Source organism: Melanaphis sacchari, unplaced genomic scaffold (genome assembly GCF_002803265.2).
Source record: "Melanaphis sacchari strain LSU unplaced genomic scaffold, SCAv2.0 Contig271_pilon_pilon, whole genome shotgun sequence".
NCBI classification, from domain to species: Eukaryota; Metazoa; Arthropoda; class Insecta; order Hemiptera; family Aphididae; genus Melanaphis; species Melanaphis sacchari.
The window spans coordinates 36,903-165,608 of NW_020271144.1; the positions used below are offsets into that span (position 1 = coordinate 36,903).

The 128,706-nt window shown below is 27.4% G+C and overlaps 2 protein-coding genes, 1 long non-coding RNA gene, 1 other non-coding gene and 1 pseudogene across 12 annotated transcripts; 4 read left to right on the forward strand and 1 right to left on the reverse strand.

Annotated features, from left to right (window-relative positions):
- Positions 1-8,711: 8,711 nt before the first annotated feature.
- Positions 8,712-17,308, reverse strand: LOC112595375 (probable pyruvate dehydrogenase E1 component subunit alpha, mitochondrial). The gene is made up of 7 exons (XM_025340537.1): positions 17,104-17,308; positions 14,145-14,204; positions 12,425-12,598; positions 12,125-12,343; positions 11,574-11,822; positions 9,163-9,411; positions 8,712-9,065 (listed from the first exon to the last, which is right to left on the reverse strand). Exons 1-7 carry the CDS (start codon positions 17,152-17,154, stop codon positions 8,877-8,879), a joined length of 1,191 nt encoding a protein of 396 aa, XP_025196322.1. The 5' UTR covers positions 17,155-17,308; the 3' UTR covers positions 8,712-8,876.
- Positions 17,309-20,327: 3,019 nt separating this feature from the next.
- Positions 20,328-22,802, forward strand: LOC112595373 (protein FAM8A1-like). The gene is made up of 4 exons (XM_025340535.1): positions 20,328-20,676; positions 20,742-20,862; positions 22,146-22,269; positions 22,388-22,802. The coding sequence occupies exons 1-4, from the start codon at positions 20,421-20,423 to the stop codon at positions 22,724-22,726; spliced, it is 840 nt and encodes a 279-aa protein (XP_025196320.1). The 5' UTR covers positions 20,328-20,420; the 3' UTR covers positions 22,727-22,802.
- A 13,845-nt stretch (positions 22,803-36,647) lies between these two features.
- Positions 36,648-40,923, forward strand: LOC112595376 (annotated as a pseudogene).
- Positions 40,924-41,933: 1,010 nt separating this feature from the next.
- LOC112595378 lies at positions 41,934-103,338 on the forward strand. 9 transcript variants are annotated; one of them, XR_003114709.1, is made up of 9 exons: positions 41,934-42,312; positions 42,380-42,533; positions 49,759-49,906; positions 49,972-50,391; positions 55,652-55,794; positions 81,688-81,870; positions 83,003-83,077; positions 102,714-102,819; positions 102,883-103,338. It is a non-coding gene; the product is annotated as an uncharacterized LOC112595378 (long non-coding RNA). The 9 variants fall into 9 exon arrangements; XR_003114710.1 differs by having other exon boundaries at positions 41,935-42,312; positions 49,995-50,391; positions 81,688-81,892; XR_003114708.1 differs by having other exon boundaries at positions 41,935-42,312; positions 49,995-50,391.
- Positions 53,399-53,471, forward strand: Trnat-ugu. Its single transcript has one exon. It is a non-coding gene; the product is annotated as a tRNA-Thr (tRNA).
- Positions 103,339-128,706: the final 25,368 nt, after the last annotated feature.

The following is a 128,706-nucleotide window of genomic DNA, read 5'->3' on the forward strand; positions in this document are numbered from 1 at the left end:
ATTTATTAATTACATAATTTTTATACTTTATTATTTATTAATACAAATTACAAGGGTAACCACTCGTATTTAAATGTCAAGTTTAAATACCCAGTAATGTATGGATTAAATTAAAATAAATTTTATAAAACGACGTAGTCACTAAGTAAGGCTAAAAAAAAAATCAAATGAAAAATAAGTATAACTGACTATTTTTATTATTATATTTGACATTCCACATAGTTAAATTTGTTTATCTATTAAATTGTTTAGTTTTAAATTAAAATGTAAAGTATATTTTTAAAAAATAGACATTATAATTTTAAAATTTGCTGAAATTTAACTATTCAGTATTAAGTGATGTTAATTATTTTTGGAGAACATAATTATAATAATAGTAATATTTATTAAATAATAATTTAGAGAACAAACACTTCTTTATTTTTACAGACACACATTACATAGAAACAATTCAATCCAAGTGAATTCAAACACTTGAGAATCTAAAATGTATTACAGTTAAAGGTATGACAGTGTATGAAAAAATAAGTGTTAAAGTTCAAAATTATAGGAGATCGATGTGACGATTGTGTGTATATACAATTTATAACAAATTGTAGATATCTAAGGAATTACGCATAAATTATTTTTTTTTTTTAATTATCAATAAATTTCATAACATTTTCTCTCAGCCAATAGTTTGGTTTTAATGTTGATAATTTCTAATTATTCAAGGTCACGCAAATCCCGTGAATAATAAATAATTTTATTATGGCTAGGTTTTTCTAAGTAATGTTAACCTATAAAAGTTTTTGAGTTTATATACAATGTGCTATGTACAACTTATGGAATAAGCAATAATATGATACTATTATATAATAGTATTTAGGTGTACTGAAAAAATCAAATAAAAAAATAATTTACTTATGACTAGATCAAAATGTTAATGTTTATTATATAATTGGTAAACAAGATGTCTAAATGCCTTTAGAGTGTGACCGTTTAACAACAAAAAATATTTGACCAAATATGTAATATCTTAATAAAGCTAATAAAGGAAAACAATGGCACAATGGTACCTATTTTTTTAGTAAAATAGTATTTAAATATGATAATGATTCGTAAGTAGGTAATAAATAATAATTATTAAAATGAAAACAAAATAAAACTACGTCACTACGTGTGTGTATTACCTTGAGCATTAATTATTATATGTAATAATTATCATCGAAAAGAACCTAAATGTCATGTAAGTAATTGGGAAATAAAATAAAATGATTTAAAGTAAATCATAAATAAAAAAATAATTCTTATTGAATTTTTATATTAATTTATTATGATTATTTATAAAATAAATATTTCGGTTATTTAAATAATAATTGTTTGAATTATAAATTCAAAAGTTCAAAAGTAATAAATACTAATTATGCTAATAAAATGTATATTATTCGATAATAAAATTATTATTTGAAGTTAATTTCTCGTCATGCATTTGTGTTTCATAATGTATCACACTGCCACAAATAAATTCTATTTAATATAATAGTATGTCTAAGACTTAAATGCTTTAAATAATATACTTACAGTTTATAATAAGTTAGGGTGGTTATACAGTATACCTTGATATCCTGTTTAAAATTAAATTATCTTCCTGTCCCGACAAACTTTGAACAATACTCTTTTTGTCCCGTTCTCAGTCTATGGTCGCGTTTTAATTCCGTCGTCTTCATACTATTATAATTAGAGACATGTGCGTAAAAGAAAAATCTCTATACAAAATAAAACAAATATTTTTTACCACTTTATGTTGCATAATTGTTGAAACTAAAATATATAGCTATAATACTTATAAAAATTAACAAGTATGGATTGACGATGAACAGTAATTGTCAGCAATAATAGTGTATAATGTTATGAACCCTTACAACAAGGGTGATTTTTATTATATTTAACAGGCGAATATTTTTTCAAAAATATTATTAAAAATAATTATAATTTTAGGAGATTTTTTTTTTTTTAGAATGGAGCCAAAATTGTTTGTTCTGTTTTTTTATACATAAATATGGTAATTCCATATTAAGTGTAAAATTATATTTATCTATATTTTTTAGCAAATATGCGAAAAATGTATACAAAACTATTATATATATATTTTTTTTCGTAATCTGAACTAACTGAATATTTTGGTTATAAAACATTAAATTACAATTACAGATTAACTAATAATTTATTTATCTTCTTAAGGTTTTAGTACAATGTTATGTTATTATATTTTTTTCTGTTGTAGAAACAATTTTTCTTCTTAGATGTTGACAATTCGTATTCAAGGTTTTGATGGACTTACGAAAAACACATTTATTACATATATACTTCACATTTTTTATTTATTATTAAATATTATGAAATATATCGGCAATAATTTTAAAAATGTGTACAAAAACTAAAAATTACAACCTAAAATCTAAAGGTTTCAAAAAATAAATAAATCTTGTTTGAATTATCTATTTTTAATAAATCGTGATATTTTTAAACATTTATTCTGAATTAAATTGTTTTAAATTATTATTAATAACTATATGTCTATATTATTATATTAATCGTTTAATTAACAATGGTTATCATTATTCAGTAATCACTAATTACTATATTTGTAGTGTATACGTGGAAAAAAATATGTAGGTTAATCGATCAATGCTTAAAAATATAATTAGCGTTTATGAATTTGTGTGATGATTTTAATAATTTTAACTAGGTTAGGTTTATACAATTTACAAGCTTTTAGTAAAAACAAAATAATTAATAGATATTTGGTTAAATTTATTTAAAAAAAGGTTTAATTACACCAACATATCACTTAATTTCATAGACAATTATGACTTATGAGTTAAATTGCCAGTTCTTCTGATGAAAAATATCACCAATTACCTACTAAAATTTGATTTTCTGGAGTCAATTTAAATTTATCGCTCAATCCATTTATATTTGTCTAATACAATATTATTGTTAATAATATTTTTATTATTTTTATCATTCATGTATAATATGATTCAACTAGTTGTATATAAAAAGGTAATTGCCAATTTACTATTATTAGTAGGTATATGGACATATAGTTATGCTTATGAGTTATGACTCATGATATCAATCTAAACACAATGAAATTCTTTGACTTGAAAATACATCATAGTTTATAGATATTCGTACTAAGTAATGAATTGTCTACACGGTACACTTGCGACTTTTATTCTTTTATTATTATTGTTAAAATTAAAAACAGTAAACACTAAGCAGTATAGGTAGTAGATTGTTGTGTAATACGCTATAGGTACACGCGTACAGCTGATATGTACGAGAATACTGTATAGCTTATAATTCCTATAAGAGAAATAATTAAAATTGTTAACATCTATGTTAGTTTTATTATGTCGATAGGAGTTTACCTTTTATATCATACAAAAAATTTAAATTTTAAAAAAAATACGTTCAATTTCTAGACCATAAATATTAGCCATTGGATTCTGAAATTCCTGATTTAGCAGACTTTGTAAAATAAAGTAACTAATTTATATTATTATTATTATTATTATTACCTATCTATTACTATAGTTATGATAATTATATTAACTGTTCAATAATTTAAAAATTTAGAAAATTATTATAAATGAATATAAACATAAAAATATAATATAATATTAAATAAAGGTAAGGTAGAAAAAACACGAAGGAGAATTAATTAATATGTCATCATTGGCCAGCTTCGTCATTTGATATGGGAGTGGTTAAGCAAATATTTGGAGTGACAAAGGAGAATAAAAATAAAACGAACATTATATTTTATTATGAAGGGAATTAAAAGCAGGAACTCTACCGCTCGACTCAGATAACATGCCGGCAAGTGCATTTAGATATTATTTATTGATCTCACTTACCTTTTGTCAACAAGATGGTAGTAGAACCAAAGCAATATGCAGGAAAAATATTTCTACACTAAGCACACTTAATAAAATATTAAAACAGTTTGATTCCTGACTGTCATAACACTCATAACTCATAAAGAATTAACAGTATAATACCAATTAAAATATTGGATAAGTGGATAACTATTAAGTAAAAAGTAAACAAATCAAAAATAACCTATTTTATTTTATGATTTCATATGGCAATAACAAAGTAACAATAATCAATAAAAAAAAAGATAAATTTCTCTTCTACTTACATCACTTACACCAAAAAACATTAAAGGAAAAGTTAAAATAATGTTTCTTGTTAAATTGATCGTCAGCTCTATCTAAAAAAGGACTAACGCTCAATTTATTATTAATATTTAATATATTTTTATTAATAACATGAAAAAACACTTAAAATTTTGTTTTCTTTTATCATATAGGTACCTATTATACTAACATAATATATTAAAAAATATTTTACAATATGTGCTAGCGATAAAATTAAGTATACATATACTACCTTGTCAAGAAATTTGAATGAAAAAATTCAAAAAATCATTTATTAAACATTAATGGAATTTATTAATAGCGATGAATGATTGTTATGTACGCCTAGGATTTAAGATACTATGAACGGATTATGGATAGGTTTCAAAATAAAATTAAAAATATATACAAGTACACAATGTAATATCTACAACACCGACTTATAAATACTAATTTATTAGTATCTATTCTTTATTCATAAAAATGAATAACAATAAAAATAATTGTTGCGTGTTCTTGTAGAAAATGTGGCGAGAGAATAATATTACGGTACGTATTAATTTACAAAAGATGCCTTCTTAATTGTGTTTGTCGGCTATGTATTTTACATTTTTATTCCGTCTAGATAAATATAAAATAGATATCAAATTTAGATTTTGTAAATAATCTATTTTATACTTTTATATTGTACATCGGTCATTGATAACTATTATAGTTAGAGTATGAGAGGTGATGTATTACATTTTTTGATCAATATTATACGGGGAACTTAAGTCCCACCAAAAATAAACTAGTCTAATTTTCTTCTATATCAGTCACCATTGATAAAGTAAAATATTTAATTTGTGCTACTATAGTATACTTAATTTATATTTAATTAGAAACAAAAAAAATAAGAGATAGCTACGTACCTGCATTGTTAGAACTTAAGGATTAAGTGTGGTATTTTGTCATGTTAGTAAGTTTATGATACCTACAGATTACTTAAACAAATTCCCTTCGAGAATTTATACTAAATCCTCACAAAAATTACCAATATTTATAATTATATTGTCATGGGTTTATAATAGTTACTACACTTACTGATACAAAGATTAGTGTAAACGTAGTATACACTATTTTATACTCAAATAATTCCCATCTAATATTTGGAGATGTATAAAATTCGGTTTGCTAGTTATATTGCCATATACCGCATAGTTATAGTACTTACAATTTATATTCGTGTATAATAATAATAATTCTTTATTATTGTTCAAAATGAGTACAAAACATAAAATCAATTTAAAAAAAATTATAAAATCATAAGATAACTCATCTATCTTAAAAAACCGAAGACTGTAATATAAGGTATAGGAATTCATTTATTTAACAAAATAAAATAGTTAACTAAAAATCAAAAAAAAATAAAATAAAAAATAAAAATAGTATTAAATCATAGTAAATTTAATTTAGAATACGACAATAGTAAACAATTCGATGAATGTAATTAAAATTAGAAGATTTGGTATAAGTACCTACTTAAAAACTGAACATTTGTCGCAAAATAGACTTGCATAGTTTAATACGTATATTTATACAATTTTTAAATCAAAAAACTTTTGCAATTTAGGTATATTTAGGCTAATATTACGTTTATAGTTTATACCAAGTATAATAATTATGAGTTAGTTAAAATTTGCCTTAATTAACATTAAAGATACATTCTAAAATGTTAATCAAATATATAAACCATTTAGTCTATTTAGATATCTGACATTTAAAATAGTGTATACGTCAACATAATATTAATAATGTTTATCTAAAATATATCTATATATTAAATTAATAATTATTAAAATAAATTAATTTAAACCAATATTTTAATTTTATCTTGGCAGCATTACACCAATAATTATAATAACTGATTGTACTAAAGTTCTAAGCATATAGACATATAGGTATTTCGTAAACTATTGATATTCACGATGTTTTTTATTAACTTGAATCATAAAATACATTTTTAATTCAATTAGAAACATTATTTATTTATTTGTTACTCCCTTCTTCGATTAGAGTCAAAAATAATATTTAAATATTTAATTAAATTGATATTTTCTATTTTATTGTATAAACAGTAAACAATAAATTGTTAGTTATAATACTACGATTATTTGAATACTTTTAATGTAGTTTGTACAAGTTACAACATTATTGTAATTATTATAAATTAAAAAATAAATATATTTAGGTACTTTGGTCTTTTAGTTTTTAATTTATCAAACCATATTTTTAGTTAATCAAATACAAGTATAACTTATTCCAATAATACTAAACTATTTACTCACCTAGGTACGTACATTAATATATTTATTATAAATTGTATAATATCTTATGTTCATGGTTATTCCAATTTTCGACGAACGTAGTCTTCGATTTTAGTCTACAAAAAGTGCTCCGTCACTGTAAAAAGTACATAATGTAGTTGTACATATAACTTCAACAACAATAAATTTTTTTAAGTATCTACTTACTATACGCTATAAATATAGCTCACATTAAATTATTTACATTAGACGAATAAAATTGTATTGGCAAGTATTATTATAGTCTATCTGTGTAGTGATTATTTTATGTTTTGTCTTAAAGTCACCCAAAAACGGCCATCTACTAATATTTTATAAGCAAACCAATGGGTAACTATATTATATTTTTTTGTTTTGTTAATTGCAAGCTTTTCGATGACACGTATGAACTTTATTTGTTAATATTAGGTTGGAAAAGAATACGAAAACAATTAAATATCAAGTAGATAGTTAATAGTAGACAGACAGTAAAGACTTATTTTATTTTACTAGTTAAATAACAAAATAGGTACCTATTTGCAAACTCTTTACATACCGATACTGTCATACTAAGTGAATTACAAAAATAATTATTTCGGTACTCAGCACTTATACCGGTATCGCTATATAGGTAATTATTTACGAGTGTTGAGTATGTAATAAAGGAAAAACGTAAATGTATTTACTATGATACACTTTTCTTTTCTTTATATAAATATATATATATAAGAAATTTATAATTTATATACACAAAATAATACAATAAGTAAATAAATTAAAAAAATAAATTAAAAATTTGTACTAGACTTGAAAACGTGTGAAAAGGGGTAGCATCTATCAACACTACTTTTAAATGATATATTTGAAAAAAATAAACTTAAAGTAAACAATTAAATTTAATAACATATTATTATTTATTATCAATTTAAATGTATAAATGTATAATAATTATGTTATAGATTATAATTTATATAATAATTATAATTTAAATTGTTGATATTATTTATTATTATTAATTAAAAATATAATAAATCTTAATTACTCATTAATCGTTAAATTTTTAATAAATTAAAATATAATTACTTCCCAAAGGCAAAATTTTAGTTTGTTTATTATTTAAATTTTAATAAGAAATATTACTACTAACATTTTTACCTTAGTTGAACTCAAAGTGTCAAATATTAAAACGAGAACGTGTACCTTTAAATAATTACATTGAATTAAATAATCTTCGGTTCATCAATTCTTTACAGATTCTTTAGGAACTAATGAAACCAATTAATCCTTAAATGAAATAAACCAGAATTAATAAACAGATTAACAAAAATACAGGTTATTGTTTTCATGTATACGTCTTTGTAAATCAAATTAATATTTCCAACAATAATACAATGTTATATGTATATTTGATACAACTGCACAAAATAAAAATACATACCAACAAATAATAATAAGGACAGTGGTAAACTCTCCCGAGTCGTATCGGGAGAATTTACTGTCTAAAGAGTTTACAGTTCATTAAAATCGAGAGAGTTTACAATCGCTTAACAATAATGTTATCTTATCTTATTTTATCTAAAAAAATAATGCATTTTCATTGTTCATAATATAATATATTTGAATAATTAATCAACATTCCATCAGCCTCATACTAGGTAATTACAAAAAGATAATTATTTAGGATATCACTTATACGAGTACAGTCATATAGATACAGACGATACACACATTTTCATAATATAAACTTTAAAATTCATCATGACCTAATATATAATTTAGCAGTTCAAGTGTACAACACCAATTTACAATAATATATACTCAACAGAGTTGGACCAAAAGCATTAATTTTAACATAATTATAAATATGTAGGTACATATCTGTTTTTAAGATATTTCCAAATTCCAATATTATCTATATTAGATATTTAGATTTAATTTTCGTGATTTAATTTATTTATTATTATTATTAGTCATTAGTGGCATATTATTACGCTAGTATTTATAATCAATGATATTAATTATTACTTGTTATGTACAATACCATTACAATTTTCATTATATAATATGAATTCAACCATTATGATTAAAACATTATAAATAATAATGTGAATTATTTATTTTATTATACTTTTTTTGAACTGAAATAAACAAATAATTGGCACATAAAAAATAGTAGAGAGTCTAAGAACTAATATCATTTAATAAAAAATATTTCATAAATCAAAAAATTAACAATTATAATAACCGTATTTTGCATTCAAAAAACAAATACCCTGCTTTAAGTGGTCCGACTCCATCACATCAAAATGTATAACCTTTACAAATTGTATTTACCCTGACATCATGTATTCTAATAATCTTATTTAATATTGAAAGCTGGTCCAATTCTAACATGTTTTATCTTTTGCCAGGGTACTACCCCTCGTTGTTCGTTTTCAAGTGGTTTGGCATATATGTCACTGGCCAACTCATCTAGTGATATTTCTGCATCTTCTTTTGATTTCACAACCGCTTGATCAATTTCTATTTTTATTTCACTATCAATTTTCTAAATAAAATATAAGAATTTACAATACCATACACTAATAAGTACCTATATCCATATACATAGAAATATAGAATGTATTAAAGTCTAAAATAATTACCTTGAGATCTTCAACGGTTGCAAGGTTGGTAGAGAGAATTTTTTCTTTAAACGATGTAATCGGGTCTCTAGTCATCCTTACAGCTTGAATTTCAGCTCGAGTTCTATATGAGGTGCCAGGATCAGACATTGAATGACCAGAATATCTATAAGTAACTGTTTCTAAAAGTATGGGACCATTTCCATTAACACAATGATCCACCGCAAACTTTGATGCTTCTCTAACAGCCAGTACGTCCATGCCGTCTACCTAAATTTTAACAAAAATGAAATAGGTACAGACAGAGATAGTGACTTGGTGTTAGACTGCAGTTGTTTCCGTATAAAAATTCTCACCACTTTATAATAATATACTCAATGCTTACTCAGTGGCGAGGTAGGTACGCACAAACCTACTAAGTATTAAATGCTAGTTTTCGACAATTTTTTGACTATTATCTGTTAAAATAGAGTATCTGTTTAAATCGGTATTATCACTTTTTTGAACATCATGTACAGAGGTACAAAATAATATATTATTTTATTGTTTTGTACTGAGTTATTGGGACCAAAATTTAAATTAATAGGTATATATAAACTTAGGTATGAATTAATACAAACAATAATTTTTGTTTTGTAAGTGATGATAAATAGTAATTGTCAATGATAAGCATGCGATAGCGATAGGTTGGTGTCCTACTGGCACGTATTGCACAGTGTATAAAATTGTAAACCTTGAAAACTATAACAAAAGTGACTATTTAGTAGGTATTTGCTTTATAGAACAAGCAAAATTTAAGCGTTATTTAAATGAAAATGCACAAATTTATCTCAAAAAATGTAATATTGTTGTTCAAAATCCAAAAATAAACATAAATAAGTAGGTATGTTTAAAAAACAAAATAATACATAAATATGCATCATAAAATTACAAATTCGTCTTTATTCCTGATAGGTATCTATCCGATATACATTTATTTGTTTTTATAGATTCATTTTTACGAGTATATAAAATAAATATGCAAATACTAGAAGTTCTCTGCCCTTGTCATTATGTAGGTAGTTATTTTAACGTATGCACTAATAATCATATTATATTACGAAGACTATAAAAACTAAGTTTCTAGCAGCTTATAGAGAATTAATTTAAAATGTCAAAAACTGGATTACAAACTTTCAAAACTCGTTTTAATTATAAACTTTATTGTACTATAACTTTTATACCTCATAATAAACAACAGTCAACAACAGTGAACAAATAATATTAAGATTTAAGAACCTGAAAGGACATTCCTGTTAAGGATTAACCAAAATTAAAGATAATATTTTATTATTTTCACTATTTTTAATCGTAGATATTATAGATAATGAACGGGTCTTAACGACAATTGTAGCGTTATCTTTCGCTGTTATTTTCAATATTTTAACAAATTTACTTTCCACGCTATCGCCTACTTTCGCCGCTAGATTACTCTGCTATTTACAATATTTTTTCTTTATTTTAAAATTACATGTTCATGATATTTTTAATAATACTGAGTTGCAAAATTATAAAATATCTCACTAAATCGAATTTAACTATCTAAGATGCGTATCTTGTTGTGATCGTATCTAACGTCATAACTACCTAACTTTCTAAGTATTCTATTTACTTATTAGTTATTTATGAAGTATTAATTCAAATTTTTGAAAAAGTAGATATAATATTTTAGGTACTTATAGATACATTTAAAAAAATATTTTTTTTTTTTTTGATTTCTGAGTGTGTGTTGTTAAAATTTATTGAAAAATATATAACCATTAGCTATGTATGTTAAGTTACAAAGTACCTAATTACTAATAATATTGATAGTTATTTGTTTTAAAAATGTTCTAAACGAGCAATTAAACCATGCAAGCATCATTATCAGAGTCTAACGATGAGTAATTAATTTTAAGTTTAGATAATACACCAGTAATTCAATCATCTTTAGAATCAATGTTTTTAAATAAATATTATTTACTAATTTCTAAGATATTATTGGTAAAAATTATTTGGACATATATAAGCATGCGAATAATGAGGATTCCATGATTGTAGAAATTATCTGATTGCAGCACATATTGCTTACATTTTTAAATGGTAGGTAGCTAAAATTATAGTAGTAACTAGTAAATACATACCTGCCAGCTACCATGTAAAACATAATTAGGTGCTAGGTAAGTACTAGAAATAAAGAATAAATCGAAGTTCACATTCTTCTTTTAAATAATAAAGTTGAGTACCTACTTGAGTGTAAAATAAACGTGGGAAATTTAAAATAATTATTTGAATGTCGAATTCTTATCTTTTATCAATCATTATCAAATATTCGAGAAAAAATATTTAACTTGAATCTCTTAATGTATACGAACACTAGCTACTAGGGTTGGTTGATCACATTATATTTTTACCCAAATGCCGGGTATATAATCGCCCCGGGTGTAGTAAGATGTGTTTGAAGCTGACCGTTCCGAACTCGTTCCCATTGCATACCCGTTATTCTCACAGACAAATACGCAGGGCAAGTTCCATAATTTAGCCATATTGTATGCTTCGAACACTTGACCTTGATTTGAAGCGCCATCTCCGTACAAAGCAAAGCATACTCCTCCAGTGCCCAAGTATTTTGCAGCCAATGCAACGCCCGCTCCTAAAGGAACCTAAACAAGAATAAAAAGATTAAAATAATAAATATCAAACATCAAATTGGTACCTTTCTATTAAATTTTATTTTTTTATTTTTTATTATTTAAGATAATATAGGTTATAATTTCCTATAGGGACCTATATGATGATAATTAATGGATAAAACTACGATATCCCGATATCCTATCTAGAATAGTCGAAATGTAATAATATTATAAAATATGTATTGGTAATAGGTTTTTAATAGAAGATTTAATTTTATGAGATGAGTTCTTAACTATATTATAGAAAAATGAAAATCAATAGGTACACGAACCTGAGCTCCAACGATACCGTTTCCGCCGTAAAAGTTTTTACCATACATATGCATGGAACCACCTTTACCACGAACTACCCCACCGACTCGACCAGTAAGTTCACTCAACACCTCCACCGGTGTTGCACCCATCAAGTATGTCCAGCCGTGAACACGGTACGCTGATATTATTGAGTCCTGTTCGCGGAATGCCGATTTCATACCCACTGCGCAAGCTTCCTATTTTAATATCAAATTAAATATATCAAAAACTTTGCTAATAAAATCAATATAAGTAAGTTAAACAGTATGAATACTAACCTGTCCAGAGTATAAGTGACAAAATCCTCTGACGATTTTTTCCTTGTACAAGTTACCGGCTGCCGTTTCTATACGTCTGATATACTGCATCTGTTTGTAGTAATTTATAGCGTCTTCTTTACTTACAGTTACTGTTGTACTGGGTCCAGACTCTAATTTATGAAGTTTGAACGCCTATACATCAAAAAGTATTACTAAGTATCTATCATCTTAATATTATATCAATAAAGTAATTGAGCACATTTTGTTTAGAGGAAATTACTTAAATCTATTTTGTAATAATTTTTTTTCTAAAATATTCATAACAATCGTACATCATAATTACTTATTTGAAAATCTAAATTATGATTTTAGACTTGAAGCGTAGTATTAAGTCTTTATTATTTTATTTTAAAGTTAACCTTTTTATCTACTGATATCATTCAACACGGGTTTCATAAATCGCAGTTGTTCGTAGAAATAATAATGAACATAAAACAATGATTATTAAGAATCGCATAATATATAAAATATATAAAGTATGATTTACCAATATTTTCAAATACTTATTTTTTTCCTACTTAAAGAATATCCTGTGGTATTAACTTCTATTTTTCAAATAAGGATCGCCTTTTATCTATAAATTATCAATTGGAAAATTTATTTTTTAAACATTTTTATTTAAATAATTCATAATTAGGACAATAAGTTTTAAGGACAATTAAGTATTGGTTATTAAATTTTAAGTACCTTGTACCAGTTATACCTACTTAGGATAATAGTCTATAATAAAAGGTTAAGAATATAAGGGTTTTATAATTATGTCATTACTTATTTGAAAATTATAGTAATTATTATCATCAATTTATTAAAATATTTTGAGTAAAATAAAAAATTAAAAACTAGACTAAATATTACATCTATTTTATACTTTATGTAAAATCATTATCAAAAAGTATTTTACTATTTTTTACAAAAAGTTAATTAACTCAAAAACTACTTGCCATATTTTCGATTTAAATAAATCAAAATTTTCAAAAAAAATCTTCCAATTAACAATAAATTATAATAAAAAAGATTGAATCTTACTTGAAAAAATGATTTTGTATCACCATAGAATAGTTCTAAAATTTTAAAAAAATTGAGTTTTTAAATATATGGTCTTCAAAATTAATGAACTACCCTTTGTTTTTTAATTAAAAGAACACAATATCGGTACTTTTTGGTACCAACAATTTACTAAGTTATACTAGTTATATGAAAAAATATAGGAGAACATTTACATGTTGAGAGAAACATCGCTGATGTTTTTATTTTTTAGTTAAATTAATTTAAAATTTAAACATTAAATAGTATACCTTAAAATCTATAATATTCATTTTTAAATTTAAAATTATCTTAGGTGTGGTCGTGAATTAATGTTTAATGTTTAATGTACCTATTGAGTGATGAGCACTAAGAATGTTTAAAAATCACTTCGTTGCATACAATTATACCACTTGACTAAATTGGATCAGTATAAATTAGATAGGTAGGTACTTATTATTTTAAATATTTCTCTGTGAAATTTCTTTTCTATCCGAAAGTGTTAACAAGAAAGTAGAATTTATTATTAACTGCATCAGTATAACTGTAGTAAAATTAGAAAGCAATATATTATATACATTAACTAACTCACTCAGAACCTAAAATGTATAACGTTTTTACATAGATTTCTAATAGTATTTAAAATGTTACAAACTTTTATATCAAACGTGGCATCAGTTGCAAGGCTTCTGCATTGCCATGTCGACGTTAACTTCTGTAAAAACAAAAAAAAAACAAAAAAAAATATACAATCATTCACACATTTAAATTAAACTGAAAATATTTTGTTCAATATTTTGAAAAATAGCTATTTATAAGGTTATTCAATATTCTATAGCTATATTTATTATGTATGTAGTTAATTATATTTTAGTTAAAAATCACAACATGATATTTTTATATGGTATTAAGAAAAAATAAACCATGCAGTGTAATGTTTGAATATTTCTAAGATTATTAAATAGTAAAATATAAATTTATAAGAAATCTATTATTAGATACTAAAGCATTTACAATATAAAATAATTTACAGCTATTTAACATAATTATTTTAATAATATGTAAACTTATTAAAAACTTGCATTAATATAAGTTTATTATCTTTTTCAATAACGTTTTTATTTATATGGTAAATTTTTGTTTGAAAGTTAACATAAATTAATTCTATCTCATTATATTCAGTAGATAACTAATTATAATTTTTTTTTGTTTATCTGTAAAGTACGTACAAATAATAATCTATTCTTAATTTTTATCAAGAGATACTAATGAAGTCCTTAAACAATTGTACAACACAACAATTCAAAAATATTAATTGTTGTTTAAACATTGTTAAACGTTTATGTAGTTTTCACCCAGTGCAGTACAGATACAACATACATATATTACCTACTGCATATTCTACATTATTACGTAAGTGCGCAATAAATATTTGAATTTTCAGAACTTTTATTAATTCAAAACTAGGTAATAATAGTTATCGATCAGATCAGCAATTACTTAATGTGTATTTAAATTGCTGCTTATAACGCAGGTATATATCATAGTAGATGGCAAATGCCTATTGACATAATAATCAAATGTTTGGCTTTGAGCCCGCGCGTATACGAAAATAAACGCTGCGCGCTACACCGGCGTCTGTTATTCAACGTGCGATTCTATTGACCCCTAATAGGCTCATTTTCGTTACGTTCAAAATTTATGCTTATGGTGCGGTTAGTTCACAAATTTTCTAGCTTATTTAGTTCAATTACCCATACATTTGTTTTATACATATTTTAATGCGTATCAGGTTCACTCATCAAGTAACAAATTATGAAGTTCTACTGCATATCATATACGTATAATATATTAAATTGTACTATAAATAAATATTAGAGGTTGAAATTTTGTTTTTATATCATAATTTGGCAGTAAAATTAATCTACACATTTTTAAAACAATTCTCTCAAGGTCACAACCACCTAATAAGTTCCATGAAGTATATACCTATGACCTATCTCACGAACCATATAGTATAACATGTATGTCTATAATATAAAACATAGATGTACTTTGGACGAGACAGATATGCAGAAAATGATGCATCTTAACTTTTTTGAATCTATATTCAAGGGCTGATATCGATCATCTTGTATAATCAAATAAAACAATCATGGAAAAAATCATATATAGGTAATGGTTTTGGGAGAAATCCCCAAATTTATAAATTTTTCTACACGAAAATAAAAAATTAATAATTATCATGCATAATATCTAAGAAAAAAAAATTTCTAATATTCACTAATGGAAAAGACAACAGATAATAATACAAATTTTTATTTCAATTAAGATACAAAACGTTGTCTTAATGCAATAAAAATAAAAATTATAGTATCAAAATATTTGTTATTATTTATCATACTTATACATTTTAGTTTAAGGAGAGGAATAAGTTTTAAAACTGACCGCTTGTAAAATAAAATTGATCACTATTAGTAATTTAAAATATTTATTTATCAAGTCTTAATAAGTTTTCATAATCTCTATTTTTATACCCATTTTTTTTTTTAAATTTAATTAATAATAAGTAATAAATACTACAGGTTACTATTGTATACAAAATAATATAGATTCAATATGTTTTGATAAATTCCATACACACCCAAATGACGATGATTGTTTACTTTTGTGTACCTTAACTTAGAAGTTAAAAATAATCAAATGTTTATAGAGCTTACTAAAAAAATATAAATACATATAAATCGTAAAATGAATACATTTTAACCATATAATAAATAGAAATAAGTCAAAATTATGTATGCAATAAAAGATATCATACACATTTAATATGACTTATGAGAAAATACGTACTTATCCTTGTTCAAGATATAGGTACATTTATGAAATTTTTAAAAATTCAACAATATTAGCAATATTTTAGTAATATTTGATATAAGCTTTAAAAGTTTTTATTTTGAATTATTTTAGAATAATTAATAATATTAATTTAACTACAGCAAGGTAGTTCATTAATACCAAATAAAATACTGAATTATTATGGTTATTAATTAATAATAAAATTATGATTTATTGTAATAAAAACAAACCACAATCTATACAGGTATTTCAAAAAAAATATTTTTCATTTGGTAAGAGGCTCCAGAAGCGAGGCAAAGTTATAGTAAAGTTTTGTGTAGTCTTAATAATTCTAGCCCCCCTCCTCTTAAAAATAAGATGATAATGTGGTGGTGGTGCAGCCCCAACTGAATCCGATTCCTCCGCACGTCCATAGATACGATTCGCAGTAAACGATCTATAGCTATAGGGGTATGTATAAAATGTGATATTACAGAGGGTAAAAACGGATTGACGTCACTGTCGAAAATCGATACAATAACACCCTTGCAGAGTATTTACACATATGATGATGTACACACACGAATATAGATAGGTATAGATAACCTACTTATTTTTTAACGAATATTTTACACTTGCACGCGTTATATTATGACATATGATGATAGGTACATCTTTTGAAATTGTATACTCAAACCGAATTGAACAAATACATTCGAGTAGTATTAAAATTAGATTTTTAACCGCGTTTGGAACGATATTATGCTAAATTTTACCTGCAAGGTGTTGCGGATAGCGGGCACCTTTGTAGTAGTGAGGGTTATCATTTTGCGTGCAGCGCCGGTGGATTGATATGAAAGTCAAGTCAGAAAGTGGTGTAGTAAAGTCCTATAGCGTCCGTAGACCTAGCCGGCTGCGAGGGCGAGGTGGTGGAACGATGCGCGGCCAGGGCGTTACGGACACTAATGCAACAACGCTCGCGCGACACATTTCTACACTCACTATTATTATTATTATTATTGTTGTTGTTACGTATTTCTGTCGTGGCGTTTGGTACGCTCAAAGCGCCCGTTTTCGAAACGATGTTAAGGCAGATCTAAACGGCGGTGATAATGTCGTCAGATGGCGCTGCCGGTCGCTGAACTTTTCGATTCGAAAATTCATTTTAAATTTTTAGATAGACGTATCTCATATTATTTTATTTAGCCGTTTAAACAATTAAAACTCGGGTACTTACGTCGTCCTACAGTGGGATTATGATATATAGTGGAATCTCGATAACTCGAATCGGTTGGGGGCGAAAAAAAATTCGAGTTATCGAAAATTCAACTTACAGAGGTTACACATATGATATGTTATAAAGTAGGGGCCAAGACATTCTTTCGAGTTATCGAAAATTTGACTTATAGAAGTTCGAGTTATCGAGGTTCCACTGTAGTTATATTATAATATAACTTATACACATACAATATCGCAGATTTCGATGGACATAGACTGCGCGATTCCTCTATGATTATTATTAAGAATATTGAAGGTAGGTACTTGGTGCTCAAGTGTCCAGACATATTTGCTTAGCAGTGAAAGCTCATCTACATGATTATCATTTCAAAACAAATAGGTATTGGTAATTGGTATAAATTATTTTCTTTCAAGAGCGTTAATCTCAGCAGAAACCAATTTATATTAACTTGTTTATCTTTGTTCTTTCCCGAAACTGTTTTAAATACAAATCAGTATTATTATTATTTTTAGAAGACATAAAATAATAAACAGAAATGAGTTAACATTTTAAAAATGAGGAGTAATAACTAATAAAATAAATTGACAGTTTATTAATAAGGGTTAAGAAATAACAAAAAACAAAACATATCAAAAAATTGATTAAATAAAAGTAATAATAGTAAGAAAAACAATGTAGATATCTAAATTGTTTGTAGTTTTATCATTACATAATACCTATGTTGTTTTTTTTTTATTATTATGTATAACATTCCATGGTCTGTTTGTATAATTAATTTTTCTTTAAATACCTACGTGACTTGATCTACTGTTATTTATAAATCAGATCTATTATTCATTATATTACTTAGATAATATATTCATTTTTAGACTATAATATTGATTACAACTTTTGTTATTAGTTTATGTATATATTATTTTGTTATTATATATTTCATAAAAGTACCTATGTAAGTTAATACTTACAACTAAATTAATAAGTAAATAGGTAATTTTAAGTAGGTATTTAGAAAACGTATTGTACTTATACATAAAATATTACCTTGGACTTTGGAGTCAATATTCAATCGTCGACTTATTTATTTGGTCAGCTCACTAAGAAAATAAAAGTCGATCACTCAACGACCGTCTCCGAATTCTTTATTCAATCTTAACTTCAAAAAATATAAAACTGCCTACTAAATTACTGACAGTAGCGTATTGAGCCAAATTTCTGCACCGGGGCAATATAAAATTTGCCACCCTAAAATTTTTTTAAATAAAATATGATTTTCACCTCTCTTTTTAACGCTTTCACAAACACATCAGAAATATATATTAATACGTTCTTCTGTAACAGTAAGTATTAACATATTAAAAAATAATTACCTATGCACAATTAATTTGTATACTAAGAATTTTTTTTTTCTTTGAAACACATTATTTATTAAATATTCATATAACTAATTAAGAATTACAATTAAAAGCTAAAAATAGTAAATTATTAAAACGTATTATTGATAAGTACCTATTATTCCATGACTTTTAGATTAGGTATACACGCTATTTACAGAGGAGTACTTACTGTCGCCATTTTTTAAATTAGAATCATTTGTGAGGAGAGTATAGGGTGAAGTCAGTGCCGAATTTAAAACAAATACTGCCCTAGGCCCTTTTAAATATGCCATCCTAACCCCAAGAAAAATAATTTAGTATTTATTTCTTAAATTCATAGATTTACTTCTATGTTTTTTAAATATTATATAATATTAATTTATGCAGTTACATAAATGCATAAAATATTTATATGATTTTTTTCATTTCTTACAAAATTTTCCGCCCTAGGCCCGTGAGGCCCGGGTCTAGGCGTAAATTTGGCCCTGGGTGAAGTTGCTCGTCGTATATAATTCATGATCAAAGTAAAAGACTAGGTAATTAAAAAAAATAGAAGCTTCAGGAGTTCAGCGTAACACCTGTTTTTCATTGAAATTATGTCCTTAAGTTAAGAACATTTAAAAATCTAAGTTTTTGCTTAAAAATGAAATGTTTTTTGTTAGGTTAAGTTTCATAGACAAACATAAGGGTGTAAAAAAAATGAGGCAATGTATTGTCGTCGGTTAAAACAATTTTTTTTTCACATTTTATTCCTCGAGGTCTTATAGGTAGGTACAATCTAACACTCCAAAGAATATTTACCAAGCAATTGAATACCAAGAAAATGAGAACTCATAGACACTTATAAATAGGTACGTGGAGTGTGGGCTGAACCTGGGGAAAGAGAAAATTAATATTAAAGATAACATTTTTAGAAAATTGTAGCTTACACTTTGTTCTCATCAGTCATTATGACATTATGTATATTATATTTGTGGTTCCGTGTACAGTCTTAAATTTATATTTAAGACCATATGTAACTATGTAAGATCCAATCAGTTCTATCATAATAAGTATAGGTACAAGATAGGTACCTATTATTTATCCCTTTCAAACATTGTTGTCACTAGAGCACTAGGCAACATATGGCAGAATACGTAAGTGAGAGTGTGGAACACGTAGCCTAAAATGTATTATTAATAAATAGACATATTAATTTATAAATAATGTCTATACCTACTACACTTTGCACTTATACGCAAAGTTACTATTTGTTCAACAAATAGATTTTGAAAATTTTTGAAAAATATTTTTTTGCTATGATATAATTCTATCATTTTTATAAACGTAATAATAATATATTATTGATTATTTCTTATCACAAATTTGTTATCAACTCATACTAAAATATAATGAAAACCAAGTTTTTCAGCTATTGCTTTTGACTGAAAAAATTGGAGTTATTAGATTGGATATTAGTGCCTAAATATTCTAAAGAATCATGACAGATTCAGGAAATAAATCATCATCAAAAGATTCTAACAAATTGACAAATAAAGAAGCAAGAGAAGAATACTTTGATCAACTGCGTTTATGGTTGAATACCGTCAACAGTTATCATTGTTATTACAATAAATTACAGCAAGAGTTTTTACAAAAAAACTACCAACAAGTTTTAAAAAAATCTAATGAAGTTCCTAAAGTTGTGCCTAATGCGGTACCTGTAACACCAACTGTTGAACGTGATCAGTTTGTGGGTATGATCTATTCTTATAGTTTATTAAATAACAAATTGTTGTATTCTTTAATGTGGTTTATTTAGGAATGAAATGCCAGATACCATCTTTATGGAGGCGTTTTGGAGCTGAATTAATTGATTTTTTAATATTAAGTTTTATCAAATTTGTAATTGCTTACTTTCTAGTAGATTCAATTCTTGAAATGTAAGTATATTTTGCATTTTACTATTTAAAACAATGTAGTTTGATTTTTATATTTTTAAAAATAAATACTAAATAGTATTTAACTCTATCTGATATATCATCAAGTACCTATAATCCACACATAATACTTAAAATAACATCTAATATGGAGGGCCTTTTTTTTATTTGCAGTAGTTAAAATAAATTATTATTGGTATAAAGAACATTTAAATACAATGCACTTGAATCAAATTTAAAAAAAATTCTAGACGAGGTACAGAAACTAAGTCACTTATCTTACTACTCACCTTGATACTTATGGTATCTTATAATTTCACATTTTTAATTAGTAATAATATATTAAGTCATGATTAACAACTCTACTTAATGAAATTTCTTTAAAATTGTTTGGTGGTTATAGGTGTAACTCAGTGGTTTTCAACGGGGTAGATAACACCCCCTGGGGGGAAGGTAGAGGAGAACTGTGGGGCAGTGAACTTGATTTAAATAATACATTAATGATAATCCATATAATAATTAAAAAATAAATTAAAACATGAGTTATTAGATAATTTCAATTTTTGTATTTAAATTTTCCAAATCATCAACTTCCTTTCTATCTTTTTCACACAGGGAGTGTTAGAAAATTGATTTGCTATTGAAGGGGCGATCACTCTTAAAAGATTGAGAAACACTAGTGTAACTTAATAAATAAGTCTTTTTTTTTATTTATGTATCCTGAACATTATCTAGAATTTTGTATTTATTAAATGCATATTATCATTATTTTATTCACAGATAAAAAATTTTCATAAAAATATATAATTTAATAATGAAATGTAAATACATTTTATTTTATACTATAAATATATCTACTTTAGTTTATTTAAACAGAATGGAAAAAATAGCTAATGATCATTGTAACTTTAATATTTTATGAATAAAAAATAAAATAAAATAATAAAAAAAAGTTAACTAAAATGAAATTATTAAGTTTTTTGTTAAAATTTTAAGTATAAATATTATATAAATAAGAATTAATTATTTTAATTAAAAATTTACTTAGTAGATCCATGGTAGAGCACATGCTTAAAATTTATAAATATGTAAATACTTAACTTAAAAAAAAAAAATAATACTTAAATATCTTAAACAAATTGTTGTATTTATTTTTAAATGTATGAATGTGTAATTTAATAATAATAATTAAAATAATAGCATGGTGATAAGTCATAGATTATGCTCTTTGTACTTAAGCTAAAATGGTCATAATTTACTTTATAAAATAAGTTATCTTTTTTTAGCGATTTCACTAAATATAACAGTATTTTTTCACGAGATGATGTTGATTATACTTCTACATTAGAAATGACTTCGGAACTATTGTTTATTGAAATAACGCACCGAATAATAGTTTGTCTTTATGAGGTAATTTTAAAATACAATTACTTGTAAAATAATCTTAACTACTTCTACCAACATATAATCATTAGATATATAAATGAAAATGTTTATAATATCATAATTAAATACTTTTGGTTTTTAGATATGTTGTCTACAAGGTAGTACAATATTTCAAGGCGGAGCAACAGTTGGTAAAACTCTATTAGATATTACAGTTGTTCGAGCTGATAAACTATTTTCTATAAGAGGTCAGCCAGCTGAAGTCATTGCCTTAATTCCTGGTGGCGATATTGGTTGGAAACGGGCAACACTTCGTTCAATCACTAAAAATCTATTTTTTGCATTTTTGTTTCCACTACCTTTTATTACAGCAGCAGCTAATCAAAACAGATGTGCATATGATGTCTTGTGTGGAACGATGGTTGTAGAATTTATACAACCATTTAAGTGTGAGCAATCTGATCTTATTCCTATTGGGTAACAAGATTGTTAATTAATAAATAATATTTAATGATTTATGTAATATACATAAAGATTATTAGACTATTACTTTAAATATAGGTTACATTCAATAATTTAATATCTTATTAAAAAATATATATATATACTATCTAAATTTGTATAACTTAATAAAACATATAATGTTTTGAATTTTCTGTAGTTTTAGTCTTAATAAACTTATTAACTATAATTATTAATTTTTGTTTGTGTGTTAAATGTTATGTAATTTATATAATATAGATTATAAGTTTAAATTATTACTTGTATTAAAATTTTTTTTTTTTTCTAACTTTATTTTAAAACATACAATCTGTTATTTAAATTTACAATAAGCATGTATGTGGATATACATTGATTTAACATGTGACGTGTGAAAAAAGAAGCCAGCCAATAGCAACACTTTATAACAGAAGTTAGTTTAATTTAAAGTTTTATTATTATTATTATTATAATTATTTTATTTTCTTTTCCCTCTTTATTAATTTTGGTTTAGATTACGACACTATCTTTTCTTTAATCTATATTAAAATTTAATTATATAAAATAAAAGCATAAATGCATGGGTTATTATTTTTTCAATTCTTAATATTAACGCTTTGTATTATAACTATTTTTCTATACTTAAAATAGAAAAACATTCCAAGTTTTATGTTTTATCCACAGTGGCGTAATAAGATTAGTATTAACTAACAATTACAATCAAAAAAGTTTTGTAATTAAATTGCTTAAAATTACAGTTGTTTTTATTTTAAATAGCTCTCATTGTTTATATTATATTAATTTAAGTCAATAATAAGTAATAACATTTTAGAACTGTAATCCAATTTTAAATATTATATTAACTATTAATCAAAACTAAGCATTAACAACATTAAATTAAGTTGCAGTACAAGTTACTAATATTTTTTTTTATTATTTATTAAAAACTTTATTCTAACCACTTGGTCATTGGCTGACAACAATTTTTTGCTATTAATATTATTCTAATGACAGTTGTTTTTGTTACAGGTTATATTATTATTTTTTCTACTTAACATTTCCAAATTATATTTTATGAAATATGAGAAATTTAAGTTGTAAATCTTAAGACTTTAGCCAACAGTAGCTTTCATAGAACTTATTATTTATGTCCTATAGTTACTATAAATATTAATGATGTTCCTATTTATGTTAGTAAGTGGATTTCAATTAGCTTCCTTCTCAGAAATTAAAAATAAATAAAATATCAATGGGCCATTATTCATTACTCATTACTTCATTAGTATTTTGTATTTAATAATTATAGATAGTACATTTAGGTCTTAGAGAAATACCTTCTAGGAATAAATAAGTCTGCTGTTATATTATATTATTCCAATACATCAGTGTTTTTCGGCCTTGAGAGAACACAGAATATTCTAAAATATTTTCGAATAATTTATAGCTATTAGACCAATAGACATTTATACATACAAATGTTTAAATTAAATTTGTATTTACGTATTGGGAAGTTATACGTGTTTGTTACAATACCTACTGCATTAATAAACGTGACTAAAATATCAAATAAGTTGGTAGATATCTACCTATATATTTTAGATTTTGAGCATAGCAACTACGATGTGCTTTTTGTTAGAAAACATTTTTATATTTAGTAGCAAAAATCATTAGATTTACAATTACGATACCTTTTCTAGGAAAGTGAATCTAATTGGTACTTTAGGGATAAAAATTAAAAAATTACCAATACTTTTTTTAATAAATATGGAGAGGGTATGGAAAAATGGAAATATTTACGTGAATTTAATTTTAGACAAAATCACTAAAATTTTTAATTTATTTTTTACTTTAAAATTTATAAAATATTCGATTTCTATGATTGAGGCCTGGAAATTTAATGTAAGTTTCGTCATATATTATATAGTTCATATTGAAATAAAAATACCTATCTAAAAAAATATATAGCTACGTACTTTTTTTATAGACATTTAAATTTTTAATTTGGTTGAAATTGATACTTATTCAAAGAATAACGATTTTATTTAATTTGTAATAATTCAAAAATATTTTTATAGGGATTTAAGTCTTTTTGTAGCTAGGTTTATTATTATATTTTATATTTACAATATCACCAAGACATTTTCAAAAAATTTAAATTAATTTCATACTGTTGCCTATTTATTATTTGCCTATTTTTGTTACGAATCTATCACACTGTTCTACAGTTAATTAATTTGTAGATACTAAGGTACCTATATTAATTCAAAAGTTAATAGGTTTTTTTTTTTTAATTTTATTTTTATTATACAATCTGTAAACATATTATTTTTACAATAAGTTTAAGTGCTGTACAAGTAAGTTAATAAGTAGGTACATAATAATAATAATGATGTGTACTAACAATATATTCAATTATAATTTAAATACCAAATACAATAAATGCAATGTTCTCGGTAAAAATGTATTCAACTTACCGTACTACTAAAATAGTGAAATAAATTTCTATGATATAAATATATGAAATATACTTAGTGATATACCTAGGCTAACAAATTGTTTTCGCTCATTATCAGTTTTCGTATGCAATTATTTATCATTTAATAAATAACAGTAGATAGCTTACCTACTCGATGACGATTTACATTTGACGTCTGCGATCCTCTCTACAGCAGAATGGTCACCTACTTTTTCTTTTTTTTTAAACTGTTACTAAGGTATCTAAAATATAATTTTAACGTTTCTTTAGACTAAATGATTCGTGGTGTAAAATATTCAATAGGCCTAGTAAATATTATTCTATGATGATATACATAGCTACCACAAAGGTACAATAGATTATAAAGGTATTGTATATTTATTTTATTATTATATTAAGAAAATATTACATTTGCATCACTGTCTTACAACAATACAATATAATGTAGCAAATGTGTGTTAACCAGAACCAATTTTATGCTGTTAGCATTAATATTGAAGTGAATTATTGACCTATTTATCAAACTTAAATATATGAACATTATCAGTGTTTTCATGTTGGTGTTTTAAAATATTTTTGATTTTTAAATTAGTTAAGAACCTTTTTGTAGATATTTTAATTATTTCCCTAAGTAGGTACCTAGTATCTATTACTATCCATTGCCTATAGGCGCAACTAGACCTCTTAATAATGTGGAACGCTAAAACTGTTAACACCTCACAGACCCATAGTATCTTACCAAAACAATAATAGTTTGGTATAAAAAAAATAAGGGGTGTTAAATTTGAACTATGGTGGAGTATTAAAAACCCTTTTGCAACTCTTAGTTGCGCCACTGCCAGTGCCGTGTCTATAGAGAAGTGCGTGTGCACCGGACGCCAAAAGCTTTTTATTATTTAAGTAAATAATATTATGGAAAGTTGACCAAATTAATTTATATTTTTTTCACGTTCAATACCACAATCTCAATATCATTAACATTGCCCTGATCGCCGGTGTTGATTATCGGTCGGCAAATATAGTGTTCATTCTGAACTTTGATTATTATTCATTTTGACTGATAACAGGCACGTATCCAGAGAGGTGTTCATGGGGTCTGGATATTATTTTTACATATTTTTTAAATATTTTGATATGTACCTATATATTATATTAATGAAATTATTTTTTGTAAAAATCATAAGAAATTGAATTCAAAACATATTAAAGAGATATATTTAAAAAATAGATAATGTTTTTAAATTAAATTCAGTAATAAGTTATCTGGTTACTATATACTACAATGCTATAATTATTCGCCTACAGCTATTCGCATTTAAAAGTAAATTATTCCAAATAATTGCAGATATAGATTAGATTATTACAAAATTTGGTAATTAAACAGAATATTTCCATTTAACTATTATATTATATTCATTAGTCAGCAATAATTTTTAAATATATAGATAGAATAAAATCGCTTATACGCAGTTATGCGCACACTGTTATAAGATTATTTTCGATAATTGTATTGCATTTCTTCTTAGTTCTTTCTGTAGAAGTTCATTTTTATGTTAATTCATCAATTTTATTTATATTGGATTTATATAGGTATATATTGCTATATTGAATTCAACATGTACTTTGGTACTTATAATACACAGATGCTTATAGCCTATAGGTACCTCTAATACCTATCTATAGTGGCTACTCTTGTACTTCTGTAAAAATGAGTTACATTTTCTCTATGAGCTATGTTGTTTACAGTCCACTGATGGCATATAACCTATGTGTGTACATTGTACAAGCATACAACCATTTTATTGCATTGATCCACATTAAGTAATAAGTACGAAGTATCAACAATTATACGTCTATATAATTGATTTTTAAATCACAGTAATGTCTAATTGTGTAGAACATACATCATATGTATATATGCCTACCTATGGCTTATACATAATGATTAAAGTATCAATAAAAACAATAAATGTAATTATGGGGACGTGAACTACAACTACAATATTGACTAGTAACTCTATTTAGTGACGTAGTTATGATTTTGTTCTGGAGGGGGATATATAATTATTTGAGGGCATTATCGCCATTTTTTTATAGTCCTATATTGTATATTATTATATCTATGATTAGGTATAACGTAATATGGATAATTTTATAATCTTATATTAAGTATAAGTCAATGCATTATACATTAAAAATAAAAAAAATTTATGGGGGGAGGGGAGATCTATCTCCATCATCTTCCTACATAACTACGCCACTGACTATTGCTTATTTATCCACGGTCCATAATGATATTTATATAGTCATTAGCATATTGCATGTATTAAAGAAAGGCTGGGAACAATGGGCGGATCTGAGAGTTATTCCTTGTTTTTTTATAAATATTAAATACCTATTTATAATTATAAAAAAACCTCGAGGAAATTGCTCTGATGTGCATGTATAGTAATAGCAGATAACATGGAAGTGTCAAATTTTAATTCAATGATTAATTATTGTATACGAAAAACTATTCAGATCATAACTATAATATATATATATAGTGTAATGACGGTCTGCAGTCAGTCTTTATTTTTCCTTATTTGTTTATTGCTGTTATTGATTTATTTTGATATTAAAATAAAATGGTAGTTTGACCTAATTTTTTTTAGAAACTAATCGTACCTATATATAATTAAATAATTATTAAATGTTTACTAGTTATTAAGTCAATATCAACATACGTATTGTATGGTGTAAATAGATTTATGGTATAATAACTAAAAATTTAATTTTAATATTTTGAAAATGTCATTGTGTATAATAAATAAAAATATGTATAGTTATAAAAAGTTTCTATATATAATAATATTATTTAAGTTGCTATAAAATAACTCAAATTGTCATTTTTCATTTAAATATCCAAGTTCAATAACATTTCAGCTTGAAATAAATAAATACCTGTATGACTAAGTTTTTATTCCCGTTTTTCCGTAATTTTTTAGTTTTCCTGGTTATTTAAAAAAATACTCATGATTTTTACTCTTGAGCTATAACACTTATTATAAAATTAAAGTACTAACTAGTACTAGATCTTATTTTTCGTCTAACATTACCTTTTAGAGCAATAAAAATGCCTCAACCTTCAATATTGATGGTGAAAGAAGCTATACTAGTAATTACTCTGAGGATGAAATGAAAAAAATGTGACGATAGAAAATAAATTGAATTAAAAAATGCACACATCATTGTAAAATGGTATTCAGCATTTCGCTTAGAATCTATAAAAATCATTACAGGAGTCAGGAACGTAAAAATGCAGAATTAATTTAGAAAGTAGCTGTTGCACTGATTTTTATGACATTACGTGTAAATATGAACGGATTGTTATAAACAAACATTTTTTTTTAATTTACATCTTTCTTCATCAGTTTTAAATTGAAAAAGTTTTTAAAGAACCGACTCATAATATTTTTTTCTATATTAAAACTTTCGTTATTGTGAATAATAAGGTAGTCAAAGTTTCAACAAATCGTAGTACCTAATTTAAATTACTGTATTACACCAATAAAATTTGTATAGCATGATCCTCGAATAAATAAAGTAGGTAGGAATTGATAAAAAAATCAATAAATATGTACGGATCTTATAAATCGTGCATATATTAAAACTTTAATACACTCTTAATTAGACAATTTTAAAATAAAAATGTTAGGTAGTTATTTAAAAAAAAAATAATACGATTCATTTTCAAACTCAAAAAGGAAAGAGGTGGGGTGCAATGCAAAATAATTTTGTTTTGCTGTCCATATAGGTACGAAAAATGTTAAAAATTATGTAATAACAAATCCTTTGTACAGTAAAAAGAATACAAATTAAACTCAAGGTCGCGTGTTGAAAATATTTCGTGTTACTTTTATCGTTGAACACTCGAATGATATATGTGCTGTGGACTGTGGAGTGCCTATATCGCTATATTCACGTTAAAATAAACTATTTATTTTTATTTTTATTACCTACCTACTTTATACTTACATTGTTTTTCTCAAAAATTACCAGAGTACAATCTATTAAAAATAAAATATAGCATTTTACATTAAATTGATATCAAATATTACATTTGTAACTTATAAGTTATAACTTATTTATGTTTGTAAATATATGTAAATTCCATAATATACCTATTTAAATAGTAAACACGTAAAACGTTTATAGTATACGATAAGCATACTGCAAATAAATAGTTCTCCAATAAATAATAACATTTTTGGAAAAAATTACTCATCATGACTCATAAAGTATGATAAGTCATCATTTTTATTGATCTTTTCACTGTAGGTATATTATATTATAATGGTAAAGTATAGAGAGAGAAATAATATTTTAAAATATTTGTTATAAGTGTTATAACCTATAAGTATTTAATAGTAGGTACCAACTACCAATCTACAGACAAAAAATTAAAACTGTATTAAGATGCTCTCTATTAGTGTACTCACTATATTAATATTTTATTATAGGAACTGTTATGTACAATAATTATAAAATATATACATTTTAATTTACTACAAATACATCATCATTATACCCTTATTGATAACGTAATTATAATTAAATTGACTAATTATTAAATATTTAATCTATGCATTTTATTGCCTATAATAATATATAATATCATAATACGTTCATATTTATGATTATAAAATAAAAACTATAAATAATTGATTATATTATTTATAATACATATATAATAAATAATTATTATACATATTAACGTAACTACATACCTATACTATAATATGTAGTCACGTAGATTATTCGTACAAGCTAGGTACAAGAAAAAAATCGATTGCTTCATTTGCATTACACATTCAATGCAAAAATTCAACAATTAAACTTAAATACTAAAATATTAAATAATAAAAATAATGAATTTGAATAATATAAATCTTTTTCTGATTAAGATGACGTGATATCAACATTTTAAAACAATCATAATAAATTGTTTTAACTCTTTTCTTCTACTAGTAATCATATCAATTATTAATTCATCTCAGTTAGCTCCCCCTCCCCTAAATGTTATTCAGTTACGCCCTTGGCCTATACCAGTAACCAGCACGCGACTTATTGTACACTCTAACAGCCACTTTTTAAGACGGCACTGTATCATTTGAAATTGACGTTCAGTATATCGAGTTACTTATCAGATTCCTACGTATTGTATACGTAATTCAGAATTATTTGTATTGTACTACCTATGTGTATTATACTAACAGTAGCCGGTTGCTTACGTCATCATCAATGACATCAATGCATCTTCTGGCATTTTCGGTTATGTATAGACTAGAGGTATTCAAACTTTTTCATCTCACAATTCCTTTTTATCTTCACAATAACTGTCAGCTCCCAAATTAGAAATGAAAAAAAAACAACGGTTATAATATTATTATTATGTATATAAATTATTATAATGTATTAATATTTTTTTGTTTATAATAATACGACTGTAATACTCTATAAATAAACTTACAAACAAATAGGTAATATACAGAAAAATTAAATTAAATATTTTATGCTTGATAAATAAACAAAAAAATATTTAGTGAGATGGATGAAATTTTTGCCACGGCTCGCTTCACCAATTCACGCTATGCCCCTGGGAGGAGCCGTGACGCACAGTTTGAATACCTCAGGTATATATAATCAAAATACCTGTAAACTACACCTCTAAGATGTCGATAACTGATGAGTAATATTACGAGCATCCAAGAATATATTGTGTTATTATCAAAACTTTTTTTGTTCTTGTTGTGTCGTCTTAATAAAGTTGCGGGTATCGCCACAGAATAATATAATAATATAGCCCGATTGCCGTATCGGGTGCAGGTATAGATTAAGGATTAAGGATTAAGGACGGCATTTCTGTTATAAATTAAAAATTATCGTAAAAATTGATTGTTATCAGATTACTATAGCTAAACATATATTCTTTACTCATATTTAAGTATCCTCATATAATAGGAGATATACACTTATAAATTACCTATACGTCAGAATCAGAATACTTAATTATTATTTTACAAACATTTTTAGGAACTATTCATTGTTGAAATAAGTAGGTATATACACATTTTTTCTAAAACGTCATATGGTTAAATATTCTCGTATGTTCTATGCTAGGCATATATTATTTTAATGTGTTAGCATGATAAAATGCAAGGCCTTGGTGTATATATATTTAATAGGTAACAATAGTTGTGAGCACTGACTGGACATAATATTCTAATAATATAAGTACTCTATAAGTTCTCTATTTAATATGTATTTTTTTGATTAATTATCTAAGACTATATTTTATTTAAACGACCAAAACTCGGAAGTTTTTATAAAATTTAATATTTATAATGGGTACATATACATATTAAATTATCTTAATACCTAGTTATACATATTATAATAAATTTAGTAAGTAATATATGTCTAGTCGAGTGTTATTGCTGGGTAGCTACTCCCCTCACGCATTCACAGCCAACTTTTTATACTTCCGCTCACATGCTCATTGTAACTACCATTAGTCATTACAGATTATATATATATATCCAAATAAATATTTAAAAAAAAAGTAATGTATATATAAATATATAAATGCATGTATATGTTGACATATTTGGAGTTATAAATATCTCCCATCATATAAGAGGTAGCCCCTTTCCTTCTGTATTTTAGAATAATCTCTGCAATTATAGGCGTGCGCAGTGGTATGCAGGGTATGCAGTTGCATACTCTAAAACTCTTAGAGGGGTGAAAATCGATTTCGGAAAAAAAAATTTTTTACGCAAAAAAAAATTAGTACGTATATTTTGTTTATTTGTACAAGTTGTATGATATAACTAATTCTAACTATTTTAAATTTTATTACTTTAACTTTGTATTTAAATTTGAGTTTTGAGTAAATTTTTTAAATTAATTAGTAAGACATTTCAATATTTGTGTATTGTGTATATATTTTATCAAAGTTTTACATGCTTAAAATAACTTCCAAGGCAGCCTTCTGAATACCCTGAAAAAGAGACCTTCGCACGTCTATGATGATCTCAATAACTAAATAATCAATGACGACATTTTAGCTACTATATATATTGCAGTAGAGCGACTTACCTATCCCGTTTTTGTTCAACAATTATTAATGCTTTTAAATATATTATTTTAGTGTTTCATTGTAAAATACTTCCCTATTTTTAAAAAATTAATGTAACTAGGGATTTAAATTTTTAATAGTTGTAAATAATAAGATACTTACAGCTGTAAATGTATACTACCACAAATTAGGTACAGAAACAGTGGTGTAGTTATGATTTTGTTCAGGGGGGGGGGGTATATATAATGTGTATATTATATTCCAGATTTTTAAATTACCAATCATATTGAATAACTTTTTTTTTGCTTATATGATATGGAAATAGAAAATAAGTAGGTATATCCTTTTTTTAAGGCTCTGAGAGGGATTTATCCTTCCGCTATAACTACGCCACTGAACAAAAATACAGAATATGCTATTATAAATATTAAACATAGTCTATAAATGTGAACACGTGAGCTACAGATAATTATAATTATTTGATATTTTACTTGTGTATTACTAGTAAGAATTGATCCAACCCGAGATAACGCAGGGGCAATCTATATTTTTTTTATACGGGAATAGGGGAAAATTAAAAAAAGTACCGATAACCTATAAATCCTCCACTGATTATTAGGAAATAATAATTTTCTTACTAATTTATATATAAAATAACAAAAAATATGAAATATATAAGTCGATTTTCGATAGTGAACTTTATATGCGTTGTACTTAGACTGGTTATTGGTCCGTGAAGTGGCTTTTATCGAGCGGCATTAGAATGACGTCACAATTCGTATTTCTCGGCTTTTTTACATTTCTCATTATAGCACTTCACTCCCTATCATCAACCTAAACCTTTACTGTAACTTCCAATTTACTTGAAATATAAAATAGAAGTCACATTTCATAGTTCTAAAAATGCTGCATTTTTATTAACTAATAATATAATATTATCTTCAATTTCTCCTCCTAATAAACTAGTACCTCCTTAAATGTATAATTGCTTAAGATATGATTTTAATTTAATTTAAAAATAATGTAAAATTTAATAAGCATTTAAAATAATTAATAATTATAATAAATATTTACTGTTTAAATTTCGTATGCCATATATTTACTTATAAAGTTGATTTTAAAATTATTTTATATTTTTAATTTGTTTTCTTTGAGTATTGAACAACATATGGATAATTGTGTATTAAACTATAACTCTTACAGGTATAGGCACCTACATAATTTTATTTTAAAAAGTGTGGTATTTCATTTTTTAAATAGAGGGGAATTTTTTGTTATAAATTATTATTAAATATTATTGTTTTTAGTTTTCCAAACTATCGATTCTAAAAAATATTTTTTTTTTATTAGGTATTCTTTGATTGTTTATGAATTATGAGATATTATTAATATCTGTGTAATATCTATGTATATTAATATCTAATATTTTTGTATTATATATGTATAAAGTTTATACGATATTTATTTTTTTTTAATATCTTATTTAATTACTAATAGTAAATTGTAAATAGTAATAATAGTTATAATATGCAATATCAGGATATTTCACAAGAAAATACTTTATATACCATACTACTAGACCTTTAGGCTACGAGCTAGTTAATTATTTTAAAAAACCATCTGGATATTTGCAGTTTTGCACCATGTAATGGATTTAATATATTATCCAGGTGCTTGATAGTTTTATATTGATGTGGATCAATGAATTTTTAGCTATTCCCAAATGAGTTTAAACTACATTTCAAGTCTCTAAACCTATACAATATGCAGAGCTAAATTTCCGATTTTTTATTTTATATTACGTTTGTATAAAGTTGGAAGTATTTGGGATTTCTCCAAAATTAAGAATAAATTGTTGTAGTTTTGTTAAATAAACCTAATTAAAAGCACATAAAAACGTATGACATTATGAATTATAAGCAATATGTTCATGGGTGGGAATCGGGAAAATAAATTTCCTTTAGTTTTCACTTATATTTTTCAGTACAATGTAACGTAGGCCACCTATAGGCTATAGCCTATTATATTAAGATTTTATGGCGTGACCGATCTATTTTATGTGCTTACGTCTTGACTCTTATCATACAAGAAAAAATACCAAAATATATTATATTGTCGTGCATCGCTTTCAGTGTTTTGATAAAAACTGGTATAACCAATAACCATTATATTTCGAAATATTGATACATATTATTGATAAACCTAAATAATATCTAATTTCAGATAATTATTTTAATTATTATACAAATCGAACGTATGAAAGTTTTTTTTTGTTCAAGGACTTGGTCTAAAAGTAAAAGCCCGAGGGGAGAGGGGGGCTAACCGCCCGTCTTCTTCCATTATGACGATGATCACGTATAATTACACAAACTAAATTCATTCTTGTTTGTAAGTTTGGGAAGAATTATTTAAAAAAAGATAAACGAAAAAAGAATATAACGTAAATAGGCAATAACCGCTGCCATCGTCGCAACCTTGTAGGTTGTAGCACTCGTAACTAAGGCCTAAGACACGAATAAAATCGGATAAATATATATATTAAATAATCATGAACCGTGATGCGCTTTTTGCACTCGGCGCCGGAATCATTAGTATTCTCTTTTCACTATTCACTATTCAGTAGTAGACGTTGGCCGGCTGACGAGGCGCGACGGGGGACAGAAAGACAGCTGCCTGCCTTCCGCGCCACCATCCCACAAAGCCACTGTCAGGGGTTATCAAACCACAGTGGTTACCGTTGCCAACATCCTTCCGTCGAGACGAGAACGTCGAACGGACCATAACGAGTAACTAAGCGCATGCGCAGCATAGTGCACACGCCGCCGATACTACTGCCGTTATTAATAATAATATAATAATAATTATTATTATTATTGTTTCACGCAGTCACGCCATTATTGGGCAATTGTCACTTGATACTCCTGTCGCGTTTCCAATACGCAAAGTAATAATATCATCCGTTCCCAGGCCCGATAGTTTACCGACTATTTCGATCGGTGATCACAAATTAATTATCTTTTCGCTACATTTTCACTTTTTTTTCGGTTCCGATCGATCGGTCTGTTGAAGCAAGCAACCCAAACTTGAAAACTCACCAGTCACCACATACTACATAGTACATAGACACCAGTCAGTAGTCACTAACGCTAATAATCGTCGTCCGTCGACCAACCGACGGCGATACAACGAGACGAGCGTACCGCCGGAATATTATAGTATTATACCATATTACCAGCTCAACTGGCGACCACTACTATACCACTACCACTGTCAGCTCCCGCCGCCTAGCCATGTGCTAACGCAGTAGGTAACACCACGGTTTGCCGTCGTAATCGTCGACCGTCGTCGTCGTCACTCGTCGCAACAACAGCGCAACGTTATTACTCACCCTGGGCAACAGAAGTAGCGAGCATCAGATACCGCAAAGCTGACTAGAATCGATCGTGCGCACACCCGGACGACGGCAACCACTACAGCGAAGAGCCGTTTGCACGTACGAGCAGACTACATCACTGGAACCAATTTTCCTTTATATTGTTTTTTAAATTTTTTTTTTAATACTATTTACTACCGTCTTACAATATTTTATTATGCGTCTATTTGAATTATTTGAAACGCGCAGCGTATCGTAATGCATCTCTCTCAAAAATCTGTTACGTAATTTATTCGTCATCGCCGATATATTGTTTCCTTCTATGACTATTATTATTAGGTATCGTTATTATTACCCCCGCTCGCTGCAGGTATTCCATTTTTCCGTCGCGATACATAGACGATATAAAACGATACATGCTTATTGCCATCGCCGTTGTATATTTGTTTAGATTCAGGTCAACCAGTATAATAAGACGCTCGACCAGACTACTTATTCGCATTTTTACCCATATAAGGCTGGTAAATTTGTTTCCCGGTGTTTGGCGAGCGTCTCCGACGAGTTTCAATTTTAATCGTCCTCGCCATTTCCCTATTAGAAATGTTCACCCGTCACTTTAGTATTATTTAGAGTAACGCTTCTAGAATTTATACATTTAGAACTATTCTCTTTAAATATAATACGCGCAATACACATCTATTTTATGTATTTCTAGTTTTGAAAACATTTATGACTTTCATATTAGCCAATCTATTACATTAGTAATTGACTCGCCCAACATTTTTGATTTCTTCAATCAAAATAATTAGTTTCTATATTAAATTATTAAATAGTTGCATCATAATTTTTTCTTGAAATCTATTTCTTCTTAAAAAATTTTTAAATTATATTTACAATAAATACCTTCCAAAACATTGACATTTTTGGCACCTACTAATGTAATAGGATTTACCAAAACTGTATATGCTTGTAAGTGTACTGTTTCCTTTTATTTTTGGCAAAGTAGCGAAGCATTATTTGTTAGTATTTTAAAATGTTATTGACCTAATTAAAATTATTTTTAATATATTGTTATTTATGATATTTTATGATTTTATATTTTATGTTATAAATCATGAAATTTAACCGTTATCATTCTAAATTAGTAATTATTTATCAATTATATTATAAGTAGGCATTTACAAGTTTTATGTTCTTATAAAATATTGAATTTATTGTATATTTTATATTGATATTAACCTCCAAGGTTTAAATAATATTCCAAGATTTTTAATTAAGTATTCAAATTTGTCTTGAATGCCTATTTATAGTTTATATTAATTATTAAACATATCTATTAATAGTTATTAATTTTAAGATACCTAATTGAAAATATCTTTTTTACTATTAAATTCCTCACAGATTTTTGTCATACCTAGTTGAGTTTTTGGTTGTATCAGTTAATTATTTGCTTCATTTATTGGGTATTGATTATTGTTGTTTATATCTACTATACTTAATATCAATTAATAATATTTTTCCAAAAATTGTATTAATTTATTGTTGTTTTCATGAACATTTTATTAAAAAAATTGCATTTATATTTCAGGACCAAAAAAAAGTGTTCTGTTTAAGACTACCTACTTTCAACTTGCTTTTGTCATATCCTACTGGTATGTATTTTTTTCATAAAATTATTTTTTAGTTTAATTATGATTGCATTACATAATGTAGTGACTTCTAATTAGTGTTTCATTTAATATATAACATTTTATTAAAAATATTGCACATTAAAAATAATAAATAAATATTTCTTTAACATCGCCTATATTTTTGTTTTCACTGATTTGCCTAAAATACGTAATACTTTGATACAAATTATTTATCTATATAGTGTTTTTTCCAACTCAATGACCTCATCTATGATGTCATTTTCCCCCCAAGTCACGCTGTAAACATCTGGTCATGCTAAATTCCTTGTGCCTTTTGTAGTGATTAGTTGAATGACTATGAGACATTATCTATATAATAAACATTATATTTATTGTTTTTCAATGTTTTTTTACTATAATTTATGAACTAAAATGTATGTTAAATTATTGTAGTGTTATTATTGAATACATTTTTGGATATCAATTAAGTAATTATTTTAAGGTTACCTACTAAGGTACCTAAATTACTAAATACTAAATTAAAATTTTAAAATCAATATTATACTACATTAATTAATGGATAATTCATTCATAATTTTAGATTACGAAGCATTTTTGTTTAATCTATAAATTTCATTAAAATATATAAATATCTTGTTAGTATTATTTAAATATTTAAACTGATTTAAATGTAATTTTGTCTAATAAATAAATTGTATTTATAAAAATAATGTTAATGAAATTTGTTATGACAAAAATTAAACAAATTAACATGTATTTTTCTTAAGTTGTGATTTTAATGCATATTAGTAAATTTCTAGGCATATTTTTTTTCCTAAAAATTTAATAATTATTAGTTACTTGATTCATTCTTAAAACTCAACTGTAAAGATATAAAATAACTACTTCTAATTTAATATATTTTGTAGTATAAAAGGTTTTTTACTATTATTTAAAATACATTTTTTTAAATCAATTTCAATTGGTGGTCATTCTGATCAAATTTTTCATTTGCTATTAATGCTCAAAAACTTCAGGTACCTATAAATTTGATTCATTTAAGTCCTTTATATACAGATTATAAAAAAATATTCATTATTTTAAAATTATTATTAGATTTTAAAATAACAATTATTATTTAATAAATTAATCTCTCAGTATATAGATAACTATTTTAGTGGCATCTAATTAAACAATTTTGCTATTCAGTAAATTTCTATGCTTACTATAATTATAAATTTGAATAGATGTTCTAATAATTTAATATATTATTTTAAAGAAATACCGAATGTTCAATCTTTTTTTTATTATATTTATATAATATAACAATAATATATATTTTTAATGAAAACAATTTTGGTATGTAATAACTTTTTCTCAGTCAGTTTAAAAATGATTATACATTGACCAGATAATAGTAATAGTGATTAAATTATGTAATAATGAATAATTATTCATTACTTTATGTTCAAAGAAAACTCATTAGGAATTTATACTCATTTTACAAGTATTTCTAAAATGTATCAGAAAACTTATTGCTTCTTATACATTATATTATCTTTGGTATACCTCCGTTAAAAAAAACTAATAGGTAATTTATAAAAAAATAAGTTACAGGTTTTATAGGTAAACTAACCTAAGCCATTAATTTCAAATTTATATCTATCTTCTAAAATTAATGAATTCTAAAGACTTAAACAATTTAAAAATATATTATGCAATAAAACTATTGTTTTTTAAACAATTTATATATCATAAAAATTGTTTAATTTAATAGAGTTACAAGGAGTTATATTTTTTCTTGTTAAAGTAAAAATATTATTGAATAATACATTAAATTAAATTATTTTTTTGTTGATAAGTTTTTTAAAACTCTTGAATATTTAAATCTACTTGTTTATTGTAAAGAATTTTAAAATAAATAGAGACAGATTTTCTCCAGTTGATTGTTCTAAAATAGAGATTACAATCATAAAGGGAGTTTGCTGCTTTCGCTAATTCTTTCCAAATTTCTTAGTTATTTGTTTCTTCTATTTGTGTTATCCCATTTATCTCTTTTAAATCAAACTTAACTTATCCTAATTATAGAATTTTGATTATTTAAATTTAGTTTCAGTGATACAACATATGTTGTTATATTATTTTTATTTCATGTAGGTATGAGATGTTTATGAATTTAAACTAATTGTGTTATCTGTTGATTAAAGTACTTTTATAATTTATAATAATTTAATATTTACTAGTATTGAATTGTAGATAATTTATTATACAGGAAGTTTATAAATGTTTAGGAATTAGAATATGATTAAGTATCAATATTTGAATATTTTCCATTATCTACCACCCACATTTGTCAGTACATTTATTCAATTCCAATGAATTTATATGATTTTTACCCTGTCACTTAATCGAAGTAGTTTTGTATCACAAATCAAGAGTTATTTTTGAGTTAACTATTAAAGCAGTCATTATATGAACTAAAAAAAAATACATTTAGATGTGATCTCTCCTATTGCTAAATTAGGGGCTAATATCTTATGTAATAAAAAAAAAATTATATTAAGAATAACAATTGTTGATTCTGTTTTTAAATAGTCATTTCTTGCTAAAAATAATTAAAGTTTGTAAAACAATATTTTTAGTATATAAATAAACTTCTGTTTTTATTTTATCATTATCTCTTATCGCCTAATAAATAATAAAATCTAAGTTTTAAAAATGATTTAATTCAGTTTATTCTTTATAAGTACATAATGCACATAAAATATGGTTTTCTGTGATAAGTAACTCAAATATGAGGTAGTATAATGAGAGCAATTCAATATTATAACCCAACTAGAGCTTAGTTAAATATTAATTTATTAGTATCGCTTAAATGTAATGATATATTAAGTATTTATTACTACATTTAGTAGTATTTTTATTTTTTAATTGCAAATTAAAGCCCCAATTTAATTGTAACTTTTGTGTATAAGTTTATATTATAAATGAGATACCAATATTTTATATGAATTTTATTTTTACAGATATTACAAGCAGTTTTGGGAAATCTCTTGTAAAGAAAATTATATCAAATCATCAACTTAATTTAATGTACTAGGTTATACCTACCTTTCTTCAAGACTTAATATTTACGCACGTTAAACACAACATCAAATATGTCTTCTTGGCAAGATTATGTTGACAAACAACTTTTAGCTTCTCGATGTGTTACTAAGGCCGCTATCTCTGGTCATGATGGTACTATTTGGGCAAATTCAGACGGATTTAATGTTACCAAGGAAGAACTTAGCAGACTATTTGCTGGTTTTGAAAACCAAAGTGTATTGGCTGCTTCAGGTGTAACACTAGCTGGCAGTAGGTTTATTTATTTATCTGGTACTGATAAAGTCATTAGAGCAAAGCTGGGTAAAGTAGGTGTACATTGTGTGAAAACCCAACAGGCTGTAGTTGTTTCATTATACGAAGATCCCATTCAACCTCAACAAGCTGCCTCTGTTGTTGAAAGGCTTGGTGATCATTTGGTTGCCCATGGATACTGAACATGAATTGCAAAAAATATAATTAATGTGGCTTCAAAAATGGAAGAAAAAAAAAATTCAAAATTCAGAATATTAAGAACAACTATAAACTATGTGTTATGGCATTTAATATATTACATTTAAATAACCTAATCTCAATTACACCCAATAAAATAAATGTTTATAATTTTGGGAGAAATATATTAGGTATATAAATTATTTTATTTTTATTTTTTATTTATTTTTAATGGAATACATCAAACAACAACTATTTCATTATCTTATATTATATTTAATTTCTGATAAGATTTTCATCCACTGCTTGGGAACTACCTATAGATTTGTTTAACATAATCATTGTTGTATACAAGTCTCAGATATTATTACTACTTCCTAATAAAGATTAAAAATTAATTATCCTCATAACTTTAAAATTGTTATACAAACTTAGTGATTCTATTGAATATTATCTGTACATTATAATTTGATTATCAGCTATTGCTAATAGTCAAATGTATGATTTAATTAACTATCATCAGTTTTTTTTTTTTTTAAACATCCTTGATTCATGTTTATATTTTTCTATTATTATATACAAATATAATTAAAAAAGAAAATTATATTTTCTTTATTTTTAATGTTTTTGCTTTATACTTGTTATGATTTGCACTTTCCACTGTTCTTTTTAGAAGTAGTACCTAGTTAGATATTTATTCAAAACTCCATGACCTGAACAAAAAAAAAAAAAAAACATAGTATGTACCTAACAATTAAGTGTTTTGTAAATTGTTTAATATTTAATTGGCTGTGTGGTATCTTTATTTATGTTTATTAATTATTTTATAAAAATTTTTATAAGCAATAATAAACGTATAGCTTTTTATACCGATTTACGTTCCCGTGGCTACCAAGTAAAACAATTGTAAAAGAAATATTGTATTGTATAATATATTGTCAAATATTTTTTTTATTATAACCAACCAATAAACAAATATTTATAGAATATTTTACATGTATAGCTGTATTTTTTTTAAATTATAATTTACACAATCATCCTTACAATAAATTAATATCATAAATCTTATATTTTTACAAGTTGGACTGATTAAGTTGTTTAATTATATTACCATATTGGCAAACTTTAGAGTTTAGACCTAATGGTTTTTGTGAAAGTTAATTATTGTGCAAACATAATATTAGATAAGAGCATTGAACTCTTGTACTTTTTTATTATCATTTTGTTTAGATATAATAACATTTATTTTTCTTTGAATAGAATTCTTACTGGACTGTATATTATAACTGTTTATTCTGTGGCCTATTGAATGTTTTCGACCAACACAATTACTAGGATCTAAAGAATGGATTATGTGTTAATAGTCAAATATTTCATTTAATTATCAGTTTATTTTTCAGATATATTGATAGGTATTGTAATATAGGTGGACATTAATAATATTAAATTGGTATGTATAATACTCTAAATATTGAAACTTTTATCAGACTTATTCGACACAATTATGCTTTTTTTAGGTACCTAAATACCACATGTGATGAAAAATAAAAAGAACTAATATTATACTGACTTCATGAATTTAAGAAGTACATTGAGGTAGTCAAGAATAAAATAACCAAAGAAACTATCTTCTACATTTGACATGAAATCTGGCATACTCAATTTTTACAGGTATCCTTATCCAGAATAGATACAATGAACATAATATACATTATGAATTGAATTATTTTAAAAACAATAGTACCTTATTATATAGGGGTAGTAATTTAATAATTAATATTGATTAGTTTTTATTTAATTATTTAAGTATGTTGAGACATTTAATTAAATCAGACAAATTCATAAAATATTGGATTTGAGCTTTTGTCCATAACCATAAATATTATAGTATTGATAAATATTATGAATAGTTACACGGTACTCTTGAATTGGTACATTCTCACATTACACTTTTTTAGTTATGTATTATTTTATTGATCACTATATTTGAATCATTACCTACTTTAGTTGTAAAAGATTTATGCCCTTGAATGTTATTTATGTTTTACCTTCATATTGACTACAAACAGAACTGACATTTTTATGTTAACGAAACAACTATTTTCGACCTTGGAATTTAATATCATATGACGACCGACAATACATTATATAAATAGGCTGGTTTAAAGGCTCACAGCTTTATCTGATAACGAAACACAAATTGCATGATTAACTTAACCATTTTTTCAAAGCGTATTATTTTAATATACAACAGGTTATCTTGGCAAAAGAAATAAAAAATAGGTAATTATTAATTATTAATTACCGATTTCCACTATGACTAAAATGACATAATACATATTGATGGTGATTATTTCTGAATTTTTAAGATTAAAGATAGTTTAAATCATAAACTAGAAAAAAAATTAAATTGTCAGAATTCAAATTTAAGGTATGTAGTAGGTATATAATTTAGTTATTATTAGGTATATCAAATATCTAATTATTATTTAGTAGGCATTCGATAATCGATAGTATAATACTATACATCATTATCTGTACTATTTTAGTAACTACCTATAACTTATATTGCTTATAAATAATTTTAGGAATAGGTAGGTACTACTAACTTTACTAGGTAATTTCAGCAACACTATAAAACAAAAAACGAAATGTCATGTTTTAATTTGTAAAAACACGAATAAGTGATAACATTTAAATATAATATAATATCTACAAACACTTGAAAGTGTAAAATATGTATTCAATTAAAAAAATTCGATTTTAATAAAATACAATACTTAAATATAATTGGTTATATTAGATATATTACATTAAATTGCGTTTAAATGTATATTATAATAAATATGTTCTATCACAATATTTTTAAATTGCTATTAATTATACATAATTTAATAATTTAATATTGATTAACAATTTACATTTGAAATAAGCTCATAGTTTTTATGATTTTAATTGATTTCGTGAAAGGGAAATCAATTGAGGACGGTGGGTTAATTGTGCAGATACCTAACCTAAATATATAGGGCTATTAAAAATAGTTATCTTAATTAATTTCTAGTAAGTATAAAATATTTAATGACTGAAAAAATTATCAAGAGAACATTTTATTTTCCACTGAACTGTACATTTGATAACGTAATGTTCGTAATTAATAATTATAATATATTATGATTTATGACGTATCATGATAACGCTGATAAAAAATAACTAAATAAGTCTTTAATAAGTACCTATAATCACAATTATAAAAGTAATAAAATTTTATTAATTTTAATGTAATTTATATTTAGGAAATACTGTAATGCGTTAAATTAAATTTTATTATTTGATACAATATAATAAATTATAGTCATTTTTGAGATATCGTAATGACTGCTTATAGAATAATCTCCGATTAATACGATTCATGACTTATAAAAATAAGTTTTTTATTTATAATAGGCCCATGTATAGATTTCTGTATTCTATAATATTATATTTTATCAAATTATCGTCTACCTAAGGCTAAAGTACTCGATGACGAGTGACGACTGTAGTGCAGACTATTGATAATATCTTTTCCCTCGTGGAAAGATTGACCGTAGAGTAATGCCACGGTTATCTAGATAATCGTGAGTAAAACACCAATACTTTGAATGTTTAAAGTTACCTTCTCTTTAATATTAATTAATTATTAACTTACGAGTACAATACCTACCTGTATACTATATAATATGCCTATGCACTGTTATACCTAGGTAATAGGTACTCAACTCTAGTTGCCAGTTGGTAATCTGGTAATATCCAAAACACGAATGTACCTTATTATATACGTCCATTTGTCCATGATTTAGATTAATAAATGTATAGGTAGTCAATAGTTGTGTTAAGTAGGTACTCTAGTCGGATATTATTTGGAAAATTAAAATATTATTTTTTCTGTGACTAATTTCAAATTTGTCTTTTGAGTGTAGAAAATAAATAAAAATAATTGTTTTGAATTTAAAAAATCATAATAAATAACCAGGTCCTAACTCCTAGGTATTTTAATATTATGTTCCTTTACTCACTTCTTATTCGCTATTCCTTACACAACATCTTATAAACACGCATATTCGAACAAAATCAGCCAAAATTAAAAATATTGATTATTTCTATGAAAATAGTTTCCTAGTGACTACCTACGTAGTATTAAATTATTTTAAAAATATAAAAATAATAAAGTTTTTTTTTTCCCGAAACTGGTTTATTGAATTGGCTTTAAAATCAAATAGTGATAAATACCAATTTTGAGGGGAACTCAAAAACGATGACATGGAGTACATTTTATTAACTATTTATGTGTGTATTATTTTGAATTGTATATGTTAATTGTTAGTACATTTAAATTATCGAATATAAAATAACTTACAATATACCTAAATGTATAAGTATAATTGGATGATATAATAATAATATTTGAGTCGTGGCTGTAAAATATAGATTAATTAGATCCAGATTTAAAATCGTTTCTAGGAATTTAAATAATGAACTCACAATTTGAACACTATACCTTTTCCTTGAATTTTTAATTTTTTTTTATTACGTGCTAATTATTTTTCAATAACCAATCGAATTGGTACACAATACTTCTCGATTATCAAAGAAAAGTTTACACGTGCATGTTAAAAATCAGAACTAAATTTAAATACGTATTTTCAAATTTTCAAGGTGAACTAATATTTTTTTGCAGATTAAATTTTTCAGCAGTATATTTTCTAAATTGTAATTAGCTAAATATTTTTTTTTTTTTTTGGGGGGGGGGGGGGGGTTAAACTTGTATAATATTATCATGTAATTTTAGCGATGTAATGTACAACGTATAATTAACTAACTAAAAAATATGGTTAGAATTTAAATAAGGGCCTATTGCGTGTAATACCAAAATATTAATTTGAAGTGTTAAATTAATAACATTTAGCTAAATATTATAAAATGTATATATATTTGGTAACTAACATATTCGCATAGTTATAGTTGGATTTTAGTACAAATTCACCAATTTTAAACTGTTAAAATTATTTGTGAAAATATAATAATACTGCGTGCAGGACTTAAATTATAAAAATAAATATATTTTTTTTGGTTATTTAAATGTCATATTGCTTGTACAATATTTTAAATACTTAATGTTATTGTATTTTCAAAAATTTGATTTTTTTCATTTAACGTTATTACATTTTTAAATGTTATTTTAATTCTTGTTTTATGTTTAATGTTAAATAAAAACAACATATTAAACACCAATACAATTGAACATAAAGATTAGAATTAGTTAAGTTACAAAAATATATTTATTTAACATTTAATAAAAAAAAAATAACAATAATATATTTTAGAAAATATTTAATATTGTTCACAGAAGTTATTTAACTTTGAATTGTTATTTGTTCATATTATATACCTAGGTATAATTAATAAAACTAAAATTTTCATTAGGATGATGATTTTAATGTTATTTGTATTAATTTTTTTACTTAACATTCTATATGTTTATTATTTATATTTTATTTTTGTTTTTTCATTTATCAATTTTACTTAAATTTTTTACAATTTTTTTTTGTTATAAATAGCATTTTAAAGTCCTAGATTGTCTATAATTTTTAACAATAAAAATGTTTTGAGAATTGAATACATCAAAAACTGTTTAAATATGCATGGATTAGTTACTTTTTTGTTTTGTTTTTATTATTTAAAGTAAAATATTATTTTACACTTATGTTCAAAGATAATAATTTTAAATAATACTTTACCCAGTGCTAGATTAAACATTTTTTTAACCCGAAATAAAATGTAAAATTGGTGCGCTTTTATATCAATAATCTTTTTTTTTTACTTAGGTACTATACTTAGAAATTTGCACCCCTTTATGACTTGCGCCCGGGGCACGTACCCTGGATTGCCCCCTTCTTAGATTTGGTGCTGAATTTACCTATGTATACAATTTTTCGATATTTTTATTCATCAACGCAATAACAAATAAAAATTAATTCGTCATCGAAAATAAAAGTTAAAATTACTCTACGCTGATGATATCAGTTCATAAAGTAAAAAAAAAAAATAATTTAAATAATTTAAAAATAATAAATATGTATATAAACCTAACCTCGTGTCATAATATTTAATAATTAATGTATTTTCGTCATAAAAATGTAATAATTTTAATGCTAATCAATACAAATATGCAAAATAGGTTATGATTACTGCATTTTTGTGTGTATACTATCATACTAAGTATCTACTAAAATAAGTATTTATATAATATGATGTCTATGGCCTGTGGGACAAATTACTATTTAGGTTATAGGTATTCTATATATTATTATAAAACTGACGTTCATTGAATTTAATTTATAATTAGAGCTCCGAAGTCTGTCCCGATAAAAAATGTCATAAACATTTCTGGGGATAAAAAGTGTTTAGCTGTGTTTAAAAAATTAAGTATCTTGTGTTGTATCTTTTTAAGCTTGAGTCCTATATAGTTTTAAAGAAACAAAATCAATTAGGTATCAAATATCAGGGATTTAGCATATACATTAACATATGGACACCAGCTGCGTATCTGTTTAGAAATAATAAACCTTTAAAATTGTGGGCTGTTTTAATTTTATGTTCAAATATAAAGTACCCTAAAACAGCAATATTTAACAATTTAACAAAGAAGAATAATCTCCAAATATTTATTTTTTTTTTTGTATACAATAGTAATTAAATATAAATAATAATAATGATAAATGTTATAAAGATACCAACTATAAATATTATTAATGCAGTGCTTTGCTTAGTTATTGTTAGAAACTGAAATATTTTAAATAGTATTATTAAATTTATAAACAATATAATTTAGAAATTCTTTTTCACTGTTTTCTAGTATTATCTATAATTTATAAATATCCTTTCAACATTTTAAGCTGATTACTAATATCTAATTATTCTAAGTTGTATGACTTACATTGTCCCATGCATTAAATACTTTTAATAGGTACTAATTTTTGTAAAGACTGACTTCCCATGTCACCAGTTTAAGAAAGCCCAACACAATATATACAGTATACCAGATACCTACATTTTTTTTTTTTTTGAGTTATCGTGCTAAGTAAATTAGGTAACTGTTTACAATAAAGTTTCAAATCTTTTTTTTTTATTAATCATATATGAGGGGAATTTATGGTATGTAATATTTATACTATACTGACTGTCCACTGCTTGCTACAAACAAATTGTTTAGAATATTATAATAATAGGTATATTCTTTCTTAAATAATTGAATATTGAATTGAAAATTACCATGATAAATTATCAAAACTTATTAGTGAGTGATCAGTAGGTACATACTTAATGTCTACATCAGCATTAATAATAGACATTCAGATTTACCAAACTACTAAGTTTTAAGTTTATTACCAATCATTTTAATTTGGATCAGATAGGTTCGTACCTATCTATCTGGTATTCTGGTATATACATCATGATCATTGGCTGTAATTTAAAAAAATAATTTAAGACTTATGATTTAATATGATTAATTCAAAATAAATAATACATTAATTTAAATTTGTATAATTAATATTTTTTAGAAATATGTTGTATGTAAAAATAACATTCTTTAAGTAGAGCTATTAAAATTATTTATAATTTTACATATTTGGAGCGAGTAAGTGATAATATTGTGATAACATGTGACGAAATAATTTGTCCTGATGAAAAAATAAATGTAATACCTGTAGATACATGGCTACATTTCTACTATTCTAATTTTACACTTTTATTAGTTATCTATGGTTAGTATGGTTTATGTTTATGTTTATACACTATACAGTGTATGAACAATCTGATAATAATTTAATATTATTATGGATCTAATTAACATTTTCAATTACAAATTTGAGTGAATTAAAAAGTTATTACAATATTTAATGTAATTTATAGCTGTAGTTTGTAAGTTTTAGTACTTATACTTACAATTAATAAAACCAACCAAGCCTTTTTCTGTAACTGCAAATTGGTAAGACTTTACATAGGTAATTAATAATTACTTGATAAGAACATTTAATTTAAGTACCTGATATGAATATTGTTATTTTTACAGGCATATTATGTTAAATATTTTAATTTAGGGACACTCAACCTTTTTTTTAGTCGGTCGTAAATTAAGTGAAAATTTGATTTTGTGTAAGATTGCAACTTGTAAGACACCCAATTAAATTATGGATTATAAGCTTACCATATTATTTTATTTTTATAACTAACTAATATTTAATCATATTCTGACTAGTTTTCTTATTTGATCAAAATTTAAGAACTTTAGATTAAAGTATCTACTTAGATAAGAGTAAATATGATACAATTTATGTACGATGTACCTATTTTGGAAATAATACAATGTTTTTTGTACATTTTATTTTAATTAAAATTTTTTTATAGGCTACTCATGATTCTTTTAAATTCATCTAACATACATTATGTTTAATTGATTATAAGGAATAGTAATCATTTTTCATAGTGTAATTTTTTTAAAATTATGGTTTTATTTAAAAAAAAAAATTGCATTGTTATTATCTTCTAATATAGATTAAATATATTACTTTATTTAATCTATACTAATACCTGCTATGATAATAAAAATAATTAGATTAGTTATCTTCTTTTATTAGTAATATTTTTCAAAATGGATCTATTAAAGTACCTACCTTTTAAAAATGAAGATGTTAAGTTGAAATCATGTGAATAATTTATTACAATGATTAAATTATATGCCTTACTATCATATGTATGAGAATTTTTATGCTAATAAAAGTTCATCAATAATCAGCTAAGACAAAAAAAAATGTTATTATAATAATATATGTTTTAATACTGTAATTTATTGTAATAGGTATTTATTTGTGGCAACACCTACCTATGGGGTTAAGCAGTGATTCATAGTTAAAAGGGTTGCAACCCTTTTAACCAGCTGCATTAATTCATTCTAGGTACTAAAAAGGGTGCAAAAAATCAAAATGGCTTCTGTACACTAAAAAAGGGTAAGTTAACCCTTCCTATTTATCATATAGTATAAATGGTTTTTTATATTTTTTTTTATGCATAGTGTTGGTATATCTGTGTCGGCAGGGCATATGTTAGCGAGTGCGCACCATCAGAATGAATCGCATATCATTGGGGAGTACAGACTTACTGTGTGTGGTAAAGAAAAAAAAGGGTAAATAGCCTTTTATTTTTTAGCCAACCACAGTGCTTCATGCAAAGGAGTCCAAAGGGTTCCTGTTGTCCGCTGTTGCCGTACAATACCGATAGTAACGCTACAGTTGTGTTTGTGTGTTCGACAAACGTACATGTTGTGATTTTAGTTTACTATTCTCTTGTTTTTCTTTATAATAAAACGTGTGTTTTTAAGTTATTAGAATTTTTCTTCAGTGTTTGTTATTTATTCATATAATTTTTTTTTTTTAATTGCCAGCAGAAAGGATTAATTAATAAGAATATGTATAAAAGAACATGGGCTGCAATGGTATAAAAACTCTTTAATAGATATTATTATTACATATATAACTTTAAAACATGTTAATCATTAAATTTTCTATTACTTCTCAACTATAAGTTAAAAAATTTAAGATTTTTTTCTATTAATAAAGCTTTTTAATATTGTTTTTTAATTAAATTAAATTAATTTGGAATTTTATATAACATTATATAATTAAAGAAAATAAATATTATACTAGGCTTTAACAATATTTACTCTAACAAGTTGTGAATAAAAGTATTAATATTAAAGTATCAATAGTTGTACAAAAAGTATAATAATTAGTAATAAATTAAAATTCTAACTTATTTTAATTTCGTTAACTATTAAGATTATAATTTTAAAGATATTTAAAAATATTGTTATTTGTAGTTTTATGATAAGTTCTTTTGATTGCATTTTAAAAACATTTATCTTTTATTAGTTTTTTAAAATTATTATAAAATAATATTATTTTATTTTACCTTACAATTTATAATATTTTTTCATCTATATACTTATAGATATTTTAATATTTGAAACAATGAATTTTTTTCAATTAGTTTTGTAATTATTTCAATTTAATTTAATTTACTATAATGATGATCACAAATTTACTCCTCAACAATTTTAAATTGTTTGATTTATTTAAAAACCAACAATAAATAATAATTTTTTGTCTCCCTATTAACTATTAAAAAAATAATTATTTTCTATGTAAATTTATTGTTAGTGTTACTTTTTAACTCAACTTGAAATTATAAATTGATAATTTTTTTTGGATAATTTTAATTACTAAATTATGTAGTTACATTGCAAACAATGTGTTTAATTAATTGTTTTAATTTAATATGGTTAAACTTAGATATTTTTAGTCAGTGGTATTATTTTTGAACAATACACAAATTTGGCTCAGTGTTCTCTCAAGTTTCTTTGTGCCACCAAAAAATAATATTCATAAGTTTATAACAAAATATTTAAAGAACATATTAAGTATTTTCTTGCCTGTCTTTTATAATATATCAAGATAAATTTTTAAGTACCTAAGAAGTATCATAGTTTAAAGTTTAAACCAATAAATATCACTGTTGATAAGACTTAGTTACATTTTTTTTTTTTTTTTAAAGTTTATTTGGTATAATTATATATTTCTTATTAAATGTGTATCATTTATAATTATGATATTTTTAAGAACTTAAAAAACTTTATTAATAAGCATTAAAACTTATTCTGTAAATAATTAGGATTGTTATGTGCGATATGCAATTTACATGTAGTTCTTTGGTTTTGTAAGTAATCTACATGTATACAGTATATTGCACTGATATCATAAGTGATCTATCAAAATATACATACAGCTTATTTAAATTTTTAAAATAAATTTTATTAATTATTAATTCACAAAAAAGCTGTTATATAAAAATGTATAAAAAAAAAGCTGTTAAACAAAAAAATTATTATTTTAAATAATTAAAAAAGAGTTGCTTTAATGTCATTTAAAATTAAATCCTTTAATGGATATACATTTATACATGAATAGAACTTCACTATTTCTCTTGCAACCTTCTTTTAAGTAAAAGCGAAACATCATCGATAGGTACTTAATATCTAATCACATTTATTACCTTGTGGGTTCAAATTAAGTAAAAGACAAAACACTATGGTAAATTGTTTAAAAAATCAGTTTACTTTACAGGTAGGTAGCTTAATATACCAGTGTGCTTTACAGATAGATCACAAAAATTATGGTAGATTGCTTACAACACTGTTACCTAATTCTTGACTTGTAAGTTAATAAATAAATTAGATAGTTAATTAAAATCTCTCTATTTATAATTGTTACATAATATAGGATAAGAGTTTCCAAACTGCGGTCTGCAAACAAATCTTATCCATCCCTCTAAAAGACAATGAATAATTAAAATATATGTATAGTATCCTAAATAATTATCACATGCACTCTTATACTTTTCTACACCACTTTGTGTTGCATGTTGTATAAGTCTGTTTATTTTATTTCAACAAATTAAGAGCTTCTTATTTTTTTACATAGTTCTCAAATAAAATTTTTTATAAGCCCTTGACGTAGAATATGGATGTTTTTTAAATGTTTTGTATAAATTTAATCTATGTTTACAATACCTAGTAGTCATGTTTAAATATTTTAATTACTCTCATTACTTTGTATATTTGTTGGATTTATTACCTATATTTATACCTAGATATTTGCCTATATTATTCTATTATTAAGTTAGATAATGGTATTTGTAAATTAAAATGATATGTGGTCGTATTAATGTACAATAAGTAGGAAAAAGTAATTAATAACTATTAATTAACTTAAATTATTTTGACATCAAAGAGTTAAAATAGACAGAACAACTAAGACCAATTCTCAAAAGTTACAATGTTAGTAGAATCAATACCTACAATAATACTAACCTACCTACCTAGTTTGATAAATTAAAATCTTGTGTGGCCAAATAGGTAGGCTAAATACCTATATTGAGACGATCGAGACGGTATACCTATTATTAATTATTACTTGATTAGGTATTTTGGTATTTAGAAGAATACTTCAAAAACTGTTCATCACAATCTTGATTTGACTTAGAACATTTAATTTATTATTCTATAAGTTTCAACATTTAATAATATAATATATAATATAATATTTATTTTATGGTTTTAAAGTGGAATTTAAAGTTTAAACTTCTAATTCTGTGTTATATAGGTAGATATTCTTTAATTGATAAAGTTATATTAGAAACCTATTAAAAAGATATTTTTAATTTTTATGTCTTAGATCTATAAATTATCTATCAGCAGCTTTTAGATAATATTTTAATATGTGTGCCGTTTATCCATTTCAAAGACGTGTTACTATGATCTGTGACTGTGGGCGGATAATTATTAATTAATATTAATAGGAATTATAATAAATTTAATTTAATAGTGTGTTTTATAAAAACTACTATTGCCTTAATTATAACTGTTTGTCAAACGTCGGTAATGAGCCTCCATAGCTCAGTGGTTAGAGCACTGGTCTTGTAAACCAGGGGTCGAGAGTTCAATTCTCTCTGGAGGCAAATGCCCTTTTTTGCTGTTTTTTATAAAAAAATAGCGTTGTACTAATTAAATTAAATTTAGAATCAGAACCAAATTTACAAAAATTAAAGCTGATACTATAAACAATAATTGATTTTTACCTACTTAATTTGCATATTTTAAATCCAGAAAATTTAATTGTCGTGTCGTTAAAAAGTTAACTTTTAAACTTTGAAAACTATTGTTTTATTTCAGTTAAAAGTTTTGATAAAAAATTATTTAATTGTTGTAATTATTTATAATATTTTGGGTTTTATTGATGATTTAATTTTAACGTAGACTAAAATAGTCAGTCTAATTTATATTTTGTTTTTTTATTAAACCGATCAATTTATGAACACAAAAAACTATTTTAATTCATATTTTGTGGCTCAGAAACTCTAAAAACGTACTTCATGTTAAAATATTGTTTAAAAATGTTTTCAATGTTTTCATTCAACATAATTACATTAGTCAATAGTAAAAATATTGGAGTTTTTACTAAAGAATTTCTAAATTTTAAATTAAAATTAAAACTTATTAGGTATGTCGCTAATTTACTATTGTAAAAATGATAGTATTAAAATTTAAAATATTTTCAATTGAGTACCTACTTTATAAACTTAATAAATTCCACTTTTTTTACCTATTGTTTTAAAAGTCGATTTCACACACCGCCTGAGTTTGTTACATCGTTACTCTTCCTTTTAGATTTCTGAGTAAGCTATAGCTAAAAAATGCATTAAACTATTACACTTCTACTATTATTTTTTCTGAATATACATTTGTAATTAGGATTTGGAATCTGTTGATTCTAATATTTATAATATATCTTTTATAAATCACACATAAAATTAATATCACAGATGTTGAAGTTACACTTCAGCCATTGGTAACATTATACCTTGGAAATTCAAAATAATTTTAATTTAAAGCATGAGAAACAAAAGTCGAATCTGTATTACTTTTTTAATTTGACGATTGATAGAAAAGCACTTTGAGAAAAACTGTCATTTTTACAAGTATCAATATTTGTATTTAAAAACGTTAATCAACCACTATTTTATATAAATTCTTTACTATTTATGTGATATAAATTATTGTAATAAATAATCAATTATTATTATGGAGGCCACTATAGCAAGTCTGTTAAATTGACGTTTATTGTTTAAAATAATAACTTTTGAATACTCCGTTATTTTAACTAAGAAAAATGTATTCGAAAATTTAACTTCTGTATACCTACTTAATTAGTTAATTCCTTATACATGTGTAACATATTAACTAGGTACACATATTTATATTTCGATGTTATAAAATAAATAATAATGATCAAAACGTTATACACATTAGTTAAAAAATAAAATATTGACCTTAGACTATTTATTCGTATGTGGGACAATCAATATACAATTATTGAATTATGGAGTAATAAAAATAAAAAATGAATTTTGAAAATGAAAATATTTAATTAAAAAAAAACTCTTTAAAAACTGTTTAATTAGCCATATTTTGAACTAAAATGTCTTTTCATCCATAGTAAACAAATCTTAAACAATTGTTTTGATTATAAAGTAAAAATTGATGTAAAACTCAAGAAGCATTTTCATATTTAGATTGAACTAGAGAATAATACAAAACTTTTAAGGCTGATTCGCCCTTAAAATCCGAATACGTGTCCTTCATTAACTGAATTCCATGTAAAAGATTATTTTTTCCACGTTACCAATTTATCAATAAAATAGATATTTAATAGAAAGTTTGAAGTTAAAAGAAACTTTTAAATCATAAATTATATTTTTGAGATAGGCTTAAATTATCCAGGAAGTAAATAATAAAATAATGCCATTGATTATAATGATTATTGCAATTAACTTGCCAATGTAGTTCATTGACTAATAATCATTATAAGTTTGAGTAATTTAAATTTTATACGGAGATTAAGTTAGGTATTAAACTGTTAATAACTGTCTCTTAGATAAACCATGGATACTTGGATAATTATAATTCATTACATTTAAAATAAAACAAAAACCTGACCCGTATCATCATTGCTATTCAATAAAACGCGCAATATGGCAATATCAATATAAGAAACAATAATTGTGTAAAAAGAAGCAATTTTTGTTTTTGTTATTGTACCATGAATTTTACATCAGTTTATGTTTTTTTTATTTTACAGGTCTCAAGTACAATTGTTTTTTGGAATAAGTTTATTATACGAGTATACGTTGCAGTGGACAGACATTTTCTCGATATATATTGGGCACGTTGCCTATACAGTTCGCCGTCCAATACACTTATGAACGAGATAAGGAGAAAACGGTAATAATATTATGATTGATTTAATATTACTGAATTTCAAAAGCAAAGAAAAATAAAGACAACAACCCACCCTTTGACAAGGAGCAACACTACAGTTGCCGAATATAATTCAATTACATGGTAGATACGGTCAGCGATATAAAAACGAGGGCAAAAACAAGAAAAAAATAAGAACGTAGAAAAGCGTATAATAAATAAATATATATATATATATATATAAATATTTTCTCAATTCGGCCTAATGGTTTGGATGGCTCCTCCAAGGCAACAAAACAACAATAGCTGATAAAAAATATATTGTCGGGATGGGCTTGTCCCTCCAGTTGTTTCCCTTTGCAGTTATCGGGATTCAGCCCCTCGAAAAAATGATGCCCCCTATTCGGTTATTTTTATACATGTATAAAAAAATAAAAAAAAAATACGAATTAGAATGGGCGATCCCTTCTCGTTCGGCCACCAGTCGGGGTCGGGTTTTTATCAATAGAAATTTCTCCCTTGGCATGCATAGCGGTCACAAAGGTTAAGTAAGCCGTGCTTTTTTCCTCTGTACCTCCACATAAGTTCCTTAGCTTTCGATTATTCCACAAAATTATCCATTCAAGTTTAACCCTCCATTTTTTACCGGGGTACTATTGTCAACGATTTTCACGTGTATGATAATCTGTCAAAAGCCACAGTTTTCGAGTGTATGATCCGAAAACGATTTTCTGTTACACTCGGGGGTAGTTTTTTTTTTTCATAAGATAAATGGTTTTCATAAATGGAAAAATAAATAAATAAACGTTCTTAAAGAGCGAGAAAAATATTTTTCACGATAACTTTTATTGCTTGTCGAAGCTTATTAAATTTTAATAATATACCATAGGTAGCTATTTTGTTGTGGGGTATCCGGATAATTTAGTATTCTTCATTGATTAATTATAATTAAACGTAGTTAATTCGTTTTACTGTTGAAATGCAATTATTTAATAGTCTTGGATTAATTCTGCTCCGTTTAAACTTAATCGAAAAATAATTCAATAAAAAATATTACAGTAAAAAGTATTTGTTGCGCAAATACCTACAATTATTATCAAAACGATGTAATCAAATTATTTTATTCGAAATAGCTAATACAGTGATACTATAAGTATTTCATCATTTTCATTCTTATTAATCCGCGGAAGTAATTAGTAATGCGTGTGTGTGAGTAATATTCATTTTGGTATATTTATGTATTGTTTTACTCATAAAACCTTGTATGGAATTTATAACATAAAGTATGTGTTTATTCTTTATTTATTTTGTAAAAAAAACTAATTTTTTCTCTTACTTGTACAATATAGATTATATCAGAATTTTAAGTTATTTAATCTGTTCAGTATAGGTACTATAATACTATTCGTACGAGTGACAATACGAATAGCAGTTTAAGGTTAATATATTATTATTTTTTACTTCTAATGTGTAGTATTTTAATCGTCATCGATGCCATACAATTTTATAATAGAAGTTAAAATGTAATAATATGCAATACACAAATGTATTAGAAATATTATACAATATGATAATATGAGCAAAATGAAAATAATTATTTTCTCGGGCATTGGTTATTGTGGAATTTTCCGACACACTTATAGTCGTTTACGAATTTACGATTACATTTCCATCGTCATCCATTAATTATATTTTGATTTACGCGTATTTCTCCTTAGTATACTACTACACAGATTGTGTTTCATCCCGTTATTCACATGCGTGCGGCCTGCTCTCTTCTACGCGTTGAGCGGGATTCAATTAGTCGTTATTCTAAGAGATAAAACCCACACATGTACACATAGACACAACTCCCTTCGACAAATATAGAAGAATAATTTGGCCTATTTGCCGAGTATTTTGCGTGTTGTTCGCCCCCGAAACAAACAAGAATTCGACGAAGAATTTAATTTCGGGTTTCCGTCCTCCCTACTAGATATAGTATATTTCCTGTTGTATTATTTTTTTATTTTCATTATTGAATACATGGTGTGTAGGTTTTATACTTTTATCTGTCTTCAAACGTTTGTAATCCAAGAGGCCTGCCGTCATGTGCTTTTCTTATTTTATCAAATTGCTTTTCTGAGATTTGTTTTGCCTTAATTTTTGTTCTCTGTATCGACGCACTTTAAAAACTATTTCCATTTTAGACGTTATTGAGACACGGGAGTTTTCTAATAAAATACTGTAAACTAACTGCCCACTATCAAGTATACAAACAGTTTAAAAATCGTGTCTAATTTTTCATATTATTTTATTTTACACGCGTCTTATACGATTTAAGTTATTATGATTCGAGTCGAATCGCTCACAAGAATTATTAAAATTATTAAAGAAATATTTTTACTTAAGTTGCGTTATTTTTTTATATATTTTTTTTTTTAACTAGCTATTTGCTGTTTGTATTTAAACATAATATCTTAAGGTTTATAATTATATACATTGCATTTATATACATATACTATATATATATATAATCTATGTATAATAAGATAATTAATAAGTTGATCAAAACGTTGGCGTCACGTCAATTCAACGCAACGTTAATTCAATGTTGTTCAAATTCGCTGTACCTACATCAATTTATCGTGTATTATTATGTTATATTGTTGTCACGGATTATGGACTTCAGTTATCGTCATCACATTTGACGGTAACGAAATATAATAATATAATATTAACATAAAAAGAACATTTTCTAATAAGTCGTTATATTTTTTTTGTAATTGATAAAATAATACGATATTAGGGCTAATCATGTATGTTTTTGAATTTTGGAAAAGCAAAGAATATATTATGCTTTCAATTTTTCCGTCAAATATGCAATGTCTATCTTTTTCTAAATTAAATTTGTATAGAAAGGTAGGTAACCAGTACTAAGAAAAACAAATTTTGTGGACGAGTTTATTTAAGTGAACGGAGTAGGTAGTACTAAAGAATTCGGAAAACCACAGTTCAACAGGCATTGATGTTAAAAAGCGATCAATAAATTTAATGTAATAGTTGTAGGTAAATGTAGCTAATAGAAGTAGGCACAGTAGATACTTTCACAAATCCCTTTAGAGTACACTCACTCGAGTGGTATTACAACATGTGTGTACAAACAACAACGTAATCTATGAAACGATCAAACCAATTTTCGTTTTACCTTATACCTGACAAAACGAGAAAAATCACCGAAGAAAATTTGTTTTTACGATTTGACAATGTTATTGGTTATTAATTTAAGAGAGTATAATATTTTTTTTTAAACAACGATTTTATTAAAATTTAAACGACAAACTGTAAAAATTAATTTTGCGATGGTACATTTTTTACTAATTAAAATTTTTACCAATAGTGTATATCTTATAACTAAATTAAATAATGTATAGATGTATAAAGTTGAGACTATATGAGAAAATTAAACAAATTACTATCATTGGATTAAGTCTTAAGAACATAATAATTGGCTTAGGAAAATTTGTGGTGAGTATGAATGAGATGAATTACGAATTTCTAGAAGCAAAATTAAAATTGTGCTTTTAGATTCTAAGTAGAGCTCCGATGAATGTATTGATTTAACAGTGATGTACATGTTTTGTTATGTGCAAAAAAAATATTTAGTTTCTCAATTTTTGAGATTGGTTTATGGTAGAAAATTGGATCTCCGCTGGACAACATATATTTTAATGATTATGAGAAATGTCAAATGAGTAATAACGAATACAATTATATTAACTTATTATATTTATAGCTATTTTGAATACATATGAAAGGGCGTACGAACAAACGGCAAAATATGTTGTGATCCAATAATACATTTCTTATTATTACGTTGTCATGCGCGATGCACGTTATGTACTTTTACACGATGATTAAATGCATGCGAGTTGATGGGTATAAATTGACGAATGATGTACGTAGGTGGGTACCTACATCGCAAAATATTATTATGTCACAACAATTGAGTTTGTCACGTTCTGTTAAATGTGACAATCCCCCCAGTGAATATATTCGACAAAAGGTAGCCAATAGGCTAGTTATAAATATACTTACGGGGTGGGTTTTTCTATTGACGTAGCATAGAAATAAGCAGTAAATTTTGGTGGTTTATCACGTATTAAGATTTGTCGAATGATCAAAAAACATTTTCGTACCAATACGCCGCGTATCTGCTTATTACGAAACCTTAACCACAGGGTTAAGGTCAAGGCCGATTCCGTATACTTGAGGCGATTAAATAATATTTTAGGTATTGTTGTCCAATAACATTGATGCAACTATTCATTGCTCATCGAGATTGTCCGTACAATACACGACGCGACTTTGCACGCCGTCTGCTGCATGGGCTTTTAAAGAGGTTAGGGGTGGGCCTGCAGGTACCTGCAACCGGTATTATTCGATCAATTATTTATGCAAGCAATATACTATATACGACTACTTGCATAATATATAAATATTCGTATATGTATATAATATACATATATATATATGCCATATGCGTACAATACATAATATAATATATATATATTATACGCACTGAATAACAATGACAATGGTTTTATATATGTAGGTACATACAATATACATGTAGGAGGAGCGGGCAGCGGTGTGTGGGTATTGATCGCGAGAGGGACTATTGCTGTGTGTGTGTGTAGCGGCGCGGTGTCCGGTAGAATGACGGCTGTCAACGGGGAGAGAGAATACAAGAAAGAGAAACAAAATACGAGGAATAGACAGAGACAGAGGGGGTGAAAGAGATAAAGAGAGAAAGAGAGTGAGCGGCAACCGAGCGGCAGGAGGGTAGAATGAGGGGGTGAATCCGGTGGGAGAAGAAAAAAGGCCGAACGGATAAGGAAGAAAGTTATGGATAGATGTGGGGTGGAAAACAAGAGAGAGAGAGAGAGAGAGAGTGATGTGAAAGGACGGAGAAAGAAAGGAATGACACGACCGACTTGGCGTACACACTTACGCACACGCGCACACAAACACGCGCATATATATATATTATACTCTCAGACTTTTTTGCGGGGGTTCACGGGCGTCGATGATGGTGGGCGGGCGGGCGGGCGCACAGAGCGTGAATAAACATAATTGTCGGCAGGCGCAAGCGCAAAGCGTAAATACATACATTTATATATATATACACACTCACGTATATAATCTAAATGTATATATATATATACGCAGACCGAATAACTGTATACACACACACACACTCACACACTCATATGTATATATATTATATATTATGATATGTGTGTGTGTGTGTGTGTGTGTATAAATGTATAATATGTAAGTATAGTAAGTCGGGGGCGGCGCGCATGTGATGCAAACTGGGGTAAAGACGGCGGCGGCGGCGGTAGAATAATGTGCAACTGACGTTTTCGCGGGCATGTTATTATTATTATAAATGCTCACCGCGCCGAACGTCTTCAGTGAACTGAGAAATTGTTTAAATCGTTTTCCCAGCGTTGCCCCCAACCCATGTTCACCACTAAAAAAAAAAAAAAAAAAATCCATACATATGTACTTGGCCGTTTTATGTGGAAAAATCCGTTTTACGCGTACAATAACGATTAATGACCAATGATCGATTTCAATAGAATTATTTCTATACATTTTAACCGATTCAAATAGCACATTTGCAATTAAGATTTTATACATTTATACGAAATAATCTTAGTGCGGTTAGGTTATAAATCGTAATCAACATCGTTGACAGTATTTTTTTTAAACACAGCGATTCGCCACACAATTATTTTAATTATTTCGATTAAACTACGTCGATTTATTATTTTTGAACGATTACGAATGGTACGTATAATAACACCGATCTTTCACGAACAGAATTCGACTGTAGTTAACGTTGAAAAATAATTGATTTGGCCCGATTAAAGTCAAACAGTCTATGTATTTTGATCGAAAAGCGATTTATTTAGTTTATCGTGACTCCTGCAGAACAATTTCAAAAGCGTGAGGTAAGAAGTACCTACGTATTGCCACGGCGGTAGAATGCATTGTTAATAATTATTATTCATAATACTATTTTAGGGCGACTCTTACGTCTAATTACAAAATACAAATCTAATGCGAACTACGATATTGGCATACTGCAGGTGTTTAAAAGCTACCGTATTTTATTAGGCGTTGTCTACCTATTTTTGATCAATAATCCTAAGTCTCGATAATTATTCGTAATAATTTATCTTTGAGCGCAAAGGGATTTGACCCGAGTTTGCAAGTTGATATACTTTATTAGCGCTTTTATATCGTCTCGCTTTCTAAAATCTCGTTTGCCTCGCGGTGTTTTTAATCGCATCCGACAAGGACTTTTGCCAACTACCGTCGAATGGAAGGCACTCAGAGAAGATTTCCTACGTTATACTTGTAGCGTTTTACAGCACCGCCGCCGCAGTGCCACCGACTGGATGCGTGTAATCGGGTAAAATCGGTTAATTTCTCAATGGACCGAATTCCAGAAATAATAGTCCACCGGCTACCGACGCTACTGTACGCGTTTCCCCATGCCCTGTCGTGCAATATTTTTTTGAACTATTTCCGTCAGCTAAACGCCCATTTTATATAAACGCAATTACTGTTGGATTCAGGGTGCCGTTTAACGTTTCACTCGAGCATTATGTTGTTCTGCGCCATATATAATAACATCCCTGCAGAGCTAACCACAGAGGAGGCGACCGGCGGAGGGGAAGTATAGAATTACCGTCTATTAAAGATAATTGAAATTTTCCCCTCCGCTACGACTGCTGCCCGCTACTATACACAGTATACACGCGTATATTATATGGCTAATGTTTGCTCCTGAAGTCGAATCAATCATGTTGATTTATCTCCGAGCACGTTGAACAGTCGAGTTTGCATTCAACTCGGGTTAACCGTATACTCGTTTTGTTTGCTATAAAACGATACAAACGAGCATGCCTAAAATATGACGTGAAACGAACACTATAACATTATCGATGTCGAATAGCTGTTGACGAGTTATTACGTCAAGTGTATAGTTTTAACGCGTTTGAAAGACGGAAACGAATTTTCATTACTGGATTATTGTGCGAATAGCGTAGCATCAAAAATATTGCGATATAAGTCGGTAGGTTGGGTGTCCGTAACGTATATTTTAATATATGTTTCTAGTGCGAAAAATTACCGCACGCGTGTAATGATTTTTTTTTAAAATTATGTATTTTTTGGATGGGCACCTGTTCCTATTATAACGCGGTAGATATTTTAGTTAAAATTAAAAATGATTTGTTATAAATTAAATTTCAACAAATCTAATGTCGAACTGGACGTTTTATTTGTGAGTCAAGGTTAATAATTGTTGTTGCACACACTACTAATATATATAGTATATATTATAATAACATATAATATATATATAATATTTATAGTATAATTTGTATATTATAGGGTGGTCCTTATTTTTTTAACTTCCAAATTTTTTATCGAGCACTCTTCCATTTTGTTTACTATTATAAGGAAATAATTTAGGTTAAATTTGGTGAAATTGTACATACGAGTCATTTGGATGATGATAAGCTGTTTTTTATTTACTATTCTATTATTATGTATAAGCATGTATAATATATTTTAAGGAAATCGAATTGCGATTGTATTTAATATGTGTATGCCGTGCATGGTAATAATGATGTTATATTCGCGAGACCGAGACGTAATGCATTGACATAAACCTCATAATTGAGAACAATTTATCTAAATATTATGTTGCACTTTACTATACGTATATGAGAAATTTATGATTTTACGTAGTTAGAATAAATTTTAATCAATTGAAATTGTTGTTACATTGGTTTTGATGTGATACGTGATATTATGTGATATTGTCCATACACATTATACTCAATGGATTGTTATTTATTATAGTGCTAATTTGAATAAATAATATTTTTCTTATTATTTTATCGTTTTAAAATGTTACTGTGCTCTAAATACTTTAATAATATTCGTGTACAATATAAATGCCGAAACTTGGTCGGCGCGTGGTATCATAAAAAAAGGTAAAATAGACGACAGAGCGTAAACAATATATAATAGCGTCCGTGGTTCAGCGCCAGGCACACTAGTGAAATGGAATGGTATGCTTTTGTGCGTGCTGGGCTAGTTTAGGGTGGGCAAAAGGGAAAATGATAATGCACGTACGACAGTGTTGAATCATTCTTCTGAGCTTTAAGTCCCTTTAGTTTTTGTCCAAGAAACGATTTTCAGTCCGTCCCCGGGGACGCGTTACAAAACGGGATCAAAATAAATCGACGCCGGGGCCTCCGGTAAAAAGGAATACTAGCGCGGTGGAAAGAAAAATAAAGAGGTAGAGGGGAAGCCTAGCTAGAAAAATTGTCTTGGGGACGTGTAGAAGAAAAAAAGTCTTTGCATTTGCCTTGTTCTTGTGTCAGTGAGGCCCATTAAACTTCCGTTTTCAGTGTCAGTTCAAACACCAACCTTACTGTCCCTTATGTGCGTATGCTTTTGGATGGGGGATATTGTCGGGGGAGTGCATACTGTACTGTAATAATTCATCCATAAACTCTGTTGCAAATAATCGAATGTGTGAATTATTTATATACATATAAGCATATTGAAAATGGATCTGTTATTCAGAAATTTAAAAATATTATCATACAGTACATGAATAAATAAATAACTGAAGACCAACGTTTTTATATTGAAATAGTATTTCATAATTAAAAAGCATTAATTTGTTTAATGCAAGGGATAATAATTAATTATTAGTATTTTAGAATTTCTAAATTGGTAATCGAATAAATAATAAAAATATATTTTGAGAGTTGTTGTTATATTTGAAAGCAATTATAATAAATATTCCATACGTGTACATCAATATACACTCATATTAATAAATTAACAGCAAATATTTGGATCTAAATCTAGATAAAGAATAAGGATGTTAAAAATACATGCTCGCGTACATTTTTATACGAGTTTCTCACTGTTTTTAACTATTTTATAGAATGTTAATGATTGGAAATTCTAAATATCTTGACGTTTTAAAATTAATTTAGTATTAATGACTTTGATATAAATTGATATTACTTGTACATTAAATTAATACTATAAAAATTGGAAATTGAAAATTACAAATTATATACATAAAAAATCTGAAAATAATATTGTAAAATAAAAATAATTTACTGTAACTCCAATTAAAAAAAGTCCTTAAATTTTTTTTTGCTTAAGGTCAATTTGATAATTTTGATAAATAGTAATAAAAAATTAGTTAACATTTGAAGCATCTATTTTTTTTTTAATTTAACAAAATAATAACTTTATTAAAACGTGGCTGCTATAATTGTCATTTTATTTTCCCCGCGATTTCTCGATATTTTTTTAAATATTTTAAGAAATTATTCAGAAAATACATTTTTACCTCATTAAAGTATAATAGTAGTTAAAAAACTAAGCTATCTAGAAATATAAAATGTTTATAAATGTCTATAGATATGGTTATGTTTAAAACATTTTAAACAGTTTTTTTTACTTTCAATAGTAATTAATAGTTACAACTCATAGGTTAAGTTGAAAACAAATGCATAAAGAAAAAACTTATATTTATATAACAAACATAAATTAAAATTATTCTAAGAACTATTAGCAGTGGCATGTGAGTAATATGCTTAAGATAAGTAAATAAAAATGTATACCATGAACAAACTAAAATCATAATATTTCAAAAACTAAAAAGTATAATGTCGTATTACGTAATTCTATTAGGTATATAAAATATTATCAACTCAAAAATGTATTATATTGTCATGTTGAAAGTGATACATTTTATTGTCTATAAAGGATCATTTTCAGGACTCTACGAATTGTTTTAAAGAAAGTGATTAGTATTACTTATAAATAAACGTTTATTTTGAAACCATGAGTATACATTTATTGCAGTTTGTACTATAATATTATTATTACAGTGTATCTATATATTTGATAAATTTGTAATATTTATTATACTTTGCAAGTTAACGTTGTTTTTTTGTATTGTAAATGGCAAAATGTTGTTGTCCAGCAGCGTAACACATGACCAATACGTGTGGGGTCCGTACACGCACTGTCGGCGACGGTGGCGGTCGTCCCTGGCTACATATAATATTGTGATCACGTGAATTGCGGCCAAGGGGTGTTTGAAGAGATATGGACAGGGAAGGGTGTCGGGATAGAATACCGTCATTTCGCAGGGTTCGTACGAAACTCATAAATTTTGATTATTCAGAGGGCGAAACTACGCTGAAACGGCATTAAGGCTTCCTTTAAGCTTATTCCTACGCTCGTACGGCGGCAACAGCAACCCCTTGTGCATTCGGAAAAGTTGTTGTTTTTTTTTCTCCGACAAATTCTGAAATATACCAGAGATACGTAGGGAAAGAAAAGGGAAATGTACGTATATACTGCGTGTGTGCGTATAAGTCACGTGGTAAAAAGACGGTGATAATTTCTCATTCAACGTTGCCGTCTCGGAAGAAAATGGCGTCCGAATTAATAAACCCATTTACAATACAAGGAATAAAAAAAAATAAAATAAGAACCAAAGGGTAGAGCGGAAGGGTGTGGATACAGGAAAAACAACCCGTGGACGGTGGTAATGATTGGAGCAAGATTAGGGTTTGGTGGTGGTGGTCGAAGGAAGGAGTGGTTAAAGAGTATAAAAAAAAAAAAACGAGGCGGTTGTTTTTAGAATCAGATCACGATCGTGTCTCGGGTGCTCGAAAAATCGAGGGTCGGTCGCGTGTGATGCCGCATATATTAAATTGGGGTGTTAGGGGTGGAGGTCCCTCCTGCAAAGTCCGGTCTCCTAATGACCTGCGCGCGCGCGTGGAGAAAAAAAGTTATGGAAGAGAGTGGATTTTCATCACCACCGCTCTACTCGCATAACGTAACAACACACCCTATGCGTGCAAGCACGTTCTTAATTCACAATCAGCTGCCACGGCTGCCACGACGCCTATTGCTTGTAGCGAAAATTAATTTGTTTTTTTTTTTTCGGCGTATGGTGTACGGAGATAAGTCGATAATATCGGCGATTGACAGACGCTCTCGTAGAAGGGTGGCCTTTGTGTGTGTGATATAAGCTCACTGGTTCGTTAATCCCTCTAAAAAGATTCATTCACTTTCTTTTGTGGTAAATATACTCATTTTTTTTTTAAGAATCAAAAAGCCTGATAAAGCTTTAGTTTCAGATCTATATAAAAACCTGCCACCCGGGAATTATCGGTTGATTAAAATTGAGCAATGTTAAGTTTTATAATTTTTTGTACTTTATATAATATTCACACAGTTTTCGTAGTTATGATACAAAAATAATTCGACTTTGGTATGAATACGATAAAAAAAAAAGTGAAAATTTTTGAATCGTAGAAATGTACCGCGATATTAATCGATTTCATTATAATTATTAATAATTATTGTAGTTGAATCAGAGATCTTAAACGTTGGAGGCTCGTTGTACCTTTTTTGTCATATTCATTTATTAATTAAAAAATATATTTTGCGTTTAAATAATATTAACAGTATTATGTATATAGGTTTATCTATATCTCTATGTATATAAATTAATAGACATTTGTATGGCTTTTAGGCTTAGAAACTGTTAAACCAATAAATTGTTACCAAATTTTGCACACATATTCTTTGACACTCTGGAAGTATTTTTTGCTTTATTTTTCAACTACTCGAGGTTAGGTTTTTTAAATAAAAGAATATATTTAATATTAAATTAATTGTTTTTATTCAAATATATTTAAAAAAAAACAATAAAATTCGAAAATATAACATGTATACTTATACTTTGCCACAGCTGGATTGCTCATTTAGCGATATTATTAGTTCATAAAGCCATACTGATGTTGATTGGCTCGTTTTAGGTGCACTAAAACCGATAGGTATGTCATTAAGTATTAAGTATAAATTATGACTATTAATTTCGATATTATTATACTTATTTCCTATTTTAATTCTACGAAAGTATTTTTAATTGTATATGTTGTTTACGATTAATATTTACATTTTAGTGTATCAGAGTTTATTTTCGCCGATGGAACCGTTAGAATAACAATCATGTCGTCAGTCATCATAATCATAAATTTTTATACAGTAGGTACATTTTTGTATTAATAAAATACGAATTAAATCGGATTTGTTTGATGTTTGTAAATAAAATACCAATACATTTAAAATGAAAGGAATAAAATATTCCCGGGGTAGATATTCCTATTTAAAATCGGCAATCAAAAAACGTTACTAGTCCCAATAGATTTAGTGATACATCATCCCTCTTTTTAGTCTCACGGGAGAAATATATCTAACTAAATTTCCTAATGTAGAAATGTTGGACTTATATATTATATACCACATTGAAATAAGTTTACTTCATGGAATTATTTATATAGAGATATACTTATGTTTAATAAATGTCTGCATAGTTATTATTTATGCAAATGTTATGATTTATGCGTATTTTTGTATTATTATGTACTAAGTGTATTCATTTCCACGGAAACTAATGAATATTTAAAAATTCAAAATAATTAAAATGTTTTATGAGTCATTTCAAGTTATTTCTGGTGCAGAAATACGGATAAATACGTATAATACATTATAATAAATAATGTACATATAATGTGATTGTTGTGGTATTATAGTATTACAGTAATATTGAATACATTCTAATTATTCCTAAAACTTGCTTTAAAATTATTTAAAAAAATAACGTTTTTGTATTAATATGTATATAATAATAGCCAAATAGTAAACCAAATATCAATGTCGATGAATGTAATTGGTTTTATTTCAACTTCACTTAATGATGTTTTAGTCGTTTTATAACGCTGCAGTTTCTATATATATATATATATTGCATTTGTTCATTAAATAAAAATAAAATGGATTGTAATTATAATATCTTATAACATTATATATTTTTTATTTAATCAACCATACGTTTTAAATTTATGATTATATTATAATATATATTGATGTAAAAACTTTATTATTTTTTTAATCATTTTAACATTGGTTCAATAGGAATTCAACATAAAATTAAATATAAGTAGAGTAAAAATGTTTTTCATTTCTATTGAATAACCTTTGAAACGGAAAAATAAATAATTTTTTTAAGTGTTTTGGCAATAAATTGCTCAAAACCGAGTTAGTGTTTAGTATACGATTTTTTAGATGCTTTTTGTGTACATAAACACGTTTAACTCTATTAAATATTAAACTCCACTTTTGGATAGTGAACCCTCTACGTATTTGGTGGACCAAACATAATATATTTATATGCCCAAGGTTTGTTATTTTTTTTTACTTTAAAATGAATACGTATAATCTACCCTCGGAGGGTGAGCGTTTTTTTAAATGGCCTTTGCCCTTATGCGACTTAACGGTCGTTTAGGGGATTGTAAAAAGTAAAAAAAAAAAATGAAAAAATAGGCAGGTCCTTGGGTGTTTATAAAACATACACATTGGAATGAAATGGCAATAACCGAAAAGTTTACGGCTTTACATTTCATGAATGTGTTCATTTGTTTTATTTATATGCTTTCGGTTATTTTATGGTTTAGTTTTATGGTGAGGTTTTTTATACTAAGAAATTCAGTTGCTATTCCTTGTTGGATTTTTAAATATTTGATTGTATAATGAAATAATCAAAAATATATTATTGAACAAAATTTTGTTGTTAATGTTTTTTTATCATTCAATTTCCCGAAGCAAAAGTTAGACTTTTATTTAGTAATAAAATATAATGGCTTATAAAATAAGGTAAAATATGATATGTTAGATGAGGAGATTATCTCTTTCATCTCGTCCCTTCAAGTCCGTAACTGGGTATACAATGAAATCTATTAAAATAATATTTTATAGTAATGAGTTTCTCATGTTATTATTAGTTATGTATTACAAAATTTAACGAGAAATAAAAATAATGCTTTATTTAATTATATAGTCATACAGATAATTGTTAATTGTTTTTGAAGACATTATTAATTTATTTCATGTTTAAATAATATTGTAACGGATTTATTAAATATGATTATATTACAGTTAACAAATCACAATATTCGTATATGAATTATTAAAAAAGACATTTTTTATTGGTATTTTATTTAGAATAATATAACAGTTGTGCATATATAATGTATAATATATTAAGTATATTCGGCTATAATAATTAATTTAAACATAATTTACGAGAGTATAGAAAAACTATAGGTACATTATTTGAACTCTATAATTATTTATTTGGAAAAATTGTGAAATTGTTAACTCTAGTTTTAATCTTTCAATAACATAATATGTGAGTACTTTTATGGAAACCCATCATTATAAAAATTTGTAATATTTGAATATTTTCATACTTTACAAGTTAAAATACATTGTAAAGTACGAAACTCTATGTGGTTGTATAGATGTTTTCTTTTCAATGTAGTTGAAATTTTTCAATCGCCCAGTATATTCAAGTTGAACCAATATATTCAAGTTGAAAATGTACCCTTTTGTTTTACCCATTATTTTTCACAGTGCGAAGTTTTCTTTTTATACTTATCCCATTTTTGTTCTAGATTTCTTACCACAAACATCTTTAATGCGACCGAATAATAATACGATATTATAATCAAAATAAATTCCCCACCGACTCTCCTTAAGGGTTTGTATCTGTCATGTGGAAATATTCGTGTGGGGCCTGTTACATAATTTATGACCCCCTTGTACTCCCAATGCGATGGCCACGGGTGAATAATATTCGAGCTTGTGTTTGTTTTACGATTTGTTATTTTCACCAAGGAGGAAAAACAAGAAAGAAAAAAAAAAAAAAAGGAAATTTTCTCTCATACGTTGTTTATTTCCGTCCCATCCTTACCGTAGTATAGGGTGCTCTACGCCATTACATTATGCATTAAAAATAGAAACCGTTGGGCGAGAAAGGAAACCGTGCGCCATCAATTCCGTGGACTGACCGTATCCCTTTTTTTTTTCCATGCCATAAAATCACCGAGTCCGCCACCGTCGCCGAGCGCGTTATTATTGTTATTGCTGGTCTGCGCTGGCGGGATGTACATTGTACGGGCGGGGGTAGGCAAAAAAAAAAAACTTCCGAATAGAAAGAGAAAAATAATAGTGCGCCGTGTACGAGTGTAGGATTTGGGGTCTTTTAGCGTATCGAAAAAGAGAGAGAGTGAGAGAGAAAGACATAATATACGCAACATCACACACTAGGTAATCGATGATGAAAATATGTGCGTTAGTTTCTAGAAATACCCATAAAAATAACGACGATTTTCTGGAATTCCGGTTTGTAGGGTCTAAAAAATAAAATGCCTTGGATTTTGCATTCTATTTACGTCATAAAATAATATATATTAGTTGGCTGTCAGTTACTTTTTTAGATTTACGGTATAACATCTCTATTCGATGACCCGTTGTTAATAATAATGATTGTAGAGTATTAAACTCTAATTTCAATATCCGCAAAATTGTGTCACAAAACGACATTAAAAAAAAAAAAAAAAAATGTTTGTTTCTAAATTTAGATTCAAAGAACATTTTTTAATCTTAAAATGTGATCCTTTTTACAAGAGCATTTTGTTTATAGCACAGCACGGGGATGAATCACGGCTCGTGGTCCGGTTTCTTTATAAGTCTATCTATTATATTCAACACGTAAAACCTATTTTTCCTATTTTCGTCAGCCGTAGCTGCATCAGTGCACCACGATAATTATAGTACGCTACGCGCGTCCTTATTATCGGCCGTCCGAAATCGAACGAGCGTACATTTAATAATGTACACGATATATCGTGTACGAGGGATGTCATTTTAGTTCGCATCTATTGTCCACAAAATGAGCCCTATGTGCATTCGTCGTCACCCTGCAGCACGTATGGGATAATACAAACACTAATTGGTATTGCACATGACGGATCTCGGTGTCCGCGATTTTCGTTTCAGTCGTGTGTTTCACAAAAGTTTAACCTTGAGAGAAATCTGTTTATTTGAGAATCTAAAAACGATCGTCGTGATCGCAATCTGTTTTATTCCAGTGTTATTATTTTCGACAATAAGACGAGATAATCTTGTACAGTTAAAATATTAATATTTTACAACTTATTATACTTCACTTTTTTATAATATTGGATTCGTATTACAAAAGGGTACGTAATCTATGTAATATGTACCTATACTTAATATCTGTAAATTACAATATATTTTATACGTATTTAAGTCTATGTCGACTTTCATAATATTATTATTGTTATTATGATATCAACTACTTAAATCTATGTCTATATCATATAAAAACTTATAATTATGTTTTATAAACTTCAACATTTTTTTAAAATTGTTGTTGCTATCGTATTTCTATAAATAGTTTTATTTTACGATTTATATTAGATTATATTTCGTAACCAAATAAATATGATTTATTTCTTTTATCATACAAATGTTTGAAGTACAAACTTTTTCCCAACTAAAAGTGTTTTTCGAAATTAAGTAGTATAGTAGCCAGGGTTTACTTTCATAGAATACTAGAGGCTTCCAAGTACCATAACTACCAACTACCAAGTGCACAGAAATTGCATCAGCCATATAGTTTGAAACAACGGTAACAACAAAGTGCGACACATATATATTATTATATAACTATCTAATTGAATTAGTGTGCGAATTCTATTGAGTCGTATTTTCTTAAAGTATAGGAATCAAAAATGTAATTTTAAGTATACATTTTATTACAGAAGTAAGTAAAATGTATACATAATATATTATGTATTATAATTTATAATTAATATGTGAAAATTATAATGTTTGGTATGGTATTGTAACTGTATACATGTTTTTTTAAACTAAAACTTATTGAATAATATTCAAATTAAATGTTTCATTGTGACTATGCTGTAACATCGAATTGAAAAATGTCTATCAAGTTTAATCGAATATATTTAAATTTATTTATATATTAAAATTACGGAAATATTATTTTTATTTATTGTTGTAGATGGTTATTGAAAATTAAATTTTAAATTTATTTAAATGGATATAAAAATACAGTCAAAAATTTAAATATATATATAGGTGTATGTATTGTTCAATAGATTAGCCTCTAGATGTAGTGTACACACAAAGCAGTTTAACGTTTAGTTTATACTTACAATTACATTTCATTCTATTCCATTATAGAGTTTTAAATATAAGAATCAAATTAAATTATTTACTATTAATTTTTGAAGTACTACACTGTTCGTAGTAGATAAATTGTTTTCATGTTTTGAAAAATTGGATATTCGCTTCCTGGTACTTTTTTTTTTATTCTCGAAAATCGAATAGCCAATGTCCATTAGCGGGGGTTGTCCTTTGTCCGAATATATAAGAGCAATCGTGAGCAATGGGAGCTTTATCGATTTGTTTATATACAAAGTGCCTGTCGAGAATACAACATTAATTTCGTTATCGAAAACTATACATAATGTTTTCAAAAAAAAAAAAAAACAACATTCGTATTGACGAATTTGCGCGGGCGGGCGTTGCCGTAATATATTTCTTTTTGGTTTTCGACTATATACCTATAAGTATATATATATATATAAATGGTTTAATGTGATTTTTATACAACTGCGAAAAGTATTGTTAGAAAATCGTTAAATCGAGAATACATTTATATATACGTGTATTATTTTATTCGTCGGAAAACGTAAAACGGAAAACGCATGTTTATTTATCGTTATTATCAGTCCCTTACAAAGGTAGGTACGCGTCGCCGTCATCATCTGTGGATACGCATATCCAATAACGGCGGCGAACAATTATTATTGTTCACCAGGCTGGTGGGCTATTCGCATAGGGTTTTCTGAGTTAAGGACGGCGTGTGCTACGGGCTATACAATGTTTTCAAAACGTTTAAAATATCACGACACAAAACCGATGGAAACCTTTAAACATTTACTGTACTTCGTATTGCGCTGTATTCGTCGAGGCTTATCGGCACGTGTAAACCGCGTGACGCATCGGGTCGGGTGGTTGTCTTCGCGAGTGGTGCGACACGCGCGTCCGGGGGCATGTTTACAGCCTTACAGGAGAGCCCATCACCGCGATTTCCCGCGCCGTCGAGGAACGAGCGAGCTGGAAAACACGTGGAGGACCATCCGCCCTGTTTAATGTAATGTTATCGTGCGTATGTCATGTGTTGTGTGTGTATTATTGTTTGCGAATATGACGGAACAGTAGGTATATATAATAATAATAATAATAATGTGTAATATTATAACGCTGCGGCGTACAAACACACATAAACCCACACACACGCGCGCGCGCGTATACGTATACGAAGTTCGGAGTAAATCCATTATCAAAATGAAAAAGCGCTCCTGGTCGCAGTGGCGGCGGATTTATTAATTTCTGACACGTGAACCGTGGCATACCTACCGCCACCGCCTCGCGTAGGCCCGGCGGTCCGCGGAAGTGCGTTGCAGCGGTTAGAAACAAAACCGGACAAGAATTAATGACATCGTCAACCCGCGTACGTACGGCCGGCCAATATTTCCGCTCCATTTCGTCAAAAACCGCGCGCGCACAGACACACACACACACACAAACACACACCGCTGGGCCGTAATTTGATTAATTTTCGTTCTCCTATATTTTCTCTAGGAGTATATATTTTTTCTCGTACACACTCTTGCAGCGCGCTCGTCCGCGAACCACATATAATATATAACGCGCGCACGCATCCGTGATGGTTTTAATATCGTTAATGTATATATTTTTCCGGCCCGGAGGTCTTATATATATATAAATATATATTATATTATATTATATGCGCGTTAAGTCCCGCATAACCGAAATGATAAACGACCAACTGACGACGGGACCGATCGCAACAGCAGCAGGAGTAGCAGGAGTAGCAGGAGTAGCAGGAGGAGCAGGAACAGGAGCGCAGTGGCGGCCGTGTGTGTATAAGCGAGCCAGAGGCAGCAGTAGTGATACGTGCCCGCGATGCTGATCGTCGATCGCGATCTACGCGCCTTCAGCTTTTCTCCTTTACCTTCCCCTTACCACCACCAACACCAAAACCGCCACCGCCACCGGTAGTTTGGTATAATAATATAATATAACGTTATTGTATACGGAGCGACGGCCGCCGCCGAGTTTCAGGTGATCAGGTAATGCGCGTGCGCGACTCACCCCTCCGCACGTTTTGGCCGCGCCGCCACCGCCGTCCCTAGCCGGCTAATTGCGTAAATACCGAGAGCGCAGCATCATCACCGACCGCCGCCGCCGCAGCCACTCGCCTTCGCCACCCCCTCCCGCGCCGCTTTGCTCTACCCCGAGCGTCCGTGGCACCCTCTCGCGACCCTCCCCGCGTCAGGACGCCCCGCGCGATGTCCCACGCGCGTTCGGACCGGGGATCAATACTAAGTATCGTTGCTGCTGACCACTATTATACGAATAAGAGGTACCTATATATACGACTGCACTCGCCGAAAAACGCTTTCGCCCTCGTCCAGTGATTTTTCATCATTATTATTATTGTTATTATTATTATTATTACTGTTGATATTGTCGTCGAGTGTACAATAACACAGTATAATCATACCTACCTATAATACAGCATTTCTGTTCGATAAAATATTTATTTATTTTTTAAATATAATATGATAAATACATATAATATATTATAAAATTATTGTCGTTTCACCGTGACACTGAAACGCAATGCGTAGTGCGTAGAACGGATCCATATTTTGCAGAGTTATGCCTACGTATCAAACGTAGGTGTTCGCACTCATTTTTATGTTTGTTAGCAATCATGCGGATTTTTATACTGCATAAAACGTTTTCGACGACCTCGGCGCAGCTGCTGCTGCACGGTCATTAACTATACACATACGCACAGGACCAAACTGTTCCCCGAGAAAACTTAGCAAGCCGTTTGTTGTAATTATAGAAACAGCCGTCGGATCGATATCGTAGAGCCAGTTATTGCGATATTTGTATTATAAATACGTCTGTGTCGTGCGTGCAATTATTGATTTTTCGAAATCGTAAATTTTTTAAAGTAATAAATCGTTGTTTTATATTATTATTATCTGCTTACAATAATTATTGTGTATTTTTATGTTGGGATATTTTGAGACTAGTTTACAATAATTTATAACTTATCTATCTGAACTCTTCATTTTTATTTAGAATTATTTTAATTAATACATTTGCCGATAATGTAGTGTTCAAATTTCAAACCAATTATATATAATTACGATTTGGTCTCTAAAAATGTATTTTTCCATTGATGATAAAATATTTTTTATTTTTTTCAATTGGATATTATAAATAATTAAACCGTTAAATGTATACTTTGCTTTGATTTTCATCATAAATTTCGTTTTTGTAAGACGATTATCGAATGTATGTTTAAAACAATTATGAGGTCTATTTATTACTTGTAAGTTATATGTAGCTTTACGTTTGAAAAAATCGATCGTTTTATTATAACATGAAAAAGTAATCTGTTTTTACTGGGTTTCTTTTTTTTTTCGGTAAATTTTAGTATTTTAAAGATAGATACTTCATTTTATGTTTTTGTTGAACCACCTGATGATGATCTTGTTTTCAAACGTTAACAATAAGAAAAACACCTATTCTTTTTATTGTTGAAAATAATGGGTGTGTGGAAGGGCGGTCCTAACCACAGTAATTCTAACAGTGTCTAATACTTTGATAGCAAATTAGCGCTAACGTCTCACTTATATGAGTAGATAACGAAATGTTTACGAGTGGTAGACCTGTTAGATAAAACACTTCAATAACATATTTGTGGTTTTATTTTACAAGAAAAATTTATCTATTGGAAAGCTTAGCCAAAAGTCTAGCGCTTAAAAACCGTACAACCCCTTCAAATCATAAACGAGCAATATTATATTGTATTAAAAAAAAAAATACTTGATACATTTCTCCCGTAGTTATACTGAACTTTTAAAAATAAATCATGTGATTAAATAGTCATTCCCATGAGAATTGCTATAATGATTATGATTATAATGCTTTTTAAAAGAATATTTAAAAAATAATTATTTATTAATTATTAACTATGTAACTAGTATTGTAAAAAAACATTAGGTAACTATCGTTAGAGATATTATTGGTCGGAATGAAAAATCTAAGACACTACAAAGATTATATGCATATGTAATGATGTGCTTCTAAGCAATCATAATTAAATATTTATATACTGTATAATAAAATAAATAATGATAACCTTTAGTTATAAGTCATTTATTAATGTAATCATGTATGACAAAAATTAAATATTTAATCACAATATAATAAAATAAATAATAATGACCTATAGTCGGATTATAAGAACAATAGATAACACACACACACACACACACACACACACACACACACACACACACAAAGGATATAAATTATAAAAGGCCGGTCACATACACAGTGTCCTTACTGTATTTTTGTACAGACGATTACAAGCGAGAGTAAAAGACTGCGCAGATCGAATATCAAGGAGACATAAGTATTAAAGTTGTTAATAGAAAAAATTAAATATATATCATGTATTAAAAGATTTGTAATAAAGTTAATAAGTTTAGTTAAAAAAACAATTATTGTAATTTTTTGACGCACACTAGTTACCTTACAACGTATTCAAAAGACATAAATAGAGAAGACGTTGTCAGAAAGAAAAAGAGGTAATATACTGTTTTGCAATTAATTTAAAGGCTTATAATCAAACCCCAATATATAGTATTATATATATATAATACTATATATCTATAAGTCCTTTTAAAATTATTACACATAATTCTAATTAAATTCTATATGTGTTGTTTAAGCAAAAGCCAATAATACTTTGGTAAAATTTATTACCATATCCAGATTTATATCATAAATTAACAATTGATTTATCTATGATGTAGATTTTTGGTATTTTTTCTTTATAATAAACATATATTGTTCATATTGTGTTTTACTTACATAAATAATAATTTTTATTATCGACTCGTTTAGTCTATATTTTAAATGTTAACGCATAATTTTTGAAATATTTAATAGTATTATAAGTTCAGCTTAAAATTCAATAATAAATTATAATGCTTATAAGTTTATAGATATTTAAAATTTAAGTAATTCGAAAAGGGTAGTTTTTTGAAAATAGCAAATATATATGGCTACGCTTTTAATAATGTCCAAAATTATAATTTCTAATCAGGTGATTCTTACACTTTCATAAGGTTTCAATAAACTTCACTAGGCATATTTTGACTTATGTGTGGAAAATTTTTTATTATTTCTTATAACACGCCAATGCAACATAAACTCAGCTGTTTTTTTTATCATGTCCGAGTTCTGGACCCGATAAATTCAAACATGCCAAATTTTGATTTAATACAATTTTAGTTAGCACAGAATAATATACTTTTTTTGTACAACAAAGTTAAAATGAAAATACTTGTTTGGTCTCGACACATTGACATTGGTTATATTGTTATTTTATTTTTATATAATTCTTTCGGTTTTAATGTTTCAATAAAGTAAATTTTTAAAATTTTAATTTTTCGGACATATTACAGTCGTATTTAATTCTTTTTTTATCTATTTAATTTGTTCCAATGGTTTTTTTTTTACCAACTTCTTAAGTTCACGTTTTGCCGTGAAAATTTTTACTGCTAACAAGAAGTTATTCTTGATCCTTTACAGTAATCATTTCTTGTTGTAGTTTGTATTTCGTCACTTCCAACAGTTAGACCGATCGATTTTGATCTGTAAGCGAAGATTTGAGCATACTGTTTTTCATTTTTGAATTGCATAATTTCGTAATAATACATTTGACGTTTGAGACCAACTTTACTGTTAATTCTCAATCTTAAGTTTACTCGTTTTTCTTTTCTAGTTTATTTTTTTCTTAGCGTTAGCATAAAGCTTTAGTTGTTTCATGAAGTGTCTCCTTTAACTTGGTCGTTTACTTAACTATTTTATTTCACGCATCTTGTAATTGATGTTCAACCGTCTACAACTTAGTGAAATTTTTTAAATCCCCTGCAGTCCATTAATCTCTGCTTGCGACACATACATTTTTATCGTACTTAGTTTTTGATTCATATCAACACTGTAAACAGTCATTATGGTCCTGTTCAGTACTTATTTTTTTCTTTAGATCGGCGAATTGGATAATTTCATCCGCCAAAGTGTGTTATATGCAAATTATTTTCTCATCCATAACCTTAAGTTCTAATACCAGCAGTTTTTAACCACCCAAAAACTTATTTGTGATATACGACAGTGGATTTTACAAGTTTTTAATTTCTTTAAAATAAATAGATTTGACGATTTCTCTAGCTTCTTTATAAAACCTAATAATTTATTACTAAATGATTTTTAGGAATTGTATTATTATAACATTGTCATTAATTTCTAAAATTTGTGACTTATATTTCATTTTTTATTAAATACTATCTATGTTATGTAACTATATATAAACACGGTATATTACAAAGAATTATTTTTAGCCTTTTTGCATGCATTTGGTATAAATAATTAATAAGGTAGTATAGGTATTTTGTTAATTTTTTGAACCCAACTTCTTATATATAAATAATTTTCACATTATTCTCCTTCTAAAATTCGTCAAATATAAATTAAGCTTATCATAATTAAATATAATTTAGTTAAATTCAGTTACAATGATCAAATTGTAGACAATATGTGATAGGTAAAACATTAAAATTTTCTACATTGCTTATTAAAATAATAATTTCTCATCTGTGGTGGACTTAACTAAGTTTTAGTCAACAGATAAAAGATACATAACTTAAAGCACTTGAAATTTTGCATGTAGCTAGTAATAAGGCACCTAGCATTTAAGCAAAGAATGTAGTTAATAGATCGACATACATGCTTTTGTTTAAACATATAAGTTATAAAATAACGAAATAATGTATATTATCATACAATTGTATAGTAACTTTTAGTTCCTAATTTGTTTTTTTTTCTTAGAAGATACAAAAAATAATATTTATTCAAAAACTATATCGCATACGTAGAGTACCTGTAGTGTATTATAAAATATTATACACACATCACATATATATTGTTTGGTATTATGGTATTATTTTAAAAACACCATGGTGAGTGGGCGGTCACCAATAACGCTCCCCTGTGGTTCTGCGCTTGAAAAGTAGGCCAGGGTAAGTCGTCTTTTAAAACACTAGACAGAGTAAAACCCATTACAATAGATTTTTCTATAAATATAATAAGTATATCGATATTTAATGTACTTTATAGCTAATATAGGAAGTCAATGTAATATGTACCTATAACAGTAATTTATTGTGTTATTATTATCGTATGGGCCTGTTGAAAATAAGTCGATTTAAGCTGAATTTTGTTTTGAATAAATTTAAAAAAAAAAAAGTTCGTATTTTTATATAAAAAAGTTTTGAAAATGTTACGTGCGTGTTTCTAAAAATGGCTAAAGTAAGTAGACAAGGGTTTTAAGTGTACTTTTCAGTGGTAGATACCGAGTATATGAAGAATAAGCTTTGGTGTGTGGACTAAGTTCTTTTTTTTGTGGCGAAATTGAGTTACTGTAACGAATAAAGTAAACATTTTTACGATGAACATATTTTGAACCAATTCAGAAAATAAATTATATTTTATTAAAGACTGCAAAACAAATAATTGTTTTTCTAAAATGGCACAAGTAAATTGAAATTTAATCACTCTTTTGAACATGTTTATAATTGTAACACGGTCAACATTTTAAATTTTTACAAAAGCTAAAATTCCGTCTCAAATGACTATCTGTATAGTTTATATTTTAAACCGTACACGTCCATGAATGTAATGTATTTTTTACATACTCAATTAATCTAAAAATAGCACCATAAAATTTTATTTAAAAAAATATTTAAAACCAGGTCATTTATTAAATTGGTTCTAATAATATTTTTTAATTATTAGCAAGTTGTTTTGAGAAAAACTATTGATGTATTTATATTTTGATATATTAACTAAATGAATTTCGTCACCAATTAAAATATTTTTGTTCCAAAATAATTTTAAAATATCAGTTATATTTTAGTAATGCATTATTTATAGGTATTTTGCTAAAAAAATAAATACTTTATTATTTTTCAATATTATAATTTATAATATAGTTTTAAATTAAATTTTACTTATTTATAATTTAAACACATAATTTTTTTTAGAGATTTTAGGGCATAGTTAAATTTTTGTTGTTTTATTATTAAGTAACGTATCACGTACGAAATCAAATAATTGTAATTACTTATTTTTTGTAGATCTGCTTAGTATAGACTTATAGGTACAACCATTTACAAGTTATTTGTTTTTAATAAATTCACGTTGCATTCGATATTGTCACACTTATAAAATTTATCATATTTAATTTTTAGCGCATTTACTTGCTATTATTTATTTACGATATATTTATTCATTTTACGATAAACATTTAATTAAAGTTTTGAATTCTTTGTAAATAAGACTTTAAAATAAATGTAGATTTTTAAATTTGTGTACTATGTAGAATTTATTATTGTAACGAAAAGGCACGAAAGATGCACGTGACATATTGTCGTTTTCCCGAGAGTTTAATCTAGGCAAGAACATTTCCCTCGTATTTCATATTACGTATATACGACTGAAAAAAATAAAAATAAATGGTGGGTAGTCCAAGCTCATTTCTCATACGTCCCGACCTTTTTTTCTTTTTATCAAGCTCCACCGCCATCGCCTTTAATAACATACGTCTTTCCTCGGTTTTTCTTCTCTCGTATTTATTTATTCTCTTTTTCTTTTTTGTTTGGTTCACAGGTCTCCCGCCCGGAATCATTTCGAGAATAACAATGAAGACGGTTTTAATTCTAGCATTGTACAGCGAGCCGAAGCTTTTATTAACGTCCAAAGCTCTACGGGCTTTTAATATATATATGTACGTGTATGTGTGGGATGGATGAAAAGCCGAGGCAGCGGTCCCGGAAACAGAGATGGAAAGATGTACGGTTCTAGTTACAATGAAGTAATATAAGATGAAAAATCGTATTAATTCTGAAAAAGTATAATAATAAAAGTTATGAGCGGAATCTTAAATGAGAGCACGAACACGCAGCAATATACACCTGCTGTGATGATAAATGGGCCATATACTATAATGTGCTCCCTTTCCACTCACTATCCTACCCGTTAACCGACCAATGCTTTATGATAGGGAAACAAATTCGCAAAGATTTTTCAACCATGCATCACTAATGCGGATAGTAATAAAAATAATAATCGGAAAATTGTGGAACGTTCTGTTGTGTATATGTATAGAGTCGACAGAATAGTATAATGTATAGTGGATTATGAATTATGACATTATTATTGGAAGTTATAGGAAAACAAAAAAGAACAACGCCTATATAAGGAATTTTAATAGGATTATTTTTGCATAGTTAAAAAATATTACGATGTTCATGCACTAAAATAATGTGATCGATAATTTGAACATGCGTGGGTAATTTTTTAAGATATTATAAGATATATTGAAATTTCTTGCCATTTTCTAATTATATTTCAAGTACATCACTGCACATTGCATACATAACACACCAATATAACCCACATAAGAAGTCAGTCATAATGTGATGGACAAGCAACAAAATCTATTTTTAATGACACATTACATATGGCTATAGAAATACGAATAGATTAGCGTTTTGTACTGACCATGTATAGTAAATACATACGCTAAAAATCAGTTTTTAATTTAAACACAGCACAGTTCCACAAGAAGTACCTCTTATGCAATGTTAAGTGTATACTATTATTAGTTTTCATTATTGTAATGCTAGTGTTAAATATAACTTAAATACAGTTTATTTGTATTATAGCTTTCTTTGTAAAATCTTTCACAGCAAAATTAATAAAAATTGATAAATTGATATGTTTACTATGTGTATTATAATTTATTAGTTACATTTTTATAAAATATGTTAGAATAAAGTTACAAATGTAATAATACACACAAATTATATCTTATCATATTTAATATTAACATTTCAAATATTTCTTATCAAATCATTGTAATAAATGTAATAATTTTTATAATCAAACAAATTTTTTGAAATTTTTATTAATTCATTTTTAGATGACTCCCAATATTCTGTTTGCACTGTGAACAAATAAAAAAGACCAAGAAATGACTGCGATTTAATATATTATGGTAAGTAATTAAAAAAAAAATTGGATAATTAAAATATTTTTTTAAAACTATGTATTAATATTAAAAACAAACAAATCCATTCTTACTTTTAAAAACGTATGATATGCATAATATATCATATTAATTAACTGTTTTAAATGTATATAGAGATATTATTACTATTTCTAAATTATTAATATTACCAAATGATGCTTTTTTAAGATAATAAAGTAGTGCAAATAATATAAAAAAATAAGATATATTTTATGTAGATAAATTCGATATACAGTTAGCATTTTATTCAATAGGAAGTTTATTTAAAATATTTATATTAGGATATTTTACAACGTCATAGTATACTGTGGTATTATATATGATATAAGAGTAATAAAATACAAAATTATTTTAGCCTGCAAATATTTTGAAAATATTATTACTTATGCATATTAATAAATAACAATACGTATGTTATAAACTTATGGATAATTTTTTAGGCATTCCTAATATTCCTATACATATTACCTATTTTATATTTTAATAATTCATATAAATATTTAGCATCGATTTTTCTTGGTTCGGTTGTGTTTAGCTTCAGACGTACATTATTTTTGCGTCTATTGTAGTGGTTAGGACTCGATACTTCTCGAGTAATCATGTCGTCAAATGAATAGTAGTAATAATAGGTTTATTACTTTGATTGAGATTGTCTTACAAATAATTATTTGTTTACAAATTTTAAACTTCAATCATGGTTTTTTTTTTTTTTTTTAATAAATAAAAACTATTGGTAATTATTACTACTTAACGAGTTCATTTTATTTTCTTGTGGTTATATCTAAAATTAAATTAGACATTCTATTCTGTTTATTGTTTAATGATTTTAACTTACTCGACATATCTACTGATATCGTAGATACTATATTATTATGATGTGTAGTAAAATCATAGTACTCATACGACACCGAGAAAACCATCTCTAGACAGTGGTGTACCTAAAAAGCCTATTAAAAACGCCGTGTAACAAAAGTTTTTATTTAAATACTTTAAAAAAAACATAAACGACCTGTGTTAACGCATACTTGACACCTTCACATATTTTAATACTTAATACAATACGCGAGAAAAGTGCAAGTTCAATGCGTGCCCCCATGCATAGTGTAAGTCCTACGCTGTAGGTGTATTATCTCATTGCAAATTTGAAAATGGTGATAAAATCGTTGTATTCGAAGAACATTTCTAAGCGAAGTAAAAAAACCCGATTTAGCAGATTTCTGCAGAACTGTAGTGTTCTTAGCACGGCAATGGTCTGTAGATTTTCCTTATGTTCAGGTCGTATATATAGTTACTGATCACATTTAAAAGTGTAGGTAGCTCTCGAAACTCGTAGAGTGCTTATTCTATATAGTGACGGCACTGACAGCCAAAGAATAACAGTAAGACTAAACCGTCTGTTACGCTGTTCGTTTAAATCAAAATCTTCAGGATCGTCATTATGTAATCCCGTCCCGCAGTTCAAATTTCAAAAGCGCGCACCGTGCACGGTGTAGTATATTATTATAATATGATTTTGTACGAGCGTAATGACAGGATGGTATCATCAATAATCACACGACGACACATTATATTCAATCGTTGTCGACCGATTAATAGTGAGTGTATAATGTAATAATATGTACTAATAAAAATCGAGTGCAACAGGGAAATCCGTCTCGTCGGTCGCCGGTTCGCGCAATAAATTATTGGTCGTTCGGGAGTTAAACGACGACGGATGACGTGCATACACCGTCGATGGGGTGGTCGGGATAAAGTGTGCAAAACGATTGTACTAGTGTGCGCTAATCGCAAATTGGCCGTTAGCTGGGCTGGTTGCTTGGCAACTGGCCAAAACGATCGCTTCCTGATTTCCATCAGCCAGAGCCGGCCGTCCGGGCTTTAATTCTTTATCGACTTTCCCTTCGGTTTACATTTACGCACCGTGTGCAATATCGTTATAGGCATTATATATAGGTGTTATATTACACACACACACACACACACACACACACACTTATGTATATATATATATCTCAACCGTCACGCAAAATATCCTTGTATTCGAATCGGTAATTTTAATTGGTTGAAAAACGATGCGTCCATTCATCATGGTCAATAACAACGGGTGAGATGTTGTCAAATAAGGAATTGAAAATCGTCTAACGATTTTCTCATATCATATTTTTAAAATTTTGTTGAAAAATATTTAATCCCGTATTACATTCTTTCATAGTTCTTCTTCCCGTGTTCGGGGCACCACGTGTTTAGAAGGATCGGTTAGCGAAATTAACTGATGGTTAACCACGCCGTGCCCGATTGTTACTTGTTAAATCGCAATTTCCGCGGAGTTTTCTTCTGTGTGTCTCTCCCCCCCCCCCATCACCCACCAATTGGTTCAACGTTATATAAGTACCTATAATAATATGGTAAATTAATGATTTTATTTTTTTTTTTTTTAATAACTAAATAATCTTAAACAAGTTCTTGAAGTTTAGTAATTAAATAGAAAAAAATACTGAGAAATTGAAAACGGCTATATTTTCTGTGTTTAATTAAAAATAAAAATTTAATTTGGTTAATTTATTGTAATTCAGAAAATAATAAAAGTTTATCATTAAGATAATAAAAATAAAAAATAAATAAAAATAATACAAACTTAATTACATTTAATTATTAAAATCAATGTCTTGTTTTGGATTTTCTATAGTAAATAAAGTTTGTTTTTGTTAAAAATACTTTAATCTATTTATTTTAAGAAATACCATGGTATTTTTAACAAATTCAAATATTTAATTTTAGAATATAATGTCGTTTTAAAACTAGGACATGATTAATATGATCGTACTTATTTAAGTAAAATTATTTGTTATTATTTAAGAAATCTTGATTTAACAATTATTTTAAAATAACTTAAAATTTTAAAATTAATTTATAAAAAGTATCTAGTTAATCTAGTTTCTTTGAGAATCATTTTTAATATGATGATGAATACTAAATTCATAATTTTCAACTTTAATTTAATTCAGGTAGATAGTCTTAATTATTCTACCGAGGAAAGTGAAGTGAAATAATTGATGAATTCTAATTTAGTCATATCCAATGTGAGTTTCATTAAAATGTTTCATGTTAAAATTAAAACTTAAAACACATCACGATTTGTATTAAATAACGAAGGTATTCAATGTTTTTAAAATTTAAATAATTATTACTTAAAAAGGTTGATGAATGAAGTGTAGTAATAATATCGACGAAAGTCTAAACATTTCATATATAAGGCAACTTGAAACTTTTAATTTTTAAAATCACTTTTATCTGTTTCTATTTCAAAGTATCCAAGATGTTTTCTAAACGAGAATGCTTTTGTTAGTGGTTTCAATGATTCGCTCACATAAGATACTCTATTTTGTTTTCCAATATATATATGTATTAGTCAATAGCACATTGGAAATAATTAAACGATAAGACGGAAATGTCAAAAACTTTTTCTTTTAAACTGCGCGTTCGAAATTCCATCAAGCGAGTGACTCGACCCAAAGTAAAACTTAAGCTTAATTAAACCGTAACCGCTTCTTTTTTTACCAGTCTGTTAGAAAATGGGTATATATCAAAAGACAAACAAGTCTGTTCGTTAGACAACTGTTTGTCGAAGTAAAAAGAAGGAAAACCCATACGAATTCGTTAAAAAGCACATACCCACACAACTCAGATTTTTCTTTAAAGAAATTGCTTTTCCGTCTCGATTTTATTACACAAAAGAATGAGCTTTGTCCATTGGGGTAGGGGGTAAAAGAAGAAGAATTTAGTTACATTCTCCACAATGTGATAAACAATCCTCTGAGGGACGGAGTTTTCTTCGTCGCCAAACAGGGTTATCTTCTGTTTGATGCTTGTATGTCTACAGCTGTAGTAAGTAAGTTTTTTTTTTTCATCTCTGTGTTTGACGCCCTAGGCCGGGTAGTCGACAACTCAGATAGAATTCATCGGTATATTTCAACAAAATGAAAATATGTCACTGAAGTTGTACATTAAAAACGTTTTGTTGAAAATAATATTATATTTATCAATATGTTGAAGAAATAATATGTAATCTATAATTTTATAATAGATGTTAAGAAAAATGTCAGTATTATACAAGAAAATTCCGATTTAATTATCGGATAAAAAATATGGGGAAACCTATTAGTTAATTATAACAATTCCTTTATAATTTATTGTATAGAATTTGTATTGACGTATGGAAACTAAAAATACATAACTAATGCTAAAAGAAAATATCCAACTATGTCATTCATTATAAGTTTATAACACTTTTTTTATAAAATTAAGTTATTATAATTATTTTGATGTTTTCTTAGCCGATTTATTTTGAAGATTTTAGTGTTTCATTTATTTTTACTTCGACATTAATAATTTTACCCTAAAAATAATCTATCATTCTTTAGAAAGTATTAATACATACTAAGTAGGAACTATGTTATTTTGGCACTTAATTTAACGATATAAACGTCACCCATGTATATTTGTACTAATAGAATCATATTAATTTGTTTTCTGAGCGTAATTGTCGTAACTAAAATAAAAAATTTATATCCATACGACATACTTAAATTATAAATTATTATTAATGAATTAAACTATTTCAAAATTCAAGTTTTTAAATCAACTAAAGTATCTGGTTAAATTATAAATACTATTTATGAATATTAGCTGATAATAATAGTTATTTTCAATTTCATAAATTACATTTTTGTAAAATGGGAGATTTTTCAATCTCGTTATTTATGATCCCATATTTCATATTCACTTATTTTTCTAATTTTGCCTCACAGATTATTAAATTTAAAATAAACTTTAAAAATAAATATATACCGTACTACTGTAAAAATTTTATGATATATATCTCTAAATTAAGGATAAAAATTGTAATTATTATGCATAATTTAATGTAATTGTTTTTAATATATTTAAAATTTTGTGTTAAATACTATGTACAATAAAATTAACGAACAGTTATAATTTAATATTTTATTAATTTATTTATAATGACTTTAGTTTAAAATTCAATTACAAATATTATTCTATTGTCTATGCATACATTTCATAACTTTTTAAAAATGTTATAATATTTTTTTAAATTAACCGACCCATTATTAACACTATGAATTAAATTTATTATATTTTATAAATAAACATTTTTAATATTTTTAATTTATAATAGTTATACTCCATAATAAGTAAATACTACCAGATGTCGAGTTATATAACTGATATATTTCGTAGACTATAACTTATAAGTATAAATCTTGGGGATACAAATGAAAAGAGAATTGTGTGCTTATTAAAATTGATAGTTTTTAAAAATGCACAACAATGAAAGATCACAAATTTTGAGTTCATTGAAATAAATGGCACAATTTCATTCTTAAATTTTATTTAAAATTCAAATGAATTTTCCAAAATGGTTTACTAAGTATGATGGTTGCCATTTTGAAACTAAAAAATGATTTAATTAATTATTACCTTTCGTGAAGAGGGTTTGAAATAAAAAGAGTAAATTTGCAACGGATGAATAAGTCAAATCAGTGAGCAAATAACTGATATTTCGTAAATAAAGTCGTTATTTTGTTATTAGGTACAAATAATTTATTACGATGAATTCATTGTTCAAAAAAATTAATAACTAATAATACATTTTAGATTTAAATATAATCTTGCACTATTATAGTAGGCACCTCTAAAATTGAAAATACGTTATCATATTAATCATTAATACAATTAATATAAGTGTAATATTTTAACAAAAAGTGAATCGACTTTGTCTTTTTAGTATTCTTTAATATTTATTAATTATTTTCCTTTCATGAAGTAATTTATAGATGCTCTGTTATATTGGCTCAATCTATGGTATTACTTCCGTCATAAAAATATTTATCAATCTAAATTGTTTTATTGGTTGGGTTTAAATTCAAGTATATAATATAAAGTTATATAGCTTTTCGTATACTTTTATACATTTAGTATTGATAGATCAAAGCACTATACACATTCAGATATATTATGCTATACGTTATAACTACTGGAAGGGGAATATGGAGAAAACATTATTATTGGAGAAAAAAAAATATACTTTGATATTTTAAACTGCATACGACCCAGAATATTGGACAGTTACAGTTATATTCAATTAGACTACATTACATCCGTGTATAATGGCATCTGATTGATAGGAATAAAAAGACGTGTTGTTCCATTATTATATTTTGTATTTTTTTCGCTCTTATTATATTACTGTTGTATATGATTTGTGATTGTTAAGTGTATGTGTGCCGATATTTCACGACCAATTTAAGCGAAACTGTGTGAGAACAGAATATCTATTACGGACAAGTGGATTTTTAGATTTCAATTTGTGGTGTCTTTTTTTTTGTCGGCAACTAATCGCTTCGTTAGCCACACTCGCTTCAAAAGAGAAGTATAATGGAAAATATGTCATTTTTATTTTGTCACCGTATAAACTTGAATATGCGATATACTATTAGTCAACGAATTACGCTAACCACCCATAAAGTATTTCATCTTAGTTTTTTAAGTTTTTCAATAACGATAATAATAATACCACGATACAATTTTTTTATTTAATTTTTACACACACACACACACACACACACACACACACACACACACACACACGCACGCACACGCACACGCACGCACACACACACACACACGCACACACATCAAATTTAAAACATTAGAGTAATCTTTTTAACTTAAACATATATACTCAAATAATATTAATAGAATGGTTTTTTTTTTTTTTTTAATTCAGCTCAAATATTAATTTTTTCTTTAATAATCACGTACAATTTTAAACCCAAATTATTAGTATATAGTATAATGTAGTTTTCAAACGCTATGTGTTTCTTGTAAGTTCTCAAAGGACCCATTCAAATCGTTTGATGGTCGAACACAATAGTGGGAATTAACTCACAGACGTATATTCGATTATTATTTTCATGATAGTGTCATTCATTGGTTGACTGCAGTGCTGTTCAAATGGAATTTTAGGATTCGATTCACGTCGGGTGGAAAACTGTCATGGTCTTGTAAAACAAAGGGAAAATCCAGAAGGTGTAATCTTTTTGCTGGAAACAATAATAATAATAATAATGGTATAGTCATGATAATAATATTGGGAGTCATATAAAGCGGGTGGACAAAGGTGCCTAAGGATACACAGAGGGCTCCGCAGAAGCAAACAAAAAAAGAAAATGTATGAGAAAAAACGAATTGACATAGCCTTTAGGGATTGCAACTTTCAGAATAGATGACCCCTCAAGGCCAGTAACAATTGCTCCCCAGCCGCTGCCAAGGGTCACTAGGAGAAATGTGCGTGTATGAGAGTGAAGACATAGAAGAAAGGAAAATGTAGAAAAGAACAGGGAGACGTCCAAATAAGAGGATTTGAATGTCTGGACCCTACCCAGTCTATGTGTATATGATGACGTGTCGGTTTTTGGGGTCTGTCAGCCGGACCAAGACCGATCGGAATACCAAAGCGTTTAAAAGCCCGGGGAGCTTTATACATAAGGGATAATCGCCCTTTCGGTTTATTTCGAACGTTTACGAGTGGAAAAGGATATGGGTTTTTTTCCTTTGGCGAGAGAGGGAATAAATGCCGTTTGATCGTGTACGCAGACACCTTTGAACACTTAACATCTATTGCCATTAAGTTTAACTCCCATAAGCAACCATTTGATAAGAGTAAACTTACATTAATATATTGATGGATGATAGTTTTTACAACCAACGAATCATTTATACAGTGACTTAACATAGAATTATAGTAATATTTAAATACATTAAGCTTATTTCAAGTCTTACAATTTATTATACGTAGTGTGTGAGTTTATTGATACGTTTCTACTATTTGAGGTACCTAGTTTTATGATAAAAGTGGTCAAAATTGTATATGTATCAAATAAATCGAGAACGATTTTTTTAAAACTGCCTATAAATAAAGCATAACTTTTTAATAATTTTTTGATGAAAAAAGTCTCTTTTTGGTTAATTTTTCGAATAAGTTGGTTCATTATTTCTTTTAATTTTTAAATCTATACTAGTAATATATATTGACCTGCATCAAAGTGAGCAAAATTTAAAAAAAATTTTAATTGTGTTAGTAATTATTAGTCTATTAATAAACTTAGTATTTTACAAACAATTTATCTCATGAAATTTATCTTTTAAAAAATAATAATTTAACTGTTAGTATTTTTTCTATAAATATAAACAATTGTTTTTAATTTAAAAATATTATAATATTTATTATCAATTATTATGAGTTAATATTGTATATACTCGTTTATATATGTAGATTCTGACGAATTCAATTTAAATTTTTTACTTTACTATTTTTTCTTTATTGTATTAAAGTAAAGTCATCATTTATAATAATTGTTATAATTTATTATTGAATATAAAATATTATTTATATTAAATTATAAAAAAAAATTAACAAATGAAAAATAATAGGTAACAGGTACTTCCCCATTGGTTAAATTTCTTAATTATTTTATAGTACAAAATTTATATTATGTACAATCATCATTTATTTATGCTTACCTATGCCTCGCCTTTTTTTTTTACATATTTATTTGGTTCGCATCACAATTTATTATATTATTGTACCAAAAATTCATATAAAAAAAAATTATTATTTATAATAAAGATAATAAAGACGATTTTTCTATAACTTTTGGATACTTTCATTATAAATTATTTCTATGATAAAAAATATATGTTTAAATAAATTACATTAAATTGTAAAATGTATTCATACAACCATTACGCCTAATTATAGTAATGAATAATAATATTAGTTACGCTAAAAGTAGGTATGCGTATCGCGTATGGTTTAATGCCTGAAATAATACAATAATATGAATACCAGCTAAGTTCTGCATCAAGACTAATGCGTACAGTGTGGACTGTCATGCGTCGGATCTGGGGGTCAAACGATCAGAAAGTTGGTTTGTAATTAATTTTTACCTTTCTATGGAAAAATTGAAATTATGCCACTGAGTATATAACGTATAGTCAATCGAGACGATCCTTATAGAATTTACAAGTTTTCGTTTAGGAGGAACTCAATTTTGTATTATTTTTTTTTTTTTTATTATAATAGAAAAATTGAAACTATTAAGTGTTATGTACCTACGAATCAATCACACTTTACCTATGTAAAAAATAAAAATTATTTTTCAGACAATAAGGATCGTAAAAAATAAATATCGTTTTTGTAAATAGATTATTTGTATCATTGAATTTCAATAAGAGTCTAAATTTGAAATAAAATTTTTGTATATTGTTAAATTGTAAAAATTGGATATAATTCTACGTGTATATTAAAAAAAAAAAAAAAACAATAAAATAAATGAATAGATATTACCATGTTGAAATATCACAATATTAACAACCGATAATGCGTTTAACTTGGATGTATCCTATAGACGGATCCGGTGACCCGGTGTTGTGAGAATTGTTGGTAGATCATGTGCAGATGACTGTTAAGTGTTGGATATCGGTTATGGTGTGATACAATGTTTTTGAGTTCGCTTCGTTGACAAATCTGATAACAAAAAAAATAAAAAACTAAAAAAAAATAAAAAAATAACAAAAAAATCGATCAACGCGTGTAAGTGGCGTGGTACTATATAGCGAGAAGTGGGAAGGGGTTTGTTGGTGGAAAACATGAATAAAAGAAAAGTTCTATATTGCCGCTGTCGCCGTAGCTACGTAGTTACAGCCGGAGGGGGGGGGGGGTGCAATCGCCCGCACCGTTATACGTCCGCACTCCGACAAATTTCTTTACGCTCAATATGTATTTATTCTTAGATCGTCGTCGTTGCAAAAAGTTCAAAGGTCCCGGCCAGATACGCCGCATGAATAAAGCATCGCGTTCCCCTCGGCCGGGCACAAATCCCTTTTGTGCTGCAAAAGCCACTCCTTTCGTCGGTCCGCCACTCCCCTAGGATTTTGCGCGTATAAATGTATAAATGTGCATATATACAATACATTATATTATATATGTAAGTCTGTGTGCGTGCGTGCGTGTATACAAGTGAAGGTGTGCTCGTGTGTACGTGTTTGGCTCTGTGTATGTGACTCGAGTGACTCGTAACACGAGTTCTGTCAACGCGAATAAAAATGTAATGATATTACGTGTATACGCGACCGTGATATTTCGTTTATAATTTTCAATCGGTAATACGAATACCACACATGAGTTTTCGGTGCACGAATTGAATCAAAACTTGAATCGCTTGTTTTCCGACATCCAGTTATAGGTTAGGTTAGGCTTCTATAAATTGTCGCGCCATGTCACTATTATTTATAAATCTATAATTGTATATACACACATAATACACGAGTAATATTGTTGTTGTAAAATTCCGCCGCGAATTTCATACAATTATTGTGTTATGCTTAATATATTATACAACGCCTACAATAAAAATAAATTGTTTGATTAAAAAAAAATTAAATATTATTTTACAATATTTTTAATATATAGGTAAACCCCCGTAATCGGTGTGACTATAATTAAATATATTTCACTGTAAATATACATATAATTAGTTTACTATTTACATTTATTAATTCGTTAAAAATAGATGTATATAATACCTACGTAGTCTGAGCAGCAGATTTTTAAATATTACATTTTATTAGATGAATGGTGATATGTTTAAATTTAATTTTAGAAACCAGGAAGCATTAGCATGCGCCATCGCAGTGCGTGTTTTTATTTTCTTAATTATTTTTTTTTCCGGATTTCTATCCCTCCTACAGCGTTTAGTATTTTATTATATTTATCTCATTTAAGAAAACCCAGTTCGTCGATATTCGTATCCGTGTTTGTGTGCGTGTAGTTATTAAAACTTCTTGAATGAGAGGACAGTGGAGTTACATCCAAGCGGATGAGATACGCGTGGGTATAAAGACACCGTCATGTCTCGTGTGTGAGTACGTGTGTGTGTGTTTATATATATAAGAAAAAAAAGTCTTACCGCTTTGATTGGCTTCATGTTAGGGAAAAAGATGCTTATATATCCTGTCCGGCCGTAGATATCATTCCAATTATAACTGACCCTGGGATTGGTAATAGTCCGGGGCGGAGGACTAGTAGCAGGGAGGACTCGACGGGGAGGATAGACGGGTATATATACTCATACGGGTGAGGTTAAGGGTGCGCGTGTGTGTATTGGAGGAGTGGAGGAGAAGGAGTAGTCCGGAAGGAATCTTTTCGAAATAAGGGAACGTGCCGAGCGACGAGCTTTTTGGCGGGTCCCGATTAGCAAAAACTACTGCGGGCGACCGGATGTGTCGAATGCTATCACAACGTAATGAAGGTTCTTTATATATAGCTTAAGTATTTCTATGTATAAATATATTATATACCTACAACTACCTATGAGGGGTGTACTTGAAATTCGTAATCCGATATGTTTGTTGTTGTCTCGCACATTGTATGTGTAATATATTTCCTTTACGAGTAATAATTACTATAATATACTATCGTCAAAACTCATTTCTAAATTAATATTTCACCACTATTAAATTATTGCCGTAATTTTAAGTTTATATTTTATCGTTGTACAATAACAAGTATTTTTTAAAAAAATTTGATCTTTACGTCGTTACACCAAATAGAAACTTTTCTTACTATTGAATAATATTAAATTATATTATTGTATTTCAAGCACCCAGTCACAATTTTAAGATATACAATTAATTATAACTTAAATATTCATATAAATTTGTATAAGTGTGTTTATACGAATAGAAATTATTTTATTGGAATTTAGGTACAATAATAATAAAAAATTTATACCTTTTAGTGGATGCAAAATTTTTTATGCATACTAGAACATTCATACATTTTTTTTGTCATGAAAAACAAAACCATAAAGGTCACCGAAGTCAAGGAAACAAATTGTTATTTAGGTACCTATACTGTTGTATAATTTAGCTAGCTGATTTTTATTTCCTAATATTTTGATTTTTATCAAAGCAATAAAGTACCAATTGAAACATTTAAGCTTTAAACTTTAGCCCTTTATAAACTTTAGGCGTTCAAATATAACGGAGGCTATTATTGCTTAACTCGTTACTGTGGATCCGTATCGGATTTCCGTTTACTCGCTAGACTTTCTAGATTTGGCGATTTTTAGGAAGAAAATGATGACAATGAGAGAATAAGGACGAAAACACCTATTATTATAATATGTTATATTACGTATATTATACTATATATATTTATACTCGGTGACTTTGACAAATATGTACATATTTAACTATTAACTAGTAGCTACGTATAAAGTAACCATGTTACAGATAATCGGATTATTTAATTTTTATATTCCTAAACTAAATTACACTTAAAACTATAAACTGTATTCATTTTATAAAAAATAATTTTTTTTCGTTAAAACAATATTATTATTTATTTATATGTTATATTTAAATATTTTAAACGGTTCAGACTTGTTTACGCACATACCAATAGCTTTTATAAATTTGCGACAACTCGTTTGCGCACAAAATTGTGAACAATGGAAACCTATTTGTAGGTATAGTTTTGGATGTACAGGATATCTTAAAGTATAAGGATTATTTTCAATCGTGGTTCATCATCAGTTTTCACCTAACAGTAATAATACGTTACAATAATCGCGATTATTGTGCTCGCCAAGTACATGAGTCGTGTGGGACAAATTTAAAACTTCAAATATTATATACTCAGATTAAAAATCTAAAAAAATTGACATTTTAACATATTTAATGCAAACGCCAACCAATATGTAATAAATATGTATTATTTGAACTTAGTTTTTAATATGTATTGTTTTAAAGACTTGATTGTAAAAACAAATATTGTAATTATAATTAAAATTATTTATTTTTTTAATCAACAATATTTTAAATAATGATGACTTGTTGACCATTAGGAAACTATATGCTAAATATAACAACTCAAACAGCATTTTTAAACCCACCAGTCTAGATACCAGAATATGATTACATAGTAAGTCTTAACCTTTATAAAGGGTGAAGGAAAACGGTGTAGAGTATAATAATTTTCTATCATCACTAATGAATAATGAACAACGTTGTGAATTCAATGCATTTGCATGTTTTTTTAAATTTTTTAGTGTGATTTTGCCTGTTTTTAGTGCAAAAATACAAGCATACATTTAACACTTTTTAGTGAATTAAATGCACAGCCCTGCTAATAAATAATTCGAAAATTTGAAGGTATATACGCAGATTATGTGTGGCCTTTATGTGGGTAATTTTTTTTTTGAGAAAAAATTTCTATTGTGCGCAAATAAGTTGTGTTTTTGTGCACAAACGAGTTGTAAAAAAGGTAAACTGCAGCCATTTTAAACTTATCTAGTTAGGTTAAAAAAAATTTTTTTTATAATTAAATTTTAGTTATTTACGTGCATTGAATCCGTTTAAGCTACAAAATGAGCGTACATTTTTATTATTATTTTTTTTAGTTGTATATTATAAATTAACTCGTTAAATTTAAATCGAAAAAATGGCGGTATTATGTCGGTATACCTGCTGCAGAAATAACAGATTAAATTGAAAATTGATTCGCATATCCCTGTAATTGCGGATATGAGGAAACAGAAACAACCATTAAATTTTATTGTCGAGTTTTTAAAAATATATAACCGTGGTACCTACGTGTATAGTAATTTCCGATCCATAGAAATCCTGGGTTAAGGATACTGATCAGTCACCCAGGCCGACAACCCGAATGGTGTGCCCAGCGATAATTGCCAGATGAAAAATATCGGTAAAATGGACGCACGGACGGATACAACGGACGTGATCTACATTTAAGTGCATTTTTTCTTTCTTTTGCCCATCCGATTTATTACACGTGTCTAATAATAACGTATCGTATTATAATGTTTTCGTTTGGATTCTTTCGCGTTTCCTAATCGTGACCGTTGAAAACATATAAATAACAATACCATTGGTATACAGCTAGTATTAATAAATAATAATAACAATAATAATAATAATAATATAACTGAATAAAGGAGAAAATCGAAATAGACGATAATTTAATTGGTCTTCCTTTTTTTTTTTTTTTGCTTCCATCTCTCATCTTCGTCGTCGCCGTCCCTCCTATCGTTCATTTGTTATGTGTGTGCGCGTGTGTGTGACTGTGTGTGGAAACTATGATTGATAAAAACGTTTCCAATTCTGTCGGAATGAGGTTATTATAATCTTTATATTATTATGATTATGCCGTTTCGACATGCTTTTTTTTTCGTCGGTGGGGTAGAGGGATAAAAACTCAATCTGATAGTGACAACGACGGATCCTGCATCAGCAGTGTGCGGCGTGGACCGTTTTCCACCGCATTTCATTACTATCCGTCATCGCGTCGGTCGGGTGCGTTTAGTAAAAATATATAGCGGCGGGTGTACCCTCTCCGGACCAGCGCGTTACGGCCGTTAAAAAGTAGCATTCCCAATAACAACAATAATAATAATGTAATATAATATAATATATGATGGAATAATAATAATATGTGTATACATATCATTATGTTCAACAATGACGGCACTACGGTAGTATTCGTAGATATTATTATACACAATACGATTATTATTATTTCTATTATTATTATTATTATTATATTATGATGTTTGCCGGAACAAACGAAAAAGGGAATAGTGTGGGTCGGAGATAGAGGGAGAGAGAATGATGAGACAGACGTCTTAGTGTTGTCGTAATAATGACAAATAGCTCGTTCACATACATATAAAATAATAATAATAATATTATTATACACGTATCTTATTCGGTATCCATTGTTATCAGAATGCCATGTATGTGTGTGTGTGTGTGTGTGTGTGTGTGTGTTGGCCACCGCCGGCGTGTGATAACCTATACTAGCCACCTGATTTACCTGTCATAATTTTTAATGAGGTTATACACGGTATGTGACTTAATTTGAAAAGGGTAGTACGTGCACGGTGTGATTGTCAAGGTTGGTTAACTCGTGTGATTGTGACTATACCTATACCTTAAGCGACGCGGCCGCGCGCGCGCGCGGAGGGCTACCGCAACGCATGGGATGGTGTTGTTGTATTATAATATATATTAAGGATAATGATATTTATTATGACGTATCGCGTATGTAGACACATACAAATATGATATTACAATGAAGGAGGTGTGATGGAAACCATTTTCGAGTTTCTGTCTTGTTCGGTCCTGCTCTTATTTGACCAATATTTCATTACTCGCATCGTCGCATCGGATCAAGTCTGTACATTTTAGAAGTTGTTAAATATCTAAGTGATTATTCTTACACCGGAGAACAAGACAACGACCGTTCAATCTATTACTATTACTCTATGACCTATTAACAAAATGTAAGAATTAAAAAAAAAAAAAAAAAAATGATTTTATAGTTTTGCAAAATTTGGAATTTAAACGTGTCGTTTTTAAATTATCTTGCTAAATTTAACCGGTTTACTAATTACCATACAAGTATACAACACATTCTTTTTGAATCTGGACTTGCCTAATTTTGTTATTAAGTTATATTAATAACTTTGTAGTACTGAATTGTAATTAGACATTATCAATTATTGATGGTTTAAAGTATAAGCACAGACTATAGCTAATGATTATACACTCTTTATAAAGCTTTTTGAATAATTTTATAAGTTCCCCACACAAGGAATTATTTGATATGGTTAATGACAGGAGGTTTATTAGTTATAGTATTGTTTAAGGATGTTAATTTATAGGAGTTTTTATGGTATTATATAATAATATACATTATACATATATTTATGACGCATAATATTATATATTTTAGCGTTTTATTTAACATATAGTCAGGATTTATAGTAATATTCAACGTTAGATTTAGTGTAAGATGAGGTATGTTGCTATTTATTTTTCTACAAATTATTTTTTTGATTTAAAACCTAACCTAACCTAACAATGTGCTCATAATTATTTGACTTGGAAGAGCGTTGCTTATAATCATTTTTAAAGGTTGATAATTTATTATTATTTTAAAGTTTAAAATGTATGATAATAATACATAACCAGACTACGTTAAAGCGATACGAGTGACTAACATACAATTTCTATATTTTCTAAAGAATTTTTTAATAATATGGCTCTTAAAAATTCTTTTGTCAAAAGTATGAAAGAAATAAATTGGAAAAGTTTTAGTTCCAGAGTTATTTATGATCATTAAGACATTAAGTAAAATTAATGCAATTTACATTGTTCTAATTTTTTCTATATAATGATTAAAAACTCGATAGTTGATAAAATATATGGGTCAAGAATACGATTAATTGGCATATCGTTACTCAACATAGTATGTACAGAAACAGCTGTTTTATAGTTAACTGTTGGGCGTATAGAAGTTTTTCATCACTTCGAACATTTTACTCAAGTACGCCTGTGTTATAAATCACTATTAATAGGAATCAACTCGTGACATATAAAGGTCGAAATTTATCGCACAAACACGCGACGTAAAGGTATATTAAAATATATTTATTTGTCCGGCATTTATATATTGGTATAAGTATTTAGTTTTAAGATTTTTTTTTTCGATATTTCGTCTTGAAAATTTATATTGGCGCACTCGCGGTAAAATGTATTATACATCAATATAGCTACCTATATAAACCGCAAGAATAATGCGTATAAAGTATTAGGTTTATATAGTTTGATGGTTTTTTTTTCTTTTAGAACCGTCCGGACAGGAAATGGAAAAGGTTATTACTCATTACTGATCAGTATTGGTCATACACGTATAGAGAGAACACTGTGTATATAGATGTATCAGTAATATATAGTATATAATAACGAAAGCAATAGCCCAGACCAGGGGCGAATTATGTGCTGTAATCATTTATAACCTACGAAGTATATTATGTAGGTATAGTGACGAACGGACTACAGCGTAAACGGACATCGAAGTCGACGGTAGCGGCGACGACACAATACGATATATTATTATTATTATTATTATACGGTGTACAGTCGAAACGCGCGAGGAAAAGGAGGAACGATATATATATATATATAAAAAAAATAAAAAAAAAAAAAAAATAATAATAATAACAACAAAAAATAGAATATCTCGTAGCAATCGAACACAATCTGTGTGTGTCGATATAATATAATTTAATAATAATAATAAACAGGGTGTGATGATGGTAATGATAATGACGAATCGGATCTGTTCGGGTTAATTTCCGTGTGCCGGAACGAAACGTGACGGACCACCCACCGGTGCGTAACGACACGACGACGACGACGGCGGCGGCGGCGGCGGCGGAAGAGGCTGCGGAAAAAAAAATCGCCAGTCCACCGACATCGCTACGCCCATGGTTGGGACGTTGGTCATTATTATCGTCGTTTATTACTATATATATATATAAATACATATATGGCTAGATGTCAGTTTATATATATATATATATATATATATATATATCATATTATTATACACGTCGTGTGTGCGATTTTTTCTCGCCCGTCGTCGTCGCCGTTGACAGTCGTGGGAATGCAAATTTTTCCCGTCCGCGCGCCCGTGTCCAATCGCACACGTTTCTCGACGGCGTATTCATATTTGTCGTAACATCCTCCGTCTAAGCGTTTGTCTACGTCATTGTCTACAACAAGTGCCTATACAATGTATGATAATAATATCATTATTATTAGTTATCATATACCCATCTGTTTCATAAGCGTTAACCGTGGCCGCCGAAGACGCTATATCGATGCCCTGCGCCGCGTGATGTTTAATTTCTACACGTCTCGAATGCACTCTGTGTGCTCTGTGAGGTTAAGTTTATCGTCGTTTTTCTGACTTTTTTCCATCGAAATTTGGTCGTCTAGAAACCGTCTGCAAGCCATTTGAGTAACGAGTTCTGCGCACATTTCAATTAATTGCTAATACAAAATGGGTACCTATATATGCTTTAACGATAGTAACGTACTATCTATATAATTGAAAACGTATTTGTTTCAATACGCTTCGCTCACATCTGTTGTTGTTGTGTATACTCGTGGAGTGTGGAACTAACACACGACATACAATAAAAGAATCTGTGGATATATACGTATATGTGACATTTTCGATATCGACAATGCCTGTTGTCGTCGAATCGAACAAGAGGAGTTTTTTTACGAACTTCAACGCTTTTGAATTCTTATTCTGACTTTGAGTGTCATTCGTGAATTAATTGCCACTGTGCAGTGAACGTCATGTTTGATTAGGGAACTAAGAACGTAATGTCTTATTGTATTTTTTTAACGAGATTTAATAAGTTTTAAACAAGCCATGAATGTAATTTCTACCTATGGACTTATGTATAGGTACGTTTGATCAATTGTTGTGGATTTGCTTGCATATATACTACATACAAACAGGTGTAAGGTGTTATATTATTTAATTTGAATATTGCATCACCTGCTCGTGAAATCGAGTAACGCCCTAGACTTTAAGATGACTGACGACAAAACATACATGATTAGTAATTACATTTTTTCATGTACTTACTAAAGCATGCGTTCCAATTACATATGATTTGCATCAGATGCAGTACCTATTCTAGACTACTATATGGGTATCTCCCAATGGAAGTACTTCGTCAGGACAGTAGTCAGACTATATATTACACATTTATTAAACAAAAAAAAATAAATATATTTTTTTTTTTTATGTATTTTAATGTAAACTATTATATCTATTTGGATATGTCGTGCTCTAATAAGTAAAAAATACAAACAATACTTATCGGGTATCATACTTAAATATTCATTCAAAATATGTAAAGTGCTTGAACTATTTAAATTTTCAGTAAATAATAACATATATAAATCACTTAGTTAAAAGATCGTGTGTTAATGTTTAAATTTTTCTAATTAAATTATCTAAAAATGTACTTAAACTACACGTTTAAATTAATGTTTAGATTTATTATTTAACATGTTATTATAATAAATATATAAATTATAAGTAAATAAAAGTAAAAATTATGATTTATTTTCAAGTAGGTATTTTAATTTTCTATATTCTCCGTAATTAAGTGTTTATAAATAATGTATAACATTTTCATTTCTATGGACCGAATCGTTAATTAACAAAATGATACAATGTTCATAAATTATATTATTTTAGAAAAAAGAAAAATATATTTTTTACTTAATTATTTTCAGAGAAATAATTACTGTTGTTATTAATTGTTGTGTAATTTAATTATTATATTATATTCACGAATTTATTATTTGGGCTAATTGCTTGTAACTAAATAATTCATAAGGCTGTAGCCATGTAGGTTACGTTTTAATTTTCTTGAGTTGACTCTTAGTATGAGCCTTTTAAAAACGGTTCTATTATAAACCTTGATAAACACTATACGAATTTTATAAATGCATATTTCAATTTTTTTTGTTATAATAAATATATTATAGACAATCATAATATTGTGGATAAATTTAATCTATTACGTTTCATTGGTTATAAAATTATGTTTGTTGTTCACAGGTTTGTTGGAAACGTAATACATTAAGGATCACGTTGAACTTTTTTGGATACTCATACCATATGATCAATACGTTCAAATGGTGATATGTTGAACTGCCTTCAACGTGTTTGTTCAACAAACGATTTGTTTGACTGTTAAAACTTTTAATAATATGAGTTTTTTTTTCAGCACTTTAGTACGTTGTTGAGAATTGTTCGTTTTCCGCTTATTACTACTATTTGCAGTTCAGCTATGAAAGCACACTCGTTCTTATCACGAACTTACATCGCCTTAAACCATAAATAATCAAGTTATGTGTATATACTTTTACTAGTCTTAATGTATATTCTGTTATTATATCGTTATTTAAAAACATATTGCCGATTAGTGTTTCAGGTAAAAAATAACAGCTGCACGTACAGTCAAGACGAAAACGATGTTGTCATATTGATATGAGTTTAAAATTCAGAACTTTTGTCATTATGAGCACCTATAATACAGGAGTATCATGTGATTATAAAACAACGTCTTAACGTTTTGCGGATAAGTCCGATATAAGACGAGTCTAACCCAATTAACATTATATTATATAAATATATTGTATTGTTAAAACAAAAAACAATAATAAAATATTATATAAAAGAACCATTGTTTGTCAGTACACGTCTCTGCAACCGTTTTTATTACTATTGTAACAACTCGGGCCATATAATAATAATAGTTATAATATTCACACAAATACCATAATACAGTCATTTTATGGATACGAATGGGAGAGAACTGCGTGTATAATAATACAAAATACAATGTGATAAAATATTATGCGGCGATGGGGTTAGCCGGTTAGGTATCGTATGGGAGGAGAGCCACGTTGCAAAAACTTAAAAATAAAAAAAAGTCGGCTATGGTGGGCCAATCGAAAAGCAATCCCGTCTCCGGTGGCAAAAGAAACGTGTACATATATTGGCTATCGGGTGCTCAAGGAGAGGGTAGTGGAGGTTATATTGCCGTCCGATAAAAAGGAAACTCCTCTTTATTCCCGGGTGTGGTGGAAAGAAAAAAAAAAACGAAAAACGAAAAAAGGAGAAAGAAAGTGTGAGCGGGCTGGCGGGGGGGCGGGCGGGCGGGCAGGCGTTAGGTGGGGAGAAAATAGAAAGAATATAAGGAAAGGATAAAGGACCGTTTTCCATCCCGAGATTTCGTCCCGGACGCAAAATAATGTATACGACGACGACGACCACCACCACCATCACCACCACACCGTACATAATATACGTATATATATGTATACGTATACACATATATATTATATACATACATTCGGGCGCGGATTGTAAATGCGCGAGCTTTACACATGATTGCGTCCGAACGGTTACCAACGGCAACGGTCCCCGCGCCGCAGCATCCGATATCGTCTCCGCGCCGATATATCTCTCCCCCCCCGCGTCCGTCACTCGCGTGTACTACCGCCGCCGCCGCCGTGGGATTTTAATACAACCGACTTTCATTGCGGTAAAAATAATGCTGTCCTCTCCACCGGCCGGAGGGAGGGCGAGCGGCGGTCGCGTGCAAGCGCAGTCCGCCGCCACTCTCCGCGGTCCGGATTGCACCACCCCGCGCTGCGCCTCCCCTCCGTAGGCGACTTCCACTCCCAAAAGCGACCCGAAAAGCACCCTTTTTCGCGAAATCGTAGGCAATAATCAATAATTATACATACGTATAAATGTGTGCGTGTGTGTGTACTGGCCGACACACACGCACACAGTCTAAAAACGGACTGTACACACACGGTGTGTATGTGTATGTGTGTGTGTGTGAGTTTTGCGTATATATATATACATACATGATATGAATGTACAGGGCCCTCGTTTCGAATTCGCCACTTCTCTCCTCCCCTCTTTTACCCAAGTCTCGAAGGATTCGGCCGACGATTAGCTAGCCGGCAACGGACTCGGTGGTGCAAGTCGTGTATATATATTGTACAAAAATATCACATATATGTACATACGGTGCGTGTAGCGGTGACGTGCGTGCGTGCGTCCTTACACGCACGTAGGGTGTACGACCTTTGCCCGTTTTCCTCGGTAAATTTCCGAAAGTCCTTTACTATATCGGCACCCCATCCTGAAGGGGTACGTCCGAACTACCGATATTAAGATAGAAAAAGATACTGTTTGTATATACATATATTAAATAGTAGATATTTATGTGATTCGTATAATATATAATGCATAGGTGGCCTTACGGCTTTTATATATATATATATATATGTGTGTGTGTGTGTGTGTGTATGTATATACTTGAATTGTAATAAATGTATACTCAACTAAGTTTATAGTTACAATGATGTTTGTCAGTGTGGCGAACTACTCGTATTTTTTTTTTAATATGCGCAAAATATATCGAAAACCCACATGGTCGCATCCACGGTAAAATATCACGTCTACTTTACGACCGACCTTATTGTGTCGTACCGACGTAATATATTGTTTCTTCGAGTCTCTGATTACATAACTTCTAATACATCAGAGTCCACAGTTCTTGGAAAAAAGCCTCGCCGCAGTCAGTGATTGAGATTTAGGGCTGTTTGAACTCTAACCATACCTAATAATATGTTCTGTATAGGTGCGTATATTGCGCACATAATCCACCGTTTTTGTTGGAAACCGTAACTTCCGTCGAGTTAATCGATTTGTAGAAAAATTAACACTCTTTATACAACAACTCTAAAGGTCTAAGTTAGATTAGATTAGTGTTCGATGTAAAAGTTTCGTCAATTATTTGAGACGTCTCCTAAGCGTAGAAATACTCGAAGTTAAGACATTCCAGCTACTGCTACTTTTTAACATCACGATCCACGTTCAATATTTTAACACTGTTTTGAACACAACTAAAATATTATTATAATCGAGTACCTATTCGACGTACACTCTCTAAGATATGGTGCGCTGATGATTGGCATAATTAGCGAAATGACCGTGATACGGACTGTTCGGTATTTTCTACAAAACGATTTAGTTTTATAGCCTTTATACGACGTTTGCCGCCGACATACGTGTCTAGACTTTAGTTTTATACGAAACGCGGGGAAACTAGCGGGACGTTTAGAAGACACCTTATCAATTAAAATATCGTTTCTGAATCCCAAAGGGGTATTGATGGACAATATTGCGTCCGCGGCAAGAAGATACTAGAGAGAACCTAACGGGCTAAATGGTCAAATCAGAAAATCGGAAAAATAAGATAAAAACAACGCGGTCGTTTCGACGTCGAATCCGTCGCGTTTAGACTGCTCGTATCGGAATAATTCGTTGTCGATTCATTTAAAACATGACGGAGCGAGAAATAATGTCAAAAATAAAAACAAAATTCTTTTTTTTTTTAAACGATAGGTCTTGTCAAGAGTTATTCCGATTTACCTGTAATGGAATAATAATATAAATTGCACGTTTCGGTTGGTGAATTAAGTATGCGAGAAAAGAAAATCAACGGTGCGCGGAGCACCATGTGCTGCCGCCAACACGAACAATTTCGATAAATATAATGTCAATGATTTAATTACAAATTGTATTGTTGTAACAATAATGTACTGGAATGCATAAGAATGAGCGTATTACTGACGACCGATAATTATAATTTTATATTTATATGTACAAGGTTAAAACGGTTAGGTTTTTTAAAACGGGACATTAATATTACTATCCCGGTAGATAATTCAATTTTTTTTTTTAAATATATTTACACCGTTCAATGTGCTTATTGATGTGATAAAAAATTCATTACCACGATAACTTTTCTTAGGTTTTTCAATTTTTATCATGTACATGAGATTTTTAAGAAAACATACGCTTTTAAAATCTAATCCGATACACCCAGTGAAATTTATTTATAAAATATACTATTCCGATCAGCTCATAATTTAATAATTAAGAAAAAAAAACTTCTGATTAGATTTTTGCTTTTTAAAAAAAAAAAAATATCAGTATGTTGCAAAATATAATTCTTGAAATTTAAAATTATTACTTTAATAAAAATCAGTAAAAAGTTATTTTTCGCAAAGATCTAGAGTTTAAATTATATAAATAATAAATATACATATACATATATTTTTTTTATTGTAATATCGAAAGTTAATAGAAATTATGATAGACATGTTTTGTGTCAAAAGAAAAGTAATAAAATATAAAATTTTGAATATTTTCATTTTATATTCTGAGTTATTAAAACGTATTGACTAAAAAAATTATCCTTATTAAATACTTAAAAATGATTTTACGACCATTTGAAATACAATTTTTTATATTATATAACCTAGTATTTATTATACACGGTAATTGTTAAAAGGTGTATTTACCGAAGTAACTTTTTGCCATTTTTTTTCTTTTAAAAATAATTTATTTAAATTCTTATTTTTGAAAATTTTTAGCTCTTAAGATCATTTCTTCAAATATTTAGATTTTTGTACCATTTAGGGAATATCTTGTGGCAATTTACTCGTAAATAACCAATGCATTATTTATTAAATGATAATTACTTATCTTTTATCTGTAAATTATTAAGTAGATAATTATTTTTTGAAATTTTTTGATTTTGAATTACAAATTCGAACGAATATTTTATGAATTTATTAATTTTGTATATTAAAAATTGAATTGTACATGATAATGAGAATAAAAACAAAAAATTATGAAAGATATGATAATTTAAAAATTATAATAATTATTCAATCAATTCATTATAATTTTATAATCTAGAAAAATTACCATGTGTAATAAGTACTAAATTACATAGCATAATATATTATTTTCATAACTCATAAGACATAAGGACTCCATAAAAATAATATTTTAGTTTATACATTTAATAATTTAGAATTAAAAAAAAAATAAATATTCAAAATTATAATCTGTTTTACAATTTCTTAGTAAAAAAGTTCTCTTTATTAAGAAAAAAAGGGTTTTACAGTTAGAATTTCTTTAAATTATATAAAAAATGTAAGTATCTATGTATTTAAAAAATGATCTATAAACATAAGAATTTATATCTACGTTGATTATTGAAAGATAAAATTGGGGGCAAGCATATGCTCGGAAAATCACCTTGTTCATAAATTGTATATATTTTGTCGGACAGGTAATGGGATTTGTGAATTTGGTGATGCCCAATTATGGCTCGAATTCATAATAGTCCTATTGCGGTTCCAAATATAAGTATTCCGATTGAGTTTGAACACACATTGATTCGCAAAATAACATATCTGCGTATAAATAAAATAGGTAAAATAAAAAAAATTATTGAACTTGTTCAACACATCATTATTTAAATATTAACATATACAGTTAAGAAAAAATTAATAATACAACTAATTCTTATAGTAGTATAAATTATTAGTGTATTTAAAAATATATTTTTTATGAAGAAAATCAGTTATATATATTCAAATGTCTTGATAGTATTAGATATATTATAATTTAATATTATACATCATAATGAAATTAATAAAATGTGTGTAAAAAGAAATGATATAGGTTGATTTTTATAATTCGTTATTTAAAAAAATTCAAAATCACATTTATTTTTTGTTTTATTGGCTTTAATTTGTTAGAAAGCACCATTCGTGCTAAATACGTACTTGCTCTTGTGAATGTTTTATATTTTATATACACGAAAATAGGTAAAACGCAACTAGGATGTTTATTTAGTTATAATAATCAGTGAAAACATTATTTCCTACCTACTTTGTACTGACCGCAATCGGTATAAGAAAAAAGAATAAAGATCACTTTAAGTCACAACCAAGCGACACTTTAAGAATCAAAAATATTAACTTTATTATACTCGTTGATTGGAAGTAGTATGATATTTGTAGTAATACTTCAATAGCACAAGCCCACTACTACTTTGGAGCAATGTAAACATCACTTTACTTGATTTCGATATTAACGTTTATGGGTATACCGAAAATTTAATTTTCCATTGTAACAGTCATCGATTTAGCAACTTATAACGCTACTTTTTTCGAACGTTAACAGTTTCTAGTTAATAAAATATTTCTATTTTTTCCTAAACAAAAATAAATAAGATTAATTTTAAATTTAATAAACGATTTCACATTTTAGAAAAATACGGAAATGATATCACTAACATAACATGTAAAGCGCAATTTGATTAGTGGTTTTTATAAAAAATGTAAATATATCACGTTTTAATGGACAATTCTTTCTTGAGATTTATTTTTTCAACCGGGGATAATAGATACTATATTTCTAGTAACAAAAATGTATCATATTTATTGTGAAGCATTCTTCATAAATTATATTTGCATTCAAATAGCGACGAATCTAGAGAACATTTTTTTGTTTTGTTGTCCAATGAAAGTGCATTACATCATTTGCAGAAATTTACAACCACTGAATTAATGCCCATTGCAGTAGTTACAGTGAACGGCAATCGAAAATTGTCATGGTTATAAGCATTTAAAATCATAAAATCGTATTTTATTATTAGTGTGGTATGAAAACGAGAGAAACACTCTTGCGGTTTTCGTGATAAAAAATAAATAAAACTATTTTTTGACGAAACACAATTTTATTTCTAAACACCCCTCTCGCACATATACATGGACATGCGCGGAACTTGTCGGTTGACATGTAATAATATGTCTTCGCGTCGACTTTATGGTTCTCAGATAACGAAATATAATAATATATAAACGTATACGAAACTTAAGTGGCACTTGTGCGACACAGCCCGTATGCTTTTTTTATAACGGCGGGGAAGGGAGTGTCTTAAAGCTTTTTAATAACTTAACGAGACACAGAATACGACGTTTTGTCAAAAAACAGCTATTGAATATATGGTTATATATTTTATTTTTTATTATTTGATTGCCGGTCGAGACGATAAAATTCGCACAGCTCTTCCAGGAAACTGGGTCTAGAGCTATTAACAAAATCAAATAAATATTAAATTATATTCGTTAAACTTCAAAAAAATTCTGGTCGGAGTATTTTTATTTTTATTTTCATTTTTTTTTTTTTTTTTTTTTTTTAATGAAATTTATGCTTTTTATATTTTTTTGTTACGATGTCGTAGTTGAAAAAATGTCAACATAATTTCACTATAAAACCACGAGAACGCTAAGGTATAAAAAATATGTTTAATGCATGATCACATAGGCGTGCGCAGACATAGTTGACAGAGTGCAGTCAGATATTTATTTATAATTTATACATACATCTTATCACAGCAAAATTGTTCTTTTTTTAACCCCTTGTCATTAGTAAGGTTATCTTAGTTAATCCTTTCAATACATTAACGTTACAAATTTTTTCTTATTAAAAATCTGAAAGACGAACAGTTTTATGTATACTTTTTATTGTTAAATGCTTCACTAAAATTAAAATTCTACGCATGGTTATTCGATGATATATAATTATAAATATTAAAAAACATAAAAATAAGCTGTAGATCTTTGTTTGTACTTAATATATTTATAATAAATTAAAATTACAATACCACATTATACTTATAATTACAAATTGATTCAATTAGCAATTAAAAAAAAAAAAATCACATACTCTTATGCTGTGTAAGTTTTATATACGATTTTAAGGTCAAGGTTTGCATATATTTATTAATTGCTTAATAATTACTCATATTTTAAAGTATATTAAAGGAGATGGTATATTAGTTTAAATAAATAATTATAAAGAATAAATAATAGATTTTAATACATAATTAATAATGCTTTCAGCAACTTGTAACTTTTTTTTTTTTACTTTAACTTTACAATTGTATTAAATCCAATTACCGAGACTTCTTTCAATTAAAAGAAAAATTTTTGCAATGTGGTCAATACATTTTTTAATTTATTTCTAGTACCTTCGAGTAGATTTTCCTTATACTGTTTTGTTGATTTTTATTTAATTACTTTGGTCGTTAATTGTTTTATTAATTAATAAATTAGTTTTACATTGGAACACATAAATATAGCATATACTTCAATTTCTTAATGTTTAATTTGTACTTTAATTTAATGAAGTTTGGTCAAAAGTATAAATAAGTAAATATCAAGAGAAAACATTTACTAGTTTGTATGTCATAATATATAAAAAAGGGAAACATATAGTAATTGAGTTTACTAACTAACTTTAGTTAAATAATATACACTTCTATGTTTTATAAGTCGTATAAGCAGTCTCGGGTTTTCAAAAAAAAATTATTTTTTCATTCATTATAAACAAATAGAAATATTCAGATTTATTTAAAAAATATAAAATTTAATTTGATATTATATTCTTTAGTTTTGGCTATGATATATATAATTATTATGTGAATAATAAAAATAATACTTTTCAGTAGAAATTTAAACGTGACTGACAATCAACTACTTTATTTTTTCTCTCAATTGCTAGAAAACAATGATAATATATATTTTTGTTACCGGTTTCCGTTATAATAATATTATTTATTTTAACATTGGTGTTTTTAAAAATACCTAATTATATAGTCTTAGAAATTATAATTTATACCAGTTACACATCTATAAATATTTTAGTTTCACATAATTAAAGATCATAACAAAAAAAAAAACAGTTTTACTATTTATTTTTGACAATATTATTCCACTTTTTACTATAGTAAAAATTAAATATACATTTTCATCATGGCTTAAAAAATAATAAAAAACAAATACTATAAATAAAAAATGATAGCTCATTCTTTAATATAGCTAGAATATTGTTTTTCTATCACAAGTCAAAAGAAAAATAAACAATATGAAATAGGGTGAAGTATTGTTGTTAAATAACTACTCGTAGGTACTTTTAGAGAGAAAAAAATAATTGAAATTGACTACTATACAAGACTATGAGTTCAGCAGTCTCTAGATAATTAAATCCGACCATACATACATAAATATAAATTAAATAATCGTATCTTTAAAAAGTGATATATTTTAACATAAAGTAAAGTATTATTGGTATAGTTAGAGACCATAAATAATATTTTTAACTTTCGTAAATCAACTAATATAAATGAGAATTCTTTTTTAAATAGTAACTAAGAGGGACTGATTTAGAATCTATCTCTCTTTTTTATATATTCTTAATCTAACCTAATCAATTATAACTTTCATAAAAATTATGTTTGAATCACACTAATTTTATTTATAAGATTTGTATATCATTTTATTAAGCAGCAAATTCTTTTTATATACAATTTATGTAATACATTTTAACATAAAAAAGATAGTTAAATATTAATAAGAGAATTTTTTTTTTTGTGTTCTATAAAATAATTTACATAATGTAAATAATATAATTTATTGCTATGCTAGAATTTTTAATATTATTCTTAAAAATTAAAACATATCTAACTTAACTAACTACAATTATATTAAATACTATTGTTGATTATCTTTTCATTTTCTATTAGTTTTTGGACATTATAAATAATGTTTTAACACGGTATGTAACTACATAAGTGCATACTATATATTAAATAAATCAACTCCTTTTCGGGCGAGAAATGACCTCACCCTAATTTTAAGCTTGTGTAATGTCTATATTCTAATGGAAAATTTACCGTTGAGTATATATATAAAAAAAATACGTTGTCCTTTAAAGAAATATAAACAACAAGATTAATACTGCCCATATTTAGTATTTTTACCATTATTATTATTAACTTATAATATATAATCTGGAAATTAAAACATTTGAAAACTTCTTTTAGCTTTAATCGTTGATACAGTTTTAAATTTACACAATAAATAATGTTTTAATTATTTATTCAAATATGGTTATGATATTTTTTAACATACTTAAATGTTCTCACTTATTAATTATTAATTTATTTTAGTTCAGGTTAAGTAAATTTATTTTGTATGAGAAAGTATGTTTGAAAAAATTAATAAATATTAATCGATTAAAGCATAACCCGTTTGGACTAAATTACAAACACCATATAGCTTACATTTTTCACACGTTCTCTCCTTTTTATTCATAAGTGTTTTTTGATAAGAGATGAAGTAGCTAAGACCTATCCCCCGCTATACCATGTAAATTATAATAGTAAACATTTTTTAAATTAAAATCTAAAGAAAGAAAATTCCTACTTAAATAATGTATTGTATAAAATTCGGAAATAGGAAATATTGTTTATAAGGCTTAAGCCTAAGGAAAATTCTTAAAATCCATTTAAGAACTTTTTTTAAAGTCTTATAGAGAGGAAAATAATTTTTTAATGATTCAGCTGGATCACAAACCATTTCTTAACCGACAAAAATGCTGGTCTCGATTACTAATTTTGTGTATTTACTATTTTTTAAATGAGTTATAATGATTACTCTAGTATATTGAGCCCTTTTCATATCTTGATGACGTTCTTCCATTATTGAATTTTGTATTATATAATAATTGGGGTATAGGTGTCGAGTGATCGATGAGTTCAGTAGTTTAGTATATACACTATACAGATATAGATGACAATTAAAATGTCGACCACTACGAATACTAGCAGAAAAGTATAGACGGTCAAAATGTCTTAACAAAGTTGTGAAAGTAATTTTTATTGTTCTGTCGACTATTAAGCCGTTGAAGTGTACTTATAAATAATTGTTGCACTCCGTATTATAGTGTAAGGGGAGAGGGGGAAACTCGTGTCTCATTTTCGTCCCATTCAATAGGTACCTAACAAGGTGTTTGTATTAATATAGCGTGCAGTCTTGAATTGAATCGTATAAAATACATTATAGATAAAATAACTGTACATAATACTGGTATAATGCGCTATGCGCAGGTTGCTTTTTTCATTAAACACGTTAATAAATTCAATGTTTACTACACCATAGTTCTGATGATAAATTATTATAATTAGATAGCGGATTTGTAGGTTTTTGCATATTATTTTTATTAACTAGGTATACGCAGCACAATGGGGGTGAAAAATTTAGTAGACTTATCAACACATAATTTTTAGGAACAAATTAATTTGTATATTAAAGCATATTTTAGAGATAAGACAATATTCAGCCTATACTTCATATTTGAAAATAAAATATTGCATTATTGTTCATAAGAAATTATATTTTTCTCATTTTTCATCACGGGTAAAGAATATTTTTAATTTAAAAATGAAAAATTACAGAAATTGTATAATAATTTGTTTGTAATTTAACTGGAAGTTATTTAATTTGTTAAATTGTTTTATATTTATTTATTTATTTTAAATGTTGACAGATAGTAGCCCAAAATTTAATTATTTTATTATATATTATAAAAATAGAGATTAAGAAAGCAAAGAATTTAAATATATATTAAATTTATTAATAGTTGCATAAAGTGATAGATTGATATTATACTTATTACCTTGTACATTTAATCACAGTAGCATTTAAACACTAAGTTGGTTGACTGAAATAGCATATAAACATTATTAGATTGCCTAGTATTACGACTGGAAATCCAGAAATTAAATTTTGTAAGTAAAGTTGAATAATAAATGCTTCCAATAGGTAGTTTAAAAATGAAGCCGGGTCAAGGCGAAGTTGTCTTGTTCCTAATGTTTCAAGGTGTAAAAAAAGTTAGAAATACCTTTTAAGATAAATGAAGTGGTCGTGTGATATTATCCTGAAATATACAACTCGTGAAAACCGATTTTGAATTGACTTTTGTATTTTACCTAATGCTCTTGGTGACAAAATCACAGAGTTATAATCTAAAATTGATCGAACATATGCATAGTATAAAGACTTTAACCAAATTGTATTACTAAAATGTTTACAATTTCTATTTATAGAACCTAAATTACTAATTTTGTACCCGTCAGTGAGTTCTAAATCATCTAAGTAATAATTACAAAAAAAATGCGGACAGCTTTGTAAGAAAATTCATCTCTTTACATTTAGAAGTATTTAGATACAATTTATTAAGATCACACTAAGTACGTAGATAATTTAAGTCGATATTTTTTTTTTTTTGGAGTTTTAGTAACACAACATATTTTAAAATCACTGGCAAACAATAGCATTTTTTGATTGGAAGATTTAATATCATTAATTAATTAATTAAATTAGAACGGTGCAATATGAGATCCCAGGAGAACACCTGAAGTCGTGCTTTAAAAGCATCAATGATGTATTGTTGAGCACCAGTAGTTTATTGGTTGTTGATATCCTAAACATAAATCTATATTCCGTATCATTAATAGTATTTTTAAACAGTGGGGTAATTATTCTAGTAATTATACTTTCGAACATTTTTGGAATAATTGAAGTTATTGAGATTCGACGATAGTTTGTAACTTGATTAACATCGATGCCTTTAGAAATTGAAAATAATTAGTTATTATTTTACATTGGTCTGGGAAAATCTGACGATAAAGAATAATTAAAAAATAGAAATAATAAGGGAATAGCTAGGATAAATTTACATTTCGTTAAAAATAAATTTGTATTTTATTTGAGTCAGCACAATTTTTTAGATTCAAATTATCCAATTTATTATATTCATCAGTTAAACTCAAGACACACGTATTAGAATCAATAGCGAGCGAATTAATACTGTCGTGTTTAAAATATTGAGTATACAGAAATTTAAACACACTAGAAAAATAGTAAGCAATAGAGTTTGAAATTTCAACTTCATATGTACAAATTAAATTGTTATACGGCATAAATGCTGGTAAAGAGGAATTTTGGTTTTTTACAAAGTTTATGTGTATTCAATTAATGTTTATAATTAAATATATGTAATTGAAGTTAAATAATGTACCAAAAAAAATGTGTGCAAAAATTGTTTTTAAGTTTAGGCATATTACCATATAATGTATAATTCATGGTAGGTAAAATATGTAAATATTATAAATTCATGAAGTTAAATGTAAACATACACTATTAAACTTACATGCATTTCCCGTTGTAACTTCTGAAAACATAGATTTTTAATTAATTTATGTAAAAAAAGAATATTTTAACAGCTAATTACAATGATAATTAAGTGAATATTTTAAGATTTTTTTTTAGAGCACATTACAATCATAGTTTAAACTTTTAAAAACCTTGAAAATCATCTCTTTAGTGTTATCAAAATATCTCCAAATACTATGTAGATATTGTGCAATTAAATATATTATTTTTTGCATATTACTCTTCTCTTTTTTTCTTCAAGTTCTGGTCACTAAATACAATATTGGAGATATCTACTCGTTTAATATAATATAATATCTAATAATAATAATTGCAAAATGTTCATTAGTTTACTGCAGAAAAGTTTACCAAGACTTGTTTACCGCATCGATTTTATGCAAACTATAATAAAAATATAATAAACAAAATGTAAAAATTATAATTACTATTTGTTCTTTCACGGATTACATTTCTAGTCATATTATACAATAAACATTATATATAAAAAAATGCAGATACATGCAATTAAAACCCTTGTTCCAATTTTGGTGTATTAACATAAATCCATTAGTTAAGAATACTAATGAACATCATAGGTACCTATTTTTCTTTGACCTCGAACGTGTTTAAAGTACAACAATAATTATTTGCTTGGGTGAAATATAAAAAATCATAATCATTATTTATAGTTAAGTAGTACCTTCGACGTTTAGTTGTGCAATTCATAAATGAGATTTTTGTTATTTATCAATTAAAACGAAGAATAACTTATTGTTATTACAATACAATATATTTACTATTGTTAAGAAATTTTCTGTAAACAAATTATTATTAAGACAAAGGATGAACTGGTGTTTATGAAGTCTCAGTAAAATACAAATTGTAGGTATATTATACTATACTATACTATATATTGTATAATGTAATAATTTTTTTATTTTCAATTAGTGAATTATACGACGGTTATTATTCAAGATAAATTATATTCTTCTATTTTTTAGTTAATTCATAGTAAAAATGAATATATTTTTTATAATTATTAAATATACGTCTGCCATACAATTTAATTCGTAAATAATTATTTCACATTCATCTTAAATTACATATTTTTTATGATTACTTCAACGGGGAATAAAAAATAGAAATTCTCATTAATTCCATCAATTATTTAATAACAATGATAACCTATTTTGAGTTAGTTTCAGCCCAAATTTAAATTCAAATTTATTCCTCCTTAGCGGAAAAAAATAACTCATAGAAATTAATTTTCATCTCTGCAAGTGTTCACAAATTAATTTATTTTGCTGTTGTAAAATGATACTGACAAAAATTAGTAAAGATAATTGTTAAATATGTAAGTAGGCACTCAAATAGTATAAAATAATCGTTAAGTATGCAACTAGTTTCACGCTGCGATGTGTTTCGAATAATTTGAAATTATATGTAAAATCTTTGTTGAATACAATATGCACTATGCGTGTACAGTCATAATATTTAATTTTTAATTTCTATTCAAGAGAGTTAAAAATCTGATTAAGCTTTGAGATATAATATTTTACAACAATGAAAATAAAATATTAAAAAAAATTTCGTCATTACTTATTAGTTATCACAGTTGCAGTATATAAACCATATATATTCATTTAATATTTTGAAACATAATTATGTTAAGACGACTATATATTTATATTGATTAATTTCAATGATCTTAAAATAACGATTTTTTAAATTGTAATTTAAATTTCAATAAATTTGTTTAGTATTTGAGTTTATAATTGAAGTATTATAATAATTTATCCTACCAATAAAACATTTTTCCCCCCCAATTTCTCTGTTATTGTTTGTATATTTTATAAAATTCTTATACATTTCGTCAAAATTATATTTCTAACTTCGTTTTGTTGAAAATAGTTTTAAAAAATAATAACATCAAATAATTATTAATTACCATTGGAAATCTTTATAAAAGTTATTTTGAAAAATTTATGGCAGAGAGAAAGAGGCTTTAAATATCAGACAAAGAGCGTAGGTTACGAAAAATAAAACAATATCAAAACAAATCATAGGATGAGTTTGTGTTGAATGCAAATTTTAAAAGAAATCAATTGAAAATATTCCTTTAAATGAGAAATTATAATAATGTGTGCATTATTTTTATTTAAAATGTTAATAGTTCAATATGTTTGTATTATTTTTCAATAACTTGTTTTTTGATGAAATTATAAGCTTTTAGCTTGAAAAAATAAGGCAAAAACAGATAGATGAACGAAACGAGCAAAACTTATTAAAGTATTACTTATAAATTTTAAATATTACAATATTATGTTTACTTTAAACTGCATTAAATTTACGTACTTTGTTTTTCCATCACTTACACACAATAATTATGCACTCTAATATATATTGTTTCAATTTCCACTTGTTTGAGTCTGTTTTATAAAAATATCATTATTTCAATGTATTATATTTTAATTATTATTTAAATTTAATGAATTTTTAAATGTTCATAATGACTATTTTGTGTCTACTGCAGATGTATAATTTATATGCTTTGTGTAAATTTAATAACGGTTTTAAGGCACGTGCTTAGTCAAATAAACATTATTTTTTTTAAGTTACTACTTAATACTATCAAATATTAATCATAAAATATTCATTTAATATTGTTTTTTTACTTTTCGCAAAAAGTATACTTATTAGTTATTACCTTTATTTTATTGATTTTTTGGAAATAATACCTAGAACTCTGAAATAAAATCCAAAAGAATTATATTCGTCGGAAAAATATATAATATAATGCATATACCTAGGTAGTTCATAAAATTGGCATATTATCCACAATACGATTTAAATGTATACATGCAGTTGGGTGGCGATGGTAATACTATTATGTAATACCATAAGGTTTTCAATTTACATAATCTTGAAAAAGAAAAATGACAGTAAAAAAATAAAGATTTTTGAACGATGATTGGTTCGAGAGTTTGGATTTATCTTAAGTGACTTGAGTTGTAGCATTATCTTGTCGTCCGTACGCTTGACGTGCCGAAATCATTCAACTGTTCAGGTGTATAGGATTTATTTTGTTGAAGTATACCTATTCAAAACATTGATTTTCTTTTCAGTTTTTTTTTCTTTTTAGAATCTGTTTTTTTCCGTCGATCATTGGATTTCGTGGAAATAAAAACTGCATTTACCAAGAAATAACAATCATTTTATAAACATATATTACATATTAAATTATGTCACGTGCCCGTTTCTCAACAATATAATGTAAAAATGTATAATACGAACACAATATAGTCGATAACCAATAGAGACTTGCTGTATTGTATGTACATTATACGACATTGTACGTCCGTATAAAATGTATATATACACAACAACGTATAAGACGTAATAGAAATTATTATTCGACGAAAGTTGTAATGCTAGTCCATGTAGTAATAATACCTATGTTAGAAGTTTCATTGTAAAACGAACACAAATATTTACGCGTACCGGCGGACCGACGTCGTTTTCGAACGAAATAATAGAATACATATAATAAACAATAATAATATTATGTTTATAAAAGGTATATAATATTATTAGTCATTATAATATATATACAACATCGTCGCGATAATAAAAATAACAATAATATGTGTATTTCGGCCGATTGCATTGTACGGGCACGCATATCGCGTGGACGTACGGCTGAAGAAATGCCAGCCATACAGACGACACTCAATAATATTAAAATGCAACAGGACTCGAGAGGATAAAATAAAAGCGTTGGAGGTATTTATTTATTTTTTTCGGGTTGGCGATTACCCAGAGATAATGCTCCCGACAACCGCAGACCAGACACAAGCCGTATGAATATTAAACCGATTTATCTAATCGAACCGATCGATCCAATACGTATGACGTAGCCAGAGGTATTAAATGTAATAAACCGACGCGCGCGGTACCGTCTCTCGTCTTTCGGTAGCGATGATGTAAAGGCCGCGGCGGCAATGGGTGTGCCGTCGCTACAACGACAAACGAATTTTATTAGCAAACTGTTAAGAAAAAAAAAAAAAAAAAAAAATTAACAGTAATCAAAACTACCTTCGTTGCAATAATTCGTTTCGTAACAACGAGCGCACACGCATAATAATTTACTATAATATATATTATATTATGTATTTATGCACGCGCGCGGTTGCAGTCTAATGCGACGCGCGATCGGTGTCTCGGCAATCGACATTTATCTCCATATATGCTACATAGTATAATGTTATACAAATATTTCTATGTGAAATTATTATTGAATGCGTACTTACACACACACACACACACGCGTACTTACCTCATATACACATGTGTGTGTGTGTGATGATAGGATGACTTTAACGCGGTTTTACATCGTAAACGTATGGTATTCCGGTTCTATACTAGGATTTGACTAGCATTGGCCTATAATAAGTTTATGTGTTGGGTTTATATTCGAACAATCGAATAATAATTGCGTTAAATACAGTATAATATTTGGTCGCGAATCATTAACGAGAACGTTGGTGGACTAAGGACGAGAAACGTTAAAACAATACGATATACACCAAATTATATATTTTTTTCCCACATGTTACGACTTTAATAATACAGCTCTGTTATTAATACTCCATGACGATATTTATCGTTATTTGCCGATGCGCATTATACATTTGAATTTACTGTGTTTCGTATTAATCGCAATTACATAATATAGTGTGTTTGATAAATGATAATAATAGTAAGGATGGGCGGCGAGTTAATGGATGAGAAAAAAAAACACATAACATATTAAACGAGTCAATAAAAAATATCGAAATAGATGAATTAGTTCAATTAAAAGTTAATCGAAAAAATTAACTTACGATTAAGTTATATTATTTTGTATACATATAATAGATGTATTATGTTTATCTTATAATAGACAGTAATGACTTCCGAGGGACACAATTTCGTTGGAATATATGTATAATGTATACATATATTTATAAATTTAATTACAAGTATATATTTAATTAATACATTACAGTTTTATTGTCTGCACATATAAAACATACATTTTTTCATCGATTAACATAAAATAACCGCACACTGATCATGAATTTCGATTTAGGTTGTTCGCTCGCTGACTGATTAAACGACAGCACCGCGTTTCAACCACCAGTCGATCGTTTGGCGTCAATATTTAGAAGACACGTTAATAGGTACTTCAAGTCGAAAAAGTCGTGCCGTATACAATCGTCTCTAAAAACGGTGCACCTCCTGTTGGGAGGGGAGGGGGCGCCGTCCACCGCGATTTATTTCGTCCTAGTCGTTCCATCGGAAAAAAAATTATCGTCCGCAATCGCAAAACGCACGTCTCGAGCGAATCCTACCGACGATAGTGTGATCGTTGGTTAATAGTTGTAGGTATGTATTTTTATCGAAGCGATAAAAACTCCGAGAAACTTTACGGAATTGCAGGGAGATTGCAGTCCCGTGCAACGTACGCGTATTTCGAGGGTTTTCCGTTTTGCGTCTTCGTGTGTCGTTTCTTGCGAAACTATTCACCGTGATAATATTACACATTAAGATCACGCACCTACAACTGCACGATTGCGGGAATATAAAATAAAATAATATCGACCGATTTTGGCGCGTCTGCATCTCGCTCACGGTCCAGACGTCAGTCGAGGTTTACGGCCGCGAAAACATGAATGAAACTCGTTTCCATATTGGTATGCTATACATAGTATAGACAGTGTACGAGAGGTACCTACACGTACGCCATACACACACACACACATATATATATTTATATGGATATTATGCGATCGCGAGTGTATACTAATGTCCAATACGTCTGGACCGCGGTGGCTATATACGATGACCCTGCCCGGGCGTGGTCGTTCCGGTCGTCATCTTTGCGGTCGTTCTACATCAAAATATATTATTAGATTTTACACACTTGCAAACTGTTATTTTACTTCTACGACTTGGGTGTTTAATGATGGTTTGTTTGTGGATCGGTTCATTCTGAAAACCATACGATTATACGGAGCCAGTGAGTTACAAATCTGAATTAATGCCAATACAATGATATAAATGTTATAGAACTAAATATTATACCAATAGTTCAACAGTACTTAATACTTATTTATTAGTACCTAAATCATTATAGTATTATACACCGTGCTCGGCAGTCGTCGAGCTCAAAGTTCCCCGTTACCTATTACAATACAATTACGATAATAATAATTATTATTAAATTTCGATCTGAGGTATGTATGTTTTACAGTGAGGGGACGTTGTATTTATTATTGTTCTTTTAAAAGATTGTGAATCAAACGATGCATCCGATTTGCATGCCAAAAAAAAAAAAAAAATACAAACATAAATTGGAATGTCTAAATGGCATGCTAACTCTTACAAAGATTTGTTCTAATGGCATGCCCACAAGCTTATTATTAATTAGCATGCATATTACTTAAACTTAATTTTTGATTTTTCCATTTTTTTTTTTTTTAAACGCATGAATAGAAACCGATTAGTTTCAAGATTAAAATATTTTTATATCCGAGTAAACATTTTACCAAATTATAGAGGATGACATTTTAGTTTAAGGTAATCAAGTGAATGTATTTTACATGGCACTTTAAATAAATAATAATATTATAAAATTTTATAGAGTTTTTGACAATATACAATAGAGCATAATTTTTAAAAATTCAAAAATAAAGTTTAAGTTGTGCACATAAGTGCATGATAAATAAAAATAAACTTGTGGGTGTACGGTGTCCAATTTGGACATACCCCTCTAACAGGTAGCATGCAATTAGGACATTTTTTTTTATTTTGGCATGTAATTCGGATGCAGCCGAATCAAATAGTAAATGAACAAAAAAATTTTAATTTAAAATTGAGTTTGACACTTTTTTGTTGTTTTTAATTTTTAGTATGACATGTTTTTAGATAATTTTGATTTTTAGTTTATCTTTTAATGCATATTCTAACGAATTTTTATTATATTTGTACATATTGTGATTATTTAATCATTTTTAGTGCAATCAATTTACTGCGGCATTAATTATCGCATTATACAAACGAATGTTTGTAATAAATAAACCACGTTATAGAGTAAAAATATGCTGTCGATGTTATGTCATATACCTTGGGTGATTTTTTTTGACACAACATATTTGTTATATAATTTAATTTTTACAAATTGTTCATTGTTTGATTTGGATTAGATTTATATAACAATAAATATCACTTTACGTAATAGGAAAATTAATCTTGTATTCATATTTTTTTACTTTGATCTCTGGAAACAAAATTTGTTGTCACTTATATAAGTACAATAGTGAAAATCCTAATAAAATCAATATAATATGATTAAATTGTTTCGTGTTGAAGTATTATTAATACTCATATAGTTATACCGGCAAGTGTCTACAAATCTGCTACAATATGCCATATATGGTAATAACAATATTATTTGTTTCTGGATTATAGTTATTTGGTTCACGTTGTGATTATTGTGTAAATAATTGAGCTTAAAATTAAATTAAAATATTATGGTTGTTTTAAAAGATGCAAATTTCACAATTGTGCAATAAATATAATGCATTATGAGTTCTAAATATAGCATCATGGATATATATATATTAGCTAAACAGTATAGATGATGCATAAGCATTCAGTACTCGTTTGTCGAGACAACCTGGTGAATGTAAGTATAATATATAAATATATATTATATACGTTTCCAATATCGAATACGCCATGTACTAATACAAATCATATATTTACATATTATACCCAAATAAAAAAGAAAACGAGTAGCGCGAAAGAAAAAATAAAAAATGAAAAAACAATCAGAACACACACGTGATGTCACCGTAACGATAATGTTGGTTGGTTCCTATGACGTATAACATACGTTGTCGTAAAACCCAAATGTGTGCTCTCAGCGATCAAGGCTAGTATACAAATACACAACGATATTATGATATTCGGCAGAGCAATAAAAATGTAAATAGTTTTATTGTTGTTTACTCCGTTTTTGTTTTTTTTTTAATTACAATCTTTAACCAAGTCCTTCATATGCGATAGCCACATGGCACATACATAATAATATGTGCAATCCACTGCGGACCGTAGGTAATCGTAACGATTCTAAGTATCATAATATTTTATGTGATATCCAGTGATGTGTAGAAAAATGTGAGAGTGTATAGGTATACTGACGAGGGGGGAAGTAGATTGTGGATATTATACATAGATAGTATATCGAGTGTAAATATAGTTTTCGTGAGAATATAACGGAAACGTGATTACGCAATCATATTATATTATAATCCTACATGTTTTTTTTTTCTATTATTATAAGCTTTTAGTAAAAAATATGATGGCATTGTAATATTTCATCATATTTAAAAAACATGTTATTTTTTTGAATAGGTATTTCGTTCAATACGATTCAAAGATTTTATTACAAAATCGAACTTATTATATCTCATGTATTAATAATTGTTGATTTCCTCATAAATGTCTTAGTCGGTTTATCTTTTTAAAAGTTTTTTCAATAAATATACAATTATAATAATATGAAAACTTATATAGTCTTACTAAAAGAACGTCATACACATTATAATATCAACAATTAGGTCGATGGCATATACATATCAATATAATATATAATATATATTATATTTTCTATAACATATTATAGATAATGTATTTAACTGTGATTTCATTTTTAGTTTATACGAGTAATTTATTAAATAATTAGCTTTTTTGAATAATTTTTAAAATTACATCTTAATGTATTTTAATGTTGTTGATTTTATCAGTCTCCTCTACCCGGTACAATTATATGTGCTGTACCACCCCTCCCCAACCATATATAAGATTCTGATCGATATCCATTCTCAGCCTAATTTGTATGCTATAAATTATAACATGTAGCATCCCAGGTGACCCCAGAAGACGTTAGAAACGTAAATGGTGCCGGGACTACCAAAACGACTAAAAACAATTGTCCGGATGGATTCTTCCCTCGAGACTACAGCCATTACTACCCATAGACATCACTTAAACTTATTGTAAACCAATATATTACAGATTGTATAATAAATATTTGAAAAAAAAAAAGTTAAAATAATTATAACTTAATATTTAATGTTCTAGACTTTGAGCGAAAAAAACCAATTGTTGTTAAAATAAGTTTTGTTTTAATTTATTTAAAAATGAATAAACCACGGGTATTTGAAATGTTCACTAATTGTTTGAATTAGTGTTTTCTCTCATAATATAATTTTAAATATATTATGATAATTTTACAAACATCTTAAAATTTATGTTATAAAAACTTCCAAATAAAAATTTATAAAATTTATATTCAATGGTTTTTGTCAATTCTGTATAAAGTTCTTCATAATTTGTTATTACTAAAATTAAAAATGAGTTGATCAAAATTTTACAAATATTTTTTAAATAAGCATCTAAAGTTTAAGTTTTGATTAAATTGTGTATTTATCCACAAAACCATTCTAGTTTTTTTGTTAAGATTCAAAAAGTGTAGTTCGTAAAAACCTATCACTATTAATTAAATTGTTTTTTGTACACAATGAAATTTAAAAATTAATTAGATTTATTTCAAGCTATTTATAGGCATTCGTAATTGTATGTGTTTTGTTTTAAGTATTGATAACAATTTTTAGGATCAATAAAATACCTTGAAAATTGATTAAAAAATCCTACACAATTATTATACAAGTTTAAAAATATAAAGTGTATTTTTTTTTTTTATATATAATTGTTTGAAGGTACATTTTTGACCTACAAATTGTTAATGAAAAATAAAAAAACAATTTTAGTTATTGAAGTGCAATTTAAAAATATTATTCATGAATATTTTATACTTTTATATTTTATTTAATATTTAAATTATTTTTTGAATATTGCCTATTTATACCACACATTTACCGGCGTATAGGAATATCGTTCGATGGAACTTAAGTCTTTATTTTATAAAAGTCAATAATAATAATAATAATATGTGATTTAAATTCCATGCTTTCGAAAAAAAAATGAATTCTACCTATCGCATTACTGTTAATTACGTACCTATAAAACAAATTACAATAGTTACAATATAAACATATCGTAAAATATAACACGTTTAGTACCTAATAGGCTGACAGACAGTCTCCGCTCAGAATCGTATTTCATAGGCGATGGGTTAATTGACGACGAATTCTAATCTAACGCGTCCATTGTGTACTGACCTACCTGATGACGAGAAACATTGTAGACACCCACTGTACAGCAGAACGCGTTACTTACTCGCCTCCGGTATTTTTATGATAACGCATACATAGTTGTTGTTTTTAAATTATTTTCGAGATGACGCACGTCCGTTGTTTGAAACGTCCGAGTATTTCATTTTTTTCCTTCCGGCGCCAAAGTGCGTTACTATTTTATTTTTCCGGAAATCGCACGTACCTACCTACAATACATATATCGTTGCGTAGGTTCGTATATATCGCATGATACATCCTGTGCCTTACGATAATTTATTCGCATGTATATAATATATACTATATATGAGTGTGTGTATCGTGTTTCGGGCACGCGGATTAAGTAGTAATGATATCGCATCCTAAAATAATATTGTTTATATTATATGTATACACGAGACATACATATTGTTAGTTAAATTATTATAATTTGATGTTGATATTGCAGTAGAGACTGGCGCAATAAAATTCGTTCGTACATAATAAACAATGTGCACATCGTTAACTGCTGTATATACACTATAGAAACGTAGCGTTAATTAGTATTTAAAATCCTGTGTTTAATTATGTATTATATTTTATAATAATTTTTGAACAGCCATCATAACACGCGCATATATGTAAATGAATGTCTATATTGAGGTTGGTCTGCGTTAATTTCCGTGCAGATGCAGTGTAATAATAAATAATTAGGTATTATAATTGTCTACTCGATTCCACAGGTTAACAAAAAAAAAAATGATTTATTATTGTTCCAAAAAATAAATGACTTTTTGATCATAATTAATTAACCGACTTAATTTTGCTATCCAAGGTTTCTCAGTATGACGTTTACTATATTTAGACTATTACACTACGTAAATATAAATTATAGAGTACAACCATTCAGCCTACCGACTAGACATTCGTTATCTACCCTAGTGGTTAGTTATTATATCTACGAGACTTTTTTTTAAAATTATTTTTATGTATATATTGTCGAAGAACATTTTTTGGTTGATGCCAATCTATGTACTTGTTAGACGCATAAATTATGATTTTGTGTTTTATAGTTTTATAGTCTTTAGGCTGATTTTTTTAACATTAAATTGTTAAAATTATTTCAAAAAGTATATTATATACGTTTAAGGCATTGTATCGCATCTCATCATAGTCATAAGATTCATTTTTAGAATAGAACGTCTAATTCAATCAAGTAAGATAAAATTTATTAATTTAATATTTCCTATGTTTTAATTGAATCCTAGTACATTGTTATATTGTAAACTAGGACTATGCCCGTAAACTTGTTAAAAAAAAAAATAATAATAATAATAATAACAAGAGTTATTGATAAGACACTTTTTTCTTCAATTATTTGTTGAAAAAACATTTTGTATTATTTTAAAGTCGTTGCACTAAGTATACGGACCGGATTAAATACTCAGTGCACGGTAGTTTTATACTTGATTCACATAGATTTTTTAATTGAAATAATTATAGAGTTATGGCAGATCTCCTTCCTGATAAATACATTTATAAATTTAATGTATTATGGCCCAGGCTCAGAGCTAAAATAATTATACGATTTTGATGGAATTGTTTCTAATGAAAATGAAACCCATGTTATATTCTTAAAAAATATAAAAATATTGAATTATTTTATTATTCCATAATATGCTATCTCCTGAAACTACTCTTAATGACTCTGATTACAATAATCAAAATAATTAAAAATAAAATTACGATACTAAATCGGTAATTATAAAAATACCTTTTTAATTTTAATAACGCCGGGTGGTGGTATTTACAATACAATGTGCGAGTAAGTGTAAATGATAAATTTCAAAATTCGATATCGTCGTTAACGCAATTGTGTTTTCTGTCAAACATCGAAACGCCTCGATTTTAAAACGTTATTGACTGAAATTTACTATTTCATGAAGGTATACCTACATATTATGCATGCGTATAGTTTTCGATAGTTGGATACACGATTCCGCGTTTCTAAAAAGTAACAACAAAATTGCGGTCGTATAAATAATTTTTCAAATATTAAACTGATGTCACTGTACACCGCGTTATTGTGTTATGAGATATCGAATTTATTTCTGTCCATTGAGTGAACAATAAGGTTTCAACAGTCAACACACACACACACTATATATTACGATACATTGATGATACACAACTCATAAAGTAAAGACATTTCTTCATTAAAACTGGACATTTTATTTAGGTTGAAACTAAATTAACTAATATAACAGTCAATATTCAACAGATATCTATAGGTCCATTCATCAGCCTCAATTAAATGTAGCCTATCATAAAATTGTTCGTGTTCGACTTATGTAATTTTACTATCGTTAAATATAATTCGCGACGCCGAAACTCGAGAATTTATGTATAATAATATATGTAAATCTATACAAACGCTTATGGTTATCATTTTTTTGCTGTGCATTTTATCGTGCTTTTGTATAGTTAAGTATGATAGTTGAATTTTTTACGTACAGTTCCACGCAACAAACATTTAAATCGGAACGGTAGGTGTGTTGAACTCGTTTTCTTGTGCGTCTTGCATGTCTATATCTAATATAATAGTTCAGGTTTTTCTTTTATCAGACAAACCTATTTTTTTTAAACGGTATTGTATGTTTTAAATTCACAACTTTATAAATAAGGGGAATATAATATTTCATTGTGCTTAAACTTTAAAGCACCAAATGTATTAAATTTAACGAATTCAAAGCCTCTAAAAGGTTAATGAAATCTTCGGAACGTATTCATATAACTATTATTCAAATTAAATACCTATGTGAT

Bases quoted from the DNA above. Each gene is read 5' to 3' on its own strand.
- LOC112595375 (XM_025340537.1), bottom strand. From the start codon at position 17,154: ATGATAACCCTCACTACTACAAAGGTGCCCGCTATCCGCAACACCTTG. The intron at 12,344-12,424 runs GTTAGTATTCAT...ATATTAAAATAG, and splicing joins GTCACTTATACTCTGGACAG to GAAGCTTGCGCAGTGGGTAT. The intron at 9,412-11,573 runs GTAAAAATATAA...GTTAAAATTTAG, and splicing joins ATTATATACCCGGCATTTGG to GTAGACGGCATGGACGTACT.
- LOC112595373 (XM_025340535.1), top strand. From the start codon at position 20,421: ATGACAGATTCAGGAAATAAATCATCATCAAAAGATTCTAACAAATTG. The intron at 20,863-22,145 runs GTAAGTATATTT...ATCTTTTTTTAG, and splicing joins GTAGATTCAATTCTTGAAAT to CGATTTCACTAAATATAACA. The intron at 22,270-22,387 runs GTAATTTTAAAA...TTTGGTTTTTAG, and splicing joins TAATAGTTTGTCTTTATGAG to ATATGTTGTCTACAAGGTAG.